This window comes from Dermacentor variabilis, chromosome 2 (genome assembly GCF_050947875.1).
Source record: "Dermacentor variabilis isolate Ectoservices chromosome 2, ASM5094787v1, whole genome shotgun sequence".
Lineage (NCBI taxonomy): Eukaryota > Metazoa > Arthropoda > Arachnida > Ixodida > Ixodidae > Dermacentor > Dermacentor variabilis.
The window spans coordinates 182,646,880-182,791,058 of NC_134569.1; the positions used below are offsets into that span (position 1 = coordinate 182,646,880).

At 45.7% G+C, this 144,179-nt stretch overlaps 2 protein-coding genes and 1 pseudogene across 3 annotated transcripts in view; 1 reads left to right on the plus strand and 2 right to left on the minus strand.

Moving 5' to 3' along the window:
* Positions 1–21,281: 21,281 nt before the first annotated feature.
* On the minus strand, positions 21,282–93,276 carry LOC142571100 (uncharacterized). 2 transcript variants are annotated; one of them, XM_075679390.1, is made up of 6 exons: positions 93,128–93,276; positions 50,929–51,035; positions 48,417–48,485; positions 40,269–40,346; positions 36,779–36,832; positions 21,282–21,471 (listed from the first exon to the last, which is right to left on the minus strand). In XM_075679390.1, the coding sequence occupies exons 1-6, from the start codon at positions 93,240–93,242 to the stop codon at positions 21,385–21,387; spliced, it is 510 nt and encodes a 169-aa protein (XP_075535505.1). In that variant the 5' UTR covers positions 93,243–93,276; the 3' UTR covers positions 21,282–21,384. The 2 variants fall into 2 exon arrangements, with proteins under 2 accessions (XP_075535505.1, XP_075535506.1); XM_075679391.1 differs by lacking the exon at positions 48,417–48,485.
* Positions 39,609–39,786, plus strand: LOC142573508 (U2 spliceosomal RNA; annotated as a pseudogene).
* A 43,649-nt stretch (positions 93,277–136,925) lies between the features above and the next one.
* LOC142570584 (uncharacterized) overlaps positions 136,926–144,179 on the minus strand; it is an 11,874-nt gene continuing 4,620 nt past the window's right edge. The window contains exons 3-5 of the mRNA XM_075678955.1: positions 142,289–142,408; positions 138,015–138,090; positions 136,926–137,393 (exon numbers count right to left, since the gene is read on the minus strand). Coding sequence (XP_075535070.1) covers positions 137,250–137,393; positions 138,015–138,090; positions 142,289–142,408 — 340 coding nt within the window. The 3' untranslated portion in view covers positions 136,926–137,249. The remainder of the gene's footprint in view (positions 137,394–138,014; positions 138,091–142,288; positions 142,409–144,179) is intronic.

Genomic DNA, 144,179 nt, shown 5'->3' on the forward strand with positions numbered 1-144,179 from the left:
GAATGAAAAGGTTTAGAAAAGTCAATGAAGATAGCGTCAATATGTTAGCGGAGGTCTAATTGCTAAGCAATGTCATGGGTGAAGTCGGTTAACTGCGTAATAGTACTGAAACCACGTTTAAAGCCATGCTAAACATTGGTTAGAATGTTGTTCCACTCATGAACAACTATTATGTCTTTGTAAATAATATGTTCCAGCATTTTGCACGAGTGTGAAGTTAAAGAAATTGGTCTGTAATTAATTACGTCTCTCTTGCTACCTGTTTTATACAAGGGTATTATTCTGCACGTTTCCACGATGAAGGAACGATTGCTGTTTCTAGAGATTTATTTAATATAATTTCAAGATAGCGCGATGTCCATTGTGAATAGCGAAGAAAACGAATTCGGAATACCATCAGAGCCACTATACTTTTTTGTGTTTAAATTTAATATCAAATTAAGGGCGCCATTAACTATAACTGCAATGATGAAAATAAAAAAAATCTGAATCATTATAAAAAACAGGGGAGGCATGAGAATTGTTTATGCACACACAATGGAAATATTATTTGAATACATTGGAGATGCGTGCAGGATCGTTTACAATTTCATCACTGATAGTAAACTAAAATGAAGAATCAGTAGCAGGCATGACAGAACGCCAGAATTTCCGAGGATTATTTCTTAGCAATCCTGGCAGCTCGACATTATATATATATATATATATATATATATATATATATATATATATATATATATATATATATATATATATATATATATATATATATATATATATATATATATATTTCGCCATAATAATTTTCAACTGTTCTACAAGCACTGCGCAAAGTGAATAATTTATCTCTTGAGTTTTATCTGCCCTCTTCCGTTTTACCTGCCATACATTAAGGGCAACAACAACAGCCGCCTGATTCATGTCCAATCATTCGTAGTGGGTAAGCGCCATCGTATTTAAGGAAGAAGCAAGCAACCAAACAATCACGACGCCACGCTTGTGAGCCGCTCTGTGCACCTGAGCCACGAGCCGCTTCGCCATCTGTCATCGGCAGCCTTCCAACCTTCGAGCGGCGCTTTGCTCCGACATCAAGGCGGCGTCCGTGGCAAGAGCGCGATATGGCCGCCATGCAAGACGCAGCAGGTCCCAGTCGTTCGTCGGGCAGAGCCCCAAAGCCTGTCACCATCAGCGGCGATACCAAGGCGGCCGCGCTGTTCGGACTCACGCACGAGGAAAGCGCCGTCATCGGGCAATGGGAGCGCAAGTGTGTGTTCTGCGCCACGCTCATTCTGCTGGCGCTCCTAATACTGGTGCTCGCGATCAGCCTCTATTCACCGCCAAGCACACGCACGCAGGGCACGAGCACGGCTGCACCGGAGGCCCTCGTCCGCTGGCGAGCGGTGCCGGAGACCGTGGCCGCGGCGACCGACGATGACGACGAGGCGTTCGGCCAGCGTGCGACCATTCGCCGCGTTGGGCCGAGCGAAGGCGAGCCTCCTGACGCGACCCTAGCCGACGAGAAGGACACGAACGTGACGGCCATCGCCGAAGTCGGCAACGAGCAGCAGGCGCCACCAGTGAACGAGATGGGGAAGGACCACGAGTGGGGCTGAATTCGCGCGATCGGTGCAATGAGCGTGATGCAGCGAAGGCACGGCGTCTCGAACAGATGCGCTGCTACCGTAATTCACGATCTTTCACACATTGTTCTCACAAAATACCGATTGGGAGTGTTCAGCCGCAAGACTGCGGCGTGAATAAATTCGTGAAAAACTCCTGCTCTGCTTAATGCAACCAATCCTATTGGTGTTCATTGGAGTGTAGTGAACATACGGTGACACGCATTGTAGCTTTTATTTGGTATTGTGCTGCACCTACACTCATTCACATGTCATAAACTTCAGCTTCATATCTGCAAGCCCTAGCTAGCTGTTTATTTGACATGATCTGCCAGCGCTGGCGTCGCAATATCGACTACACATCTAAATTTAGGTTTGTCGTGACCAGGAATTAGCCCATGAAACCTTCGAATTTCCCTATTCTGAATTTGAAAAGGAATGATAGTTTAACGTTGAGTAGTGATACTTAGTGTTTGCGCTTGTAGTGACCGGAAGGATACGGCAACGTTGGCAGCTGCTTCTGTGTAGCAGTAAATATTATATTTGACGTGTGATGGTCTTCTTGGTGATGTTCCTTCTTTTGTTGTTAAAATAAATTCTGGCGCTTTACGTGCCAAAACCACGACCTGATTGCGACCTCAGACATGTCGTAGTGGGGTGCTCCGGATTAACTTTGACCCAGTGGGGTTCGTTAACGTGCACCCAATGCACAATACAGAGGCAATTTTTTTGCATTTCGCCCCCGTCGAAACGCAGCTGCCGCGGTCGGGATATGATCTCGGGGCCTCGTGCTTAGCAGTGCAAAGCCAAACCACTAAGCAACCACGGGGGGTGATCTTCCGCAGCGAAGCTGTCTATGGCTAGGATCCCGGGATTTCTTCGTGGCGTAACGTGGACAGAAAACTATCATCATCTGTGGTCCATACCCGCACACTCAATGGCTCATAGCCCGGTAAGGTAAAGTAAAGCGAACTAGGCACACATCCTTTGGAATCACGCATACAACACACAGAACAGCATATGTTTCATTAAAGAACAAGCTCCAAACAAGCATCCGAGTCACAAAATTAATGATAAGGCCCCCCTGCGCCTACATACAATGAGAAGCACTTAGCGATCCTTGTATACGTTTCCAGGCAAGCTGCCGCGGCGACGGCAGCTTGACTGTAGCATACGAATCAGTGAGTGACGTAACTGCGCTTTCTTGCATAAAATGCGAACCTGCCTAGCAACTGATTTGTGTTGTGACAGTGCTATGGGAAGGCCACGTATAGTGAGAACTCCTGAACAGCAGCGTCCATAGGATGCGCGGCGAATTTCTCTTCTTTCGACCTGATCAACTTTATCCAGGTGCACGAAGTGGCGGCGCAAGCAAATTCGAAGGCCGTCGAAACGTCTCAGGTTAATAATTAGGTAAAGTGCATGTGAATGTCGCCACGTGAAAATTTTCAACCTACGTACGTCGCAAGAGGTAATCGTTTCCAGCTTCGTTATTCAACCGCCTTCACAGTGTGGATTAGAGACCTTTTTTTTTTCTTTGTACTTCGAAGGTGCGGGTTCTAAGAATACTCTAAACCAAAGCCGCAATGCGCAAGTAATGATCTATAAATGATTGAAACTATGTTCAAGAGGCTAGCAAATATATGAGGGCGAAGTTTAATGTAGGAACATCACTCGAAGCTATTGGGGAGATCTGCACTACTGGAAACGGCACGGCGCGGAAGCTGCACTGCGGTCGGCGTGACCTGATATGAGGGATCACGTGGATACAGCAGCCGCGTCGGCTGCTTCGCAGGCGCCGGAGCAATCTGAACACGAAAGTTTAAAATTCCACCTGCATTGCGGTTCTGATTAAGTGAGGAAATTTTCCCGCTTCGGGTGTCTACTTGACAACACTCGAAATCACTATAATACGTAGTGGCTGCCTTTGGCGTCCAACATAGTAGGCTGCTGCTTGGTGCTGCAGTGCCGGGCGCACGCAACGGAGCCTGGTGTCAGCCTTCACACGTACCCGCGGGACAAGAAGCTGCGTGAAGCTTGGATTGCGAAATTTAGAACCGTCGAGCGGCTATAGGGTACAACTCGGGTGTGCAACTCGGGTATAATTAACCTATAGTTTGCTTTCAGCGATTGCCTACTTTTCACGCTAGAAACCGTCTCGGGGGAATTCATCGCGGCGACCGCGCGCAGTGGACGTTCCCTGTACGTATTCGGTAAATATATAGCGTCTGTAAACCATTAGGTGCTTTCTGCTTGCCAAAAAATATTATTTTTGACAATAAAGAACTTCTGTCGTTCCGAGAGTACTTACAGAAATGTCCAGCGTGGTGTTCTTATTGAGCGCCGTCAGCCAAACCTACGGGGAGCGCGTCGCGTCACATCCCTCTTACTACACAAGCGTGGCGCTTCCGACAGACGGCGACTCCTAAAGACCTCGCCGCGAACAGCAATCCAAGCAAAATTAAATGTACACGAGTTCCTAGAAGGCGAATCTCAAACCCCTCTTTCCTACAACACTTGCGAGATGTTTCATAGATCTGACATGAAAGGCTTTAGTAATATGCCTGTAACGTACAGTCGAGTGCAAATGTCTAGAGACGGAAGCATCAGCAAAAAAAAAGTTTCTTATAGGACAGCCGTGCAACGTGCAACTGTCTAAATGCATGACGCTGGTCAAACAGGCGCACGTAGCGGGTACTACTTGATTTCCACCTTTGTGCCGAGGCTGCGAAAAATATTTTAGCGGCACCTCTGGTTTTTTAAACTTTCGCACAGATTCTACATACATACATACATACATACATACATACATACATACATACATACATACATACATACATACATACATACATACATACATACATACATACATACATACATACATACATGTGTTTATTAGGTGTCCAAAAGATCAGTAGTGTTACATACGTGGTCCACAGTAAAAACTGCACAATAACATGCCAACGACCCATTGGCGGGGAAAAAAACAAAGGCCACTGAGAAAACAATTACCCACTATTTAGGAGCAACGAGGGCCTGGTGTAATGCACTGCATTAGGGTATGGAGTTGAATGAGCTGGTGTATGTCCTTAGCGTGAGCGTAGTGGAAAGCAATGAAGTGCGATAAGATGAGTGCGTGGTACCACACACGTATCTTCTTGCACTTAAGTGCTGGCCTTCATGCCGTGGCCTGAGGGTAGGCCTTCAGCTATCGATGAAATCGTTCCACAGAGCCGATCTCTGAGTATCTGAGTTGAGAGATGTTTATTATATTTTTTGCACCGTAGACGCCAAGCTAGATGCTCATAGCCCTAAGAGCATACATGTGCTAATCGATCATTTCTCCACTTTGCCGCCTCAGCTCCTGTGGTATCGAAGTGGCAAAGCAGAGAAATGGTCCAATCGCGTATGTACGCTCCAGAGCCATAGCCATAGCCATGGTCACGGACCCCCGAAAAACACCCATCACGATTATCACGGACTCACACAAAGCATGTTGTGGCTGGTAGAATTTCCCGAACGGCGGTCGCCATCTTGAGAACATCTACGCTTCCTGAAATGGCCACAATAGTATGGACACCCGGACACGATTCTCTCGCTGGGACCATGAGGGCCCACGACTCAGCTCGAGCGCACACTCACCGAGCCTCAAGCGAGACAGCAGCGATAAGGAGTGTTCGGAACCAATCCTAAAACGATTTCATGCTTCAGTACTACAGACTACAGTGCAGAAAATAACCCCCCACCTCCACACGACTCCCTCACGCGCGCCAAGGCAGTTTCGTGGAAGCAGATACAGACAAAGACTTTTCCGCACCGCACGTTGTTTCACGCCATCTACACCACACAATACCCGTCGGGCGGCCGCAGCTCATGGGGTCCTCGACTGAGGACTCCACCAACGCCCAAGACTTGTCGAAAGACCCTGCGGTTCTTGTTATCTTATAAATGTTTTTTCTGTCTCTCCCCCTCTTTGCCAACCAGGGTAGCTGGTAACCGTTATATCATGGTCGCGGTTGACTACTTACCAAATTTACCTGCGTCATTAAATCATACGGAGGTAGGACCTCTCAAGAAAGCCCATATACGGTACGCTCATCACTTTTCGCATTGCGCACTGAGTCGAGCATGAATGGTCCTGTTCGACCTTTCCATTAGACAACTTCCTTTAGTGTGGTGCGCTGACGTGAAGCAGCGTTCAACCTCAGCTCCGCAGGGATGAATGCAGAATTCCCAACTGTGCACTTATATCTGGCCAGTAGGAGTTTCGTGTCAGAGTTCCACACGCCAGAAAATGTTCTGGCGGAAAGGCGAGACGGACCGTCCAAGCTCGACTCAACCTCCACCGTAACAAAAAGCCGTCAGGAGCACACTAGCACGCGTAGGCCGCACAAACTTGGTGCTACACTTTCCCTTGATATACCTCTCAGAATTGGACTTTGATGACAGTATTCCACAACATTCGACAAGATGTACACGAGAGAGAGCCACACGCAACAAGCGCACAAGCGGTACAGCCACTACCACAGGACCAATTCAGAGTCGAAGACTCGATGAAGTCGGGCACAGAGTCAAAGCTACACGCGAAATACGAGGGAGCTTTCATCGTCACTGAACGCCTAGAATGAACATTTGTCAAGTCGGCTTTGGAAACGCGCGCAGATAAAACTTTTACATTTTACCGTAGATGCGTCCAACCGCTAGAAACTTGGTCGGCAGAACGGGTGTGCCTGTGCGACCCTCTCTGCTTTCTTTCAGACGTCCATGTACGAAAGAGGCGCACTCAAGCCAGCGGCACTGCAAAAAATAGTATATAGAGGGTGTCCAAACTATCGTGCACCAAGGAATTAAATATATGTTAGTGACACGTTGCTGGACAGAACCAAGGTAATGTCCTTTGCTGTCGCTTGGAGATAATCAGATTATATTTTGCATTCCGCCTCATTACATAATTAGTCATAATTAATGATTCGACTTATCAAACATTGTAATTATATGAAAGATGCCAATAGCAAATTGTAGAGCAGCGTGAAAAACTCGCGATGCAGCTTTCTGTTGCTCAGTACGTGCTATACATACAAATGTCTTTTTTTTTCCGAGCGGCAAAGAAGCTCGCGGATACATGCAACATTGCAGCACGACTGGCCACTCGAGGCACATTGAGTGGCCTTGACTCGCCAGTCGCGCTGCAATTTCGCGTGTATTCGCGGGCTTCTTTCCCGCTCGAAAAAAAAAACATTTTTATGTATACCACGTATTGAGCAACAGAAAGCTGTATCGCGAGTTTTTCATCCTTCTCTACGATTTTCTTACTGACATTTTTATTCTATGTATATTATTTGATAACTTGATTAATTAAGGCTAATTATGTAAGCATGCGGAATGTAAAGAATAATCTGAGTATCTCTAAGCGACGGTAAACAACATTACCTTCGTTCCGTCCTGCTATAGGGCAGTTGCATATCTTTGAGTCTTGGTGCATGGTAGTTCGGACGCCCTGTATTATAGAGAAGAAGAGAGAAGGGAGTAAGGAAAGTCAGGAAGGTCAAACACACTCAGTCCAGTTGGTAGTCTGCACGCGGCCAGGGAGAAGGGGAGTGAAAGAAAGAGAGAGAGAAGACATGAGGCAATGTCACACCTTCACAAGCAGTAAGCTAGGTGCAGGTTGTCTACAGTCGGGCACCCGAGTCTGTCGCCTTCAGGTACACCCTGTATAACGCTGCCTCTGTACCAAGACAGTCATTCTTACAGTTAAAGGCTTGGTAAGCCCAAACAGACGCAACATATCGAGCCGGACGAAGGTAACCTGAAGCGGTTACACCATTCCGTGGTGATGTCGCGGCTTCTGCGCGGTTTTCTCGGGTCTAATTTAATGTTCATCGATAAAAGACGTTATCCAATTCTACAGAAACACATAGAAACAACATATCAACTTTTAGGAACAGTTTTTGTGTAAGAACGGCCATAGTTCGAAAAAATACGTCAAAATGACATCAGGTTGACGACTAAAAGTTGTCTAAATCTCAGTCATATCCAGCTTTTCTGGACACGACCAACTAGCGCCCCAAGCGGCCCCAGCACGAAGCTAGCGCGTTTTCAATGGAACGAGCGGGTTTTTAGCGAAGAACTAAAGCTCTAGCAGACAAGTTCTAACACATAACTACTTCGAATTCGAGGAGTTACTACTTACAAATACATGGGACAAGCATGGGTACGCCTTTTGCACCAGCGTACGCGAACATGTTTATGGGGATTCGAGAAACAGATTTCGTATCGAGGTACTCTGACCAGAGCCACACATACCTACGATACATATTTATTTATATATTTCTTCAAATATACTAAAGGCCCGGCAGGCATTACATAGGGGGGGAACAGCAGTAAGTACAAAGCAACGCAGTACTCGACCAACGCAGTACCATTAACAGCATGTTGAAAACAAAAACTTAAAATATAAAGACAGATAGCAACAATCATCAACAAACATTCAATTGTTACATAGAGTAGCGTTATATATACACACATGTATAAAATGGGGAGAGGGGAAAGATGAAGGTTACAGCTCAAGGTGATGTTTCAGGCTGGTTACAAACGCTTCGTAATCAATGACAGATTCAGTGGTGCCAGGCAGAGGATTCCATTGACGGATGGCTAGGATGAGCGGCAAGTGAAAGACGACATATTACAATAGACGACATATTCATTCTATCGGAACATGGTCAAGACCGTCTAGATAAATATGTAGCAATTCCAAATTTTTTGCCCCCAACAATAAAATTCACTATACATTGACAATGGGGCACTAAAGACAACGGTGTATAGGAAAGCTTTCGACAAAGAATGGTACCTAGAATATATGAGCCATGTTTCATCTTTACTCTTTCATGTTTTTACGTTTCTATCAATTGTACGACCCCTTTTTCCCAAGTACACCTGCCCCCACCCGCTTCTGCTCACATCAGCCTCCTATTTGTAATTCCGGTTTCGGTTCCCCCCCTTTTTGTCTGTTTTTTTTATTATATCATTTTTGAAGCACCCTCACCAGCAAATTCCAAATTCCCAGAATCCCGGTTACCCTTTTCGGCGCCTCTGCCTCTGCCTCTGCTATATACCACCGTCACGACACCTACAGTGACCTACTGGGGCTAACATCTCTTGAAAGACCATGCCACTGCCTTCCAGTTATCCCATGCATTGCACCGCAGACTCCTTGTCACCGTCTTAACTGCTTCAAAATTACTCAACGCATTTCTGCTACGCTACTAAAGTCATTCTTTCAACTGATGTCTTTTTGGTTCTTTTTTGTTACGCGCGCACTGACCGCCTGACCGACTCTTCTAAATTCACAAGAACATGCCGCCGACGAAACCCCTGAGTGCTCCCTAACCTCTCGCTTCCCCAACACCCAACCATGCCCTTCTTTTTCTTTTCTTATTCTTTTTTCCCTCTTGGTGTCTTCTCTCTTTTTTCTCGCCCCTTTTCTTTCTGTTTTTCTCCCCGCCTTCCCACTCTCCCGCTCTTGTCCACTCGTCTTAGGTACCAAGTTCACAGACGTCAGGCGACAGCCCTCATCCTCTTTGAAGTCTCTCCCTTTACAACCAGCCGCCACCGACAACAACCGCACGTGACGTCACTGTAACCTTTCAAAACTTACATGATGAGGCCGCCTTTGACGAAGATAATACTCCTACCGAAACGTTGGCCAGCCTTTCTGAGGCGCCTTATTCCTGTTTATAACCTTTATCATCATCAGCCCGGTTACGCGCACTGCAGGGCAAAAGCCTCTCCCATACTCCCATGTTGTCCCTGCAAACTTCTTAATCTCATCGGCCAACCTAACTTTCTGCCGCCCCCTGCTACGTTTCCCTTCCCTTGGAATACAGTCCATAACCCTTAATGGCCATCGGTTATCTTCCCTCCTCATTGCATTTCCTGCCCATGCCCATTTCTTTTTCTTGATTTCAACTAAGCTGTCATTAACTCGCGTTTGTTCCCTCACCCAATCTGCTCTTTTCTTATCCCTTAATGTTACACCTATCATTCTTCTTTCCATAGCTGGTTGCGTCATCCTAAATTTAAGTAGAACCCTTTTCGAAAGCCTAAAGGTTTCTGCCCCGTACGTGAGTACTGGTAAGACACACCTGTTATACACTTATCTCTTGAGGGCTAATGACAACCTGCTGTTCATGATCGGAGAATGCCTGCCAAACGCACCCTAGCCCATTCTTATTCTTCTGACTATTTCAGTCTCATGATCCGGGTGTGCGGTCACTAGAGAGAAGTAGTTCTTGTGGGGAAGGAGGAAAGGCTAGCACTATTTTCTGCAACCCATGCGGGAGCGCGGCTGCGCGGCAGCAGGGTGCTGAAGATGGGATTAAAAGAGAGAGGGGGTAGGAGGGAGAAAGGTAGAGGGTCGTAGAGATGAAAGAGAAGTAGTGGCGGATCAAGAAGCCCGAGGTCACTACCTGTCCTAAGTAGATGTAGTCCCTTAGGACTTCCAGAACCTCGCTACCTATCGTAAACTGCTGTTCTCTTCTGAGACTGTTAAACATTACTTTAGTTTGCTGCAGATAAATTTTTAGACCCCCTCCCTTCTGCTTTGCCTGTCCAGGTCAGTGAGCATGCATTGCAGTTGGTCCCCTGAGTTACTAAGCAAGGCAATATCATCAGTGAATCGCAAGTAACTGAGGTATTTTCCATTAACTATTAACCCCAATTCTTCCCTATCCAGGCCTCTGAATACCTCCTGTAAACATCTTTTATAACATTTATACCACAGGGAAATCAGGAGGTTGATGAACGGCAAGAAGGCAAAAGTTTGCAAAAGACCTGCAGAAAATAAAATAACTTGAGCAGTGTGGTTAGGGGGCCGTGCTATGCTTTCAACGTCTATTAAAATCCCTCAAAATATGAACAGAGGCCGACAAAAATGCAGGCATGTTAGGAAAGGTGAAACCACTGGAAATCTCAGGACAGCACTAGCTTAAACAGAAGATATGACCTAAACATATAAAAAAAACAACGTTGACAGGGTGGCCAAACTTCGGGACATATAAATTGGCTGTTGAAGCATTTCAGCTGCAACTAGATGGTGCGAAATGAGGCCAGAATGTCGGCAAGTGTTGAAGGGAGGTCAAGTATGTAGGTCCTGTGGCCGGCGCCAGCGCCCGCATGCGGTCAGGCGATTGCACATATAAGCAAGATGCCCGGTCGTCGGTCGTTACAGGGTGATTCGGGTCAGAAATTTGGAGGCGGACTCCATTACAATAAACACAGCGTACTCTACACTGTCCTGCTTCGACGGCTCGTAGTGATTCTCGCGCAATGAAGATGCGAACAAATTGCCTCGCGTGCCGACTGTCTCCATCCTCGAACTTTCAACATTCCTTACCCCCGTAGCTGCTTAGCTTTTATTGGGTTCGGCTGTTAATCACGAGGTCACGGGATCTAATCCAATCTACGGAAGCCGTATTTCGATCGGTGTGACACCGGTGTATCTAGGTTTAGGCGCACGTTAAACAACCCCGAGTGGCCCAAGATATTCCGGAATCCCCCACTACGCCGTGCATCATAATCTGATCGTGGTTCTGGCACGTAAAATCCCACAATTTATAATTTCCCATTCTTTAATGATGTCTTGGCAGTCACACAACTCTTGAATAGAATTAAGTATTAGCAGTTTTGCGCGAGGTCTTTGAGTATCGGGGTAGCCTTTATTCCGTTTGATATATGCTAGTCCACGTTGCAGCTATATTATAAAGGCAGAATGGCAACATGTTAGACAATATGGAGAGCAGAGAAATCCTGCATATATTATGGCACAATAATCTTATATAGCGTCCGTCCTTCACGCACGTGGTTAACCGTGACAGAAGGCTAATTTGGGAACTAACTGCAACTACTATATATGTCCTACCCAAAGGTGTACCTGGCCCGGTGGCCAGTAAATGTGACGTAATATTTCGAGCAGCTTCAGCCATAGCCTGGCAACGGACGACTGCACAGACACTGTTTGCACAATTCTTGTGTCATGCCTTTTGCCTCAAGGTACAAAACCGACCTATCCACGTATATATATTTATACTTAAGCACATCTCGATTTGCAACTGCTGTAGCCCAAGAGTGGGGATAACAACGTAACTAGGGAAATAATTACCAAAATCGATAGGTCTAAATCAAAAGCCGTCCACGACGGCGCCAATTGTTGACGCTGTGCAGTGTTCAGACGTTAAGAATGTGTGGCGACTGAAGAAAGACTGCCACGGAGTGCTTTTGACGATTACCCTAGTTGTTTACTACGTAGCATCAAAAAGAAAAAAAAAAGAGAAAAAGAAAGAATAACCCTATCGAAAGCCCAGAATCAATCATCGCTCGACGCGACTAAACGCTTTTAGGATAATTAATTTCCAGCGTGCGAGTGGCTATGCTTCATCGGGACCACAAATACCACCGGCGGGATAACCATTGGGGCAAAGTTCAATGCGCAGGGATAGCTTTTAATTATTTTATTTTGTATTGTTGACGTCACCACCGCCTCACCGCGGAAAGCTTGAAAAGTTTAAGGTCAGTACGCCACATTGTGGCACTCACGCTAACTAAACCCTCATGTCAACAAAAGCTGGATATATTCTTGTGAAATTTCTTTGAGGGCACTTTTTCGAAAAACTATTCGGGAAGCTGATTGATTGGTTCATCCTGATGTGGCCACTACATCCACGCGCATTCGCAGCAATAGAAAACGTAAAATTAGAACACTTGGAATGAAATCAAACTGGGAAACGTAAGCTTTCCTTGACTACTGGTTTCTAGCCAGTTTTAATTTGCACAGCGGCGACATCAGGGAACATCCCCATATGTAGCTGAGCAATCAAAAATTTTTCTGGAGCTCTTATTTGAGTGGAACTGGCGTCTTAATAATACGCGCAGCACCGGGCTTCTAAATTTATACGTGATCCCAGTGACGCATAACGCGGCCGATCATACTGTCCATTTGACATAGCACTTTCCTCAAAGGATCATTTGAACGAACTCGTCGCCCTTCGTCAATTAAATACAATAGCTTCAATTGTCCTTATATTTCCTTTTATTCTTCCGATTAGGTTTCCCTATAGATACTTCGGTTAGCGCAAAACAACGGACACAAGAAAGGCGAGAGGACAAAGCGCTACTCTCAACTGCCATAATTTTATTGCGTCACTCCTTTATAGACAGCAGAAACTAGAGGAACATGCGCAGTGAGCACCATGTGCAGGAACCACCAACATCCGATCACAAGAGCGCACTCATGCGACAGAATCTAAAAATTTATATTCAGCACTGTACAAGTTTAAAGAAGGCACACCAATGCACTGTGACCCTAACGACTGTATGAAGAATGCTTCCGATACCACCGCCCCAGAACTCTCGGGCGGTGGTATCGCGGCTCTTTTTCAAAATCGTGGTATCACGAAACATGGGTTTGCACTTGCATATCTTACAATGTTGAGCCAAATGGGAACCTGTGCCTGTTGGTATGGATCGCTCATGTTCTCTAAGGCGCTCGTTAACACAGCGGCCTGACTGCCCTACATACACTTTGCCACATGACAACGAAATCTTATAAACCACACCGACGCTGCAATCTACAAACTTCGCGTGGTTCTTTTCACGATCTGGTTTTTTACTTGTTTTAGAAACACGGCTGCACAACAATGACAGTTTCTGAGGAGCAGAATACACTACCTGAATTTGGTATCTAGTGGAGACATTCTTTAGATTGTGAGCCACTCTATGGCAATACGGCACAACTTCAGGCCTCTTTTGTGTACTACAATTATTTCGTGCCGCTTTCCTTTCAGTTTCTGAAGCAATACCTCTGAGACCGACGTCACCACCACACTTGGGTATCCCGCAGCCTGTAGCCTATTTAACTGTGCAATGAAACTCTGGTTCGCAGAGTGATGACAAGATTTCATTAGCCAAGATTCTAGACACATCAGAGCAATGGCACGTTTCACGGTTTTTGAGTGCGCAGACGCGTAAGGTAAAAGTTCCTTACGTGCACGTGGAGAGTACATCCAACAGGCGTGACCTGCTTGTAAAGATAGCTGCAAATCTAAAAACTGGAGTTTACGGTCCCTAGACAGCTCATGTGTGAAAGTTAAACCTTTGCCATTGCCATTGAACTGAGTTAAAATGTCAGCTACCGTAACGGAGCATTCGTTGTTAGTCTGTTTTATCACAACAATAAAATCGTCAACATATCTAAAAATTTGAACTGAGTCATTGTTTAAAGCACTCTTAAGAGCGCGGTCGAGAAACGATAAAAATATAATACAAAGAGCAGGCTCCACATAAGAACCAATACAAACACCATTTTTCTGAATAAAAAGTTTATTTTCGAACCAGATAAAAGTTGCACTTACATAAAATGCAAGAAGGGACATAAAACTTTCCGAGGACAACCCGGTCGCATTGCGAAAAGCTACCTCGCCACTTTCTTCGATGTACATCATCACACTGCGAAACAGCGCATCGTGTGGTATTGAATAATAAAGATCTTCAACGTCAACAGAAAAAATGTCGGCTACTGAATGGTTGTCTTCCAGAAAAGAAACAACATCGAAAGAATTCTTTATGCCGTAAGGATCGTCGATAGTTAAATGCTTCAACTGTTTTTGGAAAAAGCGGCTAACCAAAAGCTGCCAACAGTTGTTTTCACTCACAATTGTACGGAAAGGCAAATTCGGTTTGTGCGTTTTTGCAGCGAAAAAAACATCTAGAGCGAGTTCCTTACATTGTTTTACATCTTTCACAATCATGGTGAGGCCTATAATTTCCAACAAAGAAATGGCTTCGCGTTTTACCTTCTGAGCTTTTTTCGTTTGCCAGAATGAAGTTTTTGCCGACAGCCTGAATGGCTTTTTTGGTGAAGACAGCAGACGGAGCTATCACGAAACCGCCCTCTTTGTCACTCAGTAACAACCGAAGTTCATTGTCTCTAAAAAATGATACTGCTTTCTTGATCACAGCTGTCGAAGGTGGTGCGTTCTTGGTGACGGTCCCACGAAGGCAATGACAGTTTCTGCTCCCCAGAAACTGTTATTGTTGTGCAGCCGTATTTCTAAAACAAGTAAAAAACCAGATTGTGAAAAGAACCACGCGAAGTTTGTAGATTGCAGCGTCGGTGTGGTTTATAAGATTCCGTTGTCATGTGGCAAAGTGTATGTAGGGCGGTCAGGCCACTGTGTTAACGAGCGCCTTAGAGAACATGAGCGATCCGTACCAACAGGCACAGGTTCCCATTTAGCTCAACATTGTAAGATATGCAAGTGCAAACCCGTGTTTCGTGATACACGATTTTGAAGAAGAACCGCGATAACACCGCCCGAGAGTTATCGGAAGCATTCTTCATTCAGTCGTTAGGGTCACAGTGCATTAGTGTGCCTTCTTGAAACTTGTACAGTGCTGAATATAAATTTTTAGATTCTGCCGCATGAGTGCGCTCTTGTGATCGGATGTTGGTGGTTCCTGCACATAGTGCTCATTGCGCATGTTCCTCTAGTTTCTGCTGTCTATAAAGGAGTGACGCAATAAAATGATGTCAGTTGAGAGTAGCGCCTTGTCCTGGTCGCCTTTCTTGTGTCCGTTGTTTTGCGCTAACCAAAGTATTTATGGATCCGCACCAACTAGCCCGCCAACGCATTGTGCTGAACTAGGTTTTCCTGCTCTAGAATAATTTGCCACCTGAAAATGTCATTAGTCTTCTAGTCGGTGCAGACGCTGAGCTAACATTACATGTTTTTTCAGCAACTCTACACATTAAGAAGGACAGCACATCACAATAAAGGAATGAGCACTTTTCATCTGGTACGGATGCCGTCAATGTCATTTACTTGGCTCAACTATGACTGAACCTCTTTTAATTTCGAATATCGGAGATTGGGGCTGATACAATGTGTGTAATGCGGCTGCATAAGCACGAACTTCCTGACGAATGTCGTGTTGGGTGCGAATCTTCAACGGTCATGAGGTCTAACTTTTTGCAAAGATGAATATTTCTTACGCATTCTCTTATCGTATCCCCATTGTCGAGTACTTGGAGGTTCCCGTCGCCATTGTCGATTATTGCACTGACATATCTGACAACGCCTAGAGTCTTCATTCAGTCCATTTTGCGGCAAGTTTTAATATTTTTCAAATAGTAGTAGTAGCAGTAACTGTAGTTGCCGCTCTGATTTATATTTCTCTGCAGACAATGTACTTACAACAGTATTTTATGCATCCTATGGATTACGTATTTTCACTGGTATTCTCCAGTTATCGTCGACTAGTTGTTAAATTTTCTTTTTTGTTCATACGCCATGCCTGAGAAATCGCTGCATTTACGGGAAATGTCTTCTCGTTCTGTCTCTTTTTATTTCAGCTTATCTTCTTCGCTGCTGCTTCATAGTGCATAATTGTATAATGAAATTCAAATGTTACCCAATTAGATAACTGTATTTGGGTAGTAATAACTTCATTATTAAACTTTTAAACAAACTTATCTGTAGAGGACATGCAAACGTGGTGAGTACGAACAGCACCGCCGGCCAGCGCTGCGATAAGAATCATCGGCACACCAGTTGTGAGGCAGCAGCTCCTAAATATTTGAACTGTGCAGCACCACATGAGGCTACATCTAAGGATAGCCTGTAAATACAAAACGAAACACGCACTTTGCACCGAATGGAAAAGGATATTCTACATGCAGCGAAACCGCCAAATACGTGCGCAGAAGAAGGCACAGCTCGCGACGAAAACATCAGAGGAACAGCCATGAACTTAGAGAGAATGAATCTGACGCAACATGAAAGGAGGATCCTATACCCGCGAAATCTATAGTAGCGATGAGCGAGGACACTTCCGCTGCTGCCAATATGTCAAGCTCGACTCAGGCACCTGCGGAGATCGAATGGCCTCTGCCCTCAAGACATACTGAGAAAAGCAAGGCTTACGACAACTTACAGCGACATGGGGAGAAAAGGCTTCAGGAAATAAGGTTCCGGATATACTCCGACACCTGTTGACCTTAGTGCGAAGCGTTCTTAATAATCTACAGACACCTTAGGCATTGGCTGCGGTTAAAATCCAGGACACAGTGAAGCCGCTTCTAGCGGCTTTTTCACTAGCAGTCCATTATGGTGCTACTAACATGCCCTCTGTCATTTGAAGAACGCGCGCGTTGTGTAATTATAATGCAGCCGAACGCTTGTGGTCCCCGACTTCGTTTTCCGTACTTCCGACAAAAGCTATTAAAGTATCAGTTTCCAGTCGTGATAATCTGTGAGCAAAACTTGACTTCTTCTTTTCGATTGTCTGGATACTTGTTACTCTAGTGCCGGTAAGATTCGAAGTGTTTAGCGTGCACCCATCGGGACCTTGTTCACATTCCGCATTGACTTCCTGAGCACGGTTCTAATGAGCACATCTGCAATAACGTGAAAAATCAATGTCATGTATTTTCTATCATCGGCGTCTATTGACCCCCGAAAATGAACATTGACTTTCAATGCATTGGTTTAGTTATCCAAAGACATCCTTGCCCGCACATACTCGTCAGTGACTTCAACGCCCACCAGCCACTTTGGAGGAGCACAAGAGTGACTTGACGTGGAGAACATTTATCCGCTATACATATATCACAGCGGTTTGTCCACCATAAAGGATGGTTCGGCCACTTTTCTCCGAGGTTCATTCTAAAGCAGCTGCCTGAATATGACGTTCGCGTCAAGAGCCGTTCTGTGATCTCTGGGCTCTCTTAGGAACGCACGCAAGGGACCGCATATACTGACCTACGTACACTGAAATAGCTCCTACTATTTGTTCCGCATCGTGTTCGGACTGCGGAATGGACTAGACTCAAAGAATACACTCAATGAATACTTCGAATCACTTTCCAGGCGTTACCCACTTCATCTGAGGTAGAAGTATTCATTGTTTCAGGAGAAAATAACATATGTCAGGACGGTGACTATTAGGACCCTTACAGATACTCATTATGAACCGTTTCGCGCTATTCATCGACGAACAGAGAGAAAATATCAAGGAACGATGTCATCATCAGACCTAATTAAGAGTAAAACATTTCAACGCCAGATCCGCCATTACCTAGACAAGTTGAGTAAACGACGATGTAGAGGATTCTGTGCCTCTCTGGATACGCGAAAGCCTCTCCGCAGAATATGGCAGTCTGTATGGAGCGCGCGCTTTTCACTGGAAGAGAAACATCCTTTAAGCACACTGGCTCTTCTACAATGCAGAAATGAAGTTGAGATCTCTGAAACCTACTGCAAAATGATTGTCACTTCTTTTGATATTTCATTGCCACATCAAAACCGTCAAATATAGACACCAAAATATGACCGCGTTAACATTTTTTTTTTACTGTGTGGGAACTGTAAGTTGTCATCTCTTCATAGACGCGTTCATCGGCACCTGTTCCAGACAGCACTTCATACACAGCGTTTTATTTGACGCTGGAGAAGGGGCCCACAAGCTTCTACTTTCTGCGTACAATGCACCATGGGCATCTGGCATTGTTGTGTGAAAACTGGAAATGCGGTCGCGTGGTCACTCTCCTGAAACCAAAAAAGTACTCCCTGAATCTTTTATTATACGGACCAGTGACTCTGACAAGCTGTGTTGGTAAAATGATGCAGAGTATGGCACTGATGAGACTCATTATCATCATCATCATCATCATCGTCATCATCGTCATCATCATCATCATCATGATCTGCCTATTTTATGTCCACTGGAGGATGAAGGCCTCCCCCTGCGACATCCAATTACGCCTGTCCTGCGCCAACCGATTACAACTAGCGCCTGCGAATTTCTTAATTTCATAACCAAACCGTGTCTTCTGCCCTCCTCGACTGCGCTTCCCTTCCGTTGGCAACACCAGTTATCTAAGCTACGCAATACTTGACTTGCGCAGCTCCAGTTCTTCCTCTTAATGTCAATTATAATATCGCTGACGAGACTACAGTGATTTATTCACATTTCCAGGCTTCCAGATATCAAGGTTCTATCCAGATTCTATGATAGGATTTCGGAAAGGCACATCATCCGTAGGCAGCGTCGTAGGTCTCATTTCATCTATGCAACAGGAGAAGAAACGCCGCCGTCTATGGGGCGCAGCATTCTTGATTATAAAAGACGACCATTGCAATGTTTTACACGAGGCAATACTCGGTGCTTTATGACAAATAGGCATTGTGGGTGGCACGTATACTTCATGAATTCGGCGTCGTCTGTGAGTATTCAGCCCTACGCTCTTTATAACGGAAATAATTGGGATTCCTGCGTGTTTCCTGGACACCATCTGCATTATTCTACACGCAGACGGCGTTTGTGTTTGGAATTCTGGTGTATTCACATCCCGACTGCCCACGAGACATCAATGTGCAGTTTTTGCTATCTCGAAGTAGTTGCGCCTTCGCGGTTTGCAAGTGGCAAGTGCCAAAAGTGCTGCGCTTGTTTTCCCTCACATGGAAATGAGTCGGCATGCCATTACCATCGACGGTGCCGTGGAATGGTATGAAAGCCGTCACAGTATATTCAGCGACAGTGACCTGTCTTCGTCAAACCAAATTAAGATGATTAAAGGAAAAACTTGTAAGCTTCACGCACGTTTTGAAATATGTGGAAGGAATTGAATTGGTGCTGGTCTCAACGATCCCTGCTCCAGCTGTACCAGGCGCTGTTCGTATGTTACCTGCAACATAGCTCGCCACTTCCTTCAGAAATACGATCTTCCTGCCTGCATACTTTAAAATGTCTGTAAACGCAAGTGTTACTTCTATGCCAGGGTGTACAACGCCATATATCAACTAACGGCACAATTACTGAAGCAGGCGTCTGTCATATCGAGGCATACCGCTGCTGTAAACATCTCCGAGTATACCTGCGATTCCTCAGCTATCACGAATGCAGCCCTTTGACGATGGTCCGTAACATGTGTCCAGACTGCGCTTTTCATGAGCGATTGCTCATTACGAATGCTTTGTTCCCACGAGATTTGCTCTGGCTAAAACATCAAACACCTCAGCATGATTGTTCTTCAGACCACTAGTGCGCCTCCCGATCAATGGCCTCATGAACAAATTTGTGTGAAATTTGTGAATTTGGTTTGTGAAGCGGTTCGTTACATCTCTCAGGAACCGCCTAAAGGATAGACTCTCTCCTGTGACCATAAACCAGCATTTCAGATGATCGACTCAGTGCTTAGACGCGGACTTTATAGCTTACTTGCTCACGAAGTGAACGAGCTTTATTAGCCTGCCTTGGGAAATAAGTATGTTCGTTTAATATTTTAGTAGGTTCCTGGACACATTGTGATGACGGGAATGAGTTCGCCAACGCAAGCGATAACTTCGCTCTTCCTAATTCAGATTCCAGCTCAGTCTTATTTACAAGTACAAGGACCGATGCCAACGCTCTCTTAACCATCATTAAGACAACGTACTGGTTATCAGCATAAGACCGTTATCGCCGCCTTCATTCGCTTGATCGGGTGCTTCGATTCAGGATACCATGCAACATGCAAAGATGCCGCGGAAGCCTTCACGTACGGACACTTTTAGTGGACTTTACACAACACCATCGTCATCTTCTTGGCCATGCCGAGGCCCGGAGTCTGATAACTGATAACTTCGCAGTGTCGGAGATGATATACCATGTGCTTTGTGTGTTCCCTCTAGAAGTGCGAGAAGGACATTCAATGGAGAAATGTTGAGCAAGCATCGATAACAGGCCACTTTGTAAAGGCCTGCTTTTTGGCCTTTGGTCAATGCACTCCTTAGCTCAGAGCGTGAAGGCGATTGTGGATTTTTTGAGAGACGCTGGACTGCATTTAATCTTGTAATAGGGCTTTCCGGTGAATTCTTGTTTTTTACTTGTTCCCTTTCTTTTCATGCCATCTTTGTCACTTTCTCCTTTTCGTTTAGTTCGCATTTCCCCCTTCCCTAACGCTGAGTAACAGGCTAATATAGTAGTTCAGGCTGACCTCTCAGTGTTTCTCTCATATTAAATCGTTCTGTCTCTCTCTCCTTCTGCACATTGTGGTTAGTTGTTCTCGTACTAGTCTCTGTTTGGCTAGTTGGTGCATGTGGAACACAATGATTTTAGCGCGAGAAACACTACAACGAGAGGCGCGAAGACGAAAACAGGATGAGTGATTTTCTATTGTTCTTGTCCTCCCTTCTCGGTGATCGTATCTTCGGCGCGAAATTGATTAGTGGTTGTTCTTGGTGAAATAGTATTTAGATAATCCATAACTCCTCTATGACGTTCTTTTTTTTTTCTTTTATTAGTACGTGCTTTCGCGCGCAATATGATTTGCAACATGTTACACTACGTTTTACCACGCTACGGAAATTGACGGGCGCTTTTTTTTTTCTGGTAAAGGAGGTAGCACCAGTGGATAGAACGCCATTCAGTTCTCCAAGTGTTCCTGTGATGGCGGGCCCTGCTACAATGTTCGGAGACCATTTTGGCATTTAGCTCCGTTGTTGTAATTCAAATCGCGATCGACAGTAAAATGCTTTAACTCCTATTTGCTGCGCAAGTGCAGTTTCCAAGCACTGCGCTTTAATTCCTTTAGAGTGCGAGTACAGCGACGTGTGCTGAAACAAAATTTTCCCCTCATTTCAAGATCATTTTATTCATTCAATAACGATGATAGCTAACACTATAATCCTCAGCCTTCCCAAATCTAAACAAAGAGTGAGAAGTGCCGGAAGCTTCAGAAAAAGTTTTCGAGGACCCATTTGATCCCAGCCATGGCGATAGCGACATCGTCGGTGAATATCTTGCGCTTAGCAACACATTCCTGTAAAGAACAAAGAGATATTGTTTCTTTGGCCAAAGTAAATCAGCATTTTGCTGAATTTTGCTGGTGCGTTTTACTGTCCACACTAATAAAATAGCTCATGCACAGGAAGAAAATAATATTACTCAAAAGAGACGCGCGAGTTTATATACATGGCTGCATATATATATTGACGCCGTTGTAGTACAGAGTGCACCTTAAACAGCGACGGAGATGTTGAGCATAAACACTGAGATATCGTGTAGCCTTATTTCTATATATTCCTGAGGTACTGCATTTTGTTTAACGTATTTTAGAAGTGAGCTTTTCCATGTGGCTTCGTCCCATGAGTGTGTAAAGTATCGCTCTTATCTTGACCGAGTACACTCAGAGCCAACTATGTGTACTGCGATCATGACCTGCGTGACATATAGTAGAAAGTTGTGCATGCGTGAACGCTTCCGCGTTCCGTCCGTATACACTGTGGGCATGTTGCATACAATCATTCAAATTACGAATGCATGCATTCTTAGTAGCTAACGTTTAGGGTAGAGCGATGTTTGCATTGCGTTACTCTGAAACGTATATATGTAATACGATACGATATAATACGATACGATATACGATACACATGGTATACAAGGGGTGATCATTTTTAAGTTTTGCGCAATGTTGTAAAATTGACTGCGGCTAATAGCACAATTGATGTCCTAGAGCTGTGTCATTGGAAGAGACAGACATAACTAGCACGAGAAATTGAAACACATATCGAAATAATTCACAGGTATGCAGCAATTACCTTCTAATTATTTCCTTTACTTCCCATATTGCAATTAACGAATTGTAGACTGTGAGTTTGAAATACGTATCCACTTGATTTTGAATTTCCAGGAAGACATCAGTTTCGTGATATTTCACAAAGTCTAGGACGAAATACATGGGCGTTCGAGTTCCTTTTGTGCTTTAATGCATAAAAAGAGTTTCGATATAAACGTAACTGGAACAGCAGTGCATTTTTAGGACGAGTTTGATGACGTATGAGTAACAACTGGTGTCTTTGCGGAAAAATAATTCCAAGTGAATACGACTTACAAGCTCGCAAGCTACAATCCGTAAATTTCAATATGTGACGTAAAGTAATTATTAAAAATGTAATTAGTATTGTTGATAGTTAGTTGAACCTGTCTTTCAGTTTCTTCGGCAAGTAATGTCCGCCTGTCGGAATAATCCAGCTCAAGGACTAGAGTTACGTCATCTGCAGCAGGCGATTTTCAAACATTCCCTAAAACTTCGAAATGATCACGCCGTAGTATTAAGCGTGTCCCAACTATCATGCACCAAGATTTCAAAATGTGCAGATTCCGCGTAACTGGACAGAAACAAGGTAATATTGTTTGCCGTGGCTTGGAGATACCCAGATAATTTTTTGAACTGCGTTTAATTAAGTAATTTGGCTTACTTAATTAAGGAGTTTTCTATTAATATAATTAGATAAAAAGTCTCAATGAGAAAATTGTAGAGCAACATGAACAATTCTCGATATAGGTTTCTGTTGCTCAAAAACGTGCTACATAAAAGTGTTCTTCGGCGTGTTACAGAAGCCCGCGAATACACGCAAAGTTGCTGCGGGACTGGCCGCTCGAGGCACTGTGAGTTACATGTTACTGTGAGTGATTTGGCATCTTCAAATAAAAGGTTTGTGCTCAAAAAAAGACCATTGCTTGTGTTAATTGTTTCCAAAGTTAGCAGAAGAAGTCAATACTTTAAGCTTCCAGAAAAACATCGATTTGTCCCCGGTTTTCGTGCCAGATAGAAAACATAACAAACTCGATATATCTCTTTCCTTACTCTTTAAAAATAGCAACCAATTTTCGCTCCTTCATTTCAAAAATTGTAAAACCCAAGAACAAAGGACCCTACGTATATACCTAGTCGTTATGCAGATATTTAGTAATATTTAGAAATTCGTTTTAAATAGAAAAGACGGTTCTTTCAGAGACATGCCATCAGTGGTGTTGCGACGGGGTCACGGTGACACAAGGAAATTATTCGCTAGTTAAAGAACATGTCATAATGACCTTTTAAGCATTCAGCTTCAGCGGACTCATCATAATTGTAATTTAAAGAAAATATAGAGATAGAGAAGTCATAAGGGAAAAGCAGGGAGGTTAACTAGGCTAAGCTCGGTAGGCTACCCTGCACTGTGGACGGGGGAAAGCAGATTGAAAAAGAAGGAAAAAGAAGTTCACAATTTGCACTATGAATTGAAGGACGTTCTTGCTACAAGCCATATCAATTTTTGGTTCTGGAAGAATGCGATTGCCCACGGAAATGTGGCTCGACGAACTTCAGTTTGTGTGTATGTGCCTGCGTGTGTGTGTAAGAATAAGAGTATAGGGCACACGTCGTATGTTTGCTCACTACTTCGGAGTTTCAGTCGGAGCATTATGTTCTGCTTTACAAAATTGATGAGAGTGCAGCCTGTTTTACCATTGTTGGAATGGAAAGGAGTGGGGGTTCGTACTATAGCGTAAAGAAAGGTAGAAAATAGTCGAGAAAAGTACATCTTAAGCGTGGTTCGCAAGAAAACCGAAACAAGTGGCGCCTTCCTTGCCTCCAGGGCTGTTCGCACAAAGGTCACATAAAGCAAGAAAAAATCTTCGAACGTTGAATATCTAATGTACTTATGTATACGGAATCCACACTATTACTCTTTAAGGAAACCGGAACACCTTGTTTGCTTGATGGTACCGAGCACGGTTGTGTTGCTAATGTGGCACAATCTCGGATTTTTGCCGTGACATCAAGTACCAGGCACAGACCTTGCTCAGTAGCAACAGTTTATTCATTCACTCACGCTCGTCGTGCTGACATACATTTACCAGTCAGTAAACGAACAAGTGAGCAAAGATGCACATAAAAAAAATTCTGCAGATCCACGCACAGTGGGAATCGATGTTACGCAAAGCGTTTTGCAAGTGCCTGTCTATCCAGCATTGCGTGGGGTTCCGCAAACCGTCACAAGATGAACCAACGTGTTTATGTAAATTGAATTGTTGTTTGTGTGTGGGCCTCGAGCGTACACCTTACGTGTCTTTTACTAGCTGAGCACGACGAGGACAGCGTCGAAGGCGCTCGTATGGCTTCAAGCCGGCCGTTAAACACGCCGGCTGTTCGACGCGAGCTTACGACATGACGATTGTTGGGTTCTACATGAGTAGTTGACGATAGTAAGCTAGGGAAACACGGATTGTGAAGTCCTCGGCAGCAGTGTGTTATACAGCAGTACTTACTTACGGCTTTGTCACGGGGTGTATGTTAAAACGACTTTGGCATTCGAACTCCGGCGAACAAATTATAAAACGTAAGAGACTTGGTCGATTATGAAGTTTGTACAACACGGCAGACTTTCTACGTAACTTAATCTGTTACGAGGAAAGCGCTGGGCAAAGTGGGCCGGTCCCGGACGTAGTTCAGTCTAACACAGTGCCTGAAAGGGCAAGCTGTCTACAGGGAGGAAGACGAGAAAGTGGCACCTAGCTCATGCGCCGTGTATTACAAAGAGCTGGCTGCGTTTGGTGCGAGAGAAGCATGCGTGCGATCGTGGCCCAGTCAATAAAAAAATATTCATATAGAGCTTTCAGTCCTTGACCGCATAGAGGGTATAATATGGATCAAGTAGCTTTTCTTCCGACTGACCTCGTCAAAGCCATTCACAAAGTATGACGTAATTTTTTTATTTCGACTGCTGGTGGCATGTTCAGTTGGATAATGTGATAATACACAATGGTATTGTAATTCTCTGTAAACAGCTAACTATAAAGTTAATCGTCAACCATATCCCCTCAGATATATACGTCTGTCACTGGTCTCGGGGGTGCTGATGTCTGCGATATGAGTGCAGAGACGCACAATGGCACTGCACACCGGATTTTATATATATATATATATATATATATATATATATGATGGGGTTTTACGTGCCAAAACCACTTTCTAATTATGAGGCATGCCGTAGTGGGGGACTCCGGAAATTTCGACCCACACCACACCGCAAATAAAAATAAATATAATAAATGAAAATTGCTGCGAACTAACATGTACAACACTAACAATCAATTCGGTGACTCCTTAATCTCAGCACAGCCTGGAAACGTCCGTGCCCGCCTCTATGTTGCGGATAGGATCGAACACGCTCGCTTTCTGACATCGACTGTGTCGTCGGCAAAGTCCTATATTGGCCCCGCTGCGTGCCTGGCCGGCGCTCCTGGCAATCCTGACGATGTCGTCGTTCTTGTCAAAGCTGATTGAGTCCGCTGTAACCGTCGCCTTGTGTCCCGGTCGTCACCGCTGACGTAGCGATAGGCCCGCAGGGTTAGCCATAATGGCGGTAGGTGCTACCTGCGCTAAGAGCGTACGTGGCGCCCTGGGGACAGCCTTGCGTGACTTTGCTGGCTTGCCTTCGAAGGGGATCGCTGCTGAGGTGCTCGCAACTACCGTGGTCAGAGGACCCTCGCTCGAACTTTGCCGAGGTCGACGGCCACGCCTCGAAATGCCAGCGTCACGGCTTCCGGAGCCACAAACCCGCTACTCTCGAAGCCAGTACGGTGCTGGCGAGAGTACCTTCTCCAGCCGCAGCCAGGCAGACAATGCCAGCTCGGTGCTGCTCCTCTCCCGATCACGGCTCGGCTCACGTGCTTCCAGCGGTCGTGCCGTTCCTAACGCTTCGCTCTTTTCGTCGTCGTCGTTCTTCTTTCTGCGCATTTCCATTACACATGACAACAACTTCGAGCGGGCATCGTGGCCCCGACGCTGAGCCCCTGACTTCACGCTCGCGGTCGGCGGGGCATAGTATAGGTGCAGTCATCCGACCGTCAGGATTGTCCGCTTTTTAACCGCTTTACTTAAGCGTGCTTCGTAACGCAAACAATAAGTATCGAGGTACGCAATTGAGGAAATTAATCTGTTAGCTTATCCAGATGACATTCCCCTTTTTTATGTTGATCAGCCCGGTAATACTGAGGCACTAAACACTACCTTTCGATTCTGTAAAACTGCAGGAACTAGTCTGAATTTTTATAAGAATATGGAGTTTTCACTAGACATTTGGGATCTAACTTCGTCTGCGTTCTGAAATATTTTTACAGTGCATTAATACAGGATCGCTAGCGCAAGATGGAGACGAATAAGAATTGGTATACTGTCTCCCGGAGCTGTGACCTTTGTACCAGCGTGCTCGATTACCACGAACTTTTCCTTGTGTAAAAGTTGTACATACATTTGTGCATCGGGCTTCCTATTCGTAATATTTGGTGGAGGTGTGGCGTAACGACTCTGAACAGAGCTTCGCATTCACAGTGGCCACCGCTTTTGTTCTTCACCGAGGTCGCAGGAGACGGTGCCGAGTTCGGCAACGCCTGCGCCGACTGCGTCGGCTGTCATACTCACGCATCCGCGTGATCCAGGAACCATCTGCGGCACCGATGGCACCAACGTCGACGACCGGCTAGAGATGATTGAGTGCGTGACCAGCCACAACAAATGGGATCGCATAGTGATGCAGACGAAGATAATTTTTCCTTGGCGGGAGCTGCGCGAGTGTGTTTTCAAAACCACGAAGAATAACTCTTTTGAGAGAGATACCTGCAAGCAGAAGCTGCGAGATCTCTTCGGAAAACCACTGGGCCGGAAGGTTGTCGCCAAGAAAGAGCAGGAATCACGAGTTCAGACGTGTCTACCAAAAGCTACGTCACCTATATACAAGACATGCTGGCACTCTGCCGCGTGGCCGACGCTGAAATGCTGGAGTCTTAAAAAGTCGGGCATGTCTTAAAAGGTATGCCCGATGACGCCTTCAATTTATTCATCTCAAAGAATTGTACTTCAGTTAATGACATTATCGCGGAGTGCAAGCTTTTCGAGCACGTGAAAAGCCGTCGTATCAATCAGGCGTTAGGCACGGCTTCCCAATACGGCTGCAACATCGCCTCGTGAAGTCCGACAGGACTCTCCTCCGCGGCAGGAACAGCCTTGAGAGCAGCTGAAGAAAATCATGCGCCGTGAGCTGAAAGCCATCTGTCCCGCGGCTCTGTAGCCACCTGTCAACGATACATGCGCTCCTGAAGTTCCTCTTGTTCAGGCTGTTGTGCGCCAAGAATTCGCGAACATCAACTCGCACCGCGGACGGTTCTCGGCCAACTGAACGTCCTTCGATCCTGCATACTCAAAATGAATGGATCTCTTGATGTTCTCGCAACATCGCAGAGTGGCGAACGCCGGATAACCGACCTATTTATTTTAGTTCTCGCTGGGTTGGTCACACCGCCTGATACTGTCGCAAGCACCGGTACTGGATGCCATTCTAGAACTGCCCTCGTCCAGACGATGGTCTTCGCCATATCCAGCCGTAAGGCAAGGTGAACCTGCACGCCACTGACGGTATGACCGCATGGCGCCGTCGATCACTGTGGCCGAGAAGTCACCAGTGCCGTTCGCCACAAAGTCGTCGCATGTCGTCCAGGTCACCCCAGTCCCGTCGCCTGTCGCCGTCAAGCCGACCTGGGCGCACACCTTCGGAAAACTAAAAGATGCAGCTCCTGGAGGTCACGCTGCATTGTCGACGTCTCCGCCAAAGCCTCTTACCCTAACGACCCGACAAAATTTAATGGATGTAGAAGTTGGTGTACTTGTCCCAGCGCTTGTCGACAATGGAGCCCACATGTAGGGGATGAGTACCATCTCCGTTGCCGCCTGAAGAAAGTCCTCACACCTGCCCCATTTTGCGCTATCCGGGTCGCTGATGGAGCAACACCAATTATCATTGGCATGTACACTTCCCGAACAACTGTTGTTGGCTTCAGCAGATCCATTTTATTTGCTGTTCTGGAACAGTGTTCCCATGACTTGATCTTCGGCCTCACATTTTATAGGGCCATTCAGCACTGATTGATTCAGCCTCGTTTATGTTCTGTAGACTTCGTAAAGTTGCCGCCTCAAGCCGCCATGTATATGCTTTGACGTGTTGCAGCCGAGAGACCTCAAGCGACCTTTTCACGAGTGATTAGCGCTCATCAAGAGTACATACCGGCATCTTTCACACCGGCGGCGAAGCCTTCCTCTCCCCTGTGGTGCCTGCGACAGCTCAAGTGAATTTTGATATTCCTGGAATTACAAAAAAAGTCCAATCATCCATCGCCGGCTCTGAAGCAACTTACGCTCCTATTACTCCACCAGACGTATGATGACCGCATACATATATATACCGATGGTTCGACCTCACCTACCAGCTCAACTGCCGCATTCGTCGTTCAAGCCAAGAACGTTACAAATAAATTCAAATAATCGCACAAGACTACATCTACATCGGCAGAACTTCCAGCTCTCCATGCAGCTATGATGTACATCACCGAAGAGCCAACAGAGAAATGGGTCGTATTTTGTGACTCTAAGGCAGCCCTTCACAGCATCAACTCCGCGTTACGTCACAGAACTTACGAGCAAATGACATCTGAAATCAGGGAACTGCACCACCATGCTCTGGAAAGAAGACACCACATTATATTTCAGTGGATTCCTGCTCACTGTGGCATCGTCGGCAACAACCTAGCTGACAAGGCTGCCCGGTGTGCCCACGAAGATACCAAGACGCGTCCAACACCTTTGGCGAGGTCGGGCGCTGCCAGAGAACTTCGCCAACTTGTGCGCAAGAAGTCCCAAGATCTCTGGATTTCAAGTGGCTTCAATTGCAGATTACGTAAACTGGACCCCACGCTACGGCTACAACTGCCATCTAGCCTTTACCGCGGCGAAGCAACCTTGTTGTGTCGCTTGTGGCTGGGAATGGCTTTCACGAACGCATACTCCTACCGTATAGGAATGGCCGAGAGCCCGATGTGCGACTCCTGTGGGTGCGAGGAGACCATCGAGCACCTATTGTGTACCTGCCCTCGCTACGATGTCCAACGCCCCCCTCTACGGGCATCTTTACGCAGACTGGACTCGAGACCTGTCACCGAGTCAAAGATACTCGGACCGTGGCCACACCTGTCACTGGCTCGAAAAGCGATTCGTGCACTAGTGCGGTATTTGAAGTGCACGGGCTTAACAGACCGTTTATAGTGTCCTTGTGTATGGTGTCCCTCCCACACGTACTCAGTGCTTACTCTCTCCCTTTCTTCCTCTTTCTATTCCCCTTTCCCCCACCCCCAGTGTAGGGTAGCAAACCGGATGCTGTTCTGGTTGACCTCCCTGCCTTTCCTAGTCTTGTTTTCTCTCCCTTGTGCTTCCCATCTGTTCCTGACGGTGACTATGAGCTGACTCCTAATGTCAATGTTCTCCTGCTACGCACAGTTGCCGTTCCTCATACCACTGTGACTGTCGTTGATAACCGCGTATTTGTTTCTGTTTTGAATTTTTGTATAAGTACTCAAGTTATTCCGAAAGGCATGTCACTCGGCTACGCTTCTCCCATCGACAATTCCGCCATGTCTGTATTAGATGTTCCGTGCTCGTCTGGAGCCACCTGTTCAATCAGTTCCGCATCGTCCCATCCCGACATATTGTTGCAGGAAGAAAGCAGGCCCACGAGTGTAAAAAAACGTATACTTACAACTGGCGTATATGGCGTTCACCCAACTGCCAGACTTCGTCTAACCCAATCCAACTTCTTCGTTCCCTTCACCGTAACATCACCCTCCCGGCGGAGTAGCTCCATACCGGAGCAGATTATAGAGCCTCACTTAATGGGGGGACATAGGGCTTAAGCCTGGCGACGTGAACAACATCGCTGGTGACGTTGCGATGCACTGAAGGCTGACCGACTGGGGCGACCTCGTATGTCACGTTGGCCAGTTCGCGTAAGATCTGGTACGGACCAGAATACCGGGAAAGTAGTTTTTCCGACAAGCCGACGCAACGTGAAGGCGTCCAGAGAAGGACAAGGGAACCAGGTGAAAAATGGTAGTCTCGGTGCCGAAGGTCGCAGCGTCGCTTTTGAGAAGCTTGCGAGGCTGTGAGGCGATGACGGGCGACATCTCGGGCCTGGGCGGCTAAGTCAATAGCATCGCGAGCGTAACCAGTGCTGGGTGATTGTACTGCGGAAGGTAGCAACGTGTCAAAGGGCAAGGTGGGGTCGCGGCCATACAAAAGGTAAAATGGTGAAAATCCGGCAGTGTCGTGACGGGACGAGTTGTATGCGAAAGTGATGTATGGTAAAGCGACGTCCCAGTCACGGTGATCATCGGAAACGTACATGGCCAGCATTTCAGTTAGCGTGCGGTTGAGTCGCACGGTGAGGCCGTTCGTTATAGGGTGGTACGCGGTAGCAATCTGGTGTTCTGTTCCGCAGGAGCGGAGCAGGTCATCGACAACCTTCGATAAAAAGTAGCGGCCGCGATCCGACAGCAAGTGGCGAGGGGCGCCGTCGTGCAGGATGACGTCGTATAGTAAGAAGTCTGCGACATCTGTGGCGCAGCTGGTTGGCAGCGCTCGCGCGATGGCATATCTCGTGGCATAATCGGTTGCTACAGCAATCCATTTGTTGCCTTTGATAGAAATGGGAAAGGGGCCAAGGAGGTCGAGGCCCACACGAAAGAAAGGCTCTGTGGGGATATCGATTGGTTGAAGCAAACCAGCGGGAGGCGTAGCAGGTGTCTTCCGGCGCTGACACAGGTCGCAAGAAGTGACATAACGGCGCACAGAGCGATAACTGCCGGGCCAGAAGAAGCGGCGCCGCCGGCGGTCGTATGTACGAGTGATGCCCAGATGTCCAGCAGTAGGAGCGTCGTGAAGTTGCTGGAGCACGGCTAGTCGAAGGTGCTTGGGAACGACTAGGAGGAGCTCCGGGTCGTCAGGACGAAAGCTACGACAGTATAAAGTTCCATCGCGCAAGGTGAACATGCGGAGGGACGGGTCATTGGGCGAGGACCTCAGGCGTTCCATAAGTGTTCGAATAACAGGATCTTTGCGCTGCTCGTCGCCAATATGGAGGAAGTCGGAGATGGATAGAACACTGATGTCCGAGTCTGCATCGGTATCGTCCGGTTGATCCACGGGATTGCGGGACAGGCAGTCAGCGTCTTTATGCAGGCACCCTGACTTATACATAATAGAAGATGTATATTCCTGTAGACGCAATGCCCAACGTGCAAGTCGTCCAGCCGGGTCCTTCAAAGAGGAGAGCCAGCAGAGGGCGTGATGATCGGTTACGACGCAGAAGCTCCGACCGAAAAGGTACGGCCGGAATTTCGCGACCGCCCATACGAGTGCGAGACATTCTGAGACATTGAGACATACGGTTAAGGGAACGAAGAAGTTGGATCGGACTAGACGAAGACGAAGTCTGGCAGCTGGCTGAACGAAGTGCGGCGGGTCTTCGCAAGAAGATGTCGCGGCGGTATTGGGCAATCGGTCGAAAGTCTGAGTGACGCGGCGGCCCTTCGCTTGTTCGAAGCGCCGGCACTCCTTTATAATTGCATCCACAGTGGCACAATCCTTGCACATCAGGAGATTGAAGGCATCGTCTGCAATACCTTTCAGTATGTGACCAATCTTGTATGCCTCGGTGATGTTCTTATCAGCCTTGCGACAGAGAGCGAGCACATCCTGTATGTAGACGACATAGGATTCTGTGGATGTTTGAGCGTGAAACGCAAGTTCTTTTTTTGCCGCCAGCTGACGACCGACAAGTCTGCCAAACAGGTCTCGCATTTTTTCTTTGCAGACATTCCAGCTCGTTAGGTCAGCTTCGTGTGTGTCGTACCATTGCCTCGCAGTTCCTCTTAGGTAAAATATGACGTTTGCTAGCATCATTGTTGGATCCCACCTGTTTTTGTCGCACACTCGTTCGTACATCGTAAGCCAGTCCTCGACGTCGGCGTTGTGCGTGCCACAAAATGTCCCTGGGTCCCGCGGATGAGTGAGGATGACCGTTGGCACGGGCTGCTGAGGCGTTGTCGCTTGTGTCGGTTGATGTGCCATTGTGGCGGTAGGTAGATGACGTCCGCTGCGAAGTTCTGTGATTGTACCCCGCACCTCCACCAGAATGTTGCAGGAAGAAAGCAGGCCCACGAGTGTAAAAAAACGTATATTTACAACTGGCGTATATGGCGTTCAGTCAACTGCCAGACTTCGTCTTCGTCTAGTCCATTCCAACTTCTTCGTTCCCTTCACCGTAACAATATTTTCGAAGATGCTCGATCAACACCGGCTTTCCGAACAGGGAGCGGATCTTTGTCGCGCCCTGGCGTCTTATCGCAACGTCTTTGAGGATCACCCGCTGGGACAGATTTCCGATATGGCCCATAAAATTGACACCGTTGATCGTAGTCCTGCCCGCCGACGACCTTATCGCGTGCCTAACGCAGAACACTACATTATCCAAGCTGAAGTAGATAAGATGCTACACAAAAGTGTAATTGAGCCCTCTTCGAGTCCTTGGGCATCGCCGGTTGTCTTATTCGAAAAGAATCGTGGCAAGTGACGAGTTTTTGTCGACTACCGTCAACTGAACCAGGTCACGAAAAAGCTTTTGTACGCTCTCCAGCGTATTGATAACGATCTCAACTGTCTTCTAGGATCTAAATTCTTCTCTTCAATCAACCTTCGATTCAATTATTGGAAGATTTCGGTTGATGAACTTGAATGTGAGAAGAACGCTTTTGTTACCAAGGACGGCCTTTACCATATTAAGGTTATGACTTTTTTACTTTGTAATGCCCCCGCAACTTTCGAAAGGATGGACTCTCTCATCCGGGGATATACGTTGTCCTCCTGCTTATGTTATCTGGACTATGTCATCGTATATTCCTCTACGTTAGATAGCCACCTCAGTCACTTGGCCACTATTCTTCAAGTCTTTAGGGTGACTGGCCTTCAGCTCAACTTTACAAAGTGCCATTTTGGACACCGCGAAGTCAAATTTTGCGGCCGCCTTGTAAGAGCTGCCGCAATACATCCTCATCCTGATAAGATTCATGCAGTAAAGAACTTTCCTGTACCTGCTCAGCAAAAGATGTACGCAGACTCGAGGGCTTATGCTCCTATTTTCATCTATTAGTTAAAAATTTTGCTGATATCATCCGGCCAATGACTGGCCTTCTCAACATTGACGTAGCGTTGTTTTGGGGCCGTGAACAAGCCAACGCCTTCTACACCCTCATCCGCTTGTTGACAATGCATCCAATATTAGGGCACTTCGATCCATCTGCACCAACTCAAGTTCGCACAGATGCCCTTGGCCATGGCATAGGTGCTGTCCTCGGTGAACAGCAAAATGGAGTCTAGCGCGTTGTTGCCTAGGCCAGCGGCCTCTTATCCCCTTGAGAGCGCAAGTTTTTTATCACCGTGCGCGCGTACCTCGCTTTGGTGCCGGCAGTGGCTAAATTTCGCCCTAACTTGTTTGTCCGCCCATTTTCTGTGATGACGGACCACCTTGTCCTGTGCTTGTTATCATCACTGAAAGACCCGACTGGCCACTTTGGTCGCTGGGCGCTTAAACCTCAGGAGTATCCTTCCGTTGTGGTATACAAGTCCAGCCACATACATCTGGACACCGACTGCTTGTCTCGTCATCACGTCGATCCTCCTGACGACAAATACGATGCAGACACTTGCCTTCGGGCCATTTCTGACTTTCACAACACTATTAAATTGGAAAGTTCGGCTAGTTAGTATACATTCATAAAGCTAACAGCGTGATCAAAACGACGACGGAGTTATCAAAGGACACAGGAAGAGCGCTGACTCACAACTAAGTTGAGCGGTGACTCACAACTCGTGACATTGTTGCTGTGCAGCGAAAGGACGGTCTATCATTGAGCGCTTGACTTCTGAATAATCAGATTGATCGACCAGAATGTTTGTGCTCCATAACGACATTCTTCATCGATGCAACACTTTTGCCCAGCGCTAAGGCATGCAGTATACTTTTTGGCTTCTATGCTTCTTTATGCTCTGCAGGCATTTCACTGCTCTGGCATTCATGTTCAGGCATTTCATAGAATATTTACATCTCTTATTTCGCTTTCATCATTGGAGACAATGAGAAGGGACATTTTCCCTCCCCTTGAGAAGGGTCGCCTCACTCTTGTGAGTTCGTTTGTGTGACAATTTTACCTGCAATACAACCGTTATCCATCATTTGTGGTGGTTAATCAAAGACTCTCTGCTTCACACCTCCCTTTTATTTTTGTCACGGTGAAAGCTGCTCAAGTATGGCCGTTATAGCGCTTACTAAAAGAATAAGCACTATTTCCTGTTTAAAGGCTAGGTTCACTCTACGGTATTTCTTTAGCTAAATATAGCACGAGTACATAGCCCTTTCCATCTACCAGTGCATCTAAAGCCGTATTTTTCTATATTTGGTCGAGATGTTTGTTCTTTGCCGTGTCCGTAAAGAGTCTTTAACGCCAGAACCAAAAAATTCTTACAAGCCAAACAATTCCACTTTTCCAGTTCTAACACGTCTTTATAACAAAGGAGCATATGTACCGATGAATTTAAATCATAGCATTTGCAACTAATCCGAGACAATAACACACCTTTATTCTTTGTGCTAAGGCATACTATATTTAGGACGTTTTACAAAGAAATATAGAAATGCAGTTCTTCTCGCATCTTATGGTATCCGCTTCCTTCCTTTCAAAAAGGACAATCAGTAATACACCATATGATTTCTTTACGTTATTACGACTCTACTATATGGAGAAGCCGCATGATCGACAGACATGTTAACCCACGTCGCTCGACAAATTCTGTCTTTCGAGAAGAGGCTACTCAAATGCCTGGTGTTGTTGAAACTTCTGATGCCGTTCGTGAATGGATTTCGCATCTGGACGCTCGCCTTTGTTTTCCTAATTATTGAACTTTCAGTGGACTGCGTAGCATTTGTGCGTTTGTTTTCCGTGTATGTGTCTAAATGTAATGTAAACATTTTCGCATGACGTGACCTATATGTCCCTGCACTAAAGAAGTAAAGTGATCGTGGCCTAGTGGTTAAAGCCCCAGAGTGCTGTGCTCCGAGGCTGAGCTTCGATTCCGCCGTCGCTGACACATTATTTCCATTTTATTAACAAATGGCTAGGCAGGAACCTTCTCACCTACATAGCCAAGAATGCGGCGTAGAATGCTTCGTATTAAAAATATGTGATGGCACAGTAATCAGCACGAAAGCAAATATGAAAGCATATACATGAAACATGTAATATAAAGACTTGGCGTAAAGTTGATCAATCTTTGCGAAACCTTTCATTTAGGAATTTAACATTGTCGTCATCCACAACCAAGCTGCACGGCACAGATGTGGCTACACCGTTCCGTAATGAAAAATTATACGAGTATATATGTCTTTCTTTTGTCCTTTCAGCGGTAGCCTAATTTCTTTGTTATATCAAATATTTAGTGGCACTGGCATTGCGAACGGTGCGTCGCTAAAAGCGTAATACTCGCGTCCCGCCTACTGTCATTATCATGCTGACGAAGATGTTATTTTGGCGCTGACCCGTCTGGCCTGCGTATGCTTTACCGCAGGTGAGCAAAATATTATAAACGACTGAGCAAACGCAATCACCATACCTATAGTGGGTCTCGACATCACAGTCGATTTTTCGACGGCACCTTCACAGACAGCCATTTGTTTGCATGTGACCTATGGAGTAAAAACCGCTGCCGGACGGCCACAATTGACTGTACCGCTTGAGAATTAGCCATAATATGTGACTACTTACTGAGCTATACTTAATGCTTGGCGATCATCATGTTGACATTTTCCGTCGTCTTCGTCTTTCATGGATGTTGTAAAATAGATTGAGACTAGAGTTAACATAGCAGCGACATCATGTCGTCGCTAAGTGTAACATAAAAATCATGGTCGCTTCGCAAAAACAAGCAAGGACGGAAGTGGACAAGGGGCTCAGAGACTTTCAGCATCAAATAACGAGGCTCGTCATGTATTAGCGATAAATCAGTTTCACCCTTGCATGCAGAAAGAAGGTATTGATAGCCAGTTGCGATTAGGGTGTGGCGCGTTTGAAGCTTTCTGGTATGTTGCGCATCATTCACTTGCGTACATTTAATTGATAGCAATACAAAATAAAATAAAGAGTCGAAAGTTGGCGCTCTCCTTCTCCCCTACCGTCCATCCTTGTTTGCGCTAAGCGACCATGACATTCATGATCTAATGAGCAATATGAACTGACTATCCCAACAACATGCACTTCTGAATTAAAGTTTAAGTCTTCGGTTTAGTCATAGGTATTGGTAGGTGTCTACACTTCTAAACGATAATGCGTGTGACGGCATCATGCAAATGAGCTAGGTAAAACATCCTTACCACTCCATCTTTAAAAATTCCCCCAGGATTTGTGACGTTGGTGTCCATATAGTCCTGTAAATTTGATAACTTCAATTTGAGTGTCCTTATTTATCAAATAACGTCACCCTAAAATCTTGAACTACCTTACGCTAAAAGTAGATTTTTATAGCTACAAAACAGAGCTGGTTAATTGAAGGTCTCTTTGCTCGAAGTACAAATATTTGTTTTAGAATAGTTACAGAACAGCCCCAACATTGTAAGTAGACTGGAAGGGGCTACCACCCAGTTAGGGACATAAAACCACCTTTCCGTTGTGTATGTCAATCAGGCCACCATGCTCATTTCCCCTGTAGACGACAACATTTCTGAAATTTTGTCCTGTGGTCACGGTATCTTGTTCCCGTCTGTCTTTATCGCAGGTTTATAGCGACGCCCAATTTGTAAAATGGTAATAGTTTATATCTTCAAAACGACAGCTTTCCTACCGCATATATGAGTTTGTGTTCACTGATGGCAACGTCTATAATAATATCTGTCTTGAAATTACTGATGTTTCTTGGTGTAGGCATAGATCTGGGGCCAAATTCACAAAGGTTTCTTTCGTAGGATATCTTTTCCATTGACCGGTCGCCGATGCTATTATTATGTCCAAGCTTCCAAGGGTAGGATCGGTTCGAATTTTCTTTTAGAAACAATGCTGGCGCAAGCTCGTTTTTTTTCGAAAAGGGCTCTGTTGCACAATATCATAAGGCAAAGTACGTTAGTGAAGGATTTCAACACCTCAAGAGGCCTCCGCCTGCGTAAGTAGTGGAAGCGAAGAGCATCCCGTGAAAGCATGACCCACAGAAGAAATGTTTCAACGCAAGAAATCCAAAAGAAAAACAATATGCATATACAATTCGTGTGTCAAAACGTGAGAAGGGAAGGTTTCAGAAATGCTTAAATAAATGTCATGCAACTTATTGTACCCTGCACAACGTTTTGCGCCATAGGGATTACCCGGGTACCAGGGAAGTTGCAAGACAGGGAGCTCTCCACCACCTGACCGCGGAATATGTTCTCTCCGTGATTGGTCCCATTTTCTTTGACAGATTATCCAGATGAGAAACGCGCGTAGACGACAACACACATAAGCGATATTCACACACGACGCGCGACTTCCAAGAAATGTTATTGTCAGGAACCCGCATTATTTACACACTAGCGAAGTCGCAGTTGACCTGTGCGCCGTCGCGTTCAAGTAAACCAACTTTTTTGGCGATAATGACACCACGCCACAAGTATCTCTTACTTGAATGGTTCTTTTTGCCTCACTAAACAATCTTTTTATCCATTTTTGATGGCTTGGGTGGGATGGGTAAGATTATGAATTCAGGGAAACGTAATCATTGAAGCAGGCGATTGTGACGTTCCGTGAAAGTCCAAGTGCCATAACATCGTAGCCGCGCGCCGTATGCTGCGAGTGAAAGCGTGCGAGGATGAACCAAGGATGGTGACTCTAACTCAAGTACACAAGGGGGAAAGCTGGTGAGCAAGTCAGCCGCCTTCCATCCCTCGCAAGGCACGCAGGAAGGGAGGGAGGAGGGGCAAGATAAGCCTCGCAGGTCTTATCTCGCAAGTGCTACACGTGCCGAGGACTGATAGCTTCGTGTGCACCGTGTTCCTTTCACGTAGTTTGCTGTGCAGCGAGAGGCAGCACGAAGGTCAATTCGCTCGCTGCTGCTGCCGCCCTCCCTCACGCCAGCGTTTTGACAGCAAGTGTCCGCGCTCATCGAGTGAGATATGTTCATGGTTGCCTGCGTGCGCGTGGCACCATGCTTGTCTATTTACTGAGTAAGCTAACTTTTGAAAGTTCATGCGGCCGATAATACTGTTATCCTTGCTTTGTGGACCTGCCTAAATAATTGCTATCGTAATCGATGCTTCGCCTTTCGGACGAAACTGGGACTTCCTTTTGCATCCTACTTGTTTGCAGAATTATAGAAGTTCACAAGCATTAATTTCAGGACAAAACTTCTAATGAGGTAGTTGTAGAGCCCTCTAGAAAACATTTTTGTTAGCAGCTTATATATAGCTTCCTTCTTTTACCTAATAATTTTTGCCGGCTCCCTATAGAAAGTCCGCAAAATACGAAAAAATGTAAAAGGTGCGTGACATGCCAGCTTGCGCACCGCGAATTCAATGCTTTAAAATAAGCCGCGCATGGCCGAGCAGCGCATTAGCCTGCATGGCGTGCTGCTGCCTAAAAAATTCAGTGTTATTCCACTCTGTGCAAGTGGATGACCGGCGAAGCTGCGTAATGTGCGCCCCTCAACGGCGAACTGTCCATTGCCGTGCGTCAAAGGCCGTAGGCACGTAAATGGAAGGTGACGCGCAACTAGACGCTCCTCCACGATGTTGAGCCTCGGAAGATGATGAGGCACCGGGTGCTATACACGCCCATGTATTCTTTCGGAATGCGGCACGACGCCCTTTGCTAACGAATCCCGGCATGTAAAACAGACACGCACTTCACCCCACTCCAAAGGCGGACACTGCTTCACCGTAGCCAAGGCGATCGTGCGTTGGCCGACGTCCCACAGTGCAGGAATGATTGTGAAGTCACTCGAAAACCAGAAGCGGTCACACGCAACAAAGGCGACACACAAATGGTTCTGCATGAACTCGCTCCGAAACCTGGCCGTTGCTCCGGTGAAACGTTCCAAGTATGCGTGATCGGGGCCACATGGACAACGCTAATTTCTTTCCGCCTCGCGGACCTAGCGAGCACCACGAGAAAGCGGAAGGAAAGGAAAGGAGATACGCAAGTGCTTGGAACGCCGACAAAGAGAAAGCGGTGCGCAGGTAGACATCGCCGACGCGGGTCGAAGTGTAGTATCTGTTCTTATCAGCTTAGTATCCGATAGGGGTTGAATTTGGATCTAAGATATTAAACTAATTTTTGCAAGTGGGCGGACTGCTTAAAGCCTGCTTCAACTCCGCCGCGGGCCGGCCCGGTATTGGGCTTCGGGATCGGCCCACGTATGGGGAGGAATTCTCAATCTCTGCGGCTCGATAGACGCACAGAATTTTTTCCACAACCTAGCCTTGTACAGCTTCGCTGCAGAATGTCATACTTTAATGTTATGGCAGTAGCAGTTGCCCTGGTTGAGTCCGCGAGGACTGCTACGGAAACAGGAATGTTACTTAACGTATAACTTAGAGATACTCTTTATATTGGCGCATAGTTTGTGCACTGTCTAAAATACGTAACTAAACAAAGTATTATTAATTACGAAGAACGAAAGTACGGTCTCTAAAAGTGTCAGAACGCTAATACAACAGAAACCACAAAAAGAAAACAAGTGACCATGGCGTTTTACAGCAAACAACGGTCTATCCGAGCCCGTTTCAACCGATTTCATGCTCACCTCTTTCTCGTACAAGTATTGCAAATACAAAAGCGCTTCTCTTGAAAGGAGGTTGAAAATGTTTGATTATTGGAAACTATATGGAAACTATCGCTTACCCGATTTAACTTTGTTGTTAACAGTGGAGCCATTTTGGCGACGCAGGGGTACACAGCTTCAGAATATGCGCTCATACCCTGCAAAAAAGTGTGAAGGAATTGTCCATGTGAAATGTGAATTCCTGCACATGGTTGGATAGCAGTATCTCAAAAAGGAAAGAAAAAAATGAGATAGAGGAATAATTTGCCATAAATGTGCTTGTAAGCTTACAGAATACCGTCTATTTTGTTATAAAATGACCTGGCCAACGGAGGCCGATATGCTGAAGCTGGTCTCAACGAAAGAAAAAAAATGTGATGGCTTATATCACACATTTTTCTACGCACGACACAGGGATTAAACGTATGCACTCCGGCAAATGGTGTATCTTATGGTCTCGAACGTGGTCACTTGTAAAACCACCGCGCCAAGTCTTTATCCGATACTCCGATGGTATACTAGACGCAGTAAAATCTCCGCAGAAACAAAATAGTCTGTGACTAAGATGTCAAAGCTTTTTTTCAAGATCTGAATTACATCTTAATGATTTCTTAAAACGTTTACAGTTGGCACAATGTCTTCCTCTAGAGTAAAGTTCGTTACGTTGTTTGGTGAAACTTTTAGGGGATGATAAGAGCGAAGCTGCATAGTTTTCGAAAGGTCTCAATTAACTAATAGAGAGTTTCCCTCGGCTTTATTGTATCATACAAAGTGGCAGACAACTTGACGCTATATGGGTACTAAGTGAAGTCTTTTTGTCCGGAGTTGCTTTGTTGTGGGGTACATAGAAAGGGTCTTAAGTTAGGGTTTATTTCACAGTGAAAATAAAAATGAGCCTGCAGCCTACACATTGGTTCCACGTTGCATTTTTCTTTATTTCAAAATACCTCACTCGAAACTTTTATAACACCTGTATATCGCGCCAATTTATTTCAGTGTCATATGGGTGGGAAGGTATGAGACCGGGCTACTGGGTGCACATGCCATCTTGCTAAAAACAGCGGGAAACCCAACGGACGACGCAAAAAAAAAAAAGAAATAATAGTTTTTCACCACCCACAATGGTGGCTTAATGGCAGCGGCATTGCATTACTAAGCTGAAAGTCACGGGATCAAATCCTTTTCGCGGCAGCGGCATTGCAACGCGGGTAAAATGAAAAAAAAAAGCCCACGTACCGTGCATTACGTGCACGTTAGGGAACCCCAGCTGGTTAAAATTGATACGGAATCTCCCACGACGGCATGCATCACAATCGTAACGTGGTTTTGGCAAGTTTTTTCCAAGAATTTAACTTTTATTTAAATATTTTTGCGTTGTTTGTGCATGGTCTCGCGCTGTCTAACAATATTCAAGGCGGGAACTGGGAGGGTATGTATAAGGAGCACAACCGCAATCATCGAATGAACAATATGAGCAAGCGGTGAATAAGTTACCGAAAAGCTACAAAGAACAAGGAGTCTGGAAAAAACAACTTATGCTACATTGGCAGCGCTAACTTATGGTTGTTTGGTCCACCACGTGAACAACCCGAAGGCAGTTCACGCAGCTCGCGGTGCGCGATATATGCTATTACTGCTAATCAAGGGAAAACACGGGGAAGGCGGGAGATAGAAATTCAAGACGATGACCAAAACGAGAACAAGGTGAAACCAGGAGCCAACATTTCGACAAGTAGATTGTCTTCTTCAAAGCGATATATGCTTTCCTAGCCACAGTATGTATAGGTGGAGCTCTTCTAAAGGGGAGAGGGTATAAGGCGGGAGGGTGAGGTCACGATGGAAGGAAGGAAGGAAAAAGTGGAGAAGGAAGGCAGGGAGGTTAACCAGTGTAGCGTAACCGGTTTGCTACCCTACACATGGGAGCGGGATGGGGGGATGAAAGATGGGAGGAGGAGAGAGAGAGCACATAACACAGCAAACACATCGTCAGTTACAGTCCGTCACTCTTGCGCGGTACGCGACATCACTGTCACAGCCGCTTGTCCAAGCCCGTATCCTTCATAAACCGAAGTAGTCCCTGCGTCGCCTTCAGCTGCGATGTCTTCTGTCGGCGATATGTGAAAATGGTTGCAACTGACAATGGTCTATTGTCCAGGTGCGCTAGAACGGACGCCTTGGACTGTCTCTGAACATTATATTCAGGACAGTCGCACAGAATGTGTTCCAGCGTCTCCTCGCAAAGACAGGCATTGCAGAGAGCGTTGTCGGCCATTCCAATGCGAAACGAGTAGGATTTCGTGAAGGCCACCCCTAGCCATAAGCGATAAAGCAGGGTGGCCTCACTTCGGCGGAGTCCAGTTGGCATACACAGTTGCATCAATGAGGGCAGGTCGTGTTGATGATTGCTGCGGTTGGTCTGGCTGCTTGGTGTGGACCATAGAGAGAGCGTGATCTCCCGTGCAAGCACTTGAAGGCTTCTGGCTGGGTCGGACCGTGAAAGTGGTATGGCCTCTTCCTGTGTGTCTTCAAGAGCTGTCCGAGCGGCTTTATCGGCGTCTTCATTTCCTATGACGCCGCAGTGACTTGGCAGCCACTGAAACGTCACGTGATGTCCTTTCTCATGTGATGTATGAAGGAGGCATCTAATATCGAGCACGAGCTGTTCGAATGGCCCGCGACGCAGAGCTGATAGCATAGATTGTAGGGCTGCCTTTGAGTCACTGAAAATTGACCATTGTCGAGGTGGTTCCCGATTGACGAAACAAAGTGCAGCGCGAAGAGCAGCTAGTTCCGCAGATGTAGATGTCGTTGGGTGGTCAGTCCTAAAGCTGATGATAATACCTCTTGCTGGGACGACCACAGCACGGGACGAACACTGGATGTTTGTGGAACCATCTGTATAAATATGTTCACTGTCCGCGTACCTCTCGTGCAGATGAAGCAGAGACAGTTGTTTCAGCACAGGCGACGACAAATCAGACTTTTTCCCGATTCCTGGTACACTGAGATGGACTGTGGGGCTGACAAGGCACCAAGGGGGTATCGAGGTTTTAGATGCAGCGGTGAAGCCCGAGGGAAGTTTGTCGTTGTACTTGGCGATAGCTTTAGAGAATGATGCTTGGTGCCTGTCTGAAGGTAGTGTTGCAAGGTAGTGATAGGGGGCACGTGCAAAATGTCTGATATGCGTTCTCAGCGCTTCCACCGTGATGTGAGTTTCCATTGGATGGTCCCGAGCAATCGCAATAGTTGCCTCAGTTGACGTGCATCTGGGCAAACCAAGACAAACTCTGGGTGCTTGAGCTTGTGCTGCCTGCAGAACACGAATATTTGTCTTGCAGGTGTTGTTCAGTACAGGTAGACTGTATCTTAAAGAACCGAGGAAGAGAGCTCTGTAGAGTCTCAGCATTGCGTCTACTGACATCCCCCACGTCTTTCCTGTCAAGTATTTAAACAACTGGGAGGTTGCTGTCAGGCGCCGTTTCATGTAGGCCACGTGCGGGCTCCAATTGAGGTCTCGGTCGATAATTACGCCAAGAAATCTGTGGGTTCTGACGTAGGAAATGGTCCGCCCATTGATTGAGATGACATAAGGCGTCATTGGTTTGCGAGTAAATGCCACTAGGGCGCATTTTTCTGGCGATATGTTCAGACCTCGTTCACACAAGCAGCTCGCTGTCAAAGTAGCCGCTCTTTGAAGCCGTGCACGTATCTGAGGGCGTGTGACTGCCGAAGTCCAGACACAGATGTCATCTGCGTATATTGAAATTTTGGTGGTAGTTGGCAAGTGTTCAGCAAGCCCAATAAGAACGAGGTTGAATAAGAGCGAAGCACCGCCTTGAGGAACGCCCCTGCTGGTATAGCGTCGCGTAGTTGGGCCATCGTCAGTTAGCACATAGAATGATCTTGCAGAAAGGTAACTTGCAATCCACAAAAATACTCGACCACCTAGGCCAACCGTCACAAGAGCGTCGAGAATCGCCTCATGTAATACGTTATCGTATGCCCCTTTCACATCCAAGAATAAAGCTGCAGATAAACGTTTACGGGACCTTTCGTGCTGGACATATGAAACGAGATCAACTACATTGTCGATGGAAGAGCGGTCACGTCGGAAACCAGCCATGGAATCCGGATAAATCTTGTAGTATTCAAGGTACCATTCCAGGCGGCCAAGGATCATTCGTTCCATTATCTTTCCTACACAGCTGGCCAACGCAATTGGGCGGTAAGAGGTGAGCTCTAGCGGGGATTTGCCCTGCTTCAAGATTGGCACCAGGCGGCTCACTTTCCATTCGTCAGGAACATTTCCCTCCTGCCATGAGGTGTTGTAGAGATTCAATAGTGCTATCCGTGCGGATTCTCCGAGATAGCACAAGGCTCGGTATGATATACCATCTGGGCCCGGAGATGATGAGCGCCTGCAGAGAGCTAGTGCCGCCTCGAGCTCCTCCATTGAAAAAGGAAGGTCCATGCGGCAATCACGGGAATGGGGGACGTCATCTCGGGCTGGAGGGTCTGGACGTGTCGCTTGGTCTGCCATCCGCGCACAAAAGTCTTCTGCGACATCGATGTCTTGCCGCCCTTGGAAAAGCGCGAGCGCCTTGAATGGAAAACGCTGTTCCGGAAGGCAATGCAGACCTTGCACCGTTTTCCAAATGTGAGACAGCGGCTTGCGGGGGCCGAGCGTCTGGCAAAACGTTGCCCAACGTTCAGACGCTAATCTATCCATTCGACGCTGAATCTTCTGTTGTATCCTCCTGGCTGTCCTAAGGTCATGGATTGATTTAGTACGCCGATATCGACGTTCCGCCCGGCGACGAAGTGCGCGAAGTCGCTCTAATTCTATGTCGAAGTCGTTTCGCGTGTAAGAGGTCGTCAGCATGCGAGTGGCGTTTCGCATCGTATTTTTAATTGTTTGTTCTAACCCAGAGGGTAGGCCCTCGCTGCAGGCATCTTCCATATCAGATTTGAAGTTGGCCCATTGAATCGTCCGAATGGTATTCCGTGGGCCAGATCTAGACGACAAGCCTTTGATGTTCAGATAGGTGGGAATGTGATCACTCCCATGTGTCTCAATATCTGGAAACTACTTCACATATCTGGCGAGAGAGTTGGAGACGAAAGCAAGGTCGAGGCAGCTGCCGTATGTCACGCCTCGAAGAAAGGTGGGGCTACCATCGTTCAAGAGAGTAAGGCCATAGTTGTAGGCGCTGCTTGATAATCTTCGTCCTCTTGCATTTGTCTTTGTGGAAGGTGTGTTACTTGGGCACTAGGCACGAAAACACACACGACACAGGGAAGGAGATGGGACAGAGCGCCTGTCAACGGCGTCTGACACGCCGGCTGCAAAAAACAAAAGAAAGAAAATACGCTAAGAACGCACACTAAGTGTTGAAATTTAGCATAGTGAATAGATTCTGAAGCTCTCTTTGAAACCTTTCTGCCTATTGGTTGGAATGTCTAGAACTTATAGATATGGTATGATTCTCTGTATTTTCTTTCTCGTGCAGAACGGAAATTTGACTGTAAAATGTATAGTCTAAGTTCATCAAAGTTATGACCTGCTTGGTTGAAATGCTTGGCGACGGCTTTGGGAAGCTTTTTAGCTGTGTCCACGCGATGTCCGTTTAATCTGACGTTCATTGATTGTCCTGTTTCGCCGATATATTGTTCCTTACTGAAGGAACATTCAAGCACATAAATCCCATCCGAACTTGTACAAGTGAAGCTAGATTTGATTTCGTGTGTATAACTATTTGCGGTGCTTTTAATTTTAATGTCACTTTGAAGGTGCCTGCAGGTTTTGCACCTGGGGCGACAACATGATTTTATTACGGGGGAATGCTGTTGACTGACTTCTGCGTGCAGTGGCATGACTGTAATGTTCCTGTTTTGGCGATAGCTAATATTAGGTACATCCGGGAGGGCTTTTCTCAGGTGCTCATTACTTGATAATATTGGGTGGTATTTTCGTAGGATGTTGTTTACTTTTCCCAGTTTCTTCGCCAATTCCGACTGGCTCTCCAATCTTGACGCGGCATCTTAAGCTCTATCGAGAGCAACTTGAGTATAGCGCAGTATCGAAACTCGTAGCGCAACAAAAGATGAAGAAAGGCAAACACAACACGAACACTTTCGTTGCGCCGCCCATTTCTTCGTATGTCATCTATTGCTGCGCTCCAAGTTCCAGGACGTAAAAAGGCGATCGCAGAGAAAGCAGACATATATGTCCGAAAAAAGTAAGTGTGGAAGACCGAATAGGGCGGACAACAAGCTTATCAGGATTAGTTAGCATTAGCCATACTAAAATAAACTTATCAATAAATGTTAAATGATGTTAGCTTACAGAATTTTACAGCACTGGAATAACTCTAATGGTGCTGATTAAAACGAAGGCAACTCCGTAATTCAGAAATGTTAGGAGGTAGCGAGTACCATTGCGCAACGAATAAAATCGGACCTTTAGCCTTTAGCCCGAAATAACCTTTAGCCCGAAGAAACGCTGCCGTATATTCGTTAACTTCGTCTTCGTGAACTGGCACATGTGAGGCGCTGAAAACTGTCCTCGAACAATTCGCAAAGAAAGCGAACTTTCCCAAACTACAGTTTTCCGTGCCTGCTGCTGCGGCCGCCGTCTCGACGAGTAGCTCGCGCAGAGGACAGCGTTCATGTAAATGTTCGGGCTTACATCTGTACTCTCATTCGTACTACCTCTACATACTTGTCGGCGAACGGCTGTGTTCTTTGCAGAATCACGCATTCAAGCAACAAGCTTTACCTAAACATCCTCGCTGCAACTCAGGTACGCCTTAAAACGCGCAAAGCGCAGTGTTGTATGCCTTGCTCCCAGTGGAGTCACGCGACTTTTCGGTGGGTTCAGCAAAGTCCGCCTATCCAGAAGGCAGAGTAATCCTCGGTCACGCAGGACACCTGATTCGCGTGGCGGGGGTCTCAAAGGCCTTACTGCTTTGCCGAACACGCACGTGAGTGCCGTGCTTCTTACGACGCACCAGAATGTAACAGTCTTATAGCGCTTAACAGCTGCGGCAAAGCTTTTCTTGCCGTAGACTCAAACATTTGCGTTGGATGTGCCTAATTTTCATTTTTCTGTGCGAGAGCTATCTTCTAAGACAGCAGTAGCAAGCACAATGGGAATGTCCGGGAGTGTTCGGTTAGAAAGCTCTGCTTTAAAAAAAGATCAGACGAAAAAGTTGACTAGAGGACGCAATTAATACTGACTCCCCACACGCACCAAACAAAATCGCGAGTTGCTGGAACTTCGATTCACATATATTTTACCCGTCTCAAAAGTGTTTTATAGGAACTCTTCAATCCAGCGGCAGCCAAGTGGCTATGGCTTTACGCTATCGAGCTCGGGGTCGCGGGTTCAACTCCCAGCCGCGGAGGGCCACATTCTGAGTGGGGGAGAAATGCCGGAATGTTCGTGCACTTAGACTTAAGTATATGTTAAAGGACCTCACGTAGCCAAAATTAATGCGGAGGCCTATGTTACGGCATGCCTCATAATCGGATGATGGGTTCGGAACCTAAAGCCCCACAATGAATATTCTGCTTCCGGCATAAACCCACGTATGCATTGAATTATGGAGGTGAGTAATAGTTCGCATAACGGGTATAAGCAGAATCGTTTATTGACGGAAATATGATGTGTTCTCACGAACAGCTCATGCATGTCCAGGCAGATCAGGATATGCGAATGAAGCATCCGTTTACTAACTTACGACATACTGAAGTTGGCGAAACTGACCCTTATTTTTGTTTTCGTGCATCAATTAAGCTCCATAAATTGCTCTCTTGTCACGTTCAGATCAGTACTAGCTGCACTAGCGACAGTACTCTATGTGTCTGTGCTATAGCTACGAAGGAAAAAGCGGTACGAATCAGTCAAGTTTGTATGAGGTTGTTTTGATTTTTGCATCACAAGAATTCCTATCCAGAACGACAAATATAATTGCACTCGCTCAAATTACCCAGGGCGGAGCTCCAGCACTTAAGTGTGATGTACGTCGCCAGCCGGTCACACCACGTTAGCATCTCAGTGTCAGAGTTAAACACAAGACAATAGTCACCGAATTACAGGGCCACACTTCCCGCCATTTGTCACAGACATGCCCGCTCATGCTGAGTTTAATTCGTGAAGCTGAAGCCAGACTGTGCGTTCCCGCGAATACGAGGGTGTTCACTTCCTAGGTCAGTTGTTTACTTACGCTTGCTTTAAGGACGCGCTGGTGTTTGTGAAAGCAGAAGCGAAATACGAGGCACAATTTCCGCAATATCTGCAGTACAAAAGCAAAAAAAATATATATCGTAACTATCATTTTCCCAAAACATTACCACAAGATAGCACTGACGCATCACAAGAGGTAATCAAGAAATCGCTAGTTTATTATATTTATTAGGATCGACAGTTGGGCTTCTTGGTACTGCATCGTTGGCGAATTAAAGCACTTTGATGAAGAGACGCAAAAAGGACAGAGAGCTCGTATATGCGTCTTTCTTTTGTGTGTCTGGTCGCCCAAGCATTCTACTCGTAGTTTCGAAACGCCGTTGGTAATCTGGGCTGGTATTCACAAAACGCTCATAAGAGGAAGCTTTAGCTCTGGTGCTTCTATCTAAATACATGTAAATGGAGAACTCGTTTTTCTCAGCGACCATTGAACTAAATTTGACGAGGTTTGTTGCAGCTAAAAGAAAATTTTGAAATCTAGTGAGTGTTTGTTTCAATATTTTTCATTTAGATCGTCAATTACGAAAAATTGGCAAAAATTTTAAATTTTAAGAAAAACGAAACTATCTCAAGTTTACAAATGAGTTAGCAAGGAAAAATGATACCACAGTTATGCGAATTACATCTGATAATAAATCTGAAGCGGACAAAATGGATATGTTAAACATGAATCTAAAGAAATACAGTAATATGGAACTACAGCTTTAACAGAACACTTGTACACAACGTAACAAATTCACGTAAGACATAAATAGACACATCGAATTTGTCCACTTTGAATGATCTAATGGATGCTGTATGCAGAACCGCGGTATTTATCCTTCATGCAGAGCTATTAGTTTGCACACTTACGCGTGATTAACTCAAGGGGATCAATGTGTCCTGTAAATGTCGACCACACTTGTTTTCATTCATTAACATAAACTTTAACAAATGCACCCTTTGGGGTGCATATTTCCCACACAACGATAATCATCATCTGTCTTGCTTGCGTTTCCTTTCTTGAAAACGCTGCGCTCGCCACTTTCCTGTCGAGAATGATCTGTCATGCTGATAACGCGCACGCCGTACGTGACTTGGAAGTATCGGGCTCGCAGCGATAAAGAAAGGAAATGGGCGCAAACAGATGACGATTATTCACACTAAAACAAACAGCCTTTGGGTCGTATCTTGCCACACAATAATAAACATCATCTCGCTTGTCCGCAATTCCTTTCTTTAACGCTGTGAGCCCCGTACTTCCAAGTAACAAACGGCATGCACCTTATCAGCTCGACATAGAGTTAGTTACCGACAGGAAAGTAGTCGGTGCGCCGTTTCCAAGAATGCAAAAGCAAGTAAGGCAGATGACGATTACAATCTTCACTCTTAAAACGGTTGCACCATTTGGGGTGTAAATTTGTCCCACAACAATAATCGTCATCTGCCTTGCTCGCATTTCCTTTCCTGAAAACTCGGCGCGCGCTACTTTCCTGTCGAGAATGCCGCGTTAGAGAAAGGAAACGCGGGCAAGACGAATGACAATTGTTGTTGTGGCACAAGATAAACCCCAAAGGGTGTACATTTTTCTAAGAGTGTTAGAAACATTTACACCCTTTGGGGCGTATCTCGCCCCACAACAATAATCGTCATCCGTGCTGCCCGCGTTTCCTTTCTTTAACGCTGTGAGCCCGGTACTTTCCAGTCACGAACGGCATGCGCCTTATCAGTGTGACGCAGCATTCTCGACAGGAAAGTAGCGAGGGCCGAGTTTTCAGGAAAGGAAAGGCAAGCAAAGCAGATGACGATTATTGTTGTGGGACAAATATACACCCCAAAGGGTGCAACCGTTTTAGGAGTGTTTTCGACAAAGGTAAACCGTTCGGGGTGTATATCTGCCACACAACTATAATCGTCATCTGCCTTGGTTGCGTTTTCTTTGTTGAAAAAGCCGCGCACGCTACTTTCCTGTCGAGAATGCTGTGTCATGCTGATAACGGGCACGCCGTTCGTTAGTCGGAAGTACCGGGCTCGCAGCGTTAAAGAAAGGAAACGTGGACAAGACAGATGACGTTTATCGTTGTGTGGCCCGATACAACCCAAAGGGTGTAATTTTGTTTTAGAGTGTATCGTTGTGTGGCAGATATACACCCTATAGGGTATACATTAGTATAAGAGTGCATATCTGCCCCACAACAATAATCGTCACCTGCCTTGCTTGCGTTTCCTTTCTTGAAAACGCCGCGCCCGCTACTATCAGGTCAGTAATGCTGTCATGCTGATAACGCGCACGCCGTTCGTTACTGGGAAGTACCGGGCTCGCAGCGTTAAAGAAAGGAAATGCGGACAAGACAGATGACGTTTATTGTTGTGTGGCAAGATACGACCCAAAAGATAGAATTTTGTTTGAGAGTGTTGTTGTGTGGCAAGATACGACCAAAAGGGTGTAATATTGAGAGTGCAGTCGCTTGCAGACGATAAAATTACTGTGTACTTAATATCTGAATTCTCACCAGCTGTATCATCCTTGGGGTGAACTTGTACTTCGTGACAATTGGCAAAGAGCACTTCTCGATAAATGCCGATGCCAACACAGTAGCTTTGGCATTATTAATAATTCCTGCGCAGGGCGAGAGGAGCCATTAGAGCAGGTAGACTCTTACACAATGTACATCCCCCTTTGGGGTGCGTATTTGCCGCACAACAATAATCATCTGCCTTGCTTCCGTTTCCTTTCTTAAAAACGCTGCGCTCACTACTTTCTTACCGAGAATGCTCTGTCATGCTGATAACGCGCATGCCGTTCTTCTCTTGCAACAGTGATAAAGACAGGAAATGCGGAAAGATAGATGGCGGTTATTGTTGTGCGGCAGGATACGACACAAAGGGTGCAATTTTAACAGGCAAAAGCAATCCTGAGCAGAGCTTGTTCTCGACGTGCCCTGAAGTTTGCATTTAACTCAAAGTGAAAGGAGTTCGCACGCTCCACTTTTCATTATTTCATAACATTCTTTGACATTGTACACCTGCTGTTTGCTCTCAGTAAAAGAAAAATGCAAAGCTCCACCTTCGGCGTCTGAAAAAAATCACGTTAATAAAAAGTGTTGATGCATGCCAATGCGAGTAGCAGATACATCAAAGACAGTGAAGCTGTATAACAAAGTTTTCCGAGCTAATCAAACAAACCTGAGTCACAGTGCCCCTCCGTGGAGAGTTCTCACACAGTTACTAAGTACTAGGGGTCTGGGCGGAATTCCCTACGCCGCGACTTTCGTACGGAATTTCTTAGCCAAAAATCTGCAGATCTCACGCACTTTAGGAATCAATGTCAGCGAAGCTTTGTAAGCAGTCTCCTTTGGTTGACGATAATTAACGGTGATGTTGGCAGCAAATGTGCAATTTCTCCAGCGTTTAGTTCAATAGCAGGGTGGTCAGTTGATGTTAAACGTCACCATGCACGCAGCACGGTTGTCAGACTGCGTAGTCCCCAGAACTCACAGGGAGAGGTATATTCTTGAGGCATTGTTGTGGGTCATTGTTCATAATGTCTGGGTGAGTGTTGAACATTATCATTGCTTCACATGGCACATCGCATCGTGGCAGCAATGGTCTGCACCACGTTCCGCTGTGCAGCCAAGACGCTCCTGTTCTGCGCTACAATTCTTTCGTGCATGGATGTCCTCATTGCTGAGTGCACGCTTTGGAGCCATTCTGTTTGCACGTGTGTACGGGTTCCTTCTGCATACGTCGTGTTGGATACGGAGCCTTTTCCTGGCATCACTCAAGTCCCTCGACCACATCCAAAAGCCGTCGCATTCCAATTACGGTGCGCCGGGGCGCGTCTTCACGTTACTGGACCCCTCAGACATGTTGGCGACCCCCACCTCATGCACCGCACGTCGAGCTACTGTCTCCCCCCCCCCCCCCGGTTGACTTTTCCCGAAGATGCAACGGGAGGTTGGCACGGTTCTAGGTAGTTGATCTCGGTCCCTAGCAAAGCTGTTTTGCGGCTCTGGAGGGTCGTTCGAGAACAACCCGTCTCATCCAGCTGAGAGCTTCCAGGTGAGGAGGCGACGCCGGAGGTAAGCAAACCCTCGGACAATGGAGCCCTTGAAGCGTCCCCATTGGCCGAATGTGACGGCCCTGGCACGTGCGTCTACCATTGCAAGAAAATGGTGACACCTGAGCTGGCTCGACAACTGGCCGAAAATGACGTGACCTCGAGAGAACAAAGGGGTTAAAAGCGAGAGGCAGGTAGAAGAGTCTTTTCGTTCTTCTTGCCACGGGCCGCAGCGTCCGATTTGCTGCCAGCCATCGATGAGTTGATGATTGTTCATTACTTTGTGCTATTACTTTAAATAATGTAAATAAACCGTCAGTTCTCAAATCCTCCTCAATGTCGGCCAACTCCTGCACTCAACGGCAAGATCTAATAACTGGTGGCAGCGGTAAGGATGAACCTTCGCCCAAACAAGTCCTGAGGAACAGGGAACAGCGACGAAAAAAGAGCATTCGACACAGGGAGTCCTGAGGAACCGGGAACAGTGGACCGAGGAACCTGATGGCGTGGTGCTGCATCCGTGAGTGAGCGTGTGGTTCGTTTTTTTCCTTTTGATTCGCCACAGTTCAAATTTTGCGTGTTTACCTTGATGGTTCTAGGAATCGGGAATTCGTTGCATATTTTCTGTTTGCACGAATTATTTAAGGAAAACACTTCTAACCACCAGTCGGGGCAGCTGCCATGGATCTTAGAAGGTTGACGAGGTCAGACTTTTTATTGTTCGAAGAGTTGGGAGTTGAGCCGAACGAAAAGTTGGAAAAGCCAGCTATCCAAAAGGCAATTCAAGATATTGGCAATGATGATGAAAGCATTAAGAATACTTGAGAAGTGATACAAGAAACACGGGAGCGTGAGCGTCAAGAATGTGAGAGTGAGCGTAGCAATGATGATGAAAGCATTAAGATTGCTTGGGAAGAGATACAAGAAACACGGGAGCGTAAGCGTCAAGAATGTGACAGTGAGCATAAGCGAGAACGGGAAAAGCACAAAAAAGAGATCACAGAGCTACAGGTGTACCTTCAGAAATCACACCCAGAGGCGGTAAATGAAGGGGAAAACCGTAGCAGATCAAGCGAGGTCGAGCCATGTCAGATGGACCAGTGGATGATACCGCACTAGGTTGGAGAGGACATTGCCTTATTCTTGGTTCATTTCGTAAGAACTTGTGAAGGGTGTAATTTCGCTCAGCACGGGCACCTGGTCACAACGGTTGGTGACTGTTGGCAGCGAACATCGTGGAAGATTAACGGCGAATGACGCGGAAAACTACGACAAAGTAAAGGCAGCGCTGTTGAGGAGGTACCGAATTTCCTGGGAAGCATTTAGGCAGTGATTCAGAGAAGCGAGCAAAAAGATCGACCAGGGCTACTCAGAGTTTGCGTATGGTTTAAAAACAAACCTTGTTGAGTGGTTCAAGGGTGCCGAAGTGTACCAAAGTAGAGACAAAATTATAGAGTGTATTTGTCTCGAACAATTCTACCGCAGGATTCCACAGCCAGTGAGGTTTTGGGTGCAGGATAGAGATGCCGTAAACATGGTAGATAAGGCGGATCGGCTAGATGATGAGTAGGTCATGCGACGAAAACTCACTACCGACGACGAGCGTTCAAATGGAAGGGATAATTCGAGAAGGTATATCCACCACAAAAAACAGACACAGGTAAAACCTACCGAGATGGCGGAGTCGATTAAAAAACTCAGGAATGGAACAACGAAAAAGGAGCTACAAGCCCGCCGGAGGAGGGGACAAAGAAGGTTGATAGGCGAGAGTTCGAGCAGAGGCGACCGGTCCGATGTTATCAGTGGCAGGGCCTCGATCACTTTACATCAGATCTAAAAAGAAAGCCGGTAGTGCTTTTCCACGTGGGTGGAAGCGACGAAAGCTTGGAGCTACTCCGTCCATACCTCAAGGAGCTACGGATTAGCGGAAAAAACCTGTAAGGTATTAAGAGACAGCGGAACAACCATGGACCTAGCTCACTCTTCTTTTGTAAACGAAGAGGACTATACAGGGAAAGTAAACTGGATCAAGTCAGTGCTAGAGCAACACAGAGTGTGTCTGCCAATAGCACGAGTGACAATTTCCGGTCCTTTCGGAAAACTAGAGACAGAGGCAGACGTTTCCAAGGCGATACCAATGGACTACCCGTATCTCTTTTCAAACCATTCGCAGCGTTTGTTACGAGAGCGCGGTCAGGAGTTCGGAGAAGGAAGCTCGCGAGCACGCCATATGACCGCTCAGCTGACCAAGGACCCCAGCACAGCAGTGGCAGAACGCGAGGAAGCGCATTCCCTAGTAGAACCTCGGACAACGGAAGAAGAAGAAAACAGTGTGACAGTAGAGGTGCCAATTAAAATGATCCCCGTAGAAAACTCACGTAGCGAAGAAAGGTCGTCAGTGGAAGTAACAGAAAGGGAGAGAAGCTCTGTACTTTCACCTGCCTCTGGGGGCTTTGACAGGCCACGTGGACAAGGAGTCGCACAGCGCGGAGCAACAGAGGGACCAGACTCTGACACGTTTACAATACAATGCGGAGGAGGACATAGCTAGGCGCAACGTTGCCAGCCACAAAAAGGGAGGACTGCTGTAGACACTACCGAGATCGTAGGGGCCGTATCCTCGACCGGTTAATCGTTCCGGAGAGGTATCGGGCGGATCTCCTGACTTTGTGTCATGGAAATGGCTGGTCAGGCCATCTAGGAATCAACAAAACGAAGGAGAGGCTTTTGTTAGAATATTGCTGGCCAGGATACATTAAAGATGTGCAAAATTATGTAAGGTATAGTGACGCGTGTCAGCGAGTTTGGAAGCCGGTAGATAAACGCATGGCACTTTCAAAGTTGGTTCCCTTAATCACGGAGCCATTTTGTCTGCTGGTGATTGACACAGTCGGGCCTTTGCCACCCAGCCGATCAGGGTGCAAGCACCTTTTGACCATGCTCTGTCCCGCGACAAAGTTGCCTGAAGCGATTCCTTTGAAGGTACTGAGCTCCACCGAGACAGTCGACGCTCTGTTGTCCGCGTTACCGCGAATCGATTTTCCTGCGGAGACTCAGGCTGACTAGGGGACGGTATCTACATGTGCTTTAGCCTCGACGTTCCTAGAAAGGTGTGGTGGGCGGCTGAGACAAAGCTCCTTGTACCATCCACAATCAAACAGCGTTGAGAAGATGCACTCGGTGTTTAAGAGAGTGTTGCGTGCATTGTGCCATGAAAACAAAGCATACAGGGAGGATTCTTTAGCCGTAACCCTGTTCGCGTTGAGAACAGTCCCACATAAGGCAACGGGATTCACTCCTTCCGAGCTGGTGTATTGCGGACGATCCGTTCCCCCTCAGGATGTTAAGAGAAATGAGGGAAGGAACAGGTGTAAGCCAGACGATGGTCAGTTACGTTTTAATATTGCTGGATCGCTCAAATGTCTCGCGAGAACTGGTTGAAAAAAACCTAAAAGAGGGCCAGGAAACCGCAAAGGCGTAACATGACAGAAATGCGCGTAAGCGAACATTTAAGGGAGGCGACACGGTCATGATCCTAAGGCCTTCACGAAAAAACAAACTTGGGGTTAGTGAGACGGATCTGTAAAGGTTACCCAGAAAATATCGCAGACTAACTACACCCTAGAAGTTCCCGGGAAAAGGAATAAAGCAATCATTTACCACTGCAATTTAATGAAACCTTATTGTGTAAGGGAAGAGGTGGTGAACATGGTGGTAAACACGCCTGAAGAAGTAGCGGTCGAACTTCCAGTTTTAGCGACAGTGACAGATGCGGAACGCTCCACAGAGGAAAACCTCAATCTGTCTGCAAACCGACTCGTTCTCGAGGCCGATCAAGTAAGCGACCTCCCGAAACTCTTTGAAAAATTTCCCCAATGTTTCAGTAGCTGGCCAGGGGAGAACGACGCTCATTACTCATGAGATGAAGTTGACATCAGACGAGCCCGTCCCATCCAAACCGTACCTGGTCTCACCTCGTCAGCAACAAATAATGGAAGTAGAGATCAAACGAATGCCTGAGTTGGGAATCATTGAGCATGCAAACAGTGATTACACTTCCCCGATGATACTCGTAGAGGCGAGGGAGAAAGAGCCGCGTCCATGTGTATACTATATTTATTTATTTATTTATTTATTTATTTTGCATACTTTCAAGGCCAAGTAAACACTACAGAAAGGAGTGGTAAAATATACAACAATTGCAGTACAAGGGAATAATAGAAAATGAAACTATAAGGCACTTTGAATGGTGATCTTGAAGTTAATGGAGTCACAAATTGAGACTGTGGAGGTGGGAAGGCAGTTCCATTCAATGGCTGTTCTTGCACTCGGTGCAAGAACAGCCATTGGAAATTGAATCCGATTACAAGGGACCAACTTTACCCAATACCTAAATTACAAGAACGAGTTGAAAGAGTGGGCGGAGCCCAGTACATTTCATCAATCGACTTAGTTAGGGGGTACTGGCAGGTGCGCATGTCAGAAAGCTCAAGTTGCTACGCAGCATTCACTTCCCCACTTGGCACATTCCGACCGCTGATGTTAAGTTTGGGGCTTAAGAACGCGCCATTTATCTTTTCCAAGCTGATGGATGAGAGACCTACAGGATTACGCGATCCCCTTCCTAGATGATGTGGCTATCTTTCCTAAAAGCTGGAACGATCACATGGAGCACTTAAAGGGAAGCTGAAACGGTTTTCAATTTCCATGAATTGCTGGAATTTGGAAGAACAGACCTAATAATTTACGGTTCCGAAATTTTTTCTTCGTTTTGTAATATAAGAGGCGCAAATCGCTTTCTAAATCACCCCCGCGGAAACACCCCCATCGCTTCCCGGAGCGCCGGGTGAGGTGGTTGCCAGTGGAGAGAACCGGCGAGAGTGACGTCATTCGCGGGTACCGAGCTGCCGGACCGGCGTGCTGACATGTGCTGGCATGCCTCTGTCCATCCTGCGCTTTACTGAACGACGCTACGAGAGATCTGCCGCCGCCGCCGCCGCTCACGTTTGTTTTCTTTTGCGATTTTCGTAAACTGTTCTTTCCTTCTGTGCTGCGTGAGTGACTACAGCCAAGGGCGCCCAACATGCCCTCGTTCTGTGCAGCATTCGGCTGCGCGAATACAGGCTTGCGAGACGATGTGGTGTTTCACAGGTTCCCGAAGGACAAGTAGCTTGCAGCGCAGTGGGTCCGTGCGGTGAGGAGAGATAAGTTCGTGCCGACGAAATCAACTGTGCTGTGCTCGGACCATTTCCGTGATAGCCGGATAGCCTTACGACAAATGCGGAAGCGCGTTGTTGCTAGCGTTGCCATACTCCGTTTCATACATCAGGTGCAACGCTGTGGATGCTTGAGATACTTCTTGCAGTGGCTGCGTTCGCCCTTAGAAAAAGTTCGGTGTTTCTTGACCCGATTTTTTAGAAAATTTTCCATATATAAGTTGAGTTCTGAATGAAAAAAAAGAATTTACCCACAGAAACAATCCGTGTACTTATACGGCTGCTAACACGTTCTTTTAAATCAATTTTCTTTTCGGCATTCTTTAATTGCAGCCCGTCGCGGCAGCTTCACGTGCATGCTCGCGCGAGCAAACGCCACTGGCACGCTGCGAAGCATAGACGGAAACGCGCGCAGTAAGAAATTTTGGTGACCAGACTTCGTGCGTAGCTTCCACAGCGTTGCACCTGAGGTACGAAATGGAGTATAGGCTGAAATGGAGTATAGGTGACGTCCGACGTACGGTTGCAGTTATCGTGCTTACCACAAGTCGGTGCTAAAACTGCCTAATATCTTTATGTCAACACTAGCATGGAGCACGCATACCGATTCTTGATCGAGCCACAATCGCAAAGTCGTCGAACCATAGTATAAATATTGCACAATACCTCTGGCCATCTCTGAATGTGTATGATAAGCAACTTCGATGACTGTACCTCGCAGCACTGCATGTGCGCGCTTTGAAACGCAGCACTTATGTTCGCGATCGTGTATCAACACTAAAAAAACCACGGGACTTTAGACAAGCAGCGGCAAGGTGCTTGACATCGCGAAATTGCAGCCGTGTTTACAATCTAATGAGGAGTTAGTGCTTCGGCATTCTTCCAGCAGCAAGTTCCCAGTAACACTTTAGCGCATTTTTTTCTCCCATCATTGGAACGTGCAGCTACATGAAAAAAAAAACATACGTACCAGTTAAGATTTCCAACGCGCGAGAAGGTGCAAAACATCGCTCTCGCCGTTGGCACACTCAAAATCGTCGTTGCCGCCGTTGCCGCCATCGTTCTCCGTATAAGCTGTCGGTTCGAACATGTACGGCGAAAATACAAGCTGTCCGAGACAGCGAGAACGTTCCATAATGCTTACAACTCAGCTATGAAGCCAGAAAAGAACAGCGTGCTACGCTCTGAAACGGCGGCGCCGACCGGCGACTGCCGCGAATGACGTCACAGGGGCCCCGACCAATCACGGGCAACAGCGGCGTTCGCGCGATGCCCTGAGGCGCTGGTGCGCGTTTTCTTGAAAAAACAGCCGCTTGCGCTTGTTTCCGCCGTTTTTGAACCAGATATTCGTGTTCAGGGAACTCAAAACTGTAGAATGCCGCAGAGAACTCATTTTTTTCGAAAAGTGTTTCAGCTTCCCTTTAAGGAAGGTACTGGCACGTCAACGAGACCGGAGTATCACGGTAAAGGTTGAAAAGTGCAACTTAGGTTGTTCGCAAGTTACCTACCGAGGGCATGCCGCAGCACAAGGGACCTGGTTCTCTCCGAACTAAAGATAGAGCCTATCAATAACTTTCCTGAAGCGCGAACTCAGACGGATGGATGTCAGAGCCTTTCTGGGGTTCGTGGGATATTATCAGTTGTACATCCTAAATCTCTCATAGGTAGCAAGCCCCCTGAAAGACATCCTCTGAAAGGGAGAGCCCGAAAAAGTTCGATGGAATGAGGCCAAAGAAAGCGCATTTCAGCACCTAAAAGAGGTCTTGAGCTCAGGACCAGTGCTTCAGACCGCCGATTATTCAAAGGAATTTATCGTGCAGTGCGACGGTAGTGACAGTGTGTTCGGAGTCGTCCTCAGCCAGGTGGGCGAAGACGCGGAGGAGCATCCGGTATTGTATGCTAGCCGAAAATTACCGTACAGAGAGGAGGCGTACACCACTTCCGAAAAAGAATGCGCCTGCTTAGTTTGGGTGACCCGCCGTGGTTGCTCAGTGGCTATGGTGTTGGGCTGCTGAGCACGAGGTCGCGGGATCAAATCCCGGCCACGGCGGCCGCATTTCGATGGGGGCGAAATGCGAAAACACCCGTGTGCTTAGATTTAGGTGCACGTTAAAGAACCCCAGGTGGTCAAAATTTCCGGAGTCCTCCACTACGGCGTGCCTCATAATCAGAAAGTGGTTTTGGCACGTAAAACCCCAAATATTATTATTATTATTATTATTATTATTAGTTTGGGTGGTCCAGAAATTATCTTGTTAACTATACGGAGCGAAATTCACTTTCGTGACCGACCACTGTCCTCTCACCTGGCTCAAACACATGTCCCCTAAGAACGAACGCTTGCTAAGATGGAGTCTAATTCTCCAGGAATATTGCTTCACCGTCCGTTACAAAAGGGGCAAGTTAAAAGGGAAAACGGATTGCTTGAGCCCGTTGTTTCGGTAAACAGACTTACCTTCCTTTCTTTGACTAACGACGTAGGAAGTGTTATTATGGACTGGAAGTCATACTTGTAGTTTCAAAACTTTGCTTGTGTATAGTTATAAAAGTTGTTTCCATTAATTGTTTAACTTTCTTCCGTTTCTTTTGCAACGACAATATCACTCTAGCCTTGTAGGCACTCGGGTAGATATGGAAAGATGTTTAGAAAGGTGCCTGTAACTGCTTTATCAAAATTGAGAAAAGGAAAAATAAAACCTGGGGTTGATTTTGACACATTAATAGCCTAGCGAGTCAGGGGTGAAGAGCCTGCGCTTGCACGTGGTGCAGCTCTATGTTGCATTGCTTGTATTACGTACGTTCTGCAGGGCCCGGGATCCAGAAATTCGCCACACGAGGCTCGTCACCAGTGCACTACATGTTCCATCAGCGTTCCTCATGACTAGCGAATTGAGTTCACCGGCCATTCCGAACTTCCGGGAGAGGAGGAGCTGTTGGATACGGACCCTTTTCCTGGCATCACTCAAGTTCCCCGACCACATCCAACCGCCGTCGCATTCCAATTATGGTGCACCGGGGTGCATCTACCACGTTACTGGACTCTTCAGGCCGGTAGGCGACCCCCACCTCATGCGCCGCACGTCGAGCTATTGTCTCCCCCCTGCTTGACTCTTCCCGAAAGTGCAACGGGAGGCTGGCACGGTTCCAGGTAGTTGATCTTGGTTTTGAGCCTGCCCTTTCTGAAGTCTTGGAGATCTTTAAGAAAGAGCTCGAGCCTCTAGAACTTACGCATGAGGCTCCCTTTGATGATTCCTTGCGCTTTCTAGATCTCAGGCTGTGCCTTGCTAACAAACATGTGTGCTGGTGCTTCGAACCGAGTAGTAAAAGCCACTTTACCCTTTAACTTCGCACACTCAGACCTCGTTAAACGCGCTATTATAAAGTTATGTCTCGTTAACAGCCTCAATAAATCTTACCCACACGAGATGCAACATAGTCTTACTGCACACGTTGATCGCCTTTCTTGGGCTGGCTACCCTTTGGCCTTAATTTCAGCCATAGCGGAACAGCTTCTGAGGCGCAATAAACGTGATGAGGCCGCTCAGTCAAGGAACCAGCTGGCTGAAAGACGCAGGTTTGGAGTGCTACCGTATCTGCATGATGTCTCCCACAGGCTAAAGAAAATTGGGCAGCGTGAAGGAATCACTGTCGTCTTCTCAGCCCCGAAAAAGTAGGGTAAGGCTCTGTAAGCGTGTAAACGTGCCTAAATCCCATCAGAGTTGTTGCTCTCTCGGGCACAGATAACGTTTTGTGACGTGCACAACGAATGCAGTCTACCAAATTCCCCTGTCTTGCGGCAGTAAATATGTTGGACAGACATGTAGGTGCTTAAACGATCGTCTAAGAGAGCACTGTAACAACGTCCACAGCACTGTACAAGGCCACTTGGGCATCCATTGCCGGGACTCCGGCTGCGTGCCCCTCTTTGAAGATACTGAAGTTTTAGCGAGACACAGTTCAGAGCTCACCCGGGAAATTGTGGAAGCTGATTTCACCAGAAAACTTGGCAGTATGTGCGTTTGTGCTCCCTCTATCGCGCAGACCGCTAGTAAAGTCACGTATCTAAAGAGATAGAAGTCGTAATGTTTTTTTTTTTTTTCAGGTGACCATCCTCTTAGTACAGTGACTTGCTGTTAGAACACCTCTTGTGACTGCCTTTCATTTTCTGCGCATGCCCTCTCTTGTGTATATACACCCGATGTGGCAACGTAATAAAATATTGTTGGAAGTCAGCGCTCTGTATGTCGTCTCTCGCAGTCCTTGTCTGTCGCGCTGTACGTTATTTTTGGTCATGAATTACCAACTAGCCCAAGCAACCACCCTAGTTCCCGAGCAAAGCTGTTTTGCGGCTCTGGAAGGTCGTTCGAGAACAACCCGTCCCCTCCAGCTCAGCGCTTCCAGGCGAGGAGGCTACGCCAGAGGCAAGTAAAACCACGGACAATGAAGCCCTGGGAGCATTGCCATTGGAGGAAAATGCTGACACCTGAGCTGGCTCGACGATTGGCTGAAAATGACGCGACCCCGAGAGACCGAAGGGTTTAAAATTGAGAGACATGCAGAAGAGTTTTTTAGTTGTTGGCACGGACCGCAGCGCCCGACTTGCTGCCGGCCGTCGATGACTTTATGACTGCTCATTACTTTGTGTTATTACTGTAAATAATGTAAATAAACCTTCAGTTCTCAAAATCCTCCTCAACGTCGGCCAGCTCCCGCATTCAACGGCAAGATCTAATAGTGGCCAGAACGGTGGCGGGACGCGCCGGGGGAGCGTTCGCTTCAGACGTGGTGTGCGTCGGATCCGCCGATTTTCGGCCGGAACCACAAATAACTTAGCCGTATCCCACCAAATTTGTTCTGATCTGGTCAAGCAAGTCACCTGGCGCATGTGGACGTGAATTTCACCTAGGTCGGCCGATTTTTTGAAATTTTAGAGCAGTTTTCACTTTACGACGTGGGCGACGCCGTTCAGCCTAACGGCGACGCCAGCGCCCTGCGGCATGGCGACTGCTCCCCGTTGCAACATGGCCATCTCTACATTGACCCAGCGTTGCTATGACCCGGACGCGATGGCCTGAACGACGGTTCCGATGACCGAGGAGCCAAATTCTGCAATTCCTTCGAATATTCGAAGCCAAGCTTTCGTCAACGCGGCCACTCACTGCCTGCTAGAGAAAGCCAAGATGGTGGTGCCCGCCGCCGCTCCGGCCTCCGGCATTCCGGCCAGCCGGACGCAGCCTCCCGCCTCACGCGCGGCGGGAAGCAAGGGCAAGGTCCTCACGAAATGGAAGCCTCGCCCGCTCCTAAGACCCAACCCGGACGACTACGTGATCGCTGTAAAGCGACGTGAGCATATTTCCTCGCGCGAAGCCTTCTCCGAGAATCGCTACGGGACCGCTTTCACGGCTTACCTCGGGTCCGAGCTGTGAAAGACCGCCTCGATTGTCCCTTCGAAATAACAAAAACTGATTGTGATCCACACCCCGGGCCTCGCGACGGCGGACCGAGTCATCGGGCATTCTGCTGTCAACACCGAACGCGGAGCGGTCCCGCTCCGCGGATACCTACGGCAAAATGGCGGAAACGTTTGCCGCGGCGTCATCGTGGTGTGCAACTCAGACACGACGGAGACACTTCAGCAAAAGGTGCGTTGGAGAGCAGGCACCGCTGTTGAGATGAGAAAATTCGGCACATCGAACAAAGTACGTGTTACCTTCGCCGGAAAAGACAAAGCGCGTTTCAATCACTATGACGACATGGTAGTGCCCGTCCAACCCTACTACCGTACGATCCCGGCCTGCGCCAAGTACAGTGCCGTCGGCCATAGGATGGACGCATGCCCAAACCTGAGACAGAACACTTGCGGCCTGTGCGGGCAACAGATTCCACTCGTGGAGGGGATGCGGGCCCCTAACGAATGCGTGCCCTAGTGTTCAGTGTGCGGTGGTGGAGACGCCACAAACTCTCGCGAGTGTACTGAAAATTCCGCAACTGCAAGATGGCTGCTCAAAAGAGCGCGAAGACTAACATGGCGGGCAAGAAAGAACGCTGTCATCTTGAGCTTCCCTGTGAGTCACCGCAACGGGACGTCAGCAAGGCCTAAAACCCCTCAATTTTCAAAAGTAGTGCCATTCTTAGATCTTTCCGCCACCCCGCTCTCCCCGACATATACACCTTCATGCCTCCTGTCGCCACAGCCTCCTCTGCTCCCCCATTAGCCAATCTGTGTCACGTGGAAGCAGGCGCAGCGCTTTTGTATACTTTTTCTTTCCAGCTTGCCCCTACCGCCATCGTTGGCCCTGCGCGACGAAAGTGCGTGCAAGTGTACTGATCGAGTGCGTTACGGACTAGAACTTACTTGTGATGCCGTGTTGCTACGCCTTCGGTTGCCGCAACCGACACAGCGATTGCAAAAGGCTTTTTTCTTTACCATCCGGCGAGCGCAACACACAAAGAAGTGTGGAGACGTAGGGCCGGGGGGGCTGACTTCGAGGAAGTGGCAAAAAATGCATGGCTTTGTTAAGTGCCACGGTTCCTCACAACCTCTTCTTTTGAGCCTAGTTCACGCCTGCCGCTTCGAAAAAGTGTATGTGTTCATGCTGTGCATGCCTTTACTTTCGAATGTGCTATCTTTGTTTCATGTAATTTCGTCTTGCGGCGAAAGTGTACGCATGATCAGCTGGCCTGTTACATAAAAGCGACTTTATTTGTGCTATGTTTTGAGCTCGACCAGAAGTTAGCACAATCTGAACGCTTTTGCAAGGCTCACTATGGCTTACGGATGCAATTGTTTAGCTTCGAATGTACGCCCACATGTATTTATTTGGTGTGCGGTTATTAATGTTTTTAACGTCCTCAAGCGGCTAAAACTATGAGAGAAGTCGTAGTGGATGGCTCCAGATAACTTTATTTAGGTCGCCTGGGAATGTTTAACCTGCACTTTGATAGCAGTTTTACGTGGGCCACTAAATTCCTCGTTGGCGTTTGGTAATTCTCGCGGGGGCGTGGTAGCGCTGCGCCAGAAGTTGGCGCATCTGCGTTATTGTATTTCGTCATTAGATTTTATGTACTAGTTGTAACAATGTGTCATAATTCCGTATTATTGACGGCGCTTCCAAGCCACCACAGCGGCAACGGGAACACTTGTAATGTCACGTGCTCTCCAGAGGCGTCTGTTAGCCGTTACATGTGCCCTCCTGGAGCAGTACTTGTAAAAAAATGTGTAGTCGCGATTACCAAAGCAGTCCGCAATGAAAAAAGCGCTCCGCGATTACTGCAACATACCGCGCTCGTGCGAGGAGAATTACGGAACGTCAACGAGGAATCTCTCCACAGGCGTCTTGCATTTCGCCTCTGTCCAGGCTGCTGCCGGACGCGTCCTCAATATTGGAGGCATGAGCAGCGGCTAGTCGCACGTTTTGTGTGCAGGATTATAATGGCTGAGGAAGGCCGGAAAGGACCGCAGGCCCACTCATAAGGATTAACATTCTTACTGCTTAACGTTAACTTGTTTGTGCGTCCGATTAAGTAAACGGGTATCGCATGCTTCATATGCGCTGTATGTGAGCCTACGAAACCACGTGCACACTGTCACGCTGTCAAAACCGGAAAAGCTGGTAATTACGCGCGTGTTTGAGCCCACCGCGTGCATGCGTTGTGTTTCACCAACACGAACTCCCAACACGTGCGCGTGCCTTACGCCTTAAATAATGATCCTTTTCTCTATTTTTTCCGAAATTCGAACACGCAAACCTTAAGGCCAGGCACCGACGGACGAAGCAAGATCTCGATTGAAAAAACTACTCCGCTGTGCTCGAACGAACTTTTCCGCGGATTTCCTAGGGTAGCGTATTAGCCGTCGTCTGCTGCCGCAGGGCCAGCACGGGCGGTGCCACCGTCGAGGCCGCGGCGAGCGGAGGAGGAGGGAGGTGGTTGGCGCTACTTTTGGAGATTGAGGGGTTTTAGCATGGATGGATGGATGGAAGGTAGGAGCGTCCCCTTTGAAACAGGGTTATGGCAGTTGCCACCATGCTCTGCTCTTTATTTTTGTTTAACGGTGTCGTAAGTTAATAAAATCTGCCATTTCTTTTAAATACGTCTTCCTATACTTTCAACCTTATTCGCCTCTCTCATTTTGAGCCACCAATCTTCCGATCTCTTTTTGCTAATTTCCACCGCATATTTATTTACATGACTATTGTTATCCCGCAGGAAGCGTGACTGTGCCCGCATCGTCATCGTGATGGATACCATTGTATTTTAGTATGAGGTGTTCTATTGTTTCTACAGATTTACCACACACAGTACATGTGTCTTCTTGGTTAAATTTCTTTTTATAGCTGCGCGTTCTAATACATCCTGACCTAGCTTCAAAGAGTAGGGCACTGCCTCTTGAGTTTATCAGAAAACGCTTCTTTCGGGATCTGCTTTTTCCAGTATCGATATAGTTCAATACTATGCTTGTTTTCCATTGAATTTATCTAATTTTTACCTTCCGCGTTTTTACCCTGTCGTTTAATGCTCTGTCTTTCTCCGTCCTCGTGTCTTGCATACTTACTGGTTAGCTTCCTAGTTCTTTCCCGCCATAATGATTCAATGCTCTTTCTGCATAGGCATTTAATACCTTAGCTGCCCACCTGTTATCGTACACTTTCGTCAGGCGTTTTTATTTTAGGATTTTACTCTGAGCTACCCGTGCTTCGAACGATGCCCAGCCGATATCCCCCTGTTCTGCCTGGTTTGTTGTTTTCCCGTGGGCACCTAGAGCTAGTCTTCCAACAGCTCTCTGATTTACTTCTAGTCTCGACTGAACTTCTGCCCTTTATTACAGGACCGCATTCCCGAAAGTAAGCCCCGGCAATATTATTCCTTTCGAAATACCTCTCAGTACTTCATACCTGTTGTACCTCCACACTGCTCCATGTTTCATTATCCCGGCATCTCTCCACCCCTTTGCTATGAGGGCCTGTTCGTGCTTTTCCATGTGAATCTGCCTTTTGTTTATCCATACCCCGAGATATTTCTATTCGGTCACTCGGGGTATTTCATGGCATTGTATTTTAAGTTCCTGATCAGTTGTATCATTGAAAAACATCCCACCGGACTTAGCTGCGCTAAAACTAAAACCTCGACTGCTTCCTTCGTGTCCAAAATAATTAACCAGTGTTTGCAAATCTTCCTGGCTATCTGCTAACAGTACAATATCGTCCGCATACATTAAACCCGGTAGTCTTTGCTCAAAACCTTTCCGTCAAATCTGTACGATAGATTATACCCTGGATTGATTCCTTGAAGCCTTCTTTCCATACTTATCATATAAAGCACGAACAGCAGCGTCGATAGAGGACGACCTTGCCTTAATCCTTTGTCTACCTCGACAGTTATCGTACTCCTAATTCTTTCCCATCTTATTTCAACATTACTTTCGTGATATATTTCCTGTAGGGAATCAATTACCTCATGACCGATACCTTCATATTTCAATATGTTCCACAGGAGTTCCCTGTTCACGTTCTCGTATGCACCGCTTATGTCCAGGAAGCCTAATACAGAGGTCTATTTTCACCCTATGCTATTTCTATGCACTGGGTAAGCACGAACAGGCTATCATCTAAGCGTTTACCCCCTCTGAACACGTTATGAAGTTATCAGAGTATTATATTACTTTCTACGCCTGACTGTATATTTAATTTGACCGCCTGCATCGCCAGCCTATATATAACTGATGTTATCGTAATTGGTTGGAAGGATTTCATCTTCGTCTTATCGCCTTTCCCTTTATAAATCAAATTCATTTTACACTGTTTCCAGCAGTGCGGAATTCACCTATTTGTTATGACTGCCTCCAATACTTTTATCTGCGTTCCCTTGTTTCTTGGCCAAGTTCATTAATTAACTTGATTGGAATTTCGTCTATCCCTGCGGTCGTGTATTTTCGGAACATTTGCTTCCGCATCTTTCCAGCTAAGATTGGTCAGTTCTAAGCTGTTTTCTATTGTGCTCTCCTCTGTTGCTCCCTCATTTGGGGCAATTACCCTATCGTCTTTCCTAAATGACTCAGCTATAACTGAACCAATGTAGTTCGCATCTTCCTGTAAACATTATCACTCGGCATCGTGAATCTGTCCCTGCTTTCTGTGATTCGCTTTACCTAGCCAGCTTATATGTTTCCAGAATTTTCTTGACCACCCTTTAGTTGCATCGCGAACTTCATCCAGCCAGCGATAAGAGGACTGCTTTATTTTAGCGTGAACGAGGACCTGCACTTGTTGTTTCTTTTGTCGATTAGATTCCCATTTTTAGCCTATTTCTTCTTCAGATAGCTGCGCCCTCTTTGCTTCTCTGTTCCCATGATGCCAACCGTCGTTGTTCGATGGCCTCCCTAATTTTCTTATTCCACCAACCTCGTGGCTTCCTCTTTCCTCTCCAGCAGTTTACTCCTTTTACTTCTTTTTCTTTCTACTAATGAGTAGTTCTAACTGATTATAATCCCACTTTTCCATGGGATGTTACTCTATTGCTTCCTGTATGCCGGCCGCTATTAGCGCTTTTTGTTCGTCATTTAATTTTGCGTACTCTTTTTTACTTCCCTGCATTTCTCTTTTGAGCAGGCCTCCCAACTATAGACTAATACACTTATGATCACTTCCGAGGCTGCACTTCCCCTCTTCGTCTATTTCCATTATTGCGAACATGCTATACATCCCCTGCGACATTAAGCAGTAGTCAAGGGTCGTTTGCCTGTTACGGGATTTCCAGGTGATTTGTCCCTCACACTTAGTTTCTCTATTTACTATAGCTAGGTTGTGTCGCTCACAGCAGTCTAGCATCAACTTGCCGTTAGAATCTATGTATCCATCCAGATCCTCGATGTGGCCATTCCCGTCACCCAGCAGTATAATATCGGCACCTTCTCCCAGCTGCCGACACAAGACAGTAGCGAGAGCAGCGTTTTTAAGGAAGGAAAGGCGAAAGACAGATGATTATTGTTGTGGGGCTGTTTTTGGAGTGTAGGTAATTAGCACCATCCATCAGGCAGGCGGGAAAGCAAATCCGCTTGTTTCCCCCCCCCCTCTCCTACTCGCAACTCCGCTCCCCTCGCCCTCCCTTGTAGCTCCCTCACCTTCGACTGTCCCCTCTATCTCGCGCGCGCGGAGGAGACAGTCGCAGATGCTGGTGAAAAATGATGGTGGCATTTCTGGCGTACCATTAAGAAAAGGAAAAGAAAGAGAGAAAAGGCAGCGCTGCTGGTGAGCCTCTATTTCCAAATCTGTCGAAATCGGTTTTAATGCGATGGTGTTAACGGCCACGTGTCGCAAAAAAATAAAAAATTGCGACGTCGGCATCGGACGTCGCTTGGCGAAATAATCATTTCGAACCACAACTACGCAGGTCCTTCGCGTGGCACAGCGGCATTATTTATTTATTTATTTATTTATTTGAGTACCCTAAGGGCCCATTAGGGCATTACATAGGGGGGGACGAAAAAGTTCAAGCATGAGTGAAATCTGTACAATGTAAAATATATGAAGGCATTAGGAACCATAAAAAACATCTAGCAGAAGCAAACAAAAAAAAGAAAGAAAGAAAGAAAAGGGTAACGAAATTTATACAATGTTTAGTAGTGTGAAACACGCATAAGAACCTAGAATGTGATGCAAACAATCAGTACCCATTGGAACACGATGGGTACTCAAATCAAATAAACGTTTAGGTAAACAGCCGACACAGATACATAGCAGATGAAACGGAGTGAATTTTACACAATGCCAAGCACTTTAAAACGCTGTTTAAGTAAATATTCAAGAAAATGTGGGTTCTGACAGGTTGACACACTCTAAACAGGTTAGTAGTGCTGCATGAAATGATGATGATTCCGTAAGCGAGACAATGTTTGCAGGTAGCGAGTTCCATTCGGCAATAGATAAAACGAGAGGCGAATTTTGATAAGCATTAGTCCTGGCAAATATAGGTTTTACTTTATGAACATGGTCTGTGCGGGTAGAGATGTGGGGAGCGGGAAGAATATGGGCTCGAGCGAATGCAGTGTTGCTGTGGTAAAGGCTATGGAAGAAGGTCAACCGTGATAATTTCCTGCGCATGCCAAGTGAAGGGAGATTAAGTAATTTCTTTAAGGCGGACACACTTTGATATCGCGAGTATGAAGTTAAGATGAACCGCGCAGCTTTATTTTGAACTGATTCGAGTAGGTTCGTGAGATTAGACTGATGGGGGTGCCAAATTATTGACGCATATTCTAAAGAAGGCCTGATAAGAGTACTGTATGCTCGAAGTCTGGTATCTGTGTTAGCAAGGTGTAAGTGACGTTTCAGGTAACCAAGTTTTTTGCATGCTTTTGTGGTGATGTGTTCAATGTGAGCATTCCAGCTTAAATTGGAGGTAAACAGGACACCCAAGTACTTGATTGAAGATACTGAGTCAACAGTAATACCGCGTATTGCATATTGGTCAGAGGTAGGTTGAGGTATCGAAGCAAATTTTACGTGTTTAGTTTTGGCTATGTTAATTTCCATCTGCCATGTGTCACACCAGCCAGTTAGTTTTGTTAAATGAGTAGTTGCGCCTGAGCTAGTTCAGCAATCTCACACTAAAATACATCAGAAAAATCGTAAAGTACGTCCGAAACACAACCTACAGACACGGTAGGGCGGGAGTTTAATTTGAATATACCAGAAAAACATAATCCCGTTACGCGGAAACTCAAATACAAACCGCTTTTCCGAGCGGTGCGGCCCGCTCGGTTCCTTCCGACAACACCGTTGCGCCTGCCTCCACGCATGCGCAAGAAAGCTGCGCTTGCAGGGAAGCGTGACGAGCAGTCAGGCACCTTTGACATCTATCGCGTTCCGCTCTTAGAGGCGAAGCTAAAGTGATCTCCAAACTTTTGCACTCCTTTGCGCTTGCCTGTGTCGAACGCTGCTGTAGCCCGGTCGAGCACTGCCTCGTCTCCGTTACTAAGACCGATCACAGAAATAGGCTGGCAACACGAACATTAGAAATGATCTTGCACGTGTGAAAGCTGCAAAAAATTCGAGCCAGATGACCGCTTGCTAGCCGGATTTAACATTGCCGTGATGTACGATCAACGAATATAATGGAAGCCCAGAAAAGGGAAACTGCAGCTGCCACCGTGGTTCGAAAATACGTGGTGAGAGCGCATAGAAATATGTATACGCCTAGGCTACCCTGGGTGCACGATGCTGAACATTATTTTGCGTACGCGACAGCTCAAATAAAGAGTTTGTAGTTAATATTGTTGTATATAACTGAAAATAATAATCGAGCCCCATCCATGATATATCAATGAACATATCAAATCAAAAGCCAACCGCATTCTAGGTTACCTTCGTAGAAACTTCTTTACACTACCATCCTCTGCTAAACTTTTTTTATACACTACATACGTTCGGCCAAAGCTTGAATATACGTCAGCGCTGTGGGACCCCCACCACCGTGTACATTAACCCAAAACATCGAGGCAATACAAAACCGCGCTGCCCGTTTTATCCTATCTAAATGCCACAGAACATCCAGCGTAACCTCCATAAAAGCTTCATTACAACTTCCTTCACTTGCCGCTCGGAGGAATTATTGTCGCCTATGTCTTTTTCATAAGATTTACTATCATAACCTATATTTGTTTTCATTGTTCATACATGCCGCACCTTCCATACTAGCGCGCCTCGACCACCGTCAGAAGGTTCACGTTCCGAAAAGTGACAGTCACCCATTCATTGTCCTTTTTGGCCAAGACTGCAAGAGACTGGAGCCAGCTCCCTGGGTTTATAACAGGCATCGGCGGCCCCATACGTTTTCGAAACACCTTAGCACTTGATTAGCCGGTTTTAACGCGATAGCGTTAAGGAGCTCGTGTCGCAGAAAAGCCGGTGTCGTCGGCGTCGGTGTCGGCGTCGGCGTCCGCGGCGTTGGCCGTGAGCGATAAATCACGGCAGCCACTTCATAAATAAAAAGCAACTTCCAAGATGGGCTGGGTGGGAATCGAACCAGGGTCTCCGGAGTGTGAGACGGAGACGTTACCACTGAGCCACGAGTTCGATGCTTCAAAGCGGTACAAAAGCGCCTCTAGTGAACGCGGTGTTACCTTAGAAACGAGCTGTTTCTATGGCTCAGGCGTGCGTCGCTTGCTGAGGCGCACATTTCGTTGTCGCGCCGAACGCTGCGTTGCTCGACGCTCACCGCGTCCGATGCGGAGCGCGTAGTCGCTGCGCCGTAGCCCAATACCCCTTGGCGGGTCGACGGGAACGCTGTCGCGTTCCACTCTTGAAGGCGAAGCTTAAGCGTCCTCCAATTTTTTAACCATTGTGTAACGGTATTCTCATTTCATTTCGTTTATTGTACCTTCAAGGCCCGAAGGCGTTACAGAAGGGAGTGGAACTAAATACAGAGCATGTGCTCATAACAGGGTATAATAATAACAAGAAAAAAAATTAGAAAGTGCGGATTAACAAAAGTATTCTTCAATAGTAGTTCTAAAAGCAGATGTATCGGTTATGTTAACAATTGAGGCCGGCAGATAATGCCATTCATTGGTAGCTTTAGGAATAAATGAATAAAGAAATAGGTTCGTGCGACAGTGTGGAACGCTCAATTTATGCCGATGGTCAGTACGAGATGATATATGTGCAGGTTCGGACAAAAGGTCACTTTTTAATACCAGATTGTAATAATACATTTTGTGCAGCAGGGATAAGCGTACCAACTTCCTACGGGATGAGAGGAGAGGGAGGTTTAGAATAGCCTTCATATATGTTACGCTTGATGTCCGAGAATACTTAGTAAGAATGAAACGCGTGCTACGATTCTGTATAGATTCTATTGCATTTGCAAAGTAAACCAAGCCAGGGTCCCATACAGAAGAGGCATATTCAAGCTTAGGACGTATTAGTGTTTTGTATAGAAGTAACATTAAGTTAGCGGGTGCCATAGAGAAGTTGCGATGGAGGTAACCAAGCGTACGGTTAGCATTATTAGTGATGTGGTTTATGTGGGTTTGACAGGAAAAATTAAATGTTATGTGGACGCCTAAGTATTTATAGGAACTGACTTCTTCGAGTACAGAGTTCTTCAAGTGATAGTTCGACAGGTTAGAGGAAGCAGCCTTGCGGGAAATCCTCATTAGTTTGCACTTTTGGCTGTCAAGTCGCATTTTGCAAGTGTCGCGCCAGTTAGTTACCTTGTCTAGATCAGATTGTAGTTTTAGAGTGTCCGAATTTGATGATATTACTCTGTAAATGACAAAATCGTCTGCAAATAACCTTATCGAGGACGCTACACAGTTAGGCAAATCATTAATATAAATGAGAAAAAGCAAGGGTCCGAGAACGGAACCTTGTGGCACCCCGGAACTTACAGGACGACGTGAAGAGTCAAAATTGTTAGCTGAGACAAATTGTGTTCTATTGGATAAAAAGTGTTCAATCCATGAAATAATGTTACGGTCAATGTTAAGTGTATTTAATTTTAGACAAAGTAATTGGTGGGAGACGAGATCAAATGATTTAGAAAAGTCTAAGAAGATGGTGTCAATGTGAAATCCATTATCCAACGCGGTACAGATGTCATGTGTAAATGAAATAAGTTGAGTATCACAGGAAAACGATTTACGGAACCCATGCTGACGAGATGAAAAAAAGGAATTTGTTTATAAGAAGTTGATGAGATTAGAGTATATTATATGCTCTAGAATTTTGCATGGCACACTTGTTAGAGAAATTGGCCTTAATTTAAAGGTGAATGCATGTCGCCAGACTTAAATAATGCAACCACCTTGCCGACTTTAATGTCCTTTGGTAATGAGCACGACAGAATAGATTGCGAAAAAATGTTGCATAAAATTATGGATGAGTACACTTCGGTATTTATCAAAAATTTAGAGTTAATATCGTCTATTCCTGACGATGACGAAATCTTTAACTTACGAATCAAGTTCACGACACCATCGTAATCAATTAACAAGGGCTCCATCTGAGGAAAATTCATCTTAACAACTTCAGGTAGAGAGGCACAGGGCAACACGTTATTCAAAAATGACTTAGAAAACACTTCATTGAGTACAGAACAACATTCTTCTTGTGAAACAACAGCACCATCTACATCAGTTAACGATATTGTGTTACCTTCGGAACCCCTGACAGTTTTCCAAAATTTTTTAGTATTTTCAGTCAGCAGAGATGGAAGTGTATTGTAAAAGAAAACGCATTTAGCTTCTTTTACTGCGTTTTTAAACAGTGAGGCAACCTGCTGATACGCACGCCAGCTATCAATTGTGTTCGGTTCTTTAGTTTGGCGAAACAGCCGCTTCTTCCTGTTCAAGATACGTTTTAGGGATGCATTAAATCACGCTGCTCGATGGTTACACCGGACAACTCGGAGCGGTATGTATTTTTGTACTAATTCATTAACATTATTTTTAAAGAGCGACCAGTTCTGTTCAACGCTCCGCGTGTAAAAGCCCAGCATATATTCTTCTACAAAAGCTTCAAGTTGTGTGTTCATTGATGCGTAATCGGCTTTACTGTAGTCTCGAATGTATATTTGTTTGCTATTGGGACGGTTGACGTTTTCCTTAAGCTGGAAATGAATAAAACAATGATCGCTAAGCCCTGGTAAAATACTTGAAGAATTGACAAGATCCGGAGCGGTAGTCAAAACTAAGTCAAGGTTGTTAGCACTGGTTGCTGTAGTTCGAGTTGGTTGAGTAATCAGCTGAGTAAGATGGCAATCAAAACACAAATCGAGAAATTCCTTGCTATCACTGGATGAGTCATATTTCTCTTTATTTTATTTCTGCGATTTCTATTAGATATTTATTGTTTATGTTTTAATTATGTGCTGATGCGCTTATGTATTGCTGCTGTATTGATAACCCTTGTTATTTTCTCAATTGTTCCTTGCCTATTGTCAGGCTGATATATTCATTTACGATTGCCGCTCCTCTCTGTAATGTACTTTAACTTACCCTAAGAGTAAAATAAACAAATAAATAAATAAATAAATAAATAAATACACCGTGCTAGGCTTATTGATATTAAGTTTATTGATGGTTAAATATGTGCTGGCTATGGGGCCTGCAGCGGGGAATTGTGCGCTCACGACGGGAGGCCTGCGGAGTGGAGGTAGTTGTTTTCTTGGCGCGCTCGATTTCTTTTCGCCTTCTGCAGCGATTCGGTGGAACTTAAGATATTCCGGGGCCAACCTGAAAGTGTTTTTAGTGCAAGCATCGTGTAGCTGTTGTTGATGTCAATGGTCGACTGCCGAGGCATTACGGACATTTTGTTACGACGGGTGACGCACAAAGAAAAAAAGGATTGTCGCAGGCGAATGCGAAAAGGCGTACGCAAATAACACTGCAAATAAATATGGCCATAGCTGGCTACAATATTCTTGCTATTTATCGTGTTTGTGTTTTTACATTTGGGTGACGATTTACCTAGCTTTTTGGCTACGCCGCCTCGTCCGACCTGGCATCACTGGCACAGCAGCGATCAGTTGTCGCCGTAGTGCTAGTGGTCAAGTGCGCGGCGAGTGAGCGCTTCTGTGTTTGTCCAAGGCGCAAACGCTCGCTTTCGTGAACCCGAACAGCCTGCAGCAGGTCAGCCTAGCTAGCGTGCGATGCACCCTGTTCTAGGTGCTCCGGTGGGCGATAGGACACGTTCTATTCCCGCGCCAGCCACACTACACTCTAAAGAAATGTTTGCCCCCTTTGGGGTGTATATCTGCCACACAACGGTAATCGTCATCTGCCTTGATCCGTTTCCTTTGTGGAAAAGGCCGCGCCCGCTACTTTCCTGTCGGTAATGCTATGTCATGCTGATAACGCGCATGCCATTCGTTACTGGAAAAGACCGGGCTCGCAGCGTTAAAGAAAGGAAACGCATCAAGGCAGATGACGATTATCGTTGTGTGGCAGATATACACCCCAAAGGGTGCAAACTTTTTTTAGAGTGTAGACTGGAGAGCGCGCAATTTTCACCGATATAACGTAACCGCACCGCGCGTGCATCCGGGTTATACCGCAGTTTTAGCTTGGCCACCTCAATGCAATCTTTCTTCGACCGGAGGCAGAACGCACCGAGGCCCTGCTGTTGAACGTAGACAACCAGACAAAGGAAACCGGCTGGACTCGTAGTAGAATACTTCTCATTAAAAGAACATCGCGGGGGCGCAAGGACGCTGTCACAGCGCACGAAGCAGCCAAGAATGTATACTAACTCTTTGGTTAGCAGACGTGCGGGAGCTAATTAGAAGCAAGGAACCCAGACAGCGCGGGCGCTCGTTCTCCACATTCTTCACTGTTCGGCGTTCGGTGGCGGCGTTTTTATTTTTTTTCAGTTTCGCTATGAAAGACAATTATTTATGTGATCTCTCTGTGACGCATTCACGTGTATTTCAAGCGTAAGATTTTGCACAGAGGCTGCTGCATGCCTAAATTATCTGAAACAGGTCTTACGCGGTGGACAATTTCGTTGCAGTTACACTTTAAGAGGAAGCTGTAGCTCGGCGGCTCCTATCTAAATAGATGGGAAAGGAGCAGTCGCTTTTTTTGGCAACCACTGCACCAAATTTGGCGACGTTTGTTGCATTTAAAAGGAAAAGATAAAGTCTAGTGGCTGTTGGTAGCGAATTATCGATTTAGGCCGTCAATATTTTAATGAAAATTGTTAAAGATAGCAATGTTTCTGAAAATGAAACAGAAAGTTTGCAGCTCTGTAACTGAGCCAAGAAAAAGATATAACAATTATGTAAATTGCATCTAATAGTACACCTAAAGTGGACAAAGTAATGCATTACACATACCTCTTAAATTTATCGTTATTATGTGAGTCGGACTGTTGCGAAACCAATATAGACAAAACAACAAATTCACGTAAGGCTTCAACTGACACATCAAATTTGTCCGCTCTAATGCTCTAATGAATGCAGTTTACAGAACTGCGATATGTGTTCTCGATGCAGAGCTACAGATCTGTAAAATTCGTGCTACGATTTTTTTTTAAGCTTAGCAATTTCTGAATATTCCCTTGAGTAACTCAAGCCCTAAATCAAAATAGCGCTTCCAACAGTCACTAGAACTTAACAGATTTTTTTTAAAAATGGCTCAGTGGTCATCTAAGAAAAGCGTTTCTACGTTCTGCATGTGTTTGAATAGGCTATGTCGGTGCTGGGCTCGAGCTAAAGCTCTTTCTTAAGCGTCTTGCATGTGCTTTCTCACATTTCTGCGAGAGAAAGGAGTGTTTGGCACATGATGACACATTCGGTGCAAAAAGAGACGCTCAGGCGGAGCAATCGCTAGCCACGTCTGCCAGGCTAATCCTGCCTTTCACAACATCACCACCACTACCGCAAACATATTACAAATCGACTTAATGCCTTTATTTGGATACTAGTTAGGGTCAGAAAAATAATTAGAGCTTCATAATGAATAGTTCGTATGGCCTCCAAGGCAAGGCCACCGCCGATAGGTTCATCGGCATGCTATGTGATAGAGCGGCACACGGTTGCAGGTGCGGCTCAAATGCCGCACATGGCCTCGATTCCCGTTCCTTCGGCTGCCGGTACCGCCTATCCGGTGCGGTTCAACGATGTCGTCGAGCGTCAACCAACGGCAGTATGCGCGCCCACTTCGCGTAGGATTCCGGTCGATGGCATGGGGAGCGATAAAAGCAGCCCTGAAGGAGAACTGCAGAAAGAAGCCGTGGCCACCGACACTCCCAAATTACGACAGAAAACTTCACTATACGTAACATCCGCACGTGCAAATTTCGCTGCCTCTCATACTTTGGCACCGTATCAGCGTTCATCGCTTCTTCATGGCTTTTCTTCAGCTGCTAAAACATGATGGTGCCACCCACCAAGTGAAGAGTTCGTTTCGCAGGTTCAGGCGACCCCATTCCGACAGCGGCAAAATGCGCAAAGGTGCGCACACTTCAACTTTGGGGCCCGGTAATAAATCTTAGGTTGGTTGCATCACGGCCTGGAGCCCGTAGTTGCGGTGTCTGTCATAGCCCAAGTGGCACATCACAGGAGTAAAAGCTAACCAGTAAACATCACTACGATGCTCAGCGCTAACGTTTCCACAAACATACAAGCTTCATGAAATGACACGTTCAAGTGCAGGTCAGAATATTGAGCTGCACATTCGTGAAGCACATAACCGCTCAACTTTCTAGCTGGTTCCGGATGAAATCGTTTCAAGTCTTCAACCGTCCAACACTGATGCGCTTTGTTCAGGGCCACGCTGCACTTATATATAACATGAGAAGAAGGCAGGGGTGGTGGTATGGAAGCGGCGACAGAAGACGTTCTATAAACATGTGAATGCGGCCTCGCAGTACGAAGCAAATAGCGGTGTAAGAGCAACGGTGCCTTAAAATTTCGGACGAATTTTGGATGCTGTAAAACGTCATCAGCGTACTCTCATGTCCACCACAGGACGGAGGCTTCTTTCAGCAATCTCTAATTACCCCTGACTTGCGCTAGCTGGTTCCAAGTGGTGGGTCCAAATTTCCCAATTTCATCACTCCCACTCATTTTCGCCGTCCTCGACAACGCTTCCTTCCCGTAGTACCCATTCTATATTCCTAATGGACCATCAATTTACGCTGCCTTACGAATTACATGGCCAGCCTGTCTTTTGACTTTATGTCAAGATTTTTTTGTCGCACTGCTTGCTTGCGGGATCCTCAACTTGTTCTCAAACTTGCTTATTAACCTCCTACTTTCTGCCATATATATATATATATATATATTTATTTATTTATTTATTTATTTATTTATTTATTTATTTATTTTCAATACTGCCACTCTCGGTTGAGAGCATAGCAGGTGGGCATTACAAAGAGAATCATGTTTGAAAATAAAATAACAAATAGAATCGACAAGGAAATACCGAAGCACATCCGCCAGGGTAGCGTTTAAGCAATAAATGTGGGTTAAGCAGTTTTTCAAGTAAAAACATCAGTATTACAGTAAAGTTTCGCAGCGCACAATCAAGTACATTGTGAAAAAAATTTAAGATTAAAAATGTTATTCGATGAAAAGAGAAGAAAGCGAGCTTCCGTACAGAGCATTTAATGCAAAGATCATTCACAAATTCAAATTAACATTTCGAAAACTGGCATGCTGCGCACACGAAATTAAGCACAACCACGAGGATGGTTTACAACCAGTTTGCCAAGCAAAGAGAATTAACGCCATATTGATCATGCGCAATGTGCAAACACCACAAAATAAGATCGCAAGAAATCGAAGAACAACCAGGCACAGGATTGCAATCTGTTACAAAAATGGGAATGGAATAAAGAAGCAAGCAAGTGATAGTAGAAGAACAAAATTACACGTTTCAACGGTCATCACCAGCAAATGTTAGGAAGGTTAAATACATCGTAGAAGTGCAGGAATCTAAGAAAAGGTAACTAGCGTTCAAATGAGAGAGGTTGCGCGGCAATGGCGATTGTGCTAGAGGTTAGATGTATGTTCTAAATTTGCAGTGAAAGCGGACACTGTTTACGGGTCCGTGAACTAGGGATTTAAGCGATTCCATTCGCGTATCGTAAGTGGAAAAAACGATTGCCCAAACGAGTCATAGTTGAAAGAATATTCAGTAAATGGTGTATTTATGCTTATGACGAGTCGGGCGCGACTGTGAAAATGCGATATATTTAGATACATGTATCTTATAGATGTCATGCAGCAGTTGGTAGAAAAACTTGAGACGTGCCTGTTTTGCCCTTGTGGATAGAGTCCTAATGCCAGAAGAAGCTAGAAGGTTAGTGGGAGAGTGCGTGCGTTTATACTTGTTATACACAAATCTTATGGTTTTGCGCTTTACTGACTGCAATTTTATTATACTAGTTAGGGAATGAGGGAACCAAACTGTGTTAGCATATTCTAACACTGGTCTAATGAAAGTAGTGTATGCTGGTAGCTTTGCGGACGTGGGTGTCATTCTTAAACATCTTTTTACATAGAACAGCTTGCGCAGTGCGGCAGCAGTAATGTTGTCAACGTGTGTGTCCCATCTGAGGTCAGACATCAACGTAACGCCTAAATACTTGTGTTGTTCCCCATTGGCCAGTGGTTTACCATTAATAGTGTAAGTGAATTGGGACGGGTTCTGTTTACGTTTTACTGCAATGGTTACGGATTTGTTTACATTAATGGACATTTGCCCTTTAGCGCACCAGTCTACTAACTTATCAATGAATCCATTGAGTTAAAGGTGTTTTCTGATGCTGTGATTTTTTTATGAATAATGCAGTCGTCTGCGCAGAGCTTGATACTACAGTAAATGTTATCTGTAATATCATTTATAAAGATTTATAATAATAACACGGACTGTGAGTAATTTGTTAAGAAATATTTTATCCATGAAAGAACGGATCCCTCTCCGCTTACACTCCTTAGTTTTGAGATTAATTTACTGTGACATATTCAATCAGAGGCCTTCGATAAATCAAGTAAAATCATGTCCATTTGGCCGCGATTATTGATGTTAAGTGCGAGGTCATGAACTACCTCGGTTAGCTGGGTAATAGTGTACAAAGCAATACGAAATCAATGCTGATTAGGGGACAAGAAATTTAGTATCTCAAGAAAAACAGTTATGTGTTTTAAGATGATGTGTTCGAATAACTTACACGAAGTGCTAGTAAGAGATATCGGACGGTAGTTTGATACTGAAGACTTATTTACAGATTTGTGAATGGGTATTATTTTTGCAGTTTTCCAGTCGTCTGGTAGTTGAGACAAAGTAAGTCATTTGCGGAAAATTAGCCCAAGCTACTTACTACACCATTCCGCACATTTTTAAGGAACTCGCTTCGAATATCGTCTGGGCCGCTGGATTTTTTAGGATCGAAGTTACGTAGTAGGTTAAGTATTCCTGCATCTGTGACTTCAAGGCAATCGATGCTTGATGGACCAAAGGATAAAATGGGAGGGCTGATACTGTTATCTGTGGTGAAAACTGAGCGGAGAAAAATTGTTGGAAGCATTAGCTTTTTCCTCTCTTTCCTCGGGAGCCATGTGCGACGACGCCGTGGAATTATTAGTCCGAAGGTGCATCCAAAACCTGTTAGGATTGCTTTTAATATAACTAGGAAGGGTGACGCTGAATTAGTATTGTTTGGCATTTCTTGCTTTCTGTCTGAACTCTGCTTTGGCGCAGTGTAGTTTCCGCCGATGGAAGGCTCATAGTTTGTGTTTTTCATCACCCTGCGCAGTCTTCTTATTCTTCGCTTTGCCTGAATCACTTCACGTGTTATCCAAGGATTGTTCACTGTTGATTTCCTCAGTTTCATTAGTATGAAGTTAGTAATACAGTGGATAACAGCAGATTTGAAACTGAGCCAAAGTTGATTAGAATCACTGGCTGCGTCGGAAGGTAGCGGTGCAAAAAATTCAAACTCATTTCCGAGATAGGTTAGCACACTGTTATCCTCTGCCCTTTTAAAATCGATCATAGTTTATCCACGCTGCTGATCTGCAAAGCCAAAGCCGAGCGGCAGCAAGCAGATAGGTATGCCATGGTCAAATATGCCCTCAACTACATCAGTTTCAACCTGGTCTATTGGAAAGTGCTGACTAATAAGTATCGAGTCAAGTATATCTTTAGTTGTATTATGTGTGCGCATTGGAGATGATACAACATGTCGAAGGTTAAAGTTCAACATTAGGTCTATCATTGCGGCCGCAGTAACCGATGTGTCGTTAAGTTTAGTCCAATCAATGCTTGGAATGTTAAAGTCTCCCACGAGAGCTGCGTACGTGATATTGCATCAAGTCTTGAATTGTGGTGATGCATTCGTAACCTGATGACGGGCTTCGGTAAATCCATCCCACAAATATGGGGGTGCCATCACAAAGAAGCTGGCAGAAAACGGCCGCGGCGTCTGTCACAATGGGAAGGCATACATATGAAAGGCATTTTTTAATGAGTAAAGCGATGCCACCACCACGGGAAGGTCGGTCTTTGCTAATAATGACATAAATGGGAGGAACAAGCTCATGATCAAATATTTCGGGAGAAAGCCATGTTTCCATAACACCTACTATCATGTTCCAGTAGGATACTTTCCGGAGCTGCTATTTTGTTCAGAACGCTTCTCGCGTTAACATTTAAAATGTTTAGGGCTTTAATTTTAGTTGTTGACGAGCTTGGCGAGTTTGCGGCTTTAGTGGTACCTCGTCCTTTTTTCTGACGAGGGACCTTGTCGTTCTTTTCATCGTCCCAAAAGAGTTTGTGTGTGTGTGCGTGTGTGTGTGTGTGTGTGTGTGTGTGTGTGTGTGTGTGTGTGTGTGTGTGTGTGTGTGTGTGTGTGTGTGTGTGTGTGTGTGTGTGTGTGTGTGTGTGTGTGTGTGTGTGTGTGTGTGTGTTAGTAGTGGTATAATGCAAGGGTTGGGGGGGGGCTTTTTCTTTGCAATGACAGCGGTAAGTTTTCAACCATGCCTTATTGATACCTGCCATATATGCGCTCTGATCGATTTGCCATCTGTAAATTTCTTTCTCATGATCAGTGTCCCCTGTGAGCAATTGGACAAGAAAAAGTACTCCCGTTCAGACACTAGAGGCTTACTGGCGGTCTTGAATTTTTAGAGTGCAGCTCTTTGGCGCCCGTTCCTGCGTTTCGCGTCGGCCTCGCCGTAATCAAAGGCATTATCCGCGCGCTGCTCTAATTCGCGCGCTCCTGCTGCCACCTCTCGTGCGCGGCGCGAGTCTTGCTCTGGCTTTGTCCTCCGAAGCCGGATCACGTGATCTCGCCTATCCTCTCGCCCCCTTCTTTTGTGCAGTGCCGTTGCGGTGACTCTCGCCGCTACCACCCATTCCGCCCTCGCCATCGCTTCTTCCGCGGTCGCGGCACTGCCGCGGTGCCGGTGGCGGGCGCTTCTTGCCGCCTCGCGCGCGATCCACGGCTCTTCGCTCCTCCGTCTCCGCGCCGCGTGGCTTTACGGCTCTCAGCCGTGTCTCTCCCTTCTCCGTTTTCGGGGCGCGTTCCTCAGTGGCATTTGTCGCCTCTGGCAGTGCTTGCGCCTGGCTGTCTTTCTCCCGCCTCCACTCTTGCCCTATACCTGCCCTTACCTGGCACAGTACCATTGCGACGCTTCGAAAGATAGTTATAGCTCTTCGTCCCCTTACTTCTACTTCGCACCCGAACCTTGTGCGGACACATTGAAGCCTGTCTGTTAGTGAATGAGTTTGTGTCCTGTACTTAATACCCTTGTTCTTCACCCGCTTCCTCATCCCAGATCAGAATAAACATTAAATATTAATTGCTAATCTCCTCCCTTCTCTCCACGGCAGTGACCAAATTCAACATGGCGCGATGGCGCGTCGCCGGAGCGCCGGCTCGATAGCGGTGGATCGCGGTGTGTGCTGCCCAATGCGAAACGCAGAACCGCCTCTGTTCGGCACTGCGCGTTCTTTATGTGGTTGCCTGCTGTTTAAATAAGGCAGCAGCTGCGCTCAAAGGTCGCATTACTAAGAAGCGTAATCGTCGGCCATATTTTATTCCTTTGACGCTATTGAACATTACCATTGTCTTCTCCATGTTAAACTTCAGCCTACTCTTACACTTTCTGGGTTAAGGTCCTCAATCAATAGTTGCAATGTGTCCCCAGCGTTAATGAACAGGACAAGGTCATCGGCAAACTGAAGCCTGTTGACATATTTGCCGTTGTTCGTCTGTCTTGACCCTTCAAATCTATTAGCTTAAATATTTCTTTGAGGAGTGCAATGCCTAGCATTAGGGATCGTGTTTCTCTTTGCCGGACCCACTTCTTGATAAATAATTTTCTACTTTTCTTGTTGATTTTATTTCCTTTTGCGTTTACCATGTACATTTGTAGCATCGGTCATTACCCTACTGATAACATCACACGATCTGAATTTTTTAATAGCGGCGCTGATGTAAGTCGCGCCTCCGCTGTGCGTTGTCCGGTGTCACGCAAGGTGGGCAGAGGGCAGAAGGCAGAGCGCACGCCAGGGGAGGGGGAGGAGAGGGACATAGGAGAAGGTGTTTCGCCGGCGTGAGCGGCAGCCGCAGCTCGCACGAGAGCGGCAGCGAGGACGTCACGCAAATGTTGAGCTTCGAGTGCGAGAAGCCCAAGCCAAGCGCCGGTAGAGGCAAGCCAACCCATACTTTCAAGAGAAGGCTACCCAAGCCAAGTGCCAGCAGAGGCAAGCTATCCCACAACTTCGAGAGTAGGAGGCCGAGCAGAGACGTCGACGCAGAGAGATTCCTCACAAGGAGGGTGCCGATTCCACGACTTTGAGTGCGGTCACAGCTGCAATGTGTGTTACAGACTATGGTTTGATCACAACCTCACGCAACTGAAGAGTGTACGTAAATCCGGTACCGAACCTCGAATCTAGCAAAGCGAGGATAACGAGACAAAACAGTTTCAAGAAAAGCACGCTCAACAGGAGTTCAAACTTCAGCGAACGACCGCCAGCTTCGCTGTTTTGACAGGTTTCGCTGCGTTGTAGTGGCTTTGACGTTTTTTTGTTTGTTTTCTTCTTTTTTCTTCTGCCCACCTCCTTCTAGGGCCTTTCTTCTCCTTCTTACGATTCCCTGCAGAGTAGCATGTTGGCGATAATACGCTGGCTAAACCCTCTGCATTTTGAATAAATAAATTTCTCTCTCAGACAAGCTTTTCTTCTAGATAATGAAACATTAAACCGGAATTAGCACTCAGGCAGAGTCGAAGCGAGTCTGACGAGTTGGGAATACGTGAGTTTTCACTTAACGTAGATATGATTGTTCCACATAAATTAGACAGTTTTTGAGTTGTCAGCCGAATGCTGCACTCACCACGGTCTTAATGTGAAGGTAATTCAGTCCTTCAGTACAATCCAGGCGCTATCCACTTACACTGCTAAGTACACACGAATGACGTAACTTCGTCCAAACGCACTGAATTAAGTGATCGAACTGTGCGCTGCCGGGAGAGCACACAAGACAGCATAACTTTAGCGACGTAATTGCTTATCTTACTCATACGAAGACTTTTCGCGACCACAGTCCACGTCGTTCACGCTTCACTTCAGGATACAAAACCACTGTGGTCGGCTTTTTCATGACGCCATGTTGACTTGACTGCTGCGCAGCAGGCGCGAAGAACCGTACGAACATCGCTAGCTGGAATAAAATTCATGCACTGGAATTCACAAACGCTTATAGAAAAAATAACATGGCAGGATGCGACGGAAAGACGTCATTTACGTCCTTTCGCCTAGGACTCATGTTAGTCTAGGGTTTAGAATAAGTATCTCCAATCAATAATAAGACGACGATGGCTGTGGTCTGCTGTCGCTTTTCTTTGTCATCTAATCTTCCCATGGCCTGTTGCCTGTTACCGGCTTTGCAAATAAAAAACTGCTTTGTGGCGTCTTTATGACTGTTATTCCCCACATTGCTTTACCAAAACTAAGTGTCTACAGATATACGCGACATATATACGTGTATGTGTGTGTGTGTGTGTGTGTGTGTGTGTGTGTGTGTGTGTGTGTGTGTGTGTGTGTGTGTGCGTGTGCGTGTGCGTGTGTGTGTGTGTGTGTGTGTGTGTGTGTGTGTGTGTGTGTTTTCGTGGAGAATCTGGACCCGACGTAACCGAAGCCGCACTAAATTCACGAGACTTATGTGTACATATTTAAGTAGCGTAAGTTCGCATCTTCAGTTCATTGCTATATAAATATCAATATTGGAATGGGTAAATATAATAGGTCTCGGACAAGGGAAGGAGGTGGTACCCTGTAGAGTGTAGCTCTTTCAATGCTGGACGCACGCTAAAAAATTGGAGCAATGAAAGTTTGGCGTCATTTAACATTCTACATGCGGTGATCATTCATAGGTTTTATGGAATTTTCACGAGAAATCGAAAGACATATTGAACTAATTAACCAAAATTCGCTAATTACCTTCTTCAATATATACATTACGACACATATTGCAACTTAGGTATTCTAGTCCGTGAGCTTGCAAGACATATCCACTTAGAGTGAATTTCCAGGATGACACCAGTTTCGAGATATCATTTCTCACAGTGTGCGACGAAATACAAGGGAGTTCTAGCTACTTTTGGGCTTCAATGCACAAAAGAGCGTATTGTTAAAAAAGTAAGTTGAACCACAGCGCATTTTTATGGCCAGTGTGTTCGCGCACATCTCCAAACTGGCGCAATTCTGGAAAGTCATACCAAGTGTACACGCCTTGAAACTCGCCGGTTACAATTCGTAAATTGCAATATTTGCCGCAAAGAATTTACCTTAAAAATATTTGATGCATTTTTGTTAGTTAGTTGCACATGTGTTACCGCTGCGCAACCGTCATCGCAGCGCAAGTGATAACAATTGCTAGCGTAAATCCCACAGGCGGCGCCTGCATCGCTGCCATGTCACCTTTAAGTGGCAGCACACCCTGCTAAATGCTACGGTCGTTTGCATGCGAACGTTTGGGAGCACAGAAATCCCGGAGCGCAAGCGGGCACGTGACGTGGTATTGTTTCTTTCTCGGGCATCTGGAGTAAGCGAAAAAGAACTAACACCTAATAGATAGAATGTTAGACACTGTTTGATCAGATGTTTTCCAAATCGCTCTACAGCTTTCTAATCGAATTTTCTTGTGCCTAACTTCGTTGCTTCCGGAGTTGGTTAGTTAATCTCGACTAATTATGCAAATAAATGGAATACAAAAAATTGTGTGGCTTACTCCATACAATAGTCAGCAACATGTATTTGGTCATGTCATATTATAGTGCAGCGGTATATTTTTAAACTGCGGCTAAAGTTAGCAGCTACACCCTGTACATACCGAACTGACAGGTGGTGCGCGCACAAAAATTATCACCCACACAGAAGAGTATTCGTGCGCTACGAGAGTGGTTGTGTGACGATTACTGCCTCCGCTACTAAGGTGAATTTTATTTCACAGCGTCACGCTTGTACAGGTAGTCTACGTGATTTTTGTATCAATGGCGGGACGTGATTTTATTCCCCATTGCTTGTTTTGCTATGTACTCGCATTGACATCCTGCTTCGTATCATAGACAGTAATTCAGTCCGTCGTACCCATACGTTCACTCCCGCCCTATACGCCACAGTATAAGCAATACCGTGAGCACAGTCAGGGGCGTAGCCAGGGGGTGCTTATGGGGCTTCAGCCCCCGCCGAAATTTTTTCGTGCTGTCAATGCACCGCCGACCAAAGCAACCCCTGGCGCCGGAAATCATTGTGGATTTTGTCTAGAATGTCTTTTTCATGCTCGAAAAGAAATTTCACCGCAAAAATTGCAAACTCGGGCTGGATTTCGTGGCAACGCCCATGCACCGGGAGTCACATAACGCAAGCAGCCCCATCCGAGCACAAAGTTTCCATGGTGTTTTGATGACAAACGGGCTCACCGCTGCATTACGCGGAGGCCGCGGAATCTACGGAGTGGATGGATATCAATTCCGAAACTTTATGGGTATAAATCTCATGATCTTTTGATGTGAAAGGTGCATTGACATTTCCAAAGTAGTGCTTTGGATTTTCAATTGCGGAACTTTGTGGGGCTAATCCTCTTATAAACATTTGACGCCAAACGTGCATTGACTTTTCTAAGGTCTTGCATAGGAACATACAACGGGACAAGCGAAATCAACACACTATTAGACAAGTTGACAAAGCACGCAGCGAGGTCCGATGAGACGAAGCGTTGCGGTGGTTCATTTGTGCCGTCATGTCACATAAAAAATATCCATTTTTTTTCTCCTATACGTCAAAGCATCCATGTTAAGACACTAAAGCCAGCCAAGGTAACTACGTTCTTACTTATTTTTCCTACTTTGACTTTTATTCGCGTTGACACATTGAGCGTCTTCAATTTATTTGGTCTTGCTACCCTACCCGCGGGCTGCCAGAGCCAGCCGGAGCACATACGTTTTTCTCGTGTTGCCCTGAACACCGCGCGGCGCACTTCGGTGTGTGTTCGGTTTGCTCTGGCCGAATGCATTTTCGCCTGGCAGAGCTTTGGACGCTTTATCGCTAGCAGACGAGAAAAAGAAACAATGGTCGCTCGCCGCCATCACTGTGGGGACTCAACGGATTGCATCGCGTTCGCTTGAGGGCAACCTCTCCGGGAAGTCATGGCTCGCCGGTGCAGGATACCGAGCAGTAAGCGTATGGTTCTCTGTGGACCACGCGTTTGAAGTTTTTTTTTCATATTCCTTCCGTAGCCACATTAGGTGCGCAAAGTAGGCATTCAATTATGACCAACATAGTTTCCTTGCATTTTTTTTTAAGTTCGGTGCCCCCGCCCAACAAAAGGAAGAAAATAATTGTTGCATGGTGAAAGTTGGATTTTGTTACATCTTCCTTTGCGGAAAGTAATGGGCCACGGAACGCCTCAGTTGCCGGATACTCTTATTATATTATTGCGATAGCAATTATATGGACGCTCAAAGCGTATTCCTGCTGTCACCGTCGCCCTCAAGTTTCGTATAAAATCCAAGGGCGATAACATCGTTACCGAGCAGCGCATGTTGTATGTGCGAGTGAAAGCGTACGGGAAGGGGGGGGGGCTGGAATGAGTGAGCCGATGATGGTGACTCAGTCTTGTGTGCGCAAAGGAGAAAAGCGGAGAGAAAGCTAGTCATCTTCCGTCGCGCGCTATACATAGGGGGGAGCGGATGGAATGGGGGCGGAATCTAGGATTCTGTGAATCTGTGATAGCGCAACATGTTTATTTGATTCGTTTGACGCATTATACACCGTGACATTTTCTTAGATATGTACAATTATTGGGGACTTATACGTATATTTAAATATCTTGTTGAGAGATCTTGTGTATACGTGCAGTGAACATTATTTCCAGTGACATTTTCTTGCCCTTTATCAAGCTCTATCTTCGCATTTGTATATCCCATTGTATCTTCGCATTTCTAATGTACGAGGGCTAGTCAAATGAAAGTGAGCCAACCCACCCCGCGCGATAATGGTTCGGTTCATTATCTGCGAGGCATGTGCGTAGAAGAGAGGGATGTCTCATTTACAAAAGTGGCACGCAGGTGTGAGGATAAAGGTTTTGTAATGCTCTCATACATTCGGTTGAACATGGTTTCGTGACATATTGGAAATTCCGAATGTTGAACAGCGTAGTGCCGTGAAGTTTTTGACAGCTGAAGGTATTTTGTAAAAAGAAATTAGTCGCCATATGGCTGCCGTGTTGTTGAACATCGCATTTCATTGGCCACTGTGAAGCGTTGTACAAAATGGTTCAAAGGAGGACGTGAAAGTTGCAAAGACTATCCAAGACGGGACTAAAGCCATCGCGAAATCACCCTTAACAATATGGCAAAAGTTGATGAGGTGATGAGACAAGAACGCAGGATAAGCATCGATAAACTGGCAGAGCGTCTGAACATCAGTCACGATTCTGTTCACGCCATAATTCATGAACATCTTTGTCATCGGCTTTTGTGTGCGCAATGGATGCCCAAGATTTTGAACCACCGCCAGAAGACGGAGAAATTCGGCGCTGCCTTGACTGATCTGATCTGGTATCGCAATCAGGGTGACGACCTTTTCTCTGCAATTGTGATCGGGGACGAACCATGGTGCCACTACTACGAACCTGAAACACGACGGCAAAGCTTACAGCGGGAGCATTCGAATTCTCCACGCCCAAAGAAAGCAAAGGCCATTGTTTCGCCGGAAAGGTGCTGTTGACTTTTTTTTGTTCGATCGTCAGGGACCATTACGGATAGAATTTGCTAAGTCTTGAGAGACTATCAATTGTTTCCGATACTGTGAAACGCTGGAACGGCTGCGTGTTGCAATCAAGAAAAAACGATGTGCAAATTGACGAATTGGGTCATCTTGTTCCACGACAATGCCCATCCCCACATTGCTGATGTATTTAATACAAAACTGGCAACGTTCAATTGGGAAACGCTGCAACATCCGCCACACAGCCCAGACCTGTCGCCTTGCGACATCCACATTTTGGGGCAACCGAAAAAAAAGCAGCTCAAGATAACCCCATTCGTGTCGGACGATGACGTGAAAGAGTCAGTTGCAGACCTTTTGATGCAGCAACCCAAGGAATTTTATGACACTGGAATTACGTGACTCCACAGTCAATGGGACAAATGTCTAAATGCTTATGGAGACTACATTTAAATAATGTACCCAGTTTGTCATATATTTGCATTGGCTAACTTTCATTTGACTCGCCTTCGTATATTTTGCAGAACTCCTGCTTTTTATATGTGGTCTCTGTTGCGACTATAATTTCGGTGTATTTACTCACGATACACGACCGGTGACAACTGTTCCGGCGTAATACATTGGAACAAATGCCAGCGTCATTGATATTTTGCACTGGCCGTTGGATACGTACATGAATGTGAACATCCTTCTTAAATGACAGAGCTTCATTAACATATCTGTCCTCAACTCGTTCATTTCATGGCCTTTACATTTTTCATATCAGCGACACGCACTGCTTTGCTAGTTTCGAACTGATATAGTTCTAAAGTTCGTGCGATATTTTCTTTACTTATTAGAGAGACAAAAAACGTGGAAGCATTGATATCAGTTATTTTGGACACAATTTTCGGCACATACTAGTATATTCTTTTATGAAGAATGATATTATTACGATATCATTGAGCGATGCTCAAGAGACGAGCCTTGTTTTTAAGGTGGGTAGCGTTCAAGAACTCGTTTGCAGCATCTTTGTCAATGGCAATGCAATTATTATTCATGTATTTGATCCCTCGCCAAATTAAGAGGAATCTTTAGCTCGGGCCCCACTCCGACGCGGCCTATTCAAATACATGTAAAACGAAGAAACGCTTTTCTGAGATAACCTTCGGATCGCTTTTAATGAAATTTGTTGCATTTGAGAGAGAAAGTTAAATTGTAGTGTCTGTTGGAAGCGGAATTTCGAATTAGGGCCTTACTTTTGTTTAAAATATTTCGAAAAATTTGAAAGGTCGAAAAAAATACCAGCACGACGTTTCAAAGCTAACACCTCTGCATCAAGAACAGATATCGCGGTTCTGTCAACGGAATCTATTATGGCAGTCAAAGCGGACAAATTTGGTGTGTCAATTTGTATCTTACGTGAGTAGGTTACGCTGTGCACAAAGGTTCTGCAAAAGCCGTGTTTCCATATTACTAAATTTTTTTAGATTCATGTGTAACACACCAATTTTGTCCGCTGTAGATGTGCTATTAGATGAAATTCACAGAATTGTGATATCATTTTTCAATGTTGAGTTACAGTTTTAAACTTGATAGTTTTGTTTTCTGAAAATTTGCGATTTTGGCAAATTTTTAATAAAATATTTACGACCTAAATGAAACATTCGAAACCAGCAGTCACTAGAACTCCCCCCCCCCCTCAAGCTTTCATTTTAAATGCAAGAAACTTCGTGAAATGTGGTGCAATGGGTGCCGAGAAAAACGAATTCCCTTTCTCCATGTATTTGGATAGGCGCACCCGAGCTAAAGCTTCCTCTTAAGCAGGGTGCCGAGCTGCAACGTAAGCCCCTCCCCCCGCCCGCCCCGAACAATATTTCTCGCGACGCCACTGGGCAGAGACACTACGTCGCTTCGACTCAGTGCTGAATTGAAACTATGAGCAATAATATAATAGAAGGCTGAAGCTAGCAGCACAGAAGGTCACAGCGAACTGCCCGACATCAACAAGCTTTGATAATTAGAAACGTTTAGAAGTTCTTTCCTTGTTTCATCTCATGCGGAGAATTCTATCATCTGAAGCGTCTTGAAAAATAAACACCCGCAGATCTATAAGAGAAAGAAAGCTCAAACTAGAAAAAAATACGATAGAGGTGCTTACAAGACATCAATGTCAACATTCACGGCCATCAAGGACCGACACCACACTTCTCTTTGCTATACCACTCAACACAGTGTCATGACGAGTATAAAAGCTCAGGCTATTGCGTGCAAAGAAAATCACAGCATATGAGACATTAGGCAGAAGTTCGCAGCAAAGCATCAATGTTACTGCCTGCCACCCCAGCGCACGCCCGATTGTACACCACACAATTATACGCTAAAACTGCTCCATGAACATTGAGAGGACAAATGAAAGCGCGCTTGCTAAACGCAAGTTTACTATTGGCGCAAATAGTGAAGCACGCACCTGTGCTACCATTACATGGGCGTCTTTTTTTTGACTATAGCGATCGCTCTTGCAGTGCCGGGCATCGCAAGCTTGCCGATCTTAGGAACCGTTTTAACTTTGTGCATGCGGTGTTTTTTCGACAGATCTTTCTTACGCCTAAATTTGTTCATATAGTTGGCTGAGCGAATTCCGCCCCGGGTTTACCGCTACCCGAAATGTATCTAAGAATTTGCAAGCACCAAACTATAATCGATGGGGGTGTACTCGAACGCTTCGCTGTCCGAGCTTACTACTTGTTTATTGTACGCTATTTCCGACGACATCTTCCTGGACGCTACGCCGCTTCTATAGCGACACCGGTGTCGGCAGCGCGTTCTCATGAAGGGTCACGTGGGGCTGCTTCGGGGATCCGACGCAGCGTTTTCGGCTGTTCTTCGGTTGCCATTTGATACCGACCAACACGATACTCGGAAAACGTTGTGGAACTCCTCTAACAACATCGCTGTAAAATACAAAAAGGGAGTTTCGGAATGAAAGCCCGCGCCCTAATTCCCAGAAGAAGGTCTGATATTAGAGTGGCCCGCAAGAGAAAATATCAGGCAATACGGATGCTGGATATGTTAATAACGAAGGTGGCTGGGCGATGACAAGGAGCACGTACGAACGAAACACTTTATAAATTCATCATCTCGGTCCGTGGTTTGTTCCTTACTACGACACACTACAATTTTATTCCAGATTTAATAACGCATAGCCGAGCAGCTTGGTAAAACTAGTGTCGAGGCGTGGCTTGATAAAGAAGGTACCTAAATATTTATTTCTGACGCGCGCCTAATACACTTTAATTATGTTTCCAAGGACATCAATGAGAACATCGTTCATATTTTTCCAGGAAAGAAAGAAACATTCCGCCAAACATACCATTATATAGCTAGGTAAAACTTCATGCTAAGATGAATTAGTATTTGCGGTACTGTGCTTCGTTCCTTCTGCACAACGAGAAGTGCAAGTTATTCTTTCTTTCTTTTTGACTGTTAGTTTTACCACTGCTGCTGCTCTCTGCCACTTTCCTCTCAGTTGCATGGTGGACCTGAAGGCGATAAAATTAAGTATTATTGCTAACAATTCCCTCAATCGAAAGCGTCTTATAAATCACCTACCAGTCATTCCAAAATGGTATTAGAGCCGTCAGGAATGTCGTTAATGTTTCGCGTTCTTAAAAGATTTTACACTGCGGGTATAGCTCCTAGTTACGACCCACCCGTTTTCTCCTCGCAGACATCGAAGCGTCCTTGTCCCTGGCGTGCACGTGCACTGGCGTGCAAGACAGCAAAGGCTAAGCCGACTGCTGCACAAAAGACTGCATGGTGTTTCATTTTCCTTGACCACTGTTTCTCTCGCAGCTGAGCGACGGCTACACCTCGCGAAGCGTTTTTGGTTATATAGCTAGCCGTCTCTAATTAGGAGACTGGTGGTAATGATCGGTGCCAGCGAAGGGAGATTTTTTTATTTTTGTAACGCCGGCATGTGCTATGCTACGTCCAGCTGCTGTTTTCATCACTCACATCAAGCATATGCAAAATCAGGGGCCCATTGAAGTTCCAGTCTTCGCGTTTGTTTTTCCCCCGTCATTTATCCAGAAGCGCAAGTTATCGCAGCTGCAGTCTGCGTATACCTAAAGCTATGCACCAGTGGCATCAAGTGTCAGTAACATAAAAAAAAAAAAAACGTTCGTGCGACTGTGCCATTAGGCCATGTCCTTACTTCCTGGTTTTTCGAGTGCCTCCACTGAAACTACACTAGCGTGACATTTGAAGCAATTCCATAAATTAGGGATATGCGGATGCTAAAATGGCGATTTTTGAAAGACAGATGCATTTTCTAAATTTATTAGGAGTGGGCGAATAGAGATTTTTGATATCGAATTAAATACGAATCGAAAAGGGCCAGAAGCGAATCGAGTCGAATATTGAATACCTTTCGAACAGTTTTATAATGATGAATAGCCTATGTCACAATAAATATAAAACGATGTTCACACACCAGGGGCGCTATAACGTAAAACTATTCCAAACTTTTCTATTCCAATTCTGCTATCAGCCCTCCACAATTGGTCAAAAACTTTTTTCGACCACGCCCACTTCACCTGTCTGTCACGCGACGTCACGAAAACCGCGATACCTCCCCATCTGATATTATATGTACACACTGATTATGCATGATTTCATAGAAGAAAGAAAAACAGTTATTTCTGATTCGACCCCTTTTCGCCATTAGCCCTCGGCTATTGGTAAAAAGTTTTCGGGCTGCACCAACTACACCTGCCTGTCACGCGAAGTCACAAAACCGCACAAACTCACCGCGTCAAAGTGACGTGTACGCGATAAAGATGCATTAATATGCCGAACAAAACTGAATTTTCTTCGGAATAGCTGCAGGCTGCCCCGTTCCGAAAGAAATAAAACATGGCTGCCACCGATCGCTGAGACGCTGGCTACTCGCACCTGCCGGAGAGCATGGGTGTATTTGCCTATAATAAAACTTCTTGCGTAGCCGTGTAACGTTTTCGAGCCCTTTCGGCATGTTTACCACCTCATTCTGCCAACTCTTCTTTGCTGAGGGTCAGTTTTAGCGTCATTCTTAAGTTTCCGTTGCATGCCATCGCGATTTTCGACCAGCCACCACAAGCTAAGTAAGGGAAAGCCGACCAATCGCAGACCCCGGCAGCACCCTCTTCATCCAGTTATCGATTTTCAGTGCACTGGCTCTGCCCCAGCGGATCCCTCTCCACTTGAGCGTTCGCCTCGCCTCTTGTCAGCCAATTCGATACGACAAGCCGCTCAGTGTAGGCAATGTTATTCGCTTTTCAAGCAAACAAAAGTGACCTCCTATGAACGAGGAGAGTGTTTCACTGGTCTGTACAGACAACCCTGTGAGTGACCGCCGGTGCTTGCGTCGGTGGTTACGCAAATTTGACGTCAGGAGATTGGAATAGAAACATATTGGAATAGTCTTACGTTATAGGGCTCCAGTAGTTTTAAAGTTAGCGAGTTTCTGCCATTACATAGTATGGTATGAAGCGTTGTTAATAAATGTAAAATTAGGAGCAAGCAAGTAATTTTTTCGTATGCGAGGCGCTTTGAATAAATCGCAATAATCGCAAATAACAACGATGCTGTACAGCGTGCGAAGTAAGGCTACCTAATTGACGTAGCCTGCTGCACTACGGGAGCTTTCACGTTTTATGTCGATGATATGCCGCGGGGCTAAGAGCACCTATCATACTTTTACTCCTATGTTATGTTTGTTTGGGCACAGTTGACGTTTTGAAATATTCGAAAAGCGTTCGAAAAATATTCGCATTTGCGAATAGTGACCATTCGAGTCGGAGACCAACGCTATTCAATTCGCTATCTGCAAGACTATAATATTGCGCACTCCTAAATTTTATTGATTTCGGATTCCTAGACGTGTTAAGAAGCCCAACATCAATCTCGGTTGCAATCGGTGCCGTAGAAAAGAAGAAAACTAATTCTGTTCTCGTGACGCGGCGCCTGCTCACCGCCGAGAACGTTCGGTACAAGACGCGGCCGCAGAGCAGGCAGGAAACTGAACACGTAGTGCCGCATTAGAAACTTCTTTTCTCACGCATTTTAGTCGTGGGAGACCTTCCGCCAAGAGCAAAGCATACCGCATAGTTAAAACATTAAAATATCACAGGACGCCTTAGTACTTCTTACGAGCTGTGAATGCGAAAGCATTAATGTGCATCTGAACGACGTTGAGCACTACCCCGAGTTTTGCGCAGCGAGTAAAGTTTCCGAGTTTTGTTGTAGGGTATGTTGTCGAGTTTTGCGATTAAATTGGTGCGGGTTATTAATTTTTTTTCGCGTTTTGTACGTTAGCACATCGGCTGTAGACAGGAATCAATTGAACGATATTGCTCAGTAATCCAGCACGCCGCATGCCACCGACGCCCTGCGCGATGAGAGAGCGACAAAGCAGCAGCGGTCACCAAGGCCGGCCGAAGCGCTCAGCAGCTAAGCCCTAGTGGGGTGAGAGAGATAATACGGACTAGAAATGGTTTTAGGTGCAAAATAAGACACGGACAAAGAATAGACATGGGCAGGCGCACTCTGTCAGCACATATTTTTCCCCAATGCTTCGCTTCGTATGCCTTCAGGCATGCGCCAAGAACATAAAACAAATGTGTATACATAAGAATGATACGAAGCTTAACCACACCTTATCAGCAAGAAAAGTGAACTCATTTTCGTAAATAGACATCGACGGAACGCTGATACACTCGTCTCCAAGTTTTCGTATATACATGGCATCTGCGAGCTGCCGTGCCACCGTATCTCTGCCTTTCCGTATGAACAGCTATATCAACAGTCTACATACAGCGGCATCACAATTTCACCAGGGCCCTGTGTTTCCTCTTTCGCGTACAATCTTTCCTGTACTTACCGCGTTAAAGCTAATCAATTACGCAGAAATTATCGTAGTTGCACGGTGTGCTGCAGTCCATCACTACCGATACAGTACAAGCGGAAAAATAAGAGGATTTCCTGCAGTTATCCAAAATTTATTAACCTGCCATATCTTGAAGGCGACAACAGCAATCCATTTTTATATTACCACCCGGCTTGTGGCCTATCCCGAACAGTAGGTTTGTGTTGTTATACAAGGGATCATGATTATCATCGTCACCATATTTTGAACGCGCATGCTGGAAGAACGTTCCATGAACGCTGAAGCCTTGCCTTTCTAGTGAGCTTCTTAAATTTTAATCCGAAAGCATTGTGTGTCCCATGAGACAGAAAAGCAGGCTTTGACCGCAACGAGTCGTGATAAAGATAATCATAATCAGTGACGTAATCAGCGTTTTGTATGGCGTCAGTGGTAATACAGAAATAAAGCTTGAACAAGTTAGAGTGAGGTGAGTTAAAGGTTACGCTGGAAGCATAGCGCGCAAAGGACGATTCGCGAAGACTAGACAGGATAGCGCTTGTCCTGTCTAGTCTTTGTGGATCGTCCTTTGCGCGCTATGCTTCCAGTGTAACTAGGTTTTACCAACCAGCCCAAGCCTATACCCTTCTGATGACTTAAAGGGCCCCTCACCAGGCCCCATAGCATATTTTGGTTACACACTGGTAATTATGTCTCCTCTATGGAGCGTTCTGCCGCAAAAATTTTTCAAATCGGCTCATTAACAGCCGAGATAGAAATATTTCAGTGCCGCGAACCCATGATTTCGGCAGGCGGGCTCTGTTGCCAAGTAAGACGCTCTCTCCACTCGCCCCGTCTAGCCTTCGCAAGCAAAATTCCTCTCCTGCGTTCTCCCATACCGGATACCTCAAGGATCGCGTGACGCATACGTGACAGGCCCCGCCTTCATTTTTTTTTCTCCTCGCTTTTTTTTGTCGGCGCTACGCACTTCCGCCGACGGCGTCGCGCGCGAGCTATTGTCTCGTTCGCGCAGCGCACTATTTTGCGCGCTGTGCACAAGGACACATGACTAGTGGTATAATTCAGAGCTACACGATTACTGAGGCAAAATAAGCAGATCGCAGAGTATGATCGCGCGCTGGCACACGGTAGAAAATGACATAGTTTCGGTACCTGCGCACGAGACTGCATGACCGTGGTAACAAGCAGACGAAGCGAAAGTACATCTTTCTTGTTTCGGTGCGAAGTAAAACAAAAAAACATGCATAGATTCCGTTTTTGTGTTTTATTATTACTCTAAACTTTAATTCGTGAATTGAAGAAACAGATCCCGCGAATAACTAATGTTGCCTTGAATAATTCTCGAAGTCACGTGTCACCACGAGCGACGTCACACTGCGGGCACGACTACGTAGGCGCAGGTAGACGAGTACGTCACCGTCCAACTTGGAGCGCGGTCACCCCGAGGAGAAGGAAAAACGGTGTTCGGTTTGAAAGTTCAAACATTTCCGCGGTGCGTAGCGATGTAATTATTTGAAAACAGGATCGTTAGCGCGCATTGTATGCTCTGCGCTTGTTAGCTGAAAATGACGAGCCCTGGTGATGGCCCTTTAAGGTGGAGTAAAGTGAATTAAAGGGAAGTAAAATGAATGAAGGTAGGGTAGGTTAAGGTGGTTAAAAGGTATAGTTGTGAAGGACATGCGACAATGTAGGGCGTCGCGTATCATGGACGTAACCAATTAATTGGAGAAGTCCTAATGCTTTCGCATTCAAATCATGTAAGGGAACCTAAGTCACTGTCAATTTTTGCACTGTAATCGTTTGCTTGTCAAATATTCGCGCAAGCGGCTTAAAAGCGTTAAAGCCGCATCAGCGACATGGAGACAGAACCCTTCAAAACAAGGCGTGAGTCAGCCGCATTCGTTTTATGGGGGCAGTAGTGCTGGCCAAGAGGCACTATAGCAGTTTGAGTGTTTATGTTAAATAGGCTGATAATAACCAGTAGGTAAACCACGAAAACTGGCTCATCTTGAGCTATAGCATGCGCGCCCTCAGAAACATTAGCAAAGTTGACTTAAAGCGGGTACGTAGACAAAAGCACCGAAAGAACGACGAAGACAAGCGCTTACTTCCAACTGACTTTTTATGTCGAATAGGAAGCATATATAACGAAGACGCCAAGGCCCCCTTCAACACACGAAGCCAGCATGAGTACGCATTCAGAATTCAACCGAATCATAACCGCCCGCTCAAGACGAGCGAGATACCATGTGCGATCTCAACAAAGCAAGTTCTTGTTTTCTTGAGAAATGTAAGGCGTGTCCGAATCGTATTGAACCGAACGCATACTATCCGCAATAGCCTACCCAAATAATTGTTGTTGTTTTCCCCATAACTGACTAATTAATCCAGTTAATTACCCAACTTTTCAACTGATTGGCTGAGGACCCCAAGGATGAAGGCAGATTTGTAGGGCACCTTCAGGGACCCCTGATCGAGTCGTTTCTTTTACGGTACGTCTCACGTAGTCGTCTTTTCCCGGTTGCAAAGAAAGCCCACGAAATATGAAAAAAGCCACGTGACGGAGCGCTCGCGCAGTGGTACCGTGCTGTTCTGAAGCCTGCGTTCCGTGAACAAGGTAGGTGCCCGTCGGGTGATGGCGCAAATGCCTGCTGCTGGCCGAGCGCTGCCGAGGAGATAAAGAACGCCCTGCCGTTTCTTCGTCGCCAGTCACGACGCAATGGCACCCCTGAATAGAACATACTTTCTTTGGAGGCCGACGAAAGCGTTAAGGCACGTTTACAGTCGGACGTTATGAGCGCGCGGGCGAGCGTCGTTCGCGGTCCATCACGCTGCGTCGGTTGCACTGCGCCAGCCGAGATGCCATCTCCTCTATACTTCAACACGCGCGCCGTCGGCTGCTATCTTCGGAGCATGCGCAGAACGTTCGCCAAGTCGCGCGCCGTCCGCAAAAGCCGTCTGCGGAGTTGTGTTGGCGCCTTTTTCTTCGCGCGCATTGCATTGTGGGTCGACGTGGTCGGCGGCGCCGGCGCGCGAATGGAGCAGGAGCCAAATCTGCGCCGGGCTCGTCGGGGCGCGCTGGCAGCCGCCGGTTACGTCGGCGCTGCAGTTGTCTTCGCCAGCGTAACGTAGCGTGCGCGAGCGCGCGCGTTACGTCGGACTATATTTACGCCTTTATAGGCGTAGAGCGCTGGTTCTATCGTCGGACGTCAAGCCTGTTGGCCTGCGCAGTCGCACGAGAACAAGTAATTATCTGGCGGTCACAACTCACTAGTTTTGACGGAACAGGTTCAGAAACGATGAAGCTACCCGCGTCACCGAATTGAGACAAACGTCGACAAGCCAAAGAGCAAATGTGTTAGGGCAGGGGGGCCGTATAACAGCTGAACTTCACGAATGCGCCTTTCTGAACACTTCAAGAGGTACACTGCTTTGCAAACGATTGCAGCGTCAATGACAGACGCTGAAAAGGGGTATTTATTTATAATGACAAAATAAAATAGATAGTTGTCTTTTCTTTGCTCATCAGGCATATATAATATCGATAAAGAATTTTATTTTCGTCTAATGAATCTAACTGTATGTCGCTTTAAATAAGAAAACGCTTCTTTTTCTTTCCCAATGTTTGTCTCCTCCAAACATAGTCACGCTCTAATCGCTGCTCCCATAACCACCCTTTCTGATGTGGGTGACAATTTCTTCTGAATCGCTTTTCGCCCGAAGCTTCGCGACCTATTTGGATCGCCCTTGCATTAGCTAGCGCCCGATGCAGCCAGCCAAGCCGGCAATGTACGGTAGTGTATGGTAGTGCGAGTTGTGGGGAGCGCCACACTTTCATGCAAGCAGGTTTTGTACGTCGGTGCTTTCTGTTTCGCCATGCCGCAGCATGTGCTAACGACAACTGTTAACTTGGCCCATCGAACTGCGTGTTGCCGGGTGGTGCTGGCACGTTAACGATCAGCGCTGGTAACCCATTACCAACCAAAATATAGCTCTTGCGATAGGGCATCGGTGGATTTCTTGGGCAGGTGAAAAAATCGCGACAGCAAATTGGGGGACAGTTATAGGAAGTAAGGATTACAGTATTTACGGCCGTGTAGACTTGTAAACATTTGCTCACTAACTAAATTACCAAGCATGATGTTACGCGCGCACAAGCAATCCTAAACAGATCTCACGCGATGACTTCGGACACTCGCTCTCAAAACGCTGAGTGAGAGAGCGTGGCAGCAGCAGCGAGCGAATTCACCTTCGTGCTGTCTAGAGTAAAGTCTAGTGCTGCTTATATTATATTATATTATAGCCAATGCAACTCAGTATGGTTTGAAGCAGCATCTTTCCAGCATGCTTTCCTACCAAAAATAAGCCTCAATGCTTTTTCAAACGAATGCTACCGGAAATTTGTAGTGTGAGATGTGTATTTGTGCACTCGTCATTGTGTTTTTTGTCTTTTTCTCTAATTTGGGGAGCGGCACTGTGTCCGTACTACTCATTCAATGTCCTCACTTGTATATTTTCCGGATTAAGTCACTCAGACAGAAAGTGCACACTAACAAAATATAGTGTCTTCGAACAGTGCGACATTTGGAATTCATCTATAAATTAATCAAAATTCAAATTTGCGAAATTGTAATTTACAAGTTCATACTTCATTTAAGATAGATACAGACATTAAAATTCAAAGTAGCATTCATTTAACATGCAGGCCCATTCCTGCCTGATGTTACGTCTGTCTGTTAAAGCAGCATATTTTTTGCAGCACATGCCAACTTTGCAACAAGAAGTAATGCACTTTGTAGAGATTAGCTTAAAAATATAATTACATATTTGTAACCAGCACACAAGAATACATACTTCCTAGAAATTTTATTTGTATACAACGAATAGCAAAAAAGATGTTTTTTCCTGGGACCTATGTCCTCCCGTAACCCCTAATGCCGCGGCAAATTTTATATATATATATATATATATATATATATATATATATATATATATATATATATATATATAATTTTTAGGAGTGTGGAATTTTTTCAAACCTCCATGCTTTGCAGCATTTTATTCTGAACCTTCTGATGATTTTCTTACTAACGTTTTCGCCAAAATTGCAATAGTTCCCCAGCTGTCTCGTCCTCGGCAGTTAAGGGGCTAAGGAATAAGATGCAGGAATGCAGGAATGCAGGCTAAGGAATAAGGAATAAGATGCTTTTTTTTTGCACAAACACTGTGCTCGTTCAACACAAGTGTAAAATAGGTCCAGTGCACCGGAATGTTGTTCAGGAACAGCAAAATCTGCATGGGGGCAACGACAGAGGGGTGGGACATTGTCACAAGGCCCAGAGCGCTTGATTTTGATATCAGGCATTTAAGAGCATGCCCTGCGTTCAGCTCATTTGAAACAGGGTGGAGAGAATACAAGAACTATGGATACCTGCCAGGTCTTCCGGTTTGTCCAGGAGACTCCCAAATTTTTACTACACTGTACGATTGTACGGCTTAGAAAGATGTCCCGGAAATGCTTCTGTGTTTGTCCCAAAGCTTGCTTCCAGAGCACTCGCTGAATCAGCTTTGGGAAGCCGTTCCGGGCCTTATTGTCATAACAGAAACTTAAGAACAAAGATGAAGCTATTCATGTTTAGAAATGTAACTTGTTACCTTGCAGGTTTTTAACATTTCCTTATGTGTGCCAAGAGTTTTGACTCCGAAATGTGTTTTTTTTTTTCAATATTCGCATTGCAAACTATCCTGAAGTAATTTCGTGTCGCAAAAGAAAAAAAAACTTTCAACCACGAGCTCATTTGGACCCTGTTTGTCGCAGCGGCGGTATACTGTTTAGTCGGCCACACTTCTTGCATTGTAATGGCAAAATAAAAAAAAAATTATGCAGCATGATTTTCTGGATTACATTATTTGAAGTCAATAGACTTAAAGGGACACTAAAGTGAAAAATCATTTCTTCTGCGCCAGTAAATTACCGTTCTACAACACCAAAAGCTCCACTCTTACAACGATAAGCCGTTTGGTAAGCCAGAAAAAGCGCAAGAACGAAATACGGGTCGCGACGCCTACTTAAGTTCCCGCACCTGGGCGCTGTGACGTCTTGGATTTTGATGGCATCTTCTAGTGCCTACCAATTATATATAGCGGTGCGGATTGACTACATTGCGTTCTAAAGGAAGCAAATATTTAACATGGCAAGTTTCGGGAACCTTTATTCAGCCGATGCGGCCCAAATGCGAAAACATACTTTGGAATCTCTGACGTCACACTGACGTACCGGCAGTGGGGTTTCGGCGCGAAATTCAAATACTGATACTTGGACCTTCATTTTCTCATCTAATAATCAAACTATCTTTTTAAATGACTGCCTGCAGGGTTCTTAAACAATGCTTCATTAGTCTAAACTGATTTTGTTGTTTCACTTTAGTGTCCCTTTAAGTTGAAAAATTTTAACGTAAATTAAGAGCGCCAAATTTAAAAAAAATATTTTAAAGCGCCGCCAACAAATCAATTGAACTTAACTTCAGCGCTTGTGAATTTATAGTGCCGGCTAGAGCAAAGTCAAATTTCAATAACTATCATCGCAACCTGCAGAAATCATTTCAAACCACGCGATTCTCACATGCACAGAAAAAATAATTGACGTGGATCAATACATTGCAATGTTCCAGGTTCGTGATTTTTCTTGCTTCCCATCACAACGGCCATACACTACAATAATGTTTGGAATTAGTGGTATTGACTCATACTCTATCATTAGTATCTTAGAGCCAGAGCCCCAACACCTTCATTGCCAGCTAAAGGAAATTCGCAGGAAGCGCTTCTGACTGGCCGGGAGCTTCCATATTTTCAATTGCAAAACTAAGATTGATTTCGCTTTTTCTTGGCATTGTGCAGCCAAATACAGTTTTTTTATTGAAATTGCAAATGGTGACTGCACACGCTCGGCCGAACTTATCTGACCTCGCCTAGCATACAAAATGAAGAAATAGTCAGTATTGTGTAATTCTTAAATAATGCATTCCCATTGGGAATAACAAATGGCCCCATTTTTTCTCCTCAAGAACTGCCAGTAATCGCATACAGGTCGACCCATCTAATGGGAACATGAGGTCCCACTTTTATTTGGATCCTGTCCGTAGGGAGTAACCAGCTCCAGGATAAAATATACAGGCACCAATAAGGGGTAAATGACCAAACCTGTTTGCATGACACGGTAGCTTGTGTTATGATACGCTTTGGGAACCAAGCTTATGAGCGTCAGAGATGCGTCTTAGGGGGCAACAAGGAGGAAACGGTGACAGGCATGGCACACGAACATATATTCCAATGTAAAGAGAAAAAAATTTAATTGTGAGGTTTTGCGTGCCAAAACCGCTTTCTGATTTTGAGGCGCGCTGTAGCAGAGGCCTCGGGAAAGTTCGACTGCCTGGGGTTCTTTAACGTGCACCTAAATCTAAGTACTATGGTGTTGGGCTGCTGAGCACGAGGTCCCGGGATCAAATCCCGGTCACGGCGGCCGCATTTAGGTGGGGGCGAAATGCGAAAACACCCGTGGATTTAGGTGCACGTTAAAGAACCCCAGGTGGTCGAAATTTCCGGAGTCCTCCACTACGGCATGCCTCATAATCAGAAAGTGGTTTTGGCACGTAAAACCCCATAATTAATTTTTTTAATCTAAGTACACGGGTGTTTCCGCATTTCGCCCCCATCGAAGTGCAGCCACCGTGGCCGGCATTCGATCCCGTGGCCTCTTGCTCGGCAGCCCAACACCATAGCCACTGAGCAACCACGGTGGCCCACGATCTGATTATGACGCACGCCGTAGTAGGGGTTCCGGAAATTTGGACCACCTGTACTTAAATCTAAATACGCGGCTGTTTTCGCATATCGCCCCCATCGAAATGCGGCTGCCGTGGCCGGGATTCAATCCCGCGACCTTGTGCTTAACAGCCCAACACCATAGCCACTAAGCAACCATGGCGGGCAAAATGTAAAGAGAACAAACTACAGATAGCATACAACACGGGGCATACGCAAAAGGATTATTGCAAAGCGTCTGTGCAAAGGGTTTATTACTCGAGCACGGTGTGCTTACTCCTTAGCTGGCATGACTGCCTCACACCAGACACTGCTCAGGAAGGGACAAGGAGATCTCGTAGATTTTAGTGTCTGCTGAGCGATAGCAGTGAAAGGCGAGTTCCACTGAAGCGCCGTCATCTGCTGGCACTTGACCATCTATTTCCCACATTCATTTACGCCTGATCAAGCCAACCCGTCTTCTGCTCTTCTCGGCTTTGTCTGCCTCTGGTTATATGGCATCTTCTATTTCTCTTCTGTACTGCACATGCGACGTGAGCCACTTCATGCTTCAATGCTAGAGTTGGTGCATGATCACGAGCACACTTTGCTGCCATGAATACGCTGGTGAAATACTGTTCATTTACCGTCACGGACTTTGTGTGCGAACTGTTTTTCACCCCACAGCTCGTGTTACAACGATTGCCCACGGACATTCCTGTGAAGCGACGGCACATTCATTTCGCAGCACGGAATACATTTTCCGCTTAATGCGTGAGGCGTGAATAGGAGTTGTGTGCTTAGCATATCGTTGATTTGATTTGGATAAATCGGCTTTTAAGCTGAATATTCAATATTCCCAAGCATGGGCATGTATCTTACAGCCGCTATTACATAAATCTGCATTCTTGAGGGCTTAACCGTACCGTCCGGTTCATTTTTATTCCACAGTAGGTTCAGTGCTGCCAGATTGTGTTTGACATGATACAATTGCAGAGTGCCTCCTGCTCCTCTTGTCCCTCATGTCTACAATACATTTCTTAAAAAATATGGCTGACGCAATTCTGGTTTATTATTGAGCATAAGTTCTAAGCTAACCTGCACCATTAAATTCACTGTCTATAAGTGCATAAAAGAAAGTGCGTGCTGTGGCTGCATGCACTGAATAGCATTTTGGTCATCTCTTATGTCACCAAATTGCTTCGACTTCAGATGTAAATTTGTTTCAAGGATGCCTCTTTGTAGCTACCACAGATTTAGAACATTTCCGTTCGACGTTCAGGAAGCACAGTATGTACGATTGACAGTGAATTCAGCTTTGTGTCATATACCAGCCCTTTAAACACTGTTGAAGTCCACCGAGAGATGAGACAGCTTTTTCCATTTTATCCTTTGATAATTTAAATTGAGGATGGACTCGTCAAAAGACGAGTTGTAATGAACTATGCAATTGGATTTGCTATCATCGCAACACAACCACAGGCTGTGGCATTTGCAAAGAAGGCGGTGTATTCCTCATCTGGTACACGCTAAGCGCTTGAACGTTTCTGGAACAGAACAAACAACACTCATTAGTTCAACACACCAAATTTGCTAGTTTTCATCGAGCAGCACGAAGCGCATAAACTTTGGAGGACAGTCATTTGTGTGCACAGTCTTCATAATTGCTTCTTTGTCTTTGCAAGTGCGCCACAACACAAAGGAATGACCATTGCAAATCTGGAGTCCTGGTCACAACAGGTGTATGAAATAGACAGCAGTCACGCGCAGATTACATAAAGGAGCCTGCAGCTACAGATAAAGCAGCACAGTGACACCATGAGGATCAAAGAAATGGAAATGTAAGAGTGCCAAATGCAACGAGAGGCACGTGCAGAAAAGCAGCACCAAGAACTAAAGGGGTGCCAAATGGAGGAAGAGGCCCTCGCAGAGGAGACGCACCTCATGGCTGCTGAGCGCCAAAGTTATATACAGCATCAAGAAGTGCAGCTGCAAATGCTGAACAATTTGTTTAACCAAATAAAGAAATAATCGTGAAAAGAGAAATTATCATCCACCCGACTGCATCACGAAGGTGCAAGAGAAATTCAATATTGGCTTTTTGCGAAATTCATCCCGATCCAGGCATCAGACCAGGAACTAACTTTTTCCATAACAGCTGCTATATACTATTCCAGTTACCCAGGAGGCTGCCTGGTCGTACAGCGTGATAGAATTACTGACAGTTTGAAGAAATGGCACACAACACCCGCAAGTTTTGAACAACATTTTCTAGCAAATAGAAAAAGTAGTCTTACAGGGCAGTAGTTAACTCATCTGTGTTTGTGAATGTACAACGTAGCAACCGCATCAATGCTGCTCAAGGCGCAACCTTTATCACGTAGTTGCTGGCATAAGTATACAGGCAATCATTGCAGTCTGTGGAACACCTACTTTAACACTGTGTTATATAAAGTAAACAAAATATTACAAATGAAAAACCAGATGACGGAGCTGCATGTCTTGGATGACCTATTCCAGCAAATAAACATTGGCAGATGTTGGACAGAGTAGTTCAATAATCTGTGTTTATGAATGCACAGCATAACAAACATATCAATGTTGTTCTGACAGTTAAGAGTCGTGGTGCTCAAAGCGCATCTTTGGTTATATTGTAGCGACCGTACGTCACGTCGCCGGTCATCGCCCCTTGCTCCGGAAATCCAATTTACCTTGCCGTGCCTCGCTGTGGGGGTTGTTGCCCCGTGCTCTTGATTGAAACCGACGCGGCTGCCCGACTGGGGCGCCGCCACAGCCACTTGGCAAACCTGGTTTTGCTTTTGAATAAAGCCAGTCAACTTTCGGTTCTCAAGCTGCCAAATCATGTATTCCTTGCCTCCGCCAAACCGAGCTCCCAACGAGTGGGGACGCAAGACATTTACGTTTTTTCCGAACATTAGCCATGGAGGACGCTGTTCCTACTACTGCTGGCAGAGAGACGCCGTGATTACGTCTCCTGTCATCGCCGCAGAGCTTCAGCTTCGCAGCTTTTGGCCTAAGAATCCCCGAATCTGGTTTATGCAAGTAGGGGCCCGTTTTCAACTCCGGCGCATCACTTCACAGGCAGAAAAGCACCTGCCCGTCATTGTCGCGCTACGCTCCGGCATTGCCGATACCGTAGACGACTTCCTAGCGAGTAGTCCTTCGTCCACAGCATACGATGACCTAAAACGCAAGGTGCCTCTAGATATCGCAGCATAGTAGGCTCCAACAACTCCTCTACGAGGAACTCGGCGACCAACTCCTGCAACGGTTGCGCCAGTTGCTGGATGAACACTCTGCAAATGAGACGCAGCTGCAAATTTTGCGCTACCTGTTCTTGCAACGCCTCCCACAGTCCGCACGCATGGTAAAGATGGGTTCCGAAGGGACAAGTCTCAATCGGCAAGTTGCATTCGCTTACCGCATAAGCGACTGCTCGTGTACGGCACAGCTACCTATCGCCGCTGCGAATCTCAGAGACAGAGACCGACTCTCGCGCCTAAAGGAAACAGTCAACAGCCTTACCAGCGCACTGGAGAAGCTGACGACGGGTGGCAACACTGGCCATCAAATTCGGCCCAACCATGCCCTTTCACAGTCTCGCAGCAGACGTACAGATTCGCCGCAGCTGTTGTGCTGGTACCACCGTCACTTTCGCGAACAAACAAGTCGCTGCACCCAGCCCTGTTCCTGGACGGGAAACGCACCGGCCAGTCGCTAATGGCGGCATCGACCCTCGCGCAAACCGCCTATTCTTCGTAGTCGACCGCATCGCCGGCACCCGCCTCCTCCATGACACCAGAGCCGAGCTGTCTATCGTTCCCGCCACGGCCATAGCTCCACACAGTGAACAACACTACCATCGCGTCGTATGGGCTCCGTACAATAACGCTAGACATCGGACTCTGGCACTCGCACAGATGAGTGTTTGTGATCGCCGACGTCAGCTTTGACATACCGGGAGTGGACTTCAGTCATCTCAACCAAGATGTGAGTGTTCGCGACAGGCATCTAAAGGATAATCTAACATCCGTCGATGTACTTGTTGTGCAGTCCAACCTCATCTCATCTGGTCTTCGAAAGTTTCGGCTGGTCTCAAAGTACCAGAAAATTGCGGATAACCCGCAACTCATGAAGCCCCGCAGCGATGCGCAGCCCGTGAAACACAAGGTGCCGCATCATATCACCCCCACCGGCCCACCTGTCGCCTCCCGGTCATGGAGGCTCGCTGGACGGTGGTTCGAAGACGCCCACCGTGAGTTCTAACACATGTTTCCGCTCGGTGTTATTCTTCCTTCCTCCAGCAATTGGTCTTCACCTCTCCATCTGGTTCCAAAGCAGGATAGTGGCGACTGACGGCCGAGTGATGATTACCGAGCTTTGAATGACCCCGCTTCTCTGGATCAATATCCTTTCCCTACATACTTGACTTCGCCACCCGTCTCGCAGGAACCAAAATATACAGCAAGATTGATTTGATGAGCGCGCACCACCAAATTACTGTAGAGCCCAGCGACACTCCGAAGACAGCAATCATTACTTTATTTGATCTGGTTGAGTTTGTCCGTATGGCTTACGGTTTCAAGAAAGCGGTGCGAAGTTTCGAAAGGTTCATGGACGAGGTTGCGCGCGGATTGCCATTTATTTTCGCCTGCCTTTTTCGTTGCCAGTCGCACAGACGGATAGCACAAAGAGCACATTCGCCTATTATTTGAGCAAGTGGAAGAACACAGCCTGGTCCTAAAGCTGCTGAAATGAATTTCGAGAGTTGAAGCCCCGGATTTCTCGGCCATCGCAGTTCCCTCGAAGGCATCAAGCCACTGGAATCACGGGTGTGGGCAATCGAGAACTCCTTTACAACCTCCTTCCGAAATTCGCACAAGTTTCTGGGAGCTCATAAATTTTCACAAGCGCTTCACAACATCCCGTGCGCAAATTCTTCAGCCGCTTTTCGACCTGCTGCATCGCGACTCCAAAAAAGAAAAAAACGCATACTGTCGTTTGGCCCTCGGTGCACGAGCACCCCTTCCAGGAAGCCAAAACGCGGTTGGCGACTGAAGTGTGGTCGATTCATCCGTTGCCCGACGCGCCAATTGGCCTTATGGTAGATGCGTCGAACACGGCAGTGAATGCAGTACTGCAGCAGCATAATGGCACAGGCTGGAGACTAGGCCACTTCTCAAACCGCCTCAAACCTACGAAAGCTCGCTACGACACCTTCGGGAGGGAGATATTGCCCATCTATTGTGCTGTTAAGCATTCACGTTTTCTTTTTCTTGAAGGCTCCGGATTTTACATTCTGACAGACCGTAAGCCGTTAACCTTCGTTTTCAAGAACAACAGTGCCTCGTACTGAGAACGTGAGCTTCGGCAACTTTCCTTCATCTCGGAATTTCCTACGCACATCCGCCATATCTCTCGGGCGAAAATCAGGCAGCTCACGCACTGTCGCGGATCAGAGTTGTGCCTTCTGGCTCTTTGTATTTTCAAGCTCTAGCCTCCGCCCAGCAAACTGAACCCGAGGTGCGCCAATTGCGGGAAAAAAAACGCTCGTTGGTGCAGCTTGCGGAGGTGCAGCGTCCATACACAACAACATTGGTTACGTGCGACACATCCCAGGCAGCTCCTCGCCTGTTCGTGCCCTATCAGCTTCGGCGGCCAATATTCGATCACTGCAAGGGCTGAAGCATCCCAAAATAGAGAAAGAAATTCAAGAAAATGGGACACTCGGTGAAACTTGCTAACAGGAAACACGTCAAACCTAGTGTTCATGCCATCCGTTATTTGACGCGAGCATCGGATAAAAAGAATGTGAAGCGAACTTCTACAACGTTTCATTTTTTTTTATTTTTACCGCTAAAATTAAAAAGTTTAGCGTATATATTAACTTATACCTTGCGACTTACTTTTCTTGGGTAACCTAGCAACAAGCTAACGGTACGCCAGGCGCGAGAGGTGCATACGTCATGCGCCAAACAGGCCACCGAAGGTACTACACCTTCGGGAGGTGTCCGCCTGTACACCTGTAATTCGTCTGTACGGTGACGCGTCTCTTTTGGATGTAGCCTAGATTGTTGGGCTCCCGACGTATTCTTGCATTGCGTCTGCACTTCGACACGGCACCACAGTGCTATTGCACTACGGCAAGGTGAGAAAGTTAGTTTTACAGTCTGAAACGCATTTCAAGCGTTTCAGACATTTAGGCTTTTACGGCACGGAACCGAGACTTGTGACGCAGTTAGCGAAAAAGAACCTCGGCCGCGTGACGCAATTTCGCTGTATTGACTCTTATCGGGAGAAGTTTTGGCACCTCTCTGACCCTCAACATTATTGTAACTAATTGCTTTACTTTTCGGGGTACTTTTCATGCGCAGTGTCCGCGCCCCGCCTTGTGACGCAGTTCGCGAAAAGCAGCTCGGCCGGGCGCCGCAAGTAGTTTCGCGTGTACTGAATCTTACTGGGACAAGTTCTTGACGCATTCTCTGACCCCGAAAATTATTATAGTTACCTTCGTTACTTTTTGGGATACCTCTTAGGGACGCTCGCCGCGCCTGGGATTGTGACGCAGTCTTCAAAAAAGCAAGCCGGCCGGGGTGACAGTTAGTTTTGCGTGTACTGAATCTTAGTGAGGAGTTTGTGACGCTTTATATGGCCCCGCAACATATACTTTCTTTCGGTACTCACCCTTGTCGAAGACGCGACGAGCGATTGCCAAGAGTGATAACACTGGAGTTTGTTGCCTGCGCCGACAGAACGCGCAGAAGATGAGGCCGAGGAGCTCAAAATCCAAGGACAAGACAATCCTGTCTTCTGAACCACTGAAAACAGGCTTTGCACCCACGAATTTCTCTTGAGTGCGAGTAGGAGGCATTCTGCGAGCGTATAGCATGATCTGGCTGAGAGCCTAAGTTGTGGCCTCCTCTTTGTATGTAGCGTACTATTGTGTCGGCTGAGGTCAAGTTGTTTTGGAAAGGCGGAGTCGCCCGTGCATTTCTACTCTTAAAGTGCAGTAAATAATGTTCGGGGAAGGGAGAATGCTTGGAAATCAGATGTTTCCTTCATAATTCATAGTGCGGCTTGCAATTAGTCGGGTATTTTCGACGCCATGTATGCAAAGGTGAACTGCTTTTGTTTGTAACGTCGCTCAATCACTACTTTCGCACGTTTTCCTATACACGCGGTATTCCTATAAGGTCTAAATACAAAAATGACACATGCTTGTTTTAACTTTTTCAGCTGATGCCGTCCAGTGGAGCTTTGTTCGGGAACTACTACTGCTTACCAGGTGCCACAATGTTGGATGAACGCACAAAAAGCCCCGAACAAGGCTTCATATAGAGCCAAATAAAGATTTCCTCATTTACAAGGCATTTTGCGTCTCGTTTATGAAATTGCACGTCGCACGAATTCGATGGAGGCTTCTAAAGATCGTCCGCAATCGTTTTGAATAAATAAACGACTCTGCAATAAGACCGCGAGTGACTGGGCAGCAAAAAAACGAAAACAAAAAGGTACTGAGTAGCGCAGCCGGCGTAGAGCGAGCCAGGTAGCGTTCAAAACGCGTGCGCCCAAGACCAAAACCGGAAGGAGTTAATCTCATCCTCTTGGTGCGCTACAGTCAATTTGGCCGCTGGGCTCTATGCGAGTGTCCGCTCTTGCTGAATGTCTTTCTCTACGGTCCCGGCATCAGAGCGGCACAGAGGTGTTTGTTGTCCTGTCTGGCCAGGACACAACGAAGATGTTAGAATCTGGGCAAGGAGCTGCCAAGCCTGTCAAGCCATGAATGTGATCCGGCACACGCATATTCAGCGGTGCAGCCGTTTCGATCACGTGCATTTACACTTGGTGCGGCCTCTTCCGCCTTCCCAAAGCTTCAGTTACCCCCTCACGTGTGTCGACCATTAGTCAAGGTGGCCGGAGGCGACGCCTCTACAAGACACCACAGCCGAAAGAGTGACGGAAGCATTTGTTGCTACGTGAGTTCGTGGTACGGTTGTCCTTCGGGAATAACTACTGACCGAGGCCAGCAATTCCGAAGCTCGCTTTTTTTGTACCCTTGCGAGACTGATCGGCAAGCGCCTTCACAACACCACGGCTTACCACCCACAGAACAACGGCATGGTCGAGTGTCTCCACCGACAACTGAAGGCGTCATTGACTGCCACGCTTGACAGATCGCGCTGGGTGGGCTACCCCTAGTATTACCCCTAGTATTACTGCAGCTGCGAACAATCATGGATGACCTCGGAGTCAGCGCAGCCAAGATACTCTATGGGTCAGCAATCCGCGTTCCAAGCCACTTTTTTGGCACCCAGCAAGGCACTCCGCCAGCGGCCGCGCAGCACTTAGAGGGGCTACATTCCAGGATCGGCCAGCTTCGACCGACACTTTCATGTATCGTCCTTGGGGAGCCTGTGTTTAGTGTCCCGACAATGAACACAACTACGCACGTCTTTCCGCGTCGCGACTCTATCAAGCCACCATTGACTCCTTACAAAGGCCCCTTTCGCGTGATTTCGCGTTCAGAGAAGACCTTGAAGATTGACGTTAGCGGCAAAGAAGAGACAGTGTCGTGCGACCACGTGAAGCCAGCCCATCTTGAACAACTCTTCGTTCCTTCCACCCTTCACACCTAAACCTCCGGCATTCAAGGGTAGGGGGGAGCCCTTGTAGCAACTGTCCGCCGCTACGTTGGCCCCACTTTGCATGCGGAAATACCATTTACCTCGCCTTGCCTCGCCGTTGGGATCATTGCCCCCTGCTCTTTCTTGGAATCGAGGTGGCTGCCCGACTGGAGCGCCATCACAGCCACTCAGACGACCTGCTTTTACTTCGAAAAAGACGCTACATCCCTAATCTCCCCTTTCTAAACCTGCAAAACGCATTCCTTGCCTCCGCGAATTCGAGCTCCCAACAGGTGCAAACAACGACAATTTACTATGCAGAGCAGCGGACGCGGGCATCGTGGCTAGCGCTGCCGCGATGAACCGGTGCGTGGAATTTGCTCGTCGCCTTATTGGATATGAGTGATTTCGCCAGTATGCTTTTCGGAAAGGCGTGAGAGCAAGAAGTTTGCTATACCATGTAGTTTCATGTAGGATCTTAATAATATTAAAATTGCTAATTGTTATTTGGGGCGCAATATTATGTCTAATGCCTTTAGACGTATGCTGTGTTGCTTCATTAAATAACGCCAACAACGGTTACGTTCTCGAGTGCAGAATAGATAAAACTGGCCAAGCTTCATAAGTTTCGCTTCTACACGCATTGCGCAGCAAGTATAACACACTTCCGCTTCGCCTTCTTTCACGAAGAGTATCCAACAAGGGTTTCCGAAACGAAGCATAGGTGGCAGCACTGGACACCCTTTTTGGTCAAAAAGCCTCAATTACGGGGCCGCCGCAAGACATGCTCCATACGGCTGTCAAGAGAACAGCGACGTCCACTCCACCCTCTCCTATTACGATGTCATAATTGAAAGAATTCGCGATTGACTACAGCGCCGCTAGTTCTGGCGACCAGTATTCCGAGCGCGCTGCTCCACCTACACTGCTAGTGATAGAGAGTTAAGGAGCAGTTGGTGTCTGTAACCTTGCTAAAGTCTGCGTGGGTACTTATGAGTATGTATAGCGGCGTAAATGGCGAGATAACTACATGCTTAAAAATCCCTAGATACTTCGAGAAAGACGCTACATCCCTAATCTCATATGAAAACACCTAGATCTAGGGATAAATCCCCAGAGTTGGCATCCTTGCGTATTCTACTTCACCGGCCGCTGCCTGGCACGCTGAAAACGCCGGACTCGTTGAGCGACCAGACAACTACAGCCATCAGTAGTAAAGAATAAGTAGCTGAAGCTGCGCACAACAGACCTAAAGGGGCTCGGCCTTAATTGTAAGTGCCCGTAAACTCACGGCCAGACAGGCCGGACTCCGGCCCAGATAAGCCTTCGCCCATTTCGTTCTGGCGACATTGCATTCCTGCATGGCTTGCCGCCGCATATACACTATGACACCGCATCGTGTTCTCCTTCGTGACAAATGCAGCATGCGGTTCCTACTCATTTCTGGCCCTTTGTCAGAAAGGATTTCATTCGTCTACTTACACGCGTTCGATGTAGAAACGCGAGAAATAACGTGAAGATGATGCACTACCGGAAATGATCGCCCAAGAATATCGCGCCCGAATACAATTTACCTTTGGCTTTCGTGCGCCATCGCGGCTTTTAGTATTTACAGTCATCCTGTGAAAGCGTTTAACAACAATACCTTGATGGGTAAATGACTGTGCTGTTCAGATGTAGCTTTCGCTGCATATCCACTGCAGTTTACCTGCTTTGTGCGCGTTGACTGGTCCGTGTCGCGCTTGCCTGCTGCGCCGCGGTGCCCGCTTGCGCTCTCAAAGCTGGGACAGGAAATATGCGTTCGACCTTCCTTTACTCAGCCTTGTGTACTGCACAGCCATCGCTCATGTTGAGCGCCTATTCGAGCCACCGACGGCCACGCAATGCATTAGCGTTCTTGCAACAGCCCAAATTGGGAGCGCTACAGGAAGGACGCACGCCGAGGCAGACGCGAGCTGATGAGTGACCAATGCGCCTGGCAGCCTAGGCGCGACTGAGATTTCAGCAGCTGCGTGCGGTTCTTCAATATTCGCAATATCCGAATCGCTGCCGCTTTGCCACTTTGCGCACGCGTCGTCAGCATATGCGCTATTAATTAGCTGCTAATTATAAAATTGGGCAATTACCGGCCCTGCGGCTTTGCGAAGAATACTTTGCAAGTATGCACTAGGCATATATGGTCAATTTAGCCCAAGTGAAATGTCGTTGCAGTTGGCCTTTAAAGCCCTTGTGACTCGCTGTTAAGTTTATCAGTGGCTTATCCTGTTTCATGCACAGAGATTAGCTAATCAAGCGTTTCTTTCTCTTCTTCAGAAGCGAGCGGAATTCATTTGTAAAAGATACGGCATACTTTATTTTACGGCGTAACATTGTTGGATAACACTCGACAAACGCTCTCTCTAAGTTCCTTTCCTCGATACACATGATGCGTCATCTTACATTAGGCAAGCTGTTTAGTAAGAAACTGGTTCAACATACACTTCTAAACCTTCTGCATCATGCCAACAAACCTGCGCTCACGAAAAGCAACATTAGGTTCCCACCGCCGTCGCAACAGAATGACGCGCGTGCGTGCGTTGTCGAGGCAAACCGAGCGAGCTTCAAGCGTAGGAACTGTTTATGGGCAGAGCGGCTGCGGTGTTATGACATACCACATATGCATGCAACCGCGAACCGATGGGAGGAAGGCCTCGGCAAGCTCCCGTGCCTGCAAACTCGAACGCGTCATTGATTATTGTGCGGAATAGGCTATCAGGAGATCCCTTGACAAGAACTTCAGCTTCCTTGTAGAATTGTATGTCGATTCCGCTATATTCGGTTAAAGGCAATATATATGCTTTCGCAGTTTTCGGCAAATTAAGGACAAGTAATGATTAAAAAATAACCATGAATGGTGAAAGGGCTAAACACACTTAGAATATCATATGACATATATATGTATAGTCTACAATATTATTGCACTATTGCAATAATATGACTAATATGAATTCAACCTCTTTGTATGGCAGATCAACCGATGGCTTGCTAACGTGCATGCCAGCTACCTTGGCCATTTCCAAAGCCTCAAGAATTCCTGATGTGAGACAGTCCCAGTGACGTTTAACCACTCCTTATAATTGGAACTCGGGCGAGCAGTCGCAGTCATGATAATGAATGCTAAAGTGACCACATGTCGCCGAGGAAACGCTGCAGGCATGTTCTTTCAACCGCTCATTAAGACAGCAGTCAGTATGTACGCTCCCTTAACATGCTTGGTAGTCATATTATTATTGCATGTGCCTTTAGCCCTCTTACTCCTCCTGTTTCAGTCCCTTTTCTTTTTTTCTCTTGTACTTAGTTTCTCGTAGACTGCGCAAGCAGTATATCACAGTGTGGCGACGAATAAACCTGAGTTCTAAGCCAGCGCTGTTTATGTGTCTTTATTCGCTTGGCCTACTGTCGTAATGTGCTGCCTTAATCGCACTTACCCAAATATGTAAGCAAGGCGATAAGCAGCATCAGCAGCAGCATAGGCCTATTTTATGTCCACTGCAGGACGAAGGCGATCCCTGCGATCCCTGCGATCTCCAATTAGCCCTGTCTTCTGCCAAGCGCGCTTACTGTGCCATATTTTATGTGTGTGCTCAACTATGCTTCCGGTGTAGTGATCTATAACACGCTTCTTGTGGCAGTGGCGCCACGAACGCGTTCGAGTTTTCGGCCGTACGATCACTTCATGGCTGTCGCCGCCGCCGTTGCCCGGTATTTTATTGTTGCCTTCGGCTGAAGAAATGGCACTTGACTACTGTTGCCTAACGGCGACAGTCACCTTTCTAGTGCGAGTATGCCTAATTTGACGCCGGTTATTTTGGCCACCATGGCCATTCTGAAATTTAGAAACACGTAGTTGGACATTTACGCCGATTCCCTCCAACAGTACAGAATAAGCGCCTTCGTAAAAGAACGGAACTAAAATGTATTTAATATAAATAGTTTATTTAGTTTATGCGGCGAATTAGTTCCTTTGATAGTTTTTTTTTTCAAATTATATTCGCCTTATTTTCAGCCCAGTGAGAATGCCCAGCTGAGAATGTCACGGTCATTTGCAAGTACTTGCGCTTCGAATTTTCTCTTTTACATACCGCGTAATAAATAAAAAAGCGTACGCACCCACGCACGCACACACACACACACACACACACACACACACACACACACACACACACACACACACACACACACACACACACACACACACACACACACACTAGGCAACACATAACGTGTGCGATGGTAGGTAGGCGCAAATGATATTAAATGTGAGCTAAATCAAGTGAACATTTTCTTTAAGTAATATACGATGGGGATGCAGTTTTGTTACTGTGAGCAACGTAGAACTATACAGCCGCCGCTCTTTAGTTGTCCTCACTTAAGTTCTGAATTCTGTCTGGACAATCACTAAAGACGTCTGAAAGACAGAGTCGGATTCCAGAATTTGGCACTGAAAAAAAAAATCGCATTCACGGTTCGAATAACGGCTAAGACCGTATTGCCTTTTAGGGTGGAGCCAACATTTAGCGTCTTACGCTTCTTCGACTGCCGCGCACATTGCGTGCGAAATTCTCCGTTGTCACCGCCAACACGCTCAAGCCAACGTATTGAGAACGAATAGTCGAAAGTTTCCAATGACAGCTTTCCTAAATCACTTCTTGTGTGTGTCGCTACTCTAGCGGGCGAGTCAGCACGAAAATAAGCGCAGAGTGCATGCCTATATTTGTCAGCTGCTTGTGCCAACATTGTTCACTAGGTGGCGTGCTCCTTTTTCTTCACACGCTCCGAATGCAACAAGGCGGCCACCTGAGCAGCTTTATTTCTCTTTTTTTTCTTCTAGTTACTGGCACGCACGCCCGCTTTATATTTTTCTCATCTTCGTGACACTCGCAACCATAGATCTTATTTTCCATGCACTATAGCGCCCGTCGAGCTAGAAGCTTTCGACAGGAGCGTGCTTAGGGACGCGACTCGCTTTCTCTCAACACGCAGACATTGCCACTGGAGGGATGGAATATTTTCGAGGTGCGAGCTCTTCGTAGGCGGTCTGTAATACCTTTCCCGCTTTTCTAGCACCACTGCTAGAACGATTGGATTCCCCAGGATACAAGGTGAGTCGCACGCTTTCTTAGTACTGTTAAGGGATCCAATGAAGAAGTTGCCTCGGAACAGTACTAGTGGCGTTTGAGAAGACTGAACAATACAAAAAGAGCGCCACCGTCGCGTCAACTGCGAGCTTTGGAGCGAAGACACTGGCACTCTTTTCGTATAACGAACTCGGGCTTTTGCGGCCTACGTACTTTTTTGGGCGAGTAGCCGCACTGTAGTAGTGGGAGTATAGTTAGCAGAGTTATGAAATCCAAGCGATTCAGACAATTTTGCATATTGAACTTATACCTTGGTAGAATTAATTGATAATATTATATAACCAAGCAATCATACACGCTTTGTGCAGAATTTTTTACAAATAGTCGTTTTGGGACAGAACTAACCGAAAATGACAAGTGACGTTTATATCTTTTAAACGAAAATATATCCTAGCCTTTATATAGAAAGTATTGCTTTATGGCATGCCCCAGCTAACGCTTGCCAAGTTGGCCATGAAAATAGAAATATTTGATCTACATTGTGCAAGATACGATTTTAAAAACTACGGTTACCGGTTGTCACACCTCTGACGACCTAACACAGTAGTTCTTATAAGTGCATCTTGCACAGTGTTCTTCTTAACATTTTTTTCTTTGAATATCTTACTAATGTTAGCTCAGACACGTTTTCATACTGAGACTGAATGCGTTTCTCTTTATGTACTCTCTACAGATCTCAGGAATATGGATACATCACTCAGAAGCACCGTTTTCTTCTTCATGACACTCCTTACATGTAAGAGACATTAAACCGCACGTTACTGACGCAATAACTATTAACGACGGATTATTGACGACGCATTCGATAAGTGACCGTTGCCGTATCTGCTTGAAACGGGCTTGCATGCTCATATTTCATTGCTTACTGAGGTTGTGCGGTGTGGCTGCCCGAGGAAATAAGAAAGAAACTAGCTATCCTAAATGTGTGTTGAAAAAGTAAGGTGCCCTTAGAAAAAAATATTTTCCTTCATTTGGTCGAAAAATGTTATTAATTGTTTTTTAGGGAAAATGAAAGCGGAACGTTCATTCTTTTAAACTTGTTTTGAAACCTCTGCACCATATATTCCAGTGTGGCACCATGGATGTTTACTTAATTTTTTGGTCATTTCTTCTGAGTGATTGCTTTTTGAACAATGCAATGTAGTTTTTAGCTACCGATGAATAGTTGGCCATACCCTATTAACAGCTCTTTAGAGGAAGCTATATCTCGGAACCAATTCCAACGTCGTCCATTCAAATACATAAAAAACGCATAAATGCTTTTCTGAGGTAACCACTGGACCGACCTTAATGAAATTTATTTCATTTCACAAAAGTTACATTCTAGCGCGTGTAGGAAACATAGTTTCGGAATAGAGCCTTATCTTTTTAACAAACATTTTGGAAAATTGGCAGATGTGAAAAAGATAGAAGCACGACGTTTACAAGTTTGTAGCTCTGCACTAAAAAGAGATATAGCAGTTCTGTTAACTGCATCGGTTAAACTAAAACGGACAACTTTGACAGATTAATCAAAGCTTACGTAGATTTCTTACAATCTTCGCAACAGTTCTGCAAAAGTCCTATTCACAACTTAGTAATTTACATCGCAGAAGTGCACACTACATCAACTTTGTCCGCTTTATATGTGTTATTATGCGCAGAGTTTATAGTTTTTTACGTAATTGTTCATCACTGAGCAATAGAGTCGTACACTTGACAATTTCGGTTATTCAAGTTCCGCAATATTCAACAATGTTTATGAAGAAGTCGACGGCCTGAATAAATGATGGGCTTCCTACTCTCACTATAGTTTAAGTGCTTCCTTTAGGTGCAACAAGCGTTATCAGTATGTTGAAGTATTTGCCGAGTGGTTCTTTCCCATCTAATTCTGCAGGAGGCCCCGAGCTAAAGCTTTCTTTTAAAATGGATGACGTATCTGCAAGCTGGTGCATGAACTTCAGGGTGGCACCAGTCTCTCGCTTTTGTATCTTTCCTGATTTACCAAGCCTCTTCTAGGTTATGTTAGGAATTTGTGATGTTATGTGATGTTATGCAGCTAGGTCACGTTATCCGGTTATGCGACTCTGTTTTCCTGGGACTTCACATTTGGAATGCGTGTCGATAAATTGTGTACCGTCTATAGCAACTCCTAAACACAATGGTGTGTAATCTGGAAATAAACATGACGTGTTGTTTAATTGCTTCTAATATGTTACTTTGCACATTTCTTTATTATTAGACCTTGATCGCCACCTTAATAGTGTTATATCTTAAACACGTTTTTGGCAAAAGGTCCGCCAGACAGTCGGTACTTTGGGCCCTCCTCTTGTATTACGTTTATTTTCTAACAAAAAGAAATGTGCGTAACACCATTGGAATAAGCTATGCATGCTGTAGTCACAGTTGATAAGACCATATGAATGACCACTATGGTCCGCACGCCCCCTGCCCTTCTGTCTGAAATACAAGCCATTTCTCTCTATACTTATAAAATGTGCCTTTATTTTCATCTTTCCCATTTTGTTGTGATTTCTACCTTGTCTGTGTATATTTCTCAGTTCTCCCCCCCCCCCCCAAAAAAAAAAGTAAACGCGCTACTTCGTGGGTGCCTCGAGTTGTCATTTTGCCGCTCCATCCTGTCTATCGGTAATTTTAGTTGTCTAGATGCTGTAGAAGCGCTCAACATTTCCTACCGAAATGCAAATGAGCATTGACTAAGTTGCGAGAGCTTGACAGTTATTTTTCTCTCTTGCAGTGGACCTGCTTCTAATTATTTATGCGCGTCCGTATATCGCAAGAGAGTGCAGACGTGCATTTGGTCATAACGCTCCAACATCGATATATAGTGCGCTGCAAGGACTTTTCAACGATGCTATGCGCATGTTCAGACGTGCGCTTTCACGATAACATTTCAATCTAAATCGCACAGTTCAAATAAAGTACGCAAAACCATTGACTCTGGTTCTCGTGCTTCGACAGAAAAAAAAATGAAGAAAACATTTTTAAGTAAATAGCACGCGTCGCGGACAATTCATTCCACGTTACCTGTTTATCTGATTGCTTATAGAGCCCCCACTCAGGTCACAAGACCCCAAACCGATTCATTGCAGCAAGTCTAGATTCAAACGCGCGCGCGGGGGGGGGGGGGGGGGGGGGGGGGAGACACGACAATGTGGCGACGTTCTCGCAACAATAGCCGTAAGCAGTCAGCGCACGACAAAACATCATCAGCTACGCGGGCAGTGGCCAAGCCAACAGCGCTCGTCCTGTCTGCTTTTAACCTTCGTCTGTGTCCATTCGCACCATAAACGAAGAATATGTTAGCGACACCAACGCGTGCAGAATACATTGATATAGCTGATTACAAGGGCTTCGCGACAGCCGGTTTGGTGACACGTCTCTGAGGCACAAAAGAATCAGAAGTAAGCATTGCGCAGCAGAATGAAAGTCAGTAGAGTGTGCCCAACACGTCATGATCATGTTTCGGTAAGTGTTAGTGTCTTCCACCACAGCGCTAGCCGCGCTCAGCTCAGGGCAGCAGCGCAGGGCTCTGCCAGTCGCATGTTGCAAAAAAATAATAAATAAATAAAGGAATAATTGCAGAGCCCTTGCACTATGTGAAGCTGGAAGAACAGCGAAGCTGCCGGTTTTGTTTACTTATATCTTTAAATTATAGGCACGTTTTTCATTGGTAAGGGGGCGGCCACTGGAAGTCTAAGGACCTGCACCATGGGCCGCAGCAGATTGGGCCGCTGCGCGTTTGGCTTTCCCGCCGCCTCCGCATCCATTCGCGCCGTTGAGCGCTCCTTGAAGGTGCGCTCTTCGTCTTCGGAGCGAGCGACACGGGTCTTACCCCCACCGAGTCCAAAGGGGCAACTGATAACGTCGCTAGGGAAACAGCTATGTCAAGAGAGAATGAGGCACAGCTATTGGGTGGTAGACTATTACGTTTTATCACTGACGTTTCTACACGCTTAGTCATAGACCAGCGTTTGGGCTACATCGTTCATCGCTCCGGCGCACTGTTTTGTCACCATCTCGGACGCACAATTTTTTTTCCAGATCCTATAGCCGTAGACAGCTTCGTTGTAAAAACGATAAATGCATGCGTTGCAATAAACAGCCGAAGTTGCACGAGGATATAGGGATAAAATGTGCACAGAGCGGTTGGCAAGGCACACCGGCTAGTTCGCGTCGATGGAAACCTACGGCGATCCAAACTAAGGGCGACGAGTCTGCTGAGGAGCTAGGCTCACGTGTTGCGCTAACTTCTAGTGTCGAAGCATTATACAGAAATCTCTCATCAAAGTCGCGCAAGGTCATTTTCAATTTGTTTGGTCTACCCTAAAAAATTCTATTTCCCACTTACGAATGCCGCAAAATGATGCCACAGTTTTAAACTAAACCTAATAATTTCTAAATTATCAAAAATATGAAGAATTATGCAGTAGTTCATTGACTAAGCTATCCAGAAAATGTCAAGCATTGCGCAGTAGTTCATTAACGAAGCTAAAAAAAACTCAATTTCTTGATTTTGTGACGAGTGGGAATAATTAAGCTAACTTGGTAGTTTGAAAATGGCCAGTCTGTGTCATCTATATAGTAAGGGTCCACGTGAGGTAAGTGACGCGACCACACGATAATATTGCAGTCCTGGGTCTTCTGGGCTTAAACATCTTGAATGATGCTTTGCGGCATATGTCATGGACGGGCTTTTTACTGCGGGAACTGAGGCCGCATAACCTGCAACGAAGTCCGAAGCTCCTCCCCTTTCACGCGCTATAGAAGCGCGGCCACCGCGCGACTTGCGCTGACGTGGCGCGGAGGTGCGCCCTCATTGGTGCAATGGTTGCACACTGCACGCCCACTGGCAACTCTCCAAGGTGACCCCTGTTCTCGGACTACAAACGCGCCTCGACCGAAACAGGTGAGCATTGCTTCTACGTCACGCACCCGAACAGCCAGGAACAGGCAGCGCTACGCTAATCTAACAGAAGAAAAGAAGCAAGAATGTTTAGCTCGCAAACGTGCAAGTAAGCAGCCGCTGTGTAATGCTTCGCACCACGACAAATTCCCCTTACCGCAGTTTTAGCCGTAATTTCTTGAGACACAGTGGGCGAAGCACCTAGTCTCCCGGAGAGTTGGCTTGCAAAGGCTGGCAACGGGTCGTAATTTTTCCTCCTAGTTTATTTCATTTCACGGTCGCATAACACTGACTGCTGGTTCTACATAAAGTTACTGTGCATACCTCCCTCTAGGAGAATACACCGTAACTGTAGCACAAGCTAGGGGCAAGCAACAAATGCCATGCAACAAACAAATGGTTTCGCAAGCGCTCTTGGATTTGCGGCAATACATGGACCGCTGCCGCAGGAGCCTCGCTGCAGGGCCGTAGTTTCGGGCTTTAGAAACTAGAAAATGCCGCTGTAGGTTGTGCAAGAAAACAGACAGCTCTACATTTAAATGCGTGCGCATTTTTATGCCTATCTAACGAGGAAACCGGTCGGTCTGTATCTCACGTAAGACGAATTGCTATATAGAAAGTAATATATAAAAAAATTCGAAAGGGAAAGTCTTGGCGGTGGTGAGTTTGAAACCTGCGACCACACGCTCAGAAGCCGACTGTCTTACGATAACAGGACTGTGAACTTTCGTTTGTGATGTCAGGTTAAGTGGACCGAAATTTCTCTGGCCATGAGCCCTGCGTGACGGAAGCACCGCCGTCAAAACCACCGCGCCTTACTCGGGAGCATCGCCATTAAATCTTATAGCAGCCGGGCAAGGTAGCATGACGTCATGGATGGAAGTACATTGGCCTTAATTTGTACCACTAAGCTAACACACACGTTTGCAGAGATTGAATATATGCAGACAGTGAAGAGACTAAAAGTTCTCTCCTTCTAGTCACGGGTTGAAAAGTGAAGCGAACCTATGTCGTCACATAGGTAACTCGAACTTCTTGTAATTCCAAACGCAAACGGTGACTGCTAGGTAACTGACTTTTTTTTTTGCACTTCTGCCATTGCCATGACCATTCAAAGGGGGTAATGTAATAACAAAAACTGGTCACCGAAATGCTTTTTAGCGTAAGCAGTTTGTGCAGCATTCAAATACCTCCGGCAGATAAGAATTGCAAGTTTTCTACTCGCGGAAAAAAAATTAAGAGCAACCGCTAACATAAACGGAAGCGAAATTTCCGTCTGCGTGTCAGCCATCAATAGACCAAGTAGTTTGTTTCTTACAACACGGCAGAAAAATGTGCCGCGCCAAACCAAAAAAGATATTCGCTTGAAAACAAGCACGGAAGATCTTTCGTTTCGTCCTGTAGCTGTTTTGATAAGCACAGCGCTTGTTCCTTCATATGGATTGCAGAAAAAGTGTGCTTGCCTCTCGTCCGCTGGGAAACGGAAAAATCTCGCCCTTGTGTTGCACCCCGAGCTGCCACATCACACAGCCCCGAAGCAAGTCTTGCATCCTTTCCTCAGTTTTTCCGACATTGCCGGAACATCTACAGGCACAGGAAGTTTTGAACTGCAGAGCACACGAAAAAAACGTGCGCAGGCATAGAAAGTGGCACGAGCAGGCGAAGAGAACGGCGGCCGAAGTGATATGAGCAAAGTCACCGCCCGTTGGTGTAACAAGTGAAACGCCAATATAAATATGTAAGATGCCGAAAAATAAAATAGCCGAAAGCACATTTCATTTCTACACATAACTGCATCACTTTATTGTTATGTAGGTTGAAAAGATACAGCCGCTTATGCAAAAGTTACTCAATGTGCCTTTGGCTACCGGTGTCACGGCGACACTTTATAACCAATACCGAAACTAACCCCACTGTCCACCCACTGATTGTGATAGGTTTATGAAGAACTGTGGCAAATGTCCATCTGGGCGCACCACAGAACTCACCGGAAACGTGCGAGCAGCAGCACAAGCGCGTCTCTGTGACCCGCATCCCCGCCCGGAGCTCTGGGCTCGCCTCCAACCCAACCCGAAATGTACCGAATTGTATTTTCAAGGCCGCTAATTTACTTTGTTCACATGAATCTCCCTGAGAAATGTGACGTCAGCCCGACTGTTTGTTCAAGTGGTTTTACTCCTTGCGGCGCCACCCATTTTTCGTCACGGCGCAGTTTCGCCAAGGTCACCGCCAAGGGCACTGGCAACATAGACGCCTAAAACTTTCGCCTTGAAAACACCACAAACACACTCTGGCAACCTGAGACCATCGAACACTGCTTCGAAGGCATTGCTGACAGCTCAGTGACATCATTGCGACAGGTGGAGGTTTCTGCAGAGTAGGGCAGAACATGGAACGCGCCGTGGCAGACGACGCAGTTATGGCTATCCGGAATGAAGCCGGGAAGAGGAAATCAAGCCACTACCACGCTGGGCGCATCAGACGAGCTTTGGCGGTGCATTATTAACAGCTGGAACTCCTAAAGTCAGAAAATAACACCCAGTGCGTTTGTCGTTAACACGAGGCACCATAGGCCAGAAGAAGACACCTGCAGTTGCTGCGATAGGCAGCTGCAGTGCGACATTCTAGTTGTCCCTGCAGAAGAAAAGCAAAAAATAACATTAAGCAATTTCAACGCTTCTGTCGAATCGCTTCGCACTGCACGCGACTGCCATCTGGCGTTGTGTTTCTGCCCAGCACGGAATGTATTTATGTCTGCCAGACGCGTTTTTATCGGCCAAAGAGTGCGCAACATTAAATGACATACAGAAAGTTGCCACGGTTCAAAATTTTTGTTACGTGCTGGAACACATTCGCTGAAACATGCTTTCGGTTTGAATTCGCGCCAAATTACAATAAATCACCACTTTGTGCCACATGCGCGTAACAGTTTACAGATTGTAACACGAGGGTTAATGCAGATGCAGCACACTACAAAGCGTAAGGTGCGTACACTTTACGCAGCGTTCGCTCCACCAAAAAGAAGCTGCTAAGAAATGTTGCACTTAGAAGGGCACAAGTAAATTGGAACTTTAGTCAAGACGCACGATCGTAGCAAAGATTTTGTTGTTTCGCGAGAAGATGGCTGGAGAAGCAGTAAATGGTCCCTCCAAAGCATTCCCTCTGTCCTTCGCGTCTTGACCGACTCTTCGTTTACGCAACGGTCGCGCGAATTCACCCCCACTCGTAGGCGTTCGCCATATCGTTCAGTGGCAGCGTCTGCTGTCCGTTGCCATCTTCGGTGACGGCGGCAGCCGTCACGTTCGTGTCCTTCTCGTCGGCTAGGGTCGCGTCAGGAGGCTCGCCTTCGCTCGGCCCAACGCGGCGAATGGTCGCACGCTGGCCGAACGCCTCGTCGTCATCGTCGGTCGCCGCGGCCACGGTCTCCGGCAACGCTCGCCAGCGGACGAGGGCCTCCGGTGCAGCCGCGCTCGTATCCTGCGTGCGCGTGCTACGCGGTGAATAGAGGGTGATCGCCAGCACCAGTATTAGGAGCGCCAGCAGAATGAGCGTGGCGCAGAACACACACTTGCGCTCCCACTGCGCGACGACGGTGCTGTCCTCGTGCGTCGGTCCGAACAGCGCGGCCGCCTTGTGACCGCCGCTGGTGGAGACAGACTTTGGGTCTGTGCCCGACGACCGGCTGGGACCTGCTGCGTCTTGCATGGCGGCCATATCGCGCTCTTGCCACGGACGCCGCCAAGCTGTCGGAACAAAATGCTGCTCGAAGGTTCGAAGTGTGTCGATGACAGATAGCGAAGCGGTTCCCGATTCAGGTGCACAGAGCGGCTCACAGGCTTGGCGACGATGTTATGGCTCTTCCCTTGGCGTGGTTGTTGTTGTTGTTGTGGCCTGTGATGCGTGTGGCTCCTACCCACGGTGGGGGATTGGCCAAGAGATGGGTGGATTATTCGAAATTATTATGGAGCATAAATTTCCTAATAGTTATTGAAATAGCATTGAATAGCGCAGAATTGCCTGTTAAATAACATCAGGAAGGTAAAATTGAATTGGTAATAATTAACTTAAAAGTAAAAACAAAAATAAAGGAATTTAGCAGGGCATTCGTTTAGATTCCATAAGGAATGTGCGGACAGCGTAGCATGCATCCGTGTGGCTGAATCCCAAAGTGGACGCTCCGAACGAAAGAATTGCAGGTTCTGTCAAGTCCAGGCCAATTCTTCGAAAAGGTATTTCCAACCATCTTTTTCTAAGCGCAGTAAAGCGGCGACAAGATAGAAGAAAGTGGTGTATCGTCTCTTCCTCATTACAAAAAGAACAGAGGGGGGAGGGAACCAAACCCGACCTGTGTAAGTAGAAATTCAGCGAGGGTATGCGGCAGCGTAATTTGGTGAGGCAGACCTCCAGCATCTTTGTGTCACAGGATTCGCTATGCCAGGGAAATGCCAGGTGCTTATACTCTGGAGAAGCAGTCAAATGTGGGTTTGATAAGGCTAATCTTATTGATCGCATCCGAAATCTTGTCGCCGTGATCTGTGCTGTCACTGGTAGAATAGGAAGAACAGGGCCGGATAGTGATGCATTTGCCAGTGAATCAGCAGTTTCATTAAAAAACAAACCTTTATGCCCTGGCACCCAAATCAAATGAACACATCGCACATGGGCAGGAACTAGTAAGCGGAATAGTTTTAGCATGGGTGACTCATTAGTAGCGGTAAGGCAAGAGCATACCGAAAGGGAGTCAGTCAGAATGGCAGCCGTTGTAATAATTGGGTCTAATTTACGTAAAGCTAGGATTACTGCTAACAACTCGGCCAGAAAAATAGGCACAAAATCAGGCAACCTTAAAGAAAAAGACCAGTCGAGCGCAGGACAAAATATTCCAATGCCAGCTTTTTCCTCGCACTGTGAGGCATCTGTTGCAATGATAACGTTTGTTTCTAGGCTGCTCAGGTGGTCTTGCAACATGGCGTTTAAAATGCCGTAAGGGAGGAGTTTCGCGTGGTTTGGGAAAATGTCATCAAACCTGATCTCTGGGTAATTTGAATGCGTATTATCATGAAGCACCTCGCGAATGTGCACATTTAGTGGTTCAAGTAATGTTTGCACAAATATAATCTGTGGTCTATGAAACCTGGGCCAATGAATAGGAAAAAATAATTCTGGATTAGAGAGGAAAATAATTTGAAGGCGGTTTAATGGGGATTCATATAGCCTTAGGAAAGTCTGAACCGTCAGAAGGCGAAATCGGCATATTATGGGTGGGATTCTTGCCTCCAGGTATAGTACGGCATTCGAAACGAATTTTGGGAGGCCTAAGCACATACGTAGCGCCTCTCGTTCCAACAAAACTAGCGGCCGAAGCTTGTATGCTGGGACACCTGAGAATAAAACGCATCCAAATTCTAACACCGGACGAACATACATCTTATACACCATCAAGAGGGATTTTCTCCGCATACCTGTTCTTCGGTTGCTCAACTTGCGCAAAATGCCCATTGAACGAGCTCCTTTTGTCGCAATATATTCAATATGCGGCCGCCAGTTAAGATATCCGTTGTAAATCACTCCAAGGTATTTTAGTGATTCTACTTGTGGGATATCTTCGAGATGATAGTTAAGCGATATGTATACTGGGTCTTTAACGGGAAAAACGAGGATAGCACACTTATTAGCATTCAGGTTTAAGTGTAAGCTATCCAGCCAGCCTTCCAGTTCCCTTAGATACGACTGCAGTATTTCGTAAAGAGAGTATATGTCGCTAGCCATACCAAAAAAGGCAATGTCATCAGCATAAACGTATGTACTGACAGCTGGGTGAACGGGGATTCTGCTCAGTAAAATATTAAATAATACTGGTGAAAGTACCGATCCCTGAGGCACACCTCTTGTTTGCTTATATTTACTGGAAGAATAGCCGCTTCGAAAACAATAGAACTCCCGGTCTTTTAAAAATTCATGCACCCATGCTATTATATAGCCTGGAAAGCAATGGCTCTGTAACCGATTCGTTAAAATTGTATGTTCAATGCTGTCATAGGCTTTGCATATATCTAAGGTAACTAGAGCCGCGTATTGTTTTTCCTGTCTGGCGATGTTAATGCGACTTTCAAGGTCTACATGCGCGTGCCATATTGAATAGCCAGATCGAAATCCAATTTGACACGGACTCAACAATCGATTGTCGTCAATAAACTCTAAAATATGTCCGAGAAGCACTCTTTCAATAAGTTTCACTATGTTTGATGTCAACGCAATTGGTCTGATGTTGTCGATAGTATACCCTGCCCCTGGTTTTTTAATTAATGGAATAATTTTGGCGATCTTCCATTCTTGTGGAATCCATGCATTACTAACAGAGTAGTTTAGCAACTTCAGAAGCTCACGTGGAGCTTCTTGAAAGAAAATCTTTAACATTGCATTTGTTATGCCGTCCGGGCCAGGCGCTGTAGTTGGCAACTGTAACATAACCTTTGCTACTTCCGAATAGGATATCTCCTTGTAGCCTGAGAATGCAGGAGAAAAAGCAGAAGGTTGAAAACGCGTTGCGAATCGACTCTCCAGTCCTTTAGCTAGTAGTTCTAAGGACTCCTGCATTTCCTGTGAGGTATATACGACTGAGTCTACATTAATGCTCATTGGGAGTTTGTTTCTAAAACGAAGGTAATTAAATAAAGCACGTTTGTTTTTGGAATTAGTGGTTCTTGCGTGACCTGCCGAGTGCCGCCGGCGTCGTCTTCTTTTCGTCCGGTTCTTGATCCCACATCCACTAACGATGACGATGATGATGCTCAGCCACAGCACGCATTCATGAAGGAGAATAGGCCAACAGTCGGGTGGCAGCAGGTAGCGCGAGACAAACAATTACTTTAAGAGGAGAAATGCAAAATGCAAAAGGAAAGACGCTGAAAAATAAGAATACTGTGCACCCGACCCGTTAGCACAATGGCAATGACGTTGCCATGCGGAACTCAAGCTCATGAGTTCGATCCCGACCACGACAATTGAAATTTTCATGGGAGCTAAATGCGAAACCACTCCTTTGTTTAAATTTAGAAGGACGTTAATAAAACTCAAGTAGCCAAAATTATTCAGGAGACGCTATGCCAGCGTACGTCATAATGAAATTGTGCTTATGGCACGTAAAACATAGCAATTCTTCTTTTTAATGTTTATATGGGACTGAGCAGTAAGATAAACCGAAACCAAATTGTGACAAATATACTAATCAAGAAGTCAACAGAAGCCCAAATGTAAACAATCTCGAGAATCAGTCAATTTCAGCGAAACGAATGGCCAACAGAGAAAAGAAGAGCGGCAATGGTAAAGAAACAGAAATTGACACGGTTATCGTGCATTTGGACTTAAAAAATCAAATACAGGAAAACAAATATTCTTATGGCAATACCGTATCGTAGTGTCGAAGGCCTGAACAATGGTACAGCTGGAATACTTAAGTCTAGCACAGTATCGCAAAGTTGAGGTTCGAGTAACCCCTTTCTCTGAATTGCATATTGTCGGCAGGATATAAATAAGTGGTCTATTGTATCCATTTTATTCCTTATATGGCCTAGCGGAGATATCAGAATAGCTCTATCTAGGCAAAAATTATTGGTCGTGTGCGATGACTTAATATATCCGATTGCTGAGAAGGACCCCACCGTGTATTGCAGCCGAAAAAAAAAGATGTCGGAACTCTGAGCTGTTGCCAACGATAAGTATCTTCCATTTTTTCATACACAAAATCAGCAATATCGTGCTGCTATGGCGTAAGCGTAATTTGCGTAGATTATGAATCAGGAGCCCGTACGATTTCAGAAACGTCTAATACTTTTGACTTGGTCAGCGACCGTAATTTTTTGTTTTCTTATTAAACATGCTACCTGACCAGACGTGGTTTCGTCACATTCTTGATTATTGCGTAAGCAATATCATCTAAAATACGAATCACAGGTGCACTTGGAGACGTTCACAACTTAGGAGACGTGAATATCTGTTGTTATCTTAACATAACAACATACAGGCATAACAACACACTGAAAACTCAATACAGCCCAGATATTAATGTGATTAGTATTTTAATGTGACTAACACTCTTAGGATGCTTGATGCACTTTTCAGGGCCGCCTTCCCGTCCTTCCGTCCGTCCATCCATCCATCCATGCATCCATCCATCCATCCATCCATCCATCCATCCATCCTTGGATGGACGGACGACCGTCCGTCCGTCCGTCTGTCCGTCTCTTGAGATATTCGCCCTTGATCCCTACCTCTAATCCTTCTCATTGTAATAGCATGAATACTTATAAACATGAATTGCATCCTTGGTTGATCCCTTTCTTGACAGGTCATTTGACATTATTCATTGTAGAATCTACGTTCCTGAAGCCAGCTTGTTGGTTGATTGCAGTCAAGTGTTGCCTTTCATCTATTGAAAATAACCTTAGTGAATGTTTTATGCAGTACTAAAAGCAAGCTAATGGCCTACACCCAGTCAACTTTTTACGTCTGCTTTCTTGTGGATAAGTATATTGTTGGCCTTCTTCCAGCTCCCCGGTACGCACGAAGTCATGATGCATTGCGTAAAAGGGCCCCAAGCTTTCCAAGCGTAATATCCCCTCCATCTCTGAGCAAATCAATTGTTATTCAATTTTCTCCTGCCGCTTTTCTCCGAGACATCTCTTGCAAAGCAATTCTAACTTCATCGCTAGTTATAAAAGGAGCTGATGACATTACTCTGCTTATCTTTCAGTACGCACATCTTGTCTTGTCCTATGCCAAGATTTCTTCTCACAGATTTCATGCTGCGCCCTTTGTTGATACCTCAATCTTTCCGGTATTGTAATTCGCGTATCACTTACTTTCTTTTGTTTATCACCTTTTGGCAGTTTAGCGAATTCCGACCCTTCAGCTAGACCCTTTCGTGCTTTGACGTTTCTTTGCTAGGTCCTTTGTTACTTGCCACAGCTTAGCTAATTGCTGCATTGGTGCTTTACCACACAATTCCTATGCTACTTCTTAAATCGATGTTGTTACTGCTTCATTCATTACCTCTGTGTTATCATCTTATTCTAAAGCTGCATATTTGTTTGCGGACATCAGCCGAAATTCATTTGCTTTTATCCTGACCGCTCACAAATTTTATCCACAAATCTTACTTTCATATAAACTTATCGAGAAGCATTTTGGCATTCTGGCGAACAGCTGGTCAACTAGGCGATTAACAGCATGCGAGTATTAGTAGTAAAATCTCTCCGCCATGGTACTTCCTCCCGAAAGTGTTTCCGCATCTTTTAAACATGTGATTCGAGTTTATTTCAAACGGTGCTTTCAACTATTTGAGTGTTCTATTTGTTTTATCTTCTCTTCGTAGACAAGACTACCGCTGGGGCAACTAGGCATATTCTTTGCCCTGAAGCGACTCCTCGAAATATTTTGCAGAATGTGTCAAAAAAATTCGCAGGCGGATGGTTGTTGCAACGAAACTTTATTCACCTTATCATATTTAACTCCTTTACCGAAAACATGCATGTCTTCAGGACTTGGCAGCGGAGGCAGCAAACAGTGCGCACTCTGAACCGTACTGCTTATTTCCACAGGCCTTCTCGGAGCTATCGCTGGGCACCACCTCGGGATTTTCGTCACGGGCATCTTTGGCGCCTGCGTCCTGAGCGCAGCAGCACTGACAGTGCAGAAGCGGATCAACGTACAACCACGTGACCCTGTCATCGCCGCTTGGATCCTGAATCAACGTACAACCCGTGACCTTGTCGTCACCACCTAGATCCCGTTAAAAGGACCGCCAGACGACCACCGCAGTCACTTGGCAGCGGAGGCAGCAAACAGTGCGCACTCTGAACCGTACTGCTTATTTCCACAGGTTTGAAATTTTACGATTTTTTTCAAAGTGCATTATTACGTACCTTGCTGCCTCTGCTGCCTCGTTGTGTTGACTGTTTTTTGTCCTGATTTTGACATTTGCATTATGACCACTGAAATTGCTGACATGAAGCGCGAATTTCCCAAAGAATTAAGAGAGCTGAAGAACAGCATGGACTTTATAAACAAAGAATTCGAGGCTCTAAAGAAAGAATGCAGTAAAGTAAAAAACGAGAATGTGGCACTGAAAGAAACACAACAAGTGCTAGCGCAAGAAATTGAGGCGCTGAAAAAGAAAGTGCAGGAAAGCGCCGTGAAAATCATTGCACAAGATCAGTATTCTATAAATAAAAATATTGAAGTGAAAGGAATTCCGCAGGAGAGGTCCGAGAGCCTCGTAAGCATACTTGGAAAAGTTGGCAACGTTCTCGGGGAGACCATAAAACAAGAGGACATTGAAGTCTGCCACCGAATTCCGGCGCGCAATTCCGACTCTGATCCCAACATAGTGGTGGTTTTCCAGAGCAGGGCTAAACGCGATGTAGTCCTTAATAAGGCCAGGAAGCACAGGCTCACTACGAATGATATCGGGTTTCCTGATAACCAGTCTGTTTACATAAATGAGCACCTCTGCCCTCAGCTCAAGAAGCTGCTAGGCATGACCATTGCTAAGAAAAAAGAAGTAAACTGGCGTTTCGCATGGGCTAGGAACGGAAAGATTTTCGCACGTCAGACAGACACATCTCCTGTTCTGCGTATTTCGTCTGAATCAGACTTGGACAAAATGCAACGTGCCACCATTGTTAGCTAAACGCGATTTTGTTATTTGTTCGCACTAATCTTATCTGTTTATAATGGATACACCTGCTGACATTGTAGTACCGCACGACTGCAACTACTTGAAATTTTTGCACTTGAATGCGCAATCTGCAAAGAACAAGTGCGATGAGTTTTCCATGTTTTTAAGCAAATTTTCCTTTCAATTTAATGTGATAATGGTTACTGAGACTTGGTACCAGCAACAGAGTGACGTTCTTCACCTACCTGGATATCAATGTTTTTTCTTAAACAGGCCTTCCCGTCGCGGAGGCGGCGTGCTGCAGTTGGTATCGAATGAGTTTTCTTGCACCTTGATCCCTGAGTTTTCTACTATAACGCCTGATTATGAAGTTTTAAGCTTACAGTAGAAAAAATACGTTTTTGTGGTTGTATATCGCCCACCTGATGGAAAGATCGATAACTTTATTACCTTCTTTGAAAGGATTCTCAGCTTCGTGTGTGTAAACGACATGAACCTTTTCGTGGGCGGGGATTTCAATGTTAATCTTTTGCAAAGTACTTCGCAATCCCAAGAATTACAACTACTCCTCCACTCTTTTTATTGCAGGAATGTTATTACAGAGCCTACGCGTGTAAGTCATACATCTCAAACACTACTCGATCTATTCATCACTAACTGTTCTGAAGATAACACCAAATCAGGAGTGATTGTAGCTGATATTAGCGATCATTTGCCGATATACATGTTCTGTAGGCTTCATCAGGTTTCAAAACCAGTGCGTCAGTCTCAGTCATTTGTTTTCCAGGAAATTAATTACAAAACACTAAACACTTTCCGGCAAAAAATTAATAATATTGATTGGACTTCGGTGCTTCTATGTCAGGAGGCTGATGATGCATATGATAAACTGATGCGCTCCCTTAAGGAAGCGTATGACAACTCCTTTGAATATATAAGAGTAAAGAAGTCAACTAGAAAACGGAAACCGTGGCTTAATGACGAATGCCTTAGGATGATCCTTGAGAAGGATTCACTATATCATAAGTTTGTCAGAACAAGGAACCCTGATGATCTTGCAAGCTTTAAGAAATATCGGAACTATGTTACGAAATATACACGAAATGCAAAAAAGCTGTATTACGAGAACCTATTTCAAGAGGTGAGTAATCAGAGCAGTCTATTATGGCGCGAAATTAAAAAGCTTTTGCATTCTGATGTCCACAATAGTGTTGACTTTGAACTTGTAGTTGAAGATAGAACGCTAAGAGGCAAAGAATTAGCAAATATGTTTAATGATTACTTCACAAGTCTGGAAAAAAGTACTCACGACATAGCAGTAACCAAGTATTTGGGCACACGGAAAGCACATACAGCTTTCCTTAAACCTACAGATCCATACGAAGTTTATGCAACTTTCATGTCACTAAAATATAGTAAATCCCGCGATGTGAACGGATTTCAAATAAGACCTATTAAGTTTGTGCTTGATCTCTTGCTCCCAGTACTTACTCATATTTTTAACCTATCGCTGTCAACTGGAATTTTTCCTAGAAAAATGCAACACGCGAAAGTTACAGTCCTATTTAAATCCGGTGACAAAAATAAGCTGTCAAATTACAGGCCAGTATCAGTACTGCCTGTCCTATCCAAGGGACTAGAAAAAGTTATTTGTAAAAGACTAAAGTAATTTTGTGATAAACATTCCATCATATCAAATAAACAATTTGGGTTCCGTGTGGGAATGTCAACTGAATCGGCTCTGCTAACCCAAAAAGAGTTCATTTTAAATGGTTTTGAACATAAAGAACTAACGCTAGGAATTTTCGTAGACTACTCGAAAGCATTTGATAGGCTAAATAATCAGACTTTGCTTACTAAACTAGAACATTATGGGTTTCGGGGCATTTCTCTCAAACTATTACAATCCTATCTTAATCACAGAAAACAACTAGTTTCGATTTCATCAGAAGATTCACGTCTCCAGGAAATTACACAGGGCGTTCCCCAAGGAAGTATACTAGGGCCAGTATTGTTTAATATATATGTTAACGACATTGTCAACATTTCTAATGACGCTAACTTCATCATTTATGCAGACGACACCAGCCTATTCTTTCAGTCTCGCAATATCAGCGATCTCTCGTTGTTGGCAAATACCACACTAGAACATTTGGCCGAATGGAGCAAGGTTAACGCTCTCAAATTAAATACAAGAAAAACAAAAGCTGTTATTTTTGCACCTCCACAAAAACATCTGAGTGAAGACATACTGTTGCAGGTTGGCTCTGATATAATTGAAGTTGTTCCTAACGTTAAAACTTTGGGTGTTATATTTAATCAAAACTAACGTGGAATGAACATGTGGAACTTATTGCATCCCGTTTAGCCAAAGCTTGCGGCGTGCTTTGTAGACTCCGTGAGACGATACCATCTAAAGTTAAGCTGATCCTTTATAACGCACTATTCTCATCTCATTTAATGTATTGCCACCTTGTATGGGGTACCACGTCAAAAGAAAATATCAATAAATTATTACTACTCCAAAAAAAGGTTGTTCGTCATATTGCAAACGCGCCATTCGACGCACATACATCTGAATTATTTTCAAAGTATAATATCATTTGTCTAGTAAGTTTATATAACGTTAACCTTGCCCTAAAATACCAGAGCTACTTTAAGTATAACAACGAAGCGTTCTTGCGGTTGTGCAACCTAATAGAACCAATAGATATATCGTATAACATTAGGGAAAGAAAGAGATGGCAGCTACCACTTTCCCGCACTAATTATGGATCAAATCGGCTATCCAGTTGCGTCCCATCCTTATTAAATAAACTTCATGAAAACGGTATAGAGATAACTGACACTACTAGGAAAACATTACGAGACTTCCTAATTCAAACTGAGTAATTATTTTTTTTAACGTTACTTTGGCTAGGGGAAGTCACTACTTGGCTCCTTTAAATTAGGTAGTTTTTCATTTTGATGGCATTTTCGCATATAGGATGTAACCTGCAAGAAATTTACGCACATCTTCATTTGCTATCTATGTTTCTGCATGTCAAGAAAACGTTCTATGTTGAATTTTACAGCAGTTGAAAATAAATATGTATTTCTGTTATATAGTGTATATTCATATATGTCATTTGTACTGTATCATCTTGTATCACTGATTGTACATTTAGCCTCACAAGTTTTTCACTTATACATTTGTGCATTGCACACACTAAAGTGTACAAACATTATTCTGTCCCCGTTGTCATAGATAGGGGCAAGAACCTTGTCAAGCTGCAAAAAAGCAGCTTTTAGTTCTTGTCCTAGTGTTCATTTTTTTGTAAATGAATGAATGCTAAATAAAGATTGATTGATTGATTGATTGAAAATGCTAATGTAATGCATGCATATCAAATATGTGCTAGCATGAAATATTTTCGCTTGAGCACATAATAGAGCTCTGCACAATAACACATCGCCACACCACATAACAGCGAACTGAAAGAGCAAAAGTACATAAAATCGCATCTACAGCTCAGTTAACGATACTATATTACCATCCAAATCAAAAATACTGGCCGCTAACAGATAAAAGATTGTGCGGAAAGTGTAGTGTACCAGTTCGTCTTTCTCGGACCGACAATCACATTGCACTATTACTGCTGACAAACTACGTTACGCCAAATGAAATAAGGTCTATGCGCTCATCCGGCCTCTCACAGCACCGCCTAAGGCTGGTCGTTTATCCATGCTTGGATTGCAGGGGGCGTCTGGAAAGGCGGAGCGTGAACGAAGACGCCGTCCGCGACGTCTTTCATTGGAGGATCGGTGACAACGTCGGTGAAATTACTGCGCCTTGCGTATTCCGTCACCTGAAATAGCGATAACAGGCGGTCAGTCTGCACCGCCCAATGTTACGGATTGGTGACGCTTCTTGCAAGCAGCGCTGGCACATATTCGACGTAGACGGTATGGCCATCAGAGAGGAACACCGTTTCGCAGCAATTGCATCTAGCGCATCCAGAAGTCAGCCATAGCCGGTCGTTCGCGTGCTTGGTGGTGGATGCTGCTTCTTCAAGCTGGTAATGCTTCTTTCCGCCCTTTTCTATGTCCTCGATAATACTTGCACTCGATTTTTTTCATAAACACTGCTGTCAAGAGTGTTGTGGATTTCCAGCTGTGAAATATTTACCACACTTTTCAGAAGTTAAGGCAATGTTGTAGCACATTATCGGGAGGCGCTTAGTTTCACAAGCGCTGTCCTACCTGCGGATGTCCGCCCAAACGTCAAGTAATCGGTCGCATCCCTATGTGGATGCAGCTCCGGAATCTATATATGCAGCGTTCAGAACATTTGCCAATCACAATTTTTCTAAGAATGCGTCACAGACAACGCACACTCCAATCATGTGCCATCGAGCTTCTCCTATTTCATGGTCGTTTTTGGCGGCGATGAAGCGCATTTACAGTGGCTGCATTACGAGCGTACTTACGATTTCCAGTTCATCCGAAGTTCTCACGATATGCAAAACGGCCAAGTTGTTCAGCGTTCTCGTGAAGTCATCTTGCCTGCAATAAATAAAAGATACAGGACATTCGACGTGGTCGTTCGGTTTAACATATAAAATCTCTCTGTAACGCACACCTTGCGTGTCTTAGGCAACCGAGCACATAGATACTTAACCTTGAGTGTTGCCTCAAGAGTCCAAGTATATCAGACATCAAGCGAAGGTTGCGACAACCAACAGCGACTTAGTGAGTGGAAGTGTAGCTGAAAACAATATCAATGAGATAGGTGAGTTGCACTAAAGTGCTTCCTGACTGGATCGTAGTAAAATGCAAAGCTGATTAATATATTCAAGAACGTGGACAGAATGCAAAGCATGATGTGCAGTAGCACTTATATGAGGAGTCGGGGAGCTACAAAAGCGGGCGGGGGGTGGGGGGGTGATTAAGGTCATCAGTATTCGAAGTTAAGTGCCTGTGCCTGTGGATCAAACACAGTGTTTGTAAAAAAATTGTTTTAGGAAATGCTCGACAGTGTTTGTGTCTTTTCTTGCGCAATATATTGTAGTGGTCTCGGAGAGCTCTACATTACACCAAGTTTACATCAGGTATAAAAATGGTGCGCGCTATAGGCTATTTGTAGGCAAAATGTTCTAAGCGTGTAGGTTAACTTTGAAATAAATTACGTATGCAAATGCTCCGGAGCATTGTGAGTGTGTTTTACGAGAGGTGCAATATTTATGGCAGTTCCCTGCCACAATTATTATTGCCACCGAGATCAAGCTTAGCGAAAATAAGGGAATGAATATGGTGGACAAATAGGAGAACTTAAATGCGCGTGGAATAAATACAGCATTTGTAATAAATACATTACTTAAGTGATCGAAATAGTGATACGGCCGTTATCAGCTATTTTTCCAAGTATCCCCAAAAAAAAACCTACGTTACACAAGCTTTATATTGGGTGGCCATGGCTTTTTGGGGGGCATATTAAGCGTATTCTGCCGCGAAACTTTAACGTTTCCGACCTAATGAGGAGAGTTGCAAATATTTACTGAGCCCTAGTTCTCTTTCTTATTCTCATTGGCAACACACAAGCGATTTTTTGTACATTTATAGTGTCCTTGGTGAAATAAACGAAGTGCCATGTTTATGCTTAGCGAAAATAATTGCATGGTTATTATTGGTTATGTGTAGGCGAAGTTTGAAGTGAGTTGGTTAATTGCAGGCTTTATAAGAAATTATGTATGCGACCGAACCGGAACATTGTGAATGCTAGAATACCAGCTTGCGCTTGTTGGTTTTCCGTCCTGGTGTTAACAGCGCAAAACGTAGACGAGACACGAGACGAGAAGACGACACCACAAGCGCTGACTTTCAACAATGTTTATTTGAAACACGGCTTCTTATACCATTGCCCACATGTGTCGCAGTCACGTGACCGCACATCATGTGAAACACGCACTTTTTTTTGCACTTAAGATGGTGGTTGTACTTGCAAAAGCTCAAGTTCTTTTTTTTGTCAGTAACAAGGACGGCGTGCTAACGCATTGGTCACGAAGTCTGATAATCTCGGCTGCCTCAATTATCTCCCGGACCAGCTTGTCATTGTGTTTCAGCACTTCACGCCATCTGAATTCTGCGGCGCAAGCTTTAGAGGGGCAATCCCTGACATGGATACCTAGATTCTTGTTAGCCTGCTCGACGCTATGTTCCTTTAGTGTTTCGTTTGTGCATGTTGAAGTTTGCTCTATGTACTTTTTTCCACATTTCAAAGGTATTGAATACACCACGGCTTCTGTGAAGAAACTCCATGACCAGCTGGTCCGGGAGATAATTGAGGCAGCCGAGATTACCAGACTTCCTGACCAATGCGTTAGCACGCCGTCCTTGCTACTGACAAAAAAAGAACTTGAGCTTTTGCACGTACAACCACTATCTTGAGAGCAAAAAAAGAAAAAGTGCGTGTTTCACATGATGTGCGATCACGTGACTGCGACACGTGTGGGCAATCGTATAAGAAGCCGTGTTTCAAATAAACGTTGTTGAAATCCAGCGCTTGTGGCGTCGTCTTCTCGTTTCGCGTTTCGTCTACGTTTTGCGCTGTTAACAGGATTATGGATGCCTTTTACGAGTGGTGCCGATTTTATCCCGTTGCTCGGGCAGAACTGTATATGCCAACGAGATCAAATTTCTTGAAAATTGGGGATAGAACGAGGGAGAGGAAGTAACTGCATTTGTGTAGGTCAATAGAGTACTTGTAAAAAATTCCTTAACAACTGCTCGAAAGCCTTGTACGGCCATCTTACGCGGTTTTCTAGCATTCTTGGAAAAGAAGTTCACGTTACAAGCTTACATATGCCCGATATATGGGTAAATCTCATGTGCAATGTATGACGAAACATTATCGTTTCTAGCCCAATTAGGAGCGTTGAAAATAATTACTGAACCCTGGTTGTTTTTCCATATTTGAATGCGTTGTATATTGTACAGGTTTCTATTAGGCTTCTCTGTGTCCTTTGGTGAGCTAAAAAAGCCTTAATTGGGGTCCCATTCTAGGTAATATGTAGCAGAAGTTGCAAGCGTGTGAAATAATTTTGGATTTAGCATCCAATTACGTTTTGAAGAGATTCGTAGCGTTTTAATTGAGTTTTACGAAGGACGCAATATTTATGCCGCATTGCTAAGAAAACGATGAACGTCACCGAAATTCAATTCAGTGCAAACATGGCAAACAGCATCATAGATATGTATGCGAAGCCAAACGCGTGTGGATCAAGTATAGCCTTTGTAAAGGTTCCTTAAGAAGCTGCTCGAATGCATTAGATGCCGGCAAGTTTTCAAACGGGCGAGTGATAGGTGAGCAACATCTTCATGTATTTGGTTTAATTGCAAGGAACTGCGTTCCCTAATGTAATTGATAAATAAGAACAGCTTTGCGGGCAATTGGAATGTGATTATGCAATGTCACACACGTCTGCTGCCTTTACTCTAGACTGTTTTCCAGCAGCAGGAACTGCAGGAACTGGAAGCCCGGGTCCCGGCACCGCCTGCAGCCGTTTGCTATTCGAACGTACGACAAAAAACCGGACGTTACACCTCTTGGTGCCAAACCTATTTCGTATTTAGATGTCATAGGTTAAGGGCCTACATTGAACCTTGAAAAATACTCACGGCTCAAGCCTTCAACCCGAAACAGGAGTTTCACAGCGGCCCTTAAGCTCATGCGCGGCATCTGCACCTCCAAACTGTCTGCCATCAAAATGACGGGAGTGCCATCGATATTCCCATTTCCGCGAAGTCGATGCTCACGGCGCCTCCGCTCTTTCCAGCAGCATTTTCACTCCGGAGTTGTCTAGTGCGCGCGTCCTCGTATCTGAAGCTCGGAAGGCGCCAAGGTCAGGTCAGAAGTAGCCGCTGACAGTAATCACAGACCTAGTGGAAGTTACTTATCCCGCATACGACGTGTGATCTCTGTTTACTTCTGAACAATGGTGTGAAGGTGAGTATGGAGCCTCCCGTGCGAGTTAGTCGGCGTCAGCGTGCGACGAAGCGTCTTCTGGGAGCCAGTGCTTCTACCGTGTGCGCATACTACTACAGTTCCCCTGCGCCGATCATTCCAAAGCCTCGGTTCACTAGCGGATGAGCTCCTGGCAGCTGTAGAGGCAGATACGTCAGGCCATTCAATCCGCTCGATGAAGTGAAGCGCTGCGGCCTTGAATTGGCGGCATGACAGCCATTGTAGTGAACAAAGTGTTGTTGTCTACTGGCAGAATAGAATTCCATATTTGCCAAGTCATCCTCGGCCCATGCGCATAGCGAACGTTACTTGCCATATTTCTTAACATTATTACCCAAGCTTCGATGAAAAAAGAAAAACAGAATATCATGAAGAACTACGTTATCGCAAAAGGCCCGCTTTGCCGGAGCACTGCCACCAGCAGGGACTGTCGTCTGACAAGTCCCGCAACGTTAGAGAAGACTGGAAGCCTGTGGTTATGGCCTAGCTTTGTTATGGAATACAGATGAATTCTGAAGTGCGCAGAGGAAGCTATTTACCCATTTCCTTGCGCCCACTCGCTTTGGATGCTCGAAGAAGTACGCGGGTGAGTGCGAGTTTTTGTTAACAGGCGAAGTTGAAATGAGAAACCAGGTGGCCGAGCCCTAGCCTTATAACCTAAAGATTTTGCCGGTTGCTGTAGGCGAACATAAAGTGTATCTGCCTGAATGAAAAAGAAGGATTGGCCCGGAAGCTACTTACGTTGGCACCATTTGTATTTTAGAAAGCTGCTCCAGCACCTCTTTACGGAGATGTTGGGAAACTCGAACCTGGTCCGCCTCAGCTGCGCTCAGCTGCCCGTCGAGAGCCTCTTGAGCTATCCTGGAAGTAAAACAAAGCTTTCGGTCATCTTCGGTAGTAGCGGCATGGAGCTGCGTAAGGACGACGTTCTGAAACTAGGGTTCTCGTTGAATGCCATCAATAACGTCCACCAGCTAAAAAAATATGGACGAAAGAGTTTAAACTGCGCAGTACTAAATTATATTCATTCTACAAACGTGGAGAGTTCAGTAGAAACGTCGCCATTATTGTAAACGTGAGTAAAACAAATACGCACCCGTCGCACAACGCTCGTTAACTTTCCTCCGAATTTATACGAACTTCCTGTTACGTTTATTGATGTCCTATACAGGGGCGCTATAACGTAAAACTATTCCAAACTTTTCTATTCCAATTCTGCAATCAGTCCTCCGTGATTGGTCAAAACTTTTTTGGAGCACCCCCATTTCACCTGTCTTTAACGCGCCGTCACGAAAACCGCGATAGCTTTTCGTCTGATATAACGTGTACACACGGATTATGCATGATTTGACCGAACAAAAGAAAAATAGTTATTTCTGATTCGACGCCTCTTTGCCATTAGCCCTTGGCTATTGGTTAAAAGTCTTCGGGCTGCGCCCACTTCACCTGCCTCTCACGCGACGTCACAAAACCGCAAGAATTCACCGCGTCAAAATTACGAGTACGCGATAAAGATGCATTAATATGCCGAACAAAACTGAATTTTCTTCTGAACAGGCGCAGGCTACCCCGCTCCGAAAGAAATAAAAGATGGCTGCCGCCGAGCGCTCAGGCACTGGCAACTGGCACCTGTCGGAGGTCATGGATTTATTTGGGTGTAATAAAGCTTTTTGCGTGGCCGTGTAAGGTTTTGGAGCACTTTCGGCATGCTTACGACCTCGTTCGGCCAACTCTTCTTTGCTGAGGATCCGTTTTAGCGTCATTCGTAAGCTTCCGTTGCATGCGGCCGCGATTGTCGACGAGCCACCGCAAGCAAAGTGAGGGAAAGCGGACCAATCGCAGACGCCGGCACCACCCTCATCATCCGGTTATCGATTTTCAGTGCAGTGGCTCGGCCCTATCGAATCGCCTTCCATTCGAGCGTGCTCCTCAGCTCTTGTGAGGCAATTTGATAAGACAAGCCGCTCAGTGCAGGCAATGTTATTCGTTTTTCAAGCAAACAAAAGTGACCTCCTATGAACGAGGAGAGCGTTTGATTGGTCTGTTCAGACAACCCTGCGGGTGACCACCCGATGCTTGCATCGGCGGTTACGCAAATTTGACGTCAGGATATTGGAATAAAAACATGTTGGAACAGTTTTACGTTATAGGGCCCCAGAATTACAACGTAGTAACACTTGTGAATACAGTCTGAAAATAAATTACACGTATTATTGCTTTCTATAGAATTTCTGTTCGAAACACAAGCTACCTTTATATAAACAATGTTGGTATTACAAAGCAAGCATACATTCTTATATTCTTCTAAAGACTTTTCTAAAGACATTTTTAAGATAATGCAATTAGACAGTAGAATTTTTTTCTCTAGAAAATGTTTTCTATATGAGACGACATTTGACCATGTTGTTCAATGTCGTTTTTATAAAACATTGTGGTAAATGGCCGTCTTACTTCGAGTATTACTCCTAAAATACCATCTGCTCCTCTGAAATGCCAAAGAATGCCACGAACCGTCAGCAGTTATCTTCAGAGTTCTTGCGATTCCAAAAATGCGACGCTTTTCCTTTGATTTCTTCATTATGGGGTTTAACGTGCCAAAACCACTTTCTAATTATGAGGCACGCCGTAGTGG

What these genes read in the sequence shown, in the direction of transcription:
- LOC142571100 (XM_075679390.1), bottom strand. Translation starts at nt 93,242, where the DNA reads ATGAAACACCATGCAGTCTTTTGTGCAGCAGTCGGCTTAGCCTTTGCT. An exon ending in CCCCAAGGATGATACAGCTG is followed by an intron (nt 48,486 to 50,928) that starts GTGAGAATTCAG and finishes TTTGTACTGCAG; the next exon opens with ATATTGCGGAAATTGTGCCT. An exon ending in AGCGCGTCCTTAAAGCAAGC is followed by an intron (nt 40,347 to 48,416) that starts GTAAGTAAACAA and finishes ACTTTTTTGCAG; the next exon opens with GGTATGAGCGCATATTCTGA.